At 38.5% G+C, this 144179-nt stretch overlaps 1 protein-coding gene, 2 long non-coding RNA genes and 1 pseudogene across 4 annotated transcripts; 3 read left to right on the forward strand and 1 right to left on the reverse strand.

Annotated features, from left to right (window-relative positions):
• Positions 1-9273: 9273 nt before the first annotated feature.
• Positions 9274-20706, forward strand: LOC126597782 (flavonoid 3-O-glucosyltransferase-like). The gene is made up of 2 exons (XM_050264614.1): positions 9274-9820; positions 19513-20706. The coding sequence occupies exons 1-2, from the start codon at positions 9295-9297 to the stop codon at positions 20373-20375; spliced, it is 1389 nt and encodes a 462-aa protein (XP_050120571.1). The 5' UTR covers positions 9274-9294; the 3' UTR covers positions 20376-20706.
• LOC126597792 (uncharacterized) lies at positions 9827-12792 on the forward strand. The gene is made up of 2 exons (XR_007614329.1): positions 9827-12045; positions 12126-12792. It is a non-coding gene; the product is annotated as an uncharacterized LOC126597792 (long non-coding RNA).
• Positions 20707-34454: 13748 nt separating the features above from the next.
• On the forward strand, positions 34455-88465 carry LOC126595437 (uncharacterized; annotated as a pseudogene).
• Positions 72629-73780, reverse strand: LOC126595744 (uncharacterized). 2 transcript variants are annotated; one of them, XR_007613671.1, is made up of 2 exons: positions 73578-73780; positions 72629-73473 (listed from the first exon to the last, which is right to left on the reverse strand). It is a non-coding gene; the product is annotated as an uncharacterized LOC126595744 (long non-coding RNA). The 2 variants fall into 2 exon arrangements; XR_007613672.1 differs by having other exon boundaries at positions 73572-73780.
• Positions 88466-144179: the final 55714 nt, after the last annotated feature.

Below are 144179 nucleotides of genomic sequence, written 5' to 3' on the forward strand. Positions count from 1 at the left end.
AGTACGTTTGAAGATATTAGTAATAACAAGGACTAAAAGTAATTGTCCCTCAGATGATCCTCCTTCAAGTGCTACTACTTTAGCACCACATTGCCACATGAGACTATCCTAGAGTCTTAACAAGAGTGGACTTTGAAAGAATTCTATTAGGTGATATACTAACAATACTACCAAGAAATCAAAACTAGTTGAGAATTCCAATCTCAAAAGGACCGATTCTAACAACGGAAGATTGATGATGGAATTGATTGGTAAAATCGCCAGTGATACACGGTTATCAATACATTAACTTAGACCATCAACTTGCCTCAAATCTACTCATTTCTTCCACAAGGAATAACATATTTTTTTCGTATTCGACGAGGTGGCAAGATTCGAACATTAAACACAAAACCAAGAATGCTCACATCAAGCGTGGGATGAACACAATACAGCCCAACTTATGCTCTGATACCAACCTGACATAGCCCGACCCGGAATGTCCACTAGGACTCTGAATCGAGTTGTACTGACCGACACCTAGAAGGTGACGAAGTCATAAAATGTGATGATGTGGAAAAATGTGAATAAATTTAAACCTAAGAGTGCCTAAATACTAGAGTGCACTGGTGAGCGGGAGTGAACCCACTTCACACGTGACGTTAGAGCATAAGCAAGTACAGAAGAGTGAATTAAGAATCGTACCCTCGAGATAATCTCTAATATTAAGAATCACCACGAATCTTCAATGATAAGAAAGCTCAGCTAAGAAAACCTGGAGAGTGAAGACAAGCCAAGGGTGAGTGGCCCTGTAAATAAAATTTTAATAGAAACCATATAACCATTATAACCCCTCGCTATAACACCTGTATAATTTCTAGAAAAATAATAAACATACCACAACACAGAATCTTGTCATCAATATCAAATAATCATTTGATTAATAACTCATACTAGTACGCAAGTCGGAGTCACCTATGGTGACCTATACGACTTGCCCGTATTTCATCACATATACTAGTTCATCACATATTTCATGACATATGCTAACTTATCGCATATTCACCACGTCTGCTAGCTCATCACGTATTCATCACATATGCTAGTTTATCACATATTCATTACATATGCTAACTTATTACATATTCATCACGTCTGCTAGCTTATCACATATTCATCACATATGCTAGCTTATCACATATTCATCACATATGCTAGCTCATCACATATTCATCACATATGCTAGCTCACCACATATTCATCACATATGCTAGCTTATCACATATTCATCACATATGGTATCTCATCACATATTCATCACATATGCTAATTTATCGCCTATTCATCACGTTTGCTAGTTCATCACGTATTCATCACATATGCTAACATATAAGTCGGAGTCACTTCTAGTGACCTGTACGACATTCATATCTCATCAATCATGGCTAGCATGTAAGTCGGAGTCACCTCTAGTGACCTGTAAGACAATACGCCTACACACGAGTCGGAACCACTGTAGTGGTCTGTATAACAGGATTGGGTGTAAATGAATATGCTCAAGTGCTATGATCACGTAAAGAATCACCTACGAGTCGGAACCACCTATAATGGTCTATACGACAGGCCTATGCACCTACTTTGAATTCAAGGTGAGCTTATGGTGCGGGAGGTGAACATTACGTGAAGGACTATGCCCTGGCCACGGGCGGGAGTACTAACACCGGGGTGTAGGTTTATGAGCTTTAAATGCATCTAATCCAATATGTAGGACTCATAAGCAACCTGTAAGACAATGCGGGAGTTGCCTACTATTGCAATCTGTACGACAGTGTTGGAGTTACTGAAAACATAAATGTAGTCATACCATAACCCCATTAATTCAACTAATATCGTATACTTACCTGAACTTACCTGCGCCTCTTCAACATCGTTTAGCATAACATAATTCAAAATTAAAACATTTCTGGAAACCATAAATCATATATATATATATATATATATATGTATAAAAAAATGCCCATTCACATTGCTCAAATCCCCAAACAATGCTATTGTCTTAATTATTTAGTCTCATTTCTTATATGGCTACATCTAACGTCTCACTAGATTGCCTATGTACCCTAAACAGGGATCAAGCCATTCGTAGTTCACAATAATCGTAAGCCATAATCAATTATAGACGTTTATGGAATTATCGACCACACACACACACACACACACACACACAGATATATATATATATATATATATATATATATATATATATATATAATATACGATGGAAAGGAAATGACCCACTCACCTGAGGCCCATGCTATGATTCTCTAGCACGCACATCGAGGCATCCTGAACAATTGGTGCCTAAAACAATTATCGAATCATATCTTAGAACTCTTATTAATAGAATACGTAATTCAGATAAGGCACATTCTCAAAGACATCCCCAAAATAGTTTGAGGCTTATTGACAATAAGTTAACAGTCGATCAAAGATTGACGGTAGGGTCTACAACCCTGTATAACTTCATCCGGAAGATCCGCATATCAGATTTCCAATCTGTAACTTCCAAAGATTCAAATTATTCTTCTAGAATAACATACTAAAATTTCATTTCGATCTAACGGTCGGACTCCACCAGTTGCGCAAAACCAAGTGGTGGTTAACGTTTTATTTTATTAACTTACAAATCCAATTCGGAAAGATCCGTTCATCGGATTCCCAATCCATAAGTTCCTACATTCTTCAAATATTACGTACTACAATGTAACAAAGATTGGTGACGATCCAACGGTCGGATCGTCGATTCACATAAATACCTAATAACGTATCGTAGAGAATTTAGGTTCCAATGATCAACCTACGTCATTCCAATATCAAAACTGAATTCAAGACATTTAATATAGCCTAAAATTAGCATTGGTGGTCCACTGACCACGCGCCGCCGCCGATGGCAGTCGGCTGCCCCGACTCGCAGGAAAATTCAACTATTTCTAAAAATTCTAAAAAATTACAAAAATGAAGATCTCAAAGAGTAGAACAAACTTTATACCTACGTCCAAGGTCTATTTAGCCTGGAATGGCTCCAATTTCATGGAACCCACAGGAAAACCCTAGGATTTGGGTGTTTCCAATTCGACTCCAAAACCATTCCAACGCTCCAACCAATGCTTGGGCTTTGTTCCAAAGTTCAAGGAGAACCTAATGGTGGAGGAAATTGATGGGATTTCATTCAGGATTTGACGAATTTTCCCCAAGAGTCCCACAGCACCGTGGCCACCATACACGATGAAAAGGACATCCTTGGTTCGAATCTAAAGGTGATTAACTAAGGAGGAGGAGCATGATGATGGTTTTAGGTGAGGGAATCCCAATTCGCCAAAAAATGGTGAATATTGCTTCGAATTCAACTCGGGGTGACCGGTTTTGGAAATGGGTCACGGGTTGGGGATGGGTCGAGGAGAAAGGGCCTCGGTTGTGTGCTCTGCACGTCCCTCCTTTCCCCTCATCTCATTGGTCTCTCTCTAACTCTTCCTTCTCCCCTAATTGGGCAATCCCCTTTTTCCCCCAGTTTTCTAATTCTCCTTCCCCCGGCCACTCTCGTGGCTTTTCTTATTCTTTTTTTTTTTAAATTTTTTTAACCAAATATATCTAAAAATAATATATAAAAACTAATAAATAGTACTCATACAAGGTACTTCACAGATTGTAGTTCTGCAAAACCTCTTTCGTAAATTCGATTTCCATTATGCTTGTGTTTACACGTCCGTATTGTCGAGTACTTCGAAAATACGCTAAAACAGAAGCTCATACACATCACGGAAGGACGGTCAAAGGAAGTCAATATTCTCGCCTCTAGGGCATTTTCGTCAATTCACGCTTTTAAAATTATAACAACCATAATTTTTAGGGACGGGCTGTCACATGTTGTCCGCAGAAGTGTTAGTTTGTAGATTTATACTTAATGACAACGATATCTTATATATTAATAAAAAGAATATTGCAAAGTATTTTAATCATTGGTCACCTATGTGAGAGTATAAGTGGGTCTCTTCCATGAGTATGAGATGACTAAATTCTCTAAAGCTCTCATGAATTCAAGATTTGTTCAAGGCTAAAATAAACCCAACCATATGAACCGCAATATATTAGGATTAGTGAGGTGTGTTGCTTATTGTCTCGGTTTTCGTTTGCGGTGAACAGTTCAAGATTTCATATCCACTGCATCACCAAGTAAATCCGATAAGTATTCACTAAGGCAGGTTCAAGTCCAAAAGATACATCTCCCGATGCATCTCTTGTCCGCATGTACTCTCAAATTCTTCTAATTTTTCATTCATGCGGGGGGATTGTTGGATATTATATATATATATATATATATATATTAATTATAATGTGAAATATTGTAATATATAATTTTAATAATTGAATGAAAAATATTGTTAACCGTATTTCTTAGAAAGGTTATGTTGTTTAGGTGCATTCCCTTGATAGATAATGTATACTTATAGATGAAAAGTTACATCTCTTTAATAAGTAGTAATTGGGTTCTTTATTAACCCATTGGTATTAAATGATGGAAAAGTAATGTTAATTTTTACTCTTGAGAAATAGAGTTTCCCACTTTGTTCTCTCATTTTTAGTTTGTCAAATTTCGAGTCGTGTCTTGAGAGTATGGAATATATAAAGTTCGTTAGAGTCTGAAGATTGAAGTTCTTTGACTTCGGATTATAGATTGTTGAATCCTGAGAGATGGATTCCTACAGAACTATAAGAACAAGAGTAGGGGCGAAATTCTGTCTTTAGGACATTGCATTTATGCAAGCCTTAATCTCCAAGTTCGTCAGTTTTTCTAACTTTCTCTCTAGTTGTTTATATTAATCTCATATATAATTGATGTTGTTAATTTCTTTATGATCATTATCATTGGAATTATATTGTTATTTCTCATATTTTCTAATATTGCTCCATCATGTGCAATATTGCATGGGTCCAAGCAACGATCGGGAGCTTGGTACGTATGACCAACGATCGAGCAATCATTTGTAAACGCTTAATGAATTCCATTGCTAGGTTGTTCTGGGTATGAAGATTTGAGCAATCATTTGGCATGCGATATCTTCCTGAATCGAACCTAAACTTCGGGTTAGAGGATGCATGTGGGAAGATTTGAGGATACGGCACATCACTATTCATCCAAGGTGTCCCAAACGATTATGCCAAAGTGTAATTTCATGCACAGTCCCTAATGTAGGGCTAGCCATATAGGGGCTCTCAATAGGCGTATGATTGTAGTGTACATACCACTCGGGATATGCTACATCTTCTCTAGAATACGCTTCTGGTCATATTCGTAGGAAGTGATACACATAAATTCAACTCATTTTCTACATAGGTTTCAGCGTGATAGTTATTGTCTTAAATTTCTTTAAAGCTTAACAACGTTCTTCCAGAATTTGGAGAATAACGTGCTTCTTGAATGGTCAAAATAGTGTCGTTAAACAACATTATATGGGCCTTACCGTCTCATTCGATCAGGTTGGATGAACCTCAAAGGGTTGTCAGAGGTGTATTCTTAGGTATGAAGTTAGTGAAATAGGTGCGTTCATGTAAAATGGTGTGTGCGGTTGCATTATATGCTACACAACTAACTTTTCCATAAGTCATACCTAGAAATAAAATTAATTGAATCGGTCACATGCATAAAACTTCAAAACACTTAAATTCATTCAATTAATTAATTATTCTAGAAAATGTTAGGAACTTCAGGTTCATAGTCCTTGCAAACAAATGCAATATATACAAAAATATGCAACAAATATATGTAAGTAGGTCTTCGGGGCCTATGATGGTAATTGAATAATTATTAGACTTTGGGGCCAACGGGAAGGATTGGGAGAAAAATATAAACCCAATTAGGTCTAAAAAAAATAGGCAATAAAAAAAAAAACGATGGTCCAAAATTGGACCAAAGCCCTAATCTTGTTGCTGTGGGGTCCCCACCCAAAACTAGGCTAGAAAAAAAGGACCAAGATAGGGTAATAAGCCCATATGAACAGAGATAGGTTGCAGACACATGCCCAGATAGGAGAGGCCCAAAAAGGCACCAATCTTGTGCATCGTAAACACAGATGCACCAGTACAGAGGCAAGGATCCAGTGCAATTCGGTGCAGGGAATCCACAACAGGCACGCAAGCTATGTTCCACTGTAATGCAGGATATAGGAACGGTAGACCCCAATTGGGCTAGTATTGTAATACCCTGATAATTTATATATATGTGATTTAGTATGAAATTCAAATGAAGGGAAATGTGAAATCCCGTTCCTGGAATTTAGTATTAAATATTTTGTAGTCGTATTTGGAGTTACGATGTATTTATATTGATGGTGTATAATTGTTTGATAAGTGAAAAAGACAAAAATACCCCTAGTTGGCTAAACAGAATTATATAAGGACGTATTTTATCCTAATATGTTTCACCATATTTCTTGGCATATTTGGATAGAGGTCAATCCCATGAGCGTGTAGGCAAAAATCGTGCATGAACCAGAGTTATAATGAAGAAGTTAGATAAGTCTTAAATTTAGGGGCACTTTGGTAATTTTCCCCTGCAATAGCAGCACGGAATTAGAGAAAGAGACCTGAGTTGGGTCGTTTTGACCAATTTGTTGACCCGCGAATCACTAGTTTTGACCCAACCGTATCTCCATCATCCGACTTTCGTTTTGGGTGATCTTGGTGTCCATGGAAAGCTCTCAATGAGCCCAACATCTTGGTGTTGGTAAATTTCCCATTTTATCGCCCATTTTTCCAGGTTGAAGCGACAAAGTGCCGAGGGTTTTTCGACGAGTTTTCTCCTTTTTCGGTGATTCCAACAACTATTTTCATCGACCACCACCATTGATAAACTTCCCTCAACCTTAAAAGCAAGGCCTATACTTTGGTTGAGGCGTCGGAGTTCGTTTGGGCATCGAATCAAGAACACCCATTTTTTAGGTTTTCCGACAGATCAAGGTGTTTTCAGGCCACTTCCAGGTCGAATTGGACTTAGACCAAGGTGTGAAAAATGTTTTCCTCATTGAGCTCTACGTGTCTGTAAAATTTAGCAATTTTTGCAGTTAGTAGGAAAATTGGGTTCCATTAGCCGGAAACCGCCATTGCTGCATGTGGCCAGTGGTCCGACTTTGCCTTTTTAAGCTAATATCGATACCCTGATTTCATATTTGATGTTTGATTGTTGTGATTCGATTGTTTGAATCTAGTACTGAATATATCCACCACTTGAATAGTTAAGGGATATATGGTTTAAATGATGTGGAACTACAAATGGATGGATCCCGTTTGAGGGTATGTAGGCAGTCTAACAAAAAGGTTAGATGCAGCCATAATATAACCGAAATTAAATTTTGTGAATAATTGTCAAGGAAAGAAATATATTTTGGTGAATAGCATAAAGATTAACCACGACTTTATTTTGGCCTATCATTGAGTATCGTTGCCGAATAAATTTTTTGGTTTTTACAAGTATGATGTAGGTTGGAGAAGCAGCGCTGGGCCACTATAGGCGATCTTAGTGGAGAAAACATGGCTACGGGCCGAGGAAATAGTGAAGTCCACTGGGTTACGAGACAAAAGGAAACGCCTCAGTCAAGTTGGGTGTGCGCTTCGGAGAAGAAGGTCGGCACTGTCGCTTTTAGCGACATTGCCTTTGTTAGAAGTCCTTAGGGGTAAGTGCATAAGTAGATGGTTCATTGAAGAACCATCATAGGGTGGCCAAGGGGCATCCTCGACGTCAACGAACGATGAACACTGTGTAATCAAAATGGAATTTCGAAAAAAATCCGATGAGATATCGAAGAAACTTGGCCATATCCTTCATTAACGATGAATATAGGTCATCGGAGTTAACTAGGTTGCGTTAAATCGATGGTCGTGGCAGTGGTTCACTAGTCTGAGCCTAAAAGGACTAGGACGATGTAATGGGCGTCGCATTCGGGGCTCATTAGAGGGCTGCATGCCTTCTTGGCTCATGGCTCGTGGCTCGATGCCGCAGCTTGGTGGATTTCCATCGAAACCCTAACATATTTTTTTTTTCAATTTCTGAATTTATACATATATAATTCAATGCATCATCAATATTTATTCACATAATTCAACAATTATGAATATAATGCACTAACAATTTATGTAGAATCTAAAATTCGTAAACGTAACGTTGAGTCATGCATTATGATGAATGTTCATGCTACCAAGGCTATGAAAATATCAAGATAAAAACCGTTATTTTGGAAGAACCTGATTGCATGATGATATTGATGAACTGGTTTTATGCAGAAAATTCTTTCTTTTCAGTTTCAGCTTTCCATCTCCAAAGCTTGTATCACGTTCAACCCAATTTTTTTTTTTTTAAAAAAAAAAATTGAATCAATAAAAGTATATGAATAAAAAAATTAAAATTTAATCAAATAACAATTGAAACGTAATACTCTCCTGATTGAAGACGAAAAAATTTCACGTCAAATTTCTTAGCGCAATGAAGGAGCGTGCTAATAATATATTGTGGCTTATTTAATCTGACAAGGGAGAGAGAGACAGGGCGCGCCAGAGAGAGAGAGAGGAGAGATGTGTTGTAGTGAGGATGTGTTATTATTCTTAAGCAGTGCCTTTATTTATAGTAATAAGGAAGGAGAAGAATTCTTGTCCTCTAAGAAAATACAATCCTAACATAAAGAGAATAACTAGTAGTCGAAACTAATGTAAGATGTACACAATCACACTTTAATATAATATCTAAGCAGTCCATTTATTTATAGTAATAAGAAAGGAGAAGAATTCTTGTCCTCTAAGAAAATATAGCCCTAACATAAAAAGAATAACTAATAATAAAAAATAATATAAGATGTACACAATCACACTATAATATCTATAATATGAGCATGATTATAATCATTAAAGGCACCGTGCTTTTGTTTTCAACGGTAAAGCAACTTGTAATTAATACATTCATCTTTTTAGTGCCACCGGTTAACCAAAAAAAATGTTTTCAACTTTTTTTCCAACTGCATTATTATTCGAATTTGATATTGGGGGTGAGGTCACCTTCCATGGTTGATATATGTACACCATGCAATTTCTTCCAGAAGCATTTTTTTTCACCCGTTGTTCGTTTGACAACCAGAAGTATCTGTATATGTTCCGGGACCACACACAAGTATTTTGCTATCTACCTTTCTTTATAACAACCTACCGGCTCGGCTCGGCTCCTTCTCATATAAATACAGTATACTCTCCACATCACCAAAATATAAAGACCAGATGAGCCACCAACTTATATCAACCATGGAAGGAGACCTCAAAACCCAAACCCTAACCCACCATGTCGCTGCCTTGGCCTTCCCCTTCGGAACCCACGCAGGCCCTCTCCTCAGCCTTGTCCTCAGACTTGCTGCCGCCGCTCCACACGTTGTCTTCTCCTTTATCACCACTTCTAAAGCCAACACCTCCCTTTTCTCCAAGTCACTGCCGTCAAGCCTCCCCAACGTGCAGGCTTACGACATACTTGATGGGTTGCCAAAGGGCTTCGTGCCCCCTCGCAACCATGAGGTTACCATTGGATTTTTTTTAAAGGCGGCGCCAGCGTATTTTAAAAGGGCTTTAAAGGATACCGAGGCGGCAACTGGGTTGAAGATCGGGTGTTTGGTTTCGGATGCGTTCTTCTGGTTTTTAGAAGATATGGCGGAGGAGATGAAAGTCCCTTGGGTGCCGGTATGGACAGGTGGGCCACGATCGCTGCTTGTTCATGTTGAGACAGACTTCATTCGACAGAGGCTTGGAACCAGCGGTAAGGACACATTTGCTATTTGAAAACTTGACGTACGATTAAGGTGCATTTACATATTTTTTTCGCATCTTTTTAGAGATATGCTATCCATACACCTCATTTTACTTCTCACACATTCCTTGATAATTTCTGTTCATTGATCTTCTTCAATTCATCTGATCCGATGGCCGAAAATTAAAAAGGTGTGTGGGAAGTAAAATGGGATGTGTGGATATCACATCCCTCTTTTTATTCACAATTATACTTAATTATAATTTCAATCTAATCTTTGAAATTTGACAAAATAAATTTTAAAATACTAAAACTACAAAACAAGTTCTAATATTTTAAGATATATGAAACCAGCGTTGTATGTATATATTTAATGAGATTAGAATACACGGATGTGGTGGTTGTAGGGATATGTGCCTTAATAAGGTTAGCACATCTAATATCTTTTTGGTCCCAGCATTGTGTGTGTACATTTATAAGGGTTCTTTAGCGAAAAACCCTTGAAACTCCTATTTTCCGAACAAAATCCCAACTAATATTAAACATTCAAATAAAATCTAAATTTCAAATAGACTACCATGTAGATAAATCAAGATTCTAAAAGTCGGTACGCGCTAGTCGGGTGGCGGGCTAAGGCCTAACGGCTAGGTGGGGTCTAGACGGACTAGGAGGATTTAATTAAATCTATTATATTTTGTGTAAAAAATTGTCTATTTATACTTAAAATATATATAATTTCATCATAAACTACAAATAGAATGACATATATATTATGAGCCATTAGAACATAATGAAAACATAGGAAACAAGCATAATGTGTGTTAATTTAAGTATTCAACAAATCTTTTACGATTTATTGAAAGAAATAAAATACAAAATGAAAGTTATCTATTTTCAGGGTGGTGACCAACTGCCTAGCACCTAGGCAGGGCCTAGGCAGCCCTAGACAGGGATTTTTAGAACAGTGAGATAAATATATAACCAATTATTATAACATATTTACAACTTATGCCACAAAACCCTAATTATGTGAATAAATATTATTACTCACCCTAATTATGATTAGTAATTAACCCCATATGGAAATTAGTTTTTTTGTTTCATAAATATTATTAACATATATATATATATATATATATATATTAATTTACCCATATTCATAAACAATTATAGGCACATTTTTCGTTTGAAAAACAAGAGGATCCTTTGTATAATAAGTTATTTTGCATCAAATAATATTGTTTGATAAAAAAAAAAACCAAAAATCAATTTGACATATCCCGACTGTAGTCGAGGCATGCTGGCCAACACCCGAAGGTGACATAACAAAAAAGGAAGGTGAAGCATAAAAATATGGATAAATTTAAACCAAAGCTAACATTTATTAAATCTAAAGTGGAGAGTGCGCAGTAGTGGGAAGAACCCATAAAACACAAGTTTTCAGAGCATATATGACAATACAACATAGGTAGAGAAGTCAAAACAAGTTAAGGTATTTATTACACAACTGAAAATAAGCTCCTACATTTATTTGTGGAAATGACAGAACCGTCCGAAATCTCTCGTATGCCACAGAGAATTCAGCTAACTAAGTCTTGGAGGGGCGAAAAATAGAAGGGTGAGTGGGCGAAAACAAAGGTTTATAAAACACATTTATTTTCTAAACATACTAACCCCTTGTCGTAAAACATGTGTAGTTTCCAAAAAATCATACTACATATAAGTATGAAATCAAATGTAAATCAACAGTAATTCCAGAAATACACCAATCATAATATCTCAACTGTAGCATAAGTGAATCAAGTGCTCATCAATCTATGCTAACACACGAGTTCATGCAGATGGAATCTGACATGAACATGACTAGGTGTAATCATAATATACGCTTTAGTACTACAATCACATGAAGATTGGTGATGGGTGCATCACATACGAGTAGGGTTAGTTCAGTATGGGATCCCAAACCGAAAATAGGATCACAAATTCCAAACTGATTTTTTTCGAGACAAGGTTTTTAAAACCAAAACCGAATGAAAATTTCGGTATTCTTGAATTTTTTTGGGGATTTCAGTATGGTTTAGGATTTTTATCGACCTCTCACCTTCCCTGCCAGCCCATACTGCCACACCTTATCCCAGATTCATCGACATCCCCACCCCCATCTCTATCTTTCTCATTCCTGGGCTTGTCTTTGCGATTTGGAGGGCTTTGCGAAGTGCATTGAATAGAATAAGGTACTGATCATCATCGATTTGTGAGCTTTTCCATGTCTTGCCAAACGAAATCACCATCAAAGGGCTACTCTGCTTTGCAGGCTTGCAGCGATGGATCTGATGTCATGGAAGAACGATTGGGTTCCTCAGACAAAGGCTGCAATGGGTATGGTGTTTTGGGAAGAACAGGTTGCAGGTGTGGCTAATTTTGAAGATTTAGAAAGCAGACGAAGGCTTGCTTCTGCATTTGAGGGAGACAGTGGAACTGTGGAAGGAAGGAGAGAGGGTTATTAGTTTCAAGAAATAAAAGAAAGAAGAAACCATGATGATTTCAAGAAATAAGAACCAAGATGGTAGACAATGAGACAAAGAAAGAATAAAAAAAAGGCAAAGGTTGTGAAGTAAAGTTATTGGTCGGAGGAACGGCTTGGTGGGTTGATTAAATAAAATAAATATATATATATATATATATATATATATATATATATATATATATATATCGGTTTGGGATTCCCGAAAAAAGGAAAATGTGAGACCGATTCCCGTACCGAACGATTTGGGATTGGTACCAAAATTTTTGGGATTTTCGGTTCGGGATTCTTTTGGTTTGGGTTCGGGATTTTTGGGATTTTTTTTCTAGCCGTACATATGAGTCGGAGTTGCCTAATGCAACTTGTACGACAGGACTGTCACCTACAATGGATCCAAGGTGAGTGTGCGGTGCTATGTGAACATACACATGAAGCCTATCCCTGGCCCAGGCAAGTACTACACCGGTGCAAGCATGCATGATGAGCAAGTATAATATATATGAACGTGCCATGACAACATATAAATCTCAACAATATAATGGCATTTTTAAAATTAAATAAAACATGACATGATAGGTGTAAAATCAATCAAAAGCACTTGTGGAAACTATAAAACTTTATACATATTATATATACAAAAAAATGCCCACTCACTAATACGTAGTCGGATCGTAGTATCCTAGCCTTGCTTGTCCTCGTACCTCCTTGGGGGTAATTCTCACCTATATGTGAAACAACTATACTAATTAATTAATTAGGACATACACTAAAAGGCTAGGAAAATCCCCTATAGTTTGCTCAAACGGAGGGTTTAAATCTACAAAAAATATTTTACTCGACGTCACAGACCCGTATGCTTCAACCACATGCCGCCCGGAGGCCGAACGCACCTTCACATGTCGCCACGTGCTACCAGGTCGTGGCCACACGCACGCCCACACGCAGGCCACATGCTTGACACGCTGACAGAAACCTTAGGGAATATTCCGTCAGATTTGACGGAATATTCCTTTAAGTTTAACAGGGTTAGAATATTCCGTTAACTTTAACGGAATATTCTCCTTCTTCTTTAGTTGTCCTTCGCCGTTAGTCGGATTTTGGAAAATTTTTTAAAACTTTATATCTTTCTCATTTCTCAACCATTTTCGACGTACTTTATATAGAAATGAAGCTTAAGAAGAGGAGAACAAGATTGTACCTTCCAAAATCCAAAAAAGTGGACGAAAAAGGATTGAAAAAGCTTCGAAAGTCTCGGACCTATTTTCGTCTTCTCAAACCCATGTGTTTTCTCGTTGTCTTGACTTCCAACTTAGACTAGGGACTCTAGGGTGTCGTGTAGTTGTAGTTAGACCAACCAAAACCTTGTAACTCGAAGGGAAAAAGGTCGGAGAAATTACACTCGAGTCGGAGCTCCGAGTTGATCCAAGTTGAACACCCAAAACTCAATTATTTTAAGATCACTTCATACAGATGAACTCATGGGAATGAGAAGAGTACGATGGTGGTGGTTTGAGGTCCGATTTAATGATGGGTCTTTGTGTTACAAAGAGAAGGGAATCTCGGCATGAAGGAGAAGAAAAAGAAGAGAATGAGGGATAGGATAGTTTCTGATTGGGTAGAGAGGAGAAATTTCCGATTGTGTGAAAAGTGTGGGAAGTGAAATGATTGGTGGTGAGGTAGAGTAGGGCACGGGACAAATTTACAGAGATAAGGGGATAAGATTTGTACAAATTTGAAATCAAACGAAATCTAACACGCCTTATCAAAAATAGTAGTTTCCAATATTGAATAATTAGCACGTACGTGTACAAATCTACCCGTTGTTAATGCACTTTAACTAAACATAACTTTTTCATTACAACTCGGATTCTGGTCTAACTTGACACACCCCGATCCAGAGGATCCAGGTGTGCTGGACGTCACGTGAGCGTGACGTAACCATAAGTGTGACACGGAAACGAAACAACAACATACATAAGCAGGAATTCAAACCAAACTCTAACAGAACAACCTACTAAAATATCCGGACTAGTTATAAAGCAAACAAGTGAATTCAGAGCATAGGTTTAAGTGCAGTCAAGTAGGACTAAAATAAAAATACATCACCCTCAGGTGAGTCCTACATGACAAGAGTCTGTCAGAATGCCGGAAAAAGACCTCGAGAGCCACCAACTGCTAACTAGAACCTGGAGGGGCGCAAAACAAAATGAGTGGGTTAGTAAAACCAAGGAGTTTTTCAAAACATTTCATTAAAACAATTCTAATCCCCTCACCGTAAAAGCCTGTATACTTTCCCAGAAAATAGTATTTATACATATATATATATACGCCACATCATAACTCAGCACATATCCATCATCATAATATCTCAGAAATGATATGCCATGTCCAAAATATAATCAGAATGCATCAATATCAATCAGGTGAAATAATAAATCAACCGGAGACCCTACAATGGTCCTGTACGGCTGATTCTAAAGCTCAACATCCAATCCAACCGGAGTCACCTCGGTGACCTGTACGGTTCAACTCTGCACGTCACTCGGAACTACATATAGTAGTCTGTACGATGACAGGTGTATAAATACGCTCTAGTGCTTCTCTCATCAATCATCGGCGCGCATAACTAAGGTCACCCACTAGTTGGAATCACATCTAGTGATCTGTACAACTAGCATGTCAGAACCCTCACATGGTCTGTACGACATCCACCTACTTGGATCCAAGACGAGCGTGCGGTGTGGTGAATAACAATATAAGCACTATCACCTAGGTGCAGGTTATGAGCTTTCAAGGTAATTCACATATATAACTCAGCTGAAATATAAATAAACTCACCTGAACGTCCACCGTGTCAATTCACATATATATGCATCAGTAATCAAACTAAATATCTCAATGATTTCATGCATGGCAATTAAATTCATAACTTCCATAAAAACGTATTTTCTGGGAAAAATAACTGTATATAGGTAATACGAAATCAAAACTGCCCACTCACTGATAAGTCGACGGGTCGTAACCCCCATGGCGTCCCTGGATACGCTCGTCCAGGATATACGTCACCTATATGCGAAACAACTATAAAAACGTTAATTTTAAACACCACCAATAATTCGAAATAACTTCTCATACGGTGCTCAATTTGGGTATATGAATATACCACATCGATCTACTCGACATCACGGATGTCGCATAATTTTTAGAACAATTTTTGGACTCTCCACGCGCCCTCACGCGCCGGCCAGGGCACGGCCCTACGCGCGGCCCACGCGCAGGTGCCCTAACGGAAGTCGCGGACGGCGTCAGGAATATTCCTCGGAATATTCCGTCAAAAGCTAACGGTTACCGTTAGGGTTAACTAACGGCGTTAGCATATTCCGTTAACTTTAAAGGAATATGCCATTGTCTTCTCCGGTGACTCGCCGGTCGCCGGTGACGTCGCCGGTTTCTGGGAAAAACTTCCAACTATGGTTTCTCACTCATTTTTCAACCATTTTTCACGAAATTGGTACCAAAATGAAGCTCTAAGCATGAGGAATCACATTACACCAATTTCAAGGTCTAAATTCCACTAAATTTTACCTGAGGTAGTTCGATAATTCGGCCAACTTTGAATTTCACGATCTCGACGTCCAAAACTTCCCAACGAACGTCCCCGAGCTTCCTTAGGACCTCCTAAAGCTCACTGTGAGCTTGGATTATCCTAAAAATCAACCAACATAAAGTTCATGAATAGTGCCACATTCGGTCCTCGGGTTTTAAACATGAAAACGAAGGAGTTCTTACCTGAAAATGGTATCTTTGAGTTCGTAGGACACTCACGAACACGATGGTACTAATCTCCACGTCGATCCATGAAGTTTGGGGTGGTTTTGGTGTTGTCCGTACAATTTTTGGGTGAGAGAGAGTGAGAGAGGGTCGGGGTAAAGGAGAGAGAGAGTCCACGGGATAGGGAGAGAGGGATGGAGGGTTTGTGATGTCCCAAAATGATCCCCACCATCCATTTGTCTAAATCCTTAACCAACAAACAATCCAACCATTCAAAATTTTATCCAACTTAATCAATTTTTTCCAAAGAAACTTAGGAACCATGAAAATTCAAAACATATTACACACATACCTTAGTAACGTCGAAGGTAAAATCGTCATTTCACGCTCCCGATATATAAATCTCGGGACGGGCTGTGACATAACTCGCACTCACGCATTCGTAACGAGTACTAATTAATTACAATATTGAGAAAAATAAATTAAAAGCTGAATAACTACATCCACTTCAGGTTCCACTTTGCCAAAAAGGGCATAAATGTCAATTTACACACCCAGGGAGAAAATTACATGAAAAATTAGGGACAGGTCATCTCAAATTAATATTCTTTTATTTTGTAGGTAAATTATTTTACACAGATTATTACATACATTAGCCATTTTGATTTGTTATTATATATGCATGTCAAACATAATTTATCTATATCTATATGTAAAGTATAAGTAAATTAATTTTTTATAAGAATTAAAAAATAGGTAAATTATAAGTACATTATTTACTTATAAGAATTAAACAATAGGTAAATTATATTGTAGGTACATTATGTTTCTAAAAAAAAGGAAAATTGAAATTCATAAACAAAAAGTAGTAGATATATTATCTTTTCAATCAAATTACATTCCTTTATTTTGTAGGTAAAATTTTTTAAAGCATTATTACATATACCGGGCACATTTTACTACTAATATATATATATATATATATGTGTGTGTGCGCGCGCGCGCGCGCGTGTGCAAATATATATTAGCTTTAGTAGGAATTATACATTGTAGGTACATTATGTTTGTACAAGAAAAAAGCAATAGGTAAATTAAAATTCATAAACAAAAAGTAGTAGATATATTATTTTTTAATCAACTTACATACCTTTATTTGGTAGGTAAATAATTTTACATGCATTATTGCATATATTGGGCACATTTTAGTAATATATATGTGCAATTATAATTTATTATATCAAATGTAGATAAATTAATATTGAATCAAATAAATAAAAAATTATTTATTTTGTAGGTAAATTATTTTGCATGTATTATTACATATACTAGGAATATTTTATTACTAACACATATGTCCAAATAATTTACCTATGTTTTTATGTAAATTACTCCATAGTTCCCTTTCAGTTTCCATTTGGCAAGAAAATGACAAGATTAAATTGAAATCGTCTAATTTTATGCAAATTTGGAAAACAATTACGAAATCTAAATGAAAGTATAACATTAATGTTTATTTAGGTATTTATTTATTGCCAGAAGCATTAACATACAATTTGTTATGATATATTAATATGCAATGAATTTAAACATTAATACATTTAAGCATCTGGAAAATGCAAAATGTCTGAAGTCAAACATAATTAATGAATTTGCTTATGTGGAGCCTTGTCATTGAGTTTTATTCCAGTAAAAGAAATTATGTCATATTTTATGTAAAGAAACTTAAATTTTAAGGGTTAAAATCATATTTTCAATATGTATAATGAGATAGTTGTGTTACCTACAAAAGAACTCCAATGGCTCATGTTTACATATTATAATGAGAGGAAATGGATAGGAGGAGACAAGATAGGGGGAGGGGGATGGGGGCTAGGTTGAGTGGAAGAGGAGAGAGGGGAGGGAGAGAAGAGAGAGAGAGAGAAAGAGAAGGTGGGGCCGAATGACAGATGGGGGACAGAAAGAAAATGGGAGTGGGGAGGGGAAGGGGTGGGTGGGTTCGAGTCGGGGAGAGGGGGAAGTTTGATCAATTTCATTGAACTGTTTAATGTTGAATTTTGTCTTAATTATTAAATAAATTTATTAGATTGTGTTTAGTTAAAATTCAGTCTTTGAAACTCTTTTTGTTTCTTTGTTAAACGATAAATTTTGTTAGATTAGGTGTTAGATTAACTATTGACAAGATTTGAACTCATGTCATCCCGCAAACACTCAATACAAAGATTAGGTGTTAGATTAGTTACTGACGGAGTTTGAACTCATGTTGTCACGCAAAAACTCCATACATTTTTATCACTGTAAATAAAGTACGTTCACTCACTGTTTCTCATGATTTTTTTGTCTTTCTAACTCTGGTCTAAATAGTATGAATTTGCCACATATGCGTATAAACTATACACTTACTTAGTTTCTTAGTAAACTTAAGATATAGAAAATAGAAAAGTAATTCTATGTATTATCCACTATTTGCCTTTAAAATATAAAAAGTAATTTGAGTGTATCACAAACAACATGATGTAATGTTACAGTTTTACATTTTAAGAGATGAGTGGACTATATCGTTAATTTGTCCTTATATTAATAAATCATAAATGTACTCACTTTAGTGGAATAAAATAATAACACTAGTCGGTATTTTGTAGTTGTTACTGTTAAATTAATTATGGTCGTTGATTTTAAAAGAAAATTTAAATTAAACTCACTGGATTTTTTCGTATGGTATCAGAAGAATTTTCAAATGGCTAATGAGCCTAGTATAACGAGCCATTTGGCTCACTGGTGGGCACATGGGGGCCAGAAACGTTTTGCTGTGTGACGTCATCGCTGACGTCAGCCATTGAGCAGTCCAACGAGCTACTGTCAGAAATCCAATTAACTCTTTCATTTGTCACCCCCTTATTTAAAAACACGTAATATACCATTTATGTTCGATCATAATGAAAAATTCTTCATTTAACTCAGTTGCTTGGAGGTCTGGTAGACCTGCTCTAACTAGAAAATAATTTGTTTGGTATGAAGTTGTAAATAGTTGATAAAGACACGGACAACTTTATTTTATCCATCTAGTTTCTTTATTGAAAAAATGACCAACTAGTAGCTTTATCATGACAGTTTATTATTTAAATTACAGAAGTATTTCAGCTTCCCCATGACCATTACTCTAGGATTCACCAACATCGAAAATCGAACAAAAGACATGCTGTGTAAAATACGGGCCTGAAATTCGTCCCCAGTTACTGGGCTATCTCATGATGGTTATTGTATCCATGTAGTTCACTATTCATTTTAATTCTTCTCAATTTGTAGCTAATTCTATGCCCTATAAGTTCAATGGTTGCCTATGTTGTTTCTTATTCCCAGAAGATTGTTGAATATTCGATAAATTATCATAATATTTAATCTATTTCAGGAGATGAAGAAAAAAGCCTCGACTTCCTTCCTGGATTTTCAAAAGTTAAAATACCTGACCTACCTGAAGGAATCTTAGGAAACTCGGAATCAACCGTTGGAAGCCTATTATACAAAATGGGACAAACACTTCCAAAAGCAACTGCAGTTGCCATAAACTCCTTTGAAGAACTGGAACCTGAAGTTGTGAATTTGCTCAAATCAAGATTCCAGAAGTTCCTCAACGTTGGACCCTTTAGTTTAATAACATCGTCCCCGACGCCGCCGTTGATCAAAGATGACAGTGGCTGCTTAGAGTGGCTGGACAAGCACAAGCCTACATCTGTTGCATATATTAGCTTTGGAAGTGTGGTTGCACCACCACCTCATGAGCTGGCAGCATTTGCTCAGGTGTTAATTGAAACTGGGTTTCCATTTATTTGGTCATTTAGGGGCAACATAGAGGATGTATTGCCCAAGGGGTTTAACAAAAGTGGCTTGAATGGAAAAATAGTTCCCTGGGCACCACAAGTGCAAGTCCTGGGGCATGCCTCAACTGGAGTTTTCTTGACGCATTGCGGGTGGAATTCAATCTTGGAGAGCATTGTTGGCGGTGTGCCGATGATTTGCAGGCCATTTTTTGGGGATCAAAAGCTTAACATGAACACTATAGAGGCTGTGTGGGAAATTGGTGTGGGGATTGAAGGAGGGGTCATTACAAAAAATGGAGTGATAAAGGCCTTGGAGCTGACTTTGAAGCATAAAGAAGGGAATGAAATGAGAGAGAAAATCAAGGTCCTAAAAAATCTTGCTCAACAAGCTGTTGCAAGTAATGGTAGCTCTCCACAAGCATTCAGTACCTTGGTGGAGATTGTCACAAAATAATGTAAAAGTTTGTTAAAAAGCTTGGGGAGCAACTATAATATTTGATTCAAGGGAACTTTAACGAAAAGCACCCGGTATTGTTCACTTTAACGAAAAATCACATTTTTACACTAAAAAGTCAATCCTGGTACTATTCACTTTACCCTTTATTTTGTCCTTATCATTAAAACTCAAAGTTTTCAAGCCCTTTTCAATAGCTACGGATTTTGGGGAGAGACCCGGTGGTTTTCTTTCTCTATATTGATATGAGCTACATTGTGATAATGGTGATTAGCTTGTGGGGTGTATTTGAGAATTTCAGAAAATTTAATGGATTTATAAATTTATGAAATTTTTTTGGAGTTTAATTGATTATTAGAAATTTCATATAAAATTTTGATTTAATTCTCTCGAAATTTTATGATGAGATGTGAGATTTGTGGATGCTTTAAATACACTACGAAATCTCTCAAATTTCCTCTAATTCCTCAACTATCTCAAATTCTTTAAAATCAATTTCTAATTAAATACACCTGGAATATTATAATTTTTTTTAAATTTTAATTGAATATACCCGGATTTCTAAGAATTTTAATAAACTATCTTAAAATTCTAATTGAATACACCTTGAATTTCAGAGAATCACTTAAAATCCAGATTGAATACCCTTAGAGTCATTAAAAGAATTAAAATCCCTCCAAATTCCAATTGAATACACCCCTGTAATCACTGTTAAGGGTTAATTGAGAATTAGTTGTTTTGTTAAGTTTTCTAAATGGCATGAGTGATTAGTTGGTTAAGCTGTTAGGATTGCCACCAGGCACACGATGTATGCATGAGTACCTGGATGGCTAGAGATTTGTTGTCGCCTAATTTGTGTGTTCCTTCTACATCTCTTTCTAATTTTTTGACATGTGCCATTTAACTTAATACTCCATTTAGCAACATCAATCTTTTTTAATATGTATTTAAAAATAAAAACTTAATATTTAACTTAACTCTCAATCAACAGTGCTAACCTTTCTTAATATGTGAAAACAAAAAATTAATAGGGAAACAAGTTTACATGGTTCGCCAAATCAGCCTACATGCACGGTAGAGTGGATTAATCTTATTGATCATAATTTGAGAATGAACATATTTGAAATCCATAACCAAAAAGAATAAATGCCTATAACAATACATACATGTTCCACAAAAAGTCCCTTAAGAACCCAACACAACTAACACCACCTAGCCACCTTAGAAATCAATGTAACTATCACACAATATAATTATTTCAATACTCCCTCAAGTTGATGTAAGAAGGTTGAAGGATTCAAGCATAAAGAGAAGGCTTTGAAGTCGAGTCTTAGATGGGCCTTGGTTAAGATGTCAGCCAGCTCGCCGCTTCTAACAAACATCATTTAGATTATATTGGCTTGAAGGTTTTCTCAAAAGAAATGACAATCAACTTCAATTTGTTTGGTTCTTTCATAAAGAGAAGTTATGGGCTGCTGCTGTCAGCTCGGTGCGAAGGTTGCTGGTTAAAGCGTTTGGGTGCCCGACTTAGGTCGCTGAGTTGGGCTTATGTGGGAGAGATGAAGGGAGGCTCGAACCTCCTTCATTGGTTGGGCTCACGAGCCACCGGGCTAGCTCGTGCGAGAGATGAGAGAGAGGCACGGGGGCGTCAACCCCCTCATTTTAGACTGGATCGTAAGGCCTTTTGGGTTGAGAAAGAGTGGCAAAGACTTTTTTTAGGCTGAGATGGTTGGCTGAAGGAGAAATAAATGGACCTGGCTATGGGGCCTAGCATGGCTGCTGGGCTTTTATGGTCTAGAGCCTATGGCTGGTCGGTGATGGCTAGGTCTGTGGGGTACCAGCTGGGCTTCGGCCTGGCACGCTGCTCCATGCAATTTTATTTTATTTTTTTGTGCAGCCATCTAACAATTCTTTCTTGCGTCTTTGTAGGATTTATTCGAGCATGTCTTCTTCAAGTCACAAGAGTGATGATGGTGTTCCACCGTTGTATAGTCAAGGCGAGTCTTTGAGTAAAGTGGGCTACTTCAAGGCTGCTCACGTCAAAATTAATTCTGATGACTCGTTCAGAGACTTCCTCGAAGCATACAAGCATGCCATTCCATCTGGGGTCTGCGTGAAACATGTTAGGGAAATGAGCATCTGTGAGTCAATTAGTGGTGCTCGAAGAGCTATCAAGTTTCACCTTTACTACTTCATGTTAGGATTCACTTTTCCCATGCCATGTTTCTTCCAAGAAGTGTTGTGCTCCATGAAGTATGCCCCCGCTCAGTATTCTTCAAATGCGGTCTGCGTGATTGTGGGATTCATCAATCTGAGCCAATGCTTTGACTTGGATCTAACTATCAATGGATTATGGTACTTCTATATAGAGTTGGGTAGCTACGATCTTACCATAGGCTCTTTGACCATTCGAGCAAGGGTGATCATGAATGGACAAAGAGACTTTGAAGATAAGTGGAGAATGGGAGTTTGATTCTTCCCAATAGCTACGTATTCCGATGATTTTCATCACTGGTAAGTAAACTGCTTAGTCTTTAAGCTGTTTTGTGCTATTACTGAGCTACTATCTGATTTACTGATTGTCCTCCTCTATCTATGCAGAATTGGAATTTGGCTCAACTTTGAAGACTTCTCCAGACATGAAAAAAGTGCACATTGCTTTAGGAATCCTTGTTGAGTGCTGTGAATGGCGTTGGTTGCTTAGTCCTCTTTGCCACGAGAAAGGTGGGCTACCCCAAGAAAGGAGATAAAGCAAATCAAGGTAGAGGCATTGGCTTGGCCAATCACTGTCAATGGAGCCCATTGCGAATAAAGGTGCTAAAAAGAGACCATTTCCACCTATTCAAGAAATGCTGGTTGAGAAAAAACCTAGGACTTCCTTTGTTGCCTATGAAGATCTGCCTGATGTCAAGAAGCTTGCGATTAACTTTTTCCAAGGGGAAAAAAATATGAGGCTGCTAAATCCGAGCCTATGACGCCTGCCATGTTAAAGATGGCTAGTACAATTGCTGATAGGATTGCTTAGCGTAGAGGTTCTGTTGTGCCACCAATGCTAAAGTCTATATTAAGACGTTTGTTAGGAGCTAAGTCTGGTTCACCTAAAGAGAAGCTTGCTATTATGAAGAGTAGTAAGGTGGACTCTGCTGCTAAAGTGGCGTCTAGCCTATTCCTCTTGTTGCTGAGATTGATTCGCATACTGAGAAAGATGAGTCTGCTCACGTGGGCAATGGTGAGAAATCCACCAAGCTTGAAAACAAGGACGCGTGTGCCAAATTTGTTGATGACATTAATGGGGTTCTTTGCCCAAGTTCCTTTTGCAAAGCATACAACCCAATATAGAAGGACTACTCTGCTTGCTACGATGTAGAAAACAACAATTCTAGCAATAGAGTCTATGCCCATTGACCAAGAGGATACCAAGGCTGCCAACGAGGTGGCAAAAGCTATAGCAGCTTAGGCTTTTTCTTCTGTTGAGAAGATAAAAAGTTAGAGTCTGAGTTTTCCTTTGAAGGGATCAGATATCTTTGCCCCCACTTCTTTGTAGCTTGAGACCACTCATCAAGAGATTGATGACTGGAAGGCTAGGCTTGATGCGATCCAATTTAAGTGTAAAAGTGCAGAGAAGGAGATTGGTCATTACATACCTCAGATTCAAGATCTAGAGTGTGCCGTTTCGGGGCTTCATTCTGCTGCCTACACAAAGGATGAAGAGTTGATTAGAGCTTATAATCAAGTAATCCACTTCCAAAAGATAGCCAATAAGCTTGAGCCCTAATTGTTGGAACTCCAAGGTGTGTTGAAGATCAACGAAAGCCTAAAGAGGGAAGTGGATGAGTTGTAATGCGTCCGTGTTGGTCTGCTCAAGGAGAACGAGTAGTTGAAGAGCGAGAAGGTTGGGTTTAAGGCTTCGCTTGATTTCTACAAGTTGGGCTATGTAGATCATCTCTTCAGTAAGCCGTCTGACTTTGAGTTTGTTGGGAAATACTTCGAGACCTTTTCTATTTCTTTAGAAGACTTTCTTGCCTTTACTTTCAAGTCTTCCATTGGTGCAGTAGTTCGAGAAGTCGATGCCCAGGTGGGGCAGCCGAGGGTGAAGCACAGAATAATGCCCTTGCTGAGAGTATGGCAGCTACTAAAGGTGTGGCAATCGAGTAGTGATGGGATGTCCAAGCTGCTAAAGAGTAGTCTTCTAGGTAGCCTTCAGGAGTTTTTTCTTTCTTTTGCTTGAACTCCATTGGCATTTGTTCTTTGTTTATCAATTTTGCTAGAAAATTTAAAAAACTTGTTTCCTTCACTTTTCTTTATCTTCGCTTCTTTTGTTTGCACTTAACTTTTGACTCTTAGACTAGCGACAAAAGCGTTGCTTTTCTATAAACAGACATGTTGGCGCATCCGATATAGTTGCGGGTTTTGGTGCAGAACCTTTGCAAAGCTGTTAGCCATAGGGTTGGCAGCCACACGTCTTACTTACAAAAGCAGACAGTTTCACTGACCACTTGGTTGTTAGCTTTGACTTTCTCCAATCCTTTGAGTTATGTGGCTTACATCACCACATACTAAATATTCTTGGGTGTTAAGCCTCCTTTAGTCTGGGACCGATCCCTACTCTTGGCCTTCAGCCTCCTCATACTGTTTTCCATCCTCATTTCTTTTTTAGGCTACTCATGCCTTGTCTGCTCGTCGAGCCTTGTCCTAAAGTGCATGTTTCTCTGCCAGAGCGAATGAGTTTGCCAGAGTTAGATATTCTCCCATAATCAATTCTCCAAAAGCGGGTGGTTTGCTAGGAAAGCTGCACTAGCTATCAAGTTGTTGCATCCGACTATCTTTGCATTCTCTACTTTGAACCTCTTCACATAGCTATCAAGCAGTCAGACTTCTTTTTGATCGAGCGATAAGATGAATATTCTTTCGTGAAAAAAAACTCATCAAAACTCCAGATGGATTGTGGCGGCAGAGTGTGGAACCAATCTTGCTTCTGGCCTTGCAAAGTAATGGCAAATATCTTGCACAAGAGGGTGTCATTGTTCCGGTAAAGGTCATTCCGTTGTGGTAGTGCTTTAGGTGCCTCGACAGGTCTCTATCTTCCTTGAAAAAGGTGAAATGTGGCGTGTTGAATTTTTATGAAGGCTCTGTTTGCTCAATCTCATACGAAAAAAGGTGACCTATTTATGTTGTTCATGTTTAGTCAGAGTGCCTCGTCAATAACTTCATTGCGCTGGAAATCACTCAATTGTTCAGTTAGAAGCCTCTCTACTTGTTCCTAAATTTACCTTTGTTGGGGTAACAAAGCTTTCGGCTGCCCCCGATCGTGATCTGTTAGTCTAGGCTGCTATTCCCCATGCTCTACTCTTCTATGTCACAGTTCTGGTGGATGTGGTACATTCTTGGTAGGTGAGCTGGTTACTCGTAGGCTACTGGTTGAACTTAAGCTAGATCGAGTAATTGTTTCTTACTATCCATCATGTTGCCTACTCTACTGTGTAGTGGAGGATGCTCTTTGTAGGCCTACTGCAAATGAACACTTTGTCTGGAAGGTTGTCCATGTTGATTATCAGAGTGTGGCCCTAACTGTGAATGTATGCTTGTCCATGGGCCTAACAGGGAGTACACGCTCCTTCGTGCGCTGAGATGAGAGTTGACGCTATCTCGGGGACCTAGGCGGAAGTGTACATAGCTATAACGTTGGGTTCGTGGCTGGTAGAGGGGCAACTACCCATGACGCTGTTGGAAAGGTTCGTGTCTGCCCTTGTCCTACTTTGGGACACCTCTTTTTGGGCATGCTGCATCTTGGTACACTATGAAAGCTGATTCACCAAGATCGTCTGTTAGGCAAGCGTGGTTATCAACTCTATGACTTGTCGAAACAAGTGTTGTTCAACAAGCGAGATGGAAGAGCTTGAATGGTAGGTTTCTCTATGAGTGGTGGAAGTGTAATGGACTTCGAGTGCAAGATTAGAACAAGGATGGATCAAATATGTAGAAAAACAGGGTGAAAATACCCCCGGTCCCGAAATCTGAAGCTTGGATGGTTGAACCAGTGTTGGACCTGTTTGGGCTGTGGGTGCGGGCTAGGCCACTAGAGTACGTGCACGGGTTGAACCAAAGTTATAATTCTCAAGAAATATATATTTAAAAGTTTATGGTAACAAATGACTTGGCATTTTACTGGGATAAGTGTGGTATTTATAGGAGGGTGGTTGACCCTTAGGGAGAAGGGAATGGTCAGCCCTTTATTGTGGTGATGGGAGGATGCAAGATATTATGTGAAACAATATCTTGCAATTAACATGTCAATTATTCCTACTTTAAATAGGAAGTTTTGGGAGTTACCTTTTGAATAAAATCAATAAGGGATTGATGAGTGGAATTTGAATAAATTCCATGTTCATCGCCTTTGACTCTTTCTTGATTAAGCCATTATTGTTCGTTGCATGCCCATGAGAATCCCGGTGTGCCTCGAAGGTAATCTCATCTTATTAACCCAAAAGTTAAAAAAAATTTACTCCACGATGTTGAAACTTGCCTTGCCATTCATCTCTTTGCACTAGCAGCTTTCTCCGTGGTGTATTCTATGCATAACCTTTGGACCTTTTAGAAATTTTGTCCATTATTATTTTAACTATTGAGAAAAGCAGTTCAGCAACATGAGCACACCAATGCCAAGAAATAGGGTTAAATTTCTATGTATTAAAATGAAAGGCTTAAATCAGGTTAAAGTCGTCTAATTAGCTAGTTGGTAAGGCAATAGCTTACCAAGATGATGATCAGTAGCTGGTCCGAGAGGATGATCAACCACACTAGGACTGAGACACGGCCTAGACTCATACAGGAGGCAACAGTGGGAAATTTTCCTCCTAGGAGGTGGAAAGGTCTTATGTGCTTAAACCAGGTTGTTAAATTGATTTATATATTGTGATTTAAGCCTTTGTTGTTGAATTGGCTTATTATGTGCTTGATATAAATGTCTATATATGAGGATGATTGTATTATTTATTTTAAAATTTTTTGAATTGGCATCTTATGTGCTTTAACTCCACTTGTGTAAGTTTATCTTACATTGCCGGTCCCAAGCCCGGATAAAGGAGTGGGGAGTACGTCAAGTAGTCAACAGCCGCCACTTCTATTTTATGTTAAATCCTTATGATAATGAATCCTAAATGAAATTGTGCCAAAGCTAGGTTGTCACCCATAAGTGGTGCGTTGTGTGGCCCGAGCACAGTGATAAGTGAGCAAGGGTCGTTGTATCTCCATTAACGCCCGGATGCAGTGTTAAATTAGCAAGGGGGCCAAAAAACTTCTTTTTGAATGACTTCACTCAAAGTTGTTTGGAAGCATCTGCTCCTATCAACTTTACACAAGACATGCAAAAGAAGTACTTTGACTTTATTAGACGGGGAAGGGTGGTGAAAAAGCTAGGACAAGAAGGTAGAGTTCAAGAGAGTAGAATGTGTTTAGCAACGTGGAATATTAGAACCTTAATCGGAAAATCTATGCAAGCAGTGGAAGTTATGGTGAGGAGAAAGATAAATATTATGTGCCTACAAGAAACTAAGTGGGTTGGTCTTAAGGCAAAGGATCTCAAAAACTCAGGCTTTAAACTTTGGTATTCAGGCAATGGTTTTAGGGAGAGAAACAAGGATGGGGAAGCCATCTTGGATTTTGCAATGGCATACGATCTCTTCTTAGCCAACACCTTCTTTAGGATGAGAGAAGAACATGTGATCACCTACAAGAGCGGGTCGTCAAAAACACAAATAGATTTTTTTTCTAATGAGGAAGAGGGATCGTATAACTTATAAGAATTGTAAAGTTACACCTGGATAGAGCTTGGCTAATCAACATCGCTTGTTGGTGATGGATGTACATATCAAAAGAGAGAGAAACAAGAATAAAACCTTTAAATGCCCAAGGACTAGATGGTGGAATCTAAAAGGAGAATAATAAACCACTTTTAAAGAGAAAGTAATCACCTAATTCATTTGGGATAGAGAGGGGGAAGCTAGCCAAATGTGGGATTCCATGGCTAGTTGTATCCAAAAAGTAGCAAAAGGGGTATTAGGAGAGTCCAAGGGCTTTGCTCCACACCAAAAGGAATCTTGGTGGTGGAAGGAGGAGGTACAAACAAATGTTAAGGCTAAGAAGAAGTGTTGAAAATGGTGAAAGGTATAGAATAGCGAAGAAGGAGGCAAAGAAAGTTGTGAGAGAAGCTAAGCTAGTAGCTTTTGACGATATGTATAAGCGATTAGATACCAAAGAAATAGAGTTGGATATCTATAAACTAGCTAGAGCAAGGGAAAAAAAGACAAGGGAGCTAAACCAAGTGAGGTGCATCAAGGATGAGAATGGAAAGGTTCTTGTTACAGAGAATGCGGTTAAAGACAGATGGAGAGGTTATTTCCATAATATTTTCAATGAAGGACATAAAAGAAGTACTTCTTTACGGGAGTTGAGTAACTCAGAAAAGTGTAGAAACTACTTATTTTACCGCCGAATTAGGAAGGAAGAAGTGGTTGTAGCATTGAACAAGATGAAGCATAGAAAAGCAGTGGGCCCAGATGATATACCAATCGAAGTGTGGAAGGTCTTGGGAGAGACGGGTATATCATGGCTCACATACCTCTTCAATAAGATTTTGAAAATAAAAAAGATGCCAAATGAGTGGTGAAAGAGCACTTTGGTGCCTATCTATAAGAATAAAGGGGACGTACAAAATTGCATGAACTATAGGTGTATTAAATTGATGAGTCACACAATCGAACAACCAATTCGGGTTCATGCCAGGGTGCTGAACTATGGAGGCATTCTATCTCTTACAAAGATTATTGGAAAGATATAGAGATATGAAAAAGGATTTGCACATGGTTTTTATAGATTTGGAAAAAGCATATGATAAGGTCCCAAGAGACATTCTTTGGAGGATTTTAGAGAAGAAAGGAGTACGAGTAGCAAATATCCAAGTTATAAAAGATATGTATGATGGAGCAATGACTGCCGTAAGACCTCATGAAGGACAAACCGAAAGCTTCCCCATAACTATAGGGTTACATCAAGGCTCATCTTTAAGTCCTTATCTTTTTGCATTGGTGATGGATGAGTTAACGAGACATATTCAAGATGATATTTATTGGTGTACACTTTTTGCTGATGATATAGTGTTGATACATGAAACTCAGGAATGAGTAAATGCGAAGCTTAACCTTTGGAGAGAAGTGTTGGAATCTGAAGGTCTTCACCTAAGTCGACCAAAGATAGAGTATATGGATTGCAAGTTGAATGCAAATGGAGGCTCATATGAGTCAGGGGTAAGGATTGTAGATCAGGAAGTACCAAAGAGCGACAACCTTCGCTACCTAAGATCTATCTTGCAAAAGAACAGAGAGTTGGATAGATACCTTAACCATAGAATACAAGTTGGATGGATGAAGTGGAAGAGTGCATCCGGCGTGTTGTGTGACCATTGTATGCTACTGAAGCTCAATGGAAAATTTTATAGGACGACAATAAGGACATCAATGCTTTATGGCATGGAATGTTGGGCAGTGAAGCATCAACACATACATAAAATGGGTGTAGCGAAGATAAGAATGCTTTGTTGGATGTGTGGGCACACGAGAAAGGATAAGATTAGGAATGAGGATATCCGAGGTAAAGTAAGAGTAGCCGAAATTGAAGGAAAGGTGAGAGAAAATCAGTTATGGTGGTTTGTACATGTGAAACGAAGGCCTATTGATGCAACGATTAGAAGGTGTGATTATGTGATAGAGCTTTAGGGCTGAAGGGGTAGAGGAAGACCTAGGAAGACCTTGGAAGAGACTCTAAGAAAAGACTTAAAGTACTTGGACCTAACAGAAGATGTGACACAAAACCGAGCGCAATGGCGTTCTATAATTCATATAGCCGACCTAATTTAGTGGGAAAAGGCTTTGTTGTTGTTGCTGTACACTTAGTTGTTCAACCATTGAGGCAATCTATCTCTTACGAAGATTGATGGAAAGATATAGAGATATGAAAAAGGATTTGCACATGGTCTTTATAGATTCGGAAAACGCATATGATAGGGTCCCAAGAGACAATCTTTGGAGGATTTTCTATATTATATTACAACATTCTCCCTTTGAGGGTTACAAATCTTCGATTAAATCGTTAAAATTACAAATCTTCGATTGAATCGTTAAAATCTTGATCTGTTTTGGATGCTCACCCTGTTAGGTAACTCCCCCTATTGTTTTCCCTCAAGATGATGACTCATTCTTGTTTGGTAGCTTCAGTGTAAAGAGCCAACATCATATCAATTGTTATATTTGCTGACGAAATTTGTGACCTATAATAGTTGAAGATGAGTACAGGAGTGCAATGCAAGGCAAGTAATCAGGGAAATAGGGTTCTAGGCAAATAGTTTCAGATCAGAAGTTTGATTCCAGGTTCTGACTGATTGCTTTCTTTCTCTTTGTCTTGCAGGTATGAACAAGGACAAAGAAAAGGACATGGAAAAGGCATGGTATGAGATACTTTTACTTTTGAACCTGATGATATAAAATACTTTTGCTCATAAAGAAAATGGTAGAAGATTTTAATGTTGATGTAAAACTTCTGGATCAAAACTATTTTCTTGCGGAGGAAATGAGTTGAGCATTTTGAGTGACTTGGTTGAAGAGGTATTCTTGGAAAAAAGGAAACTTGATCATTTCAAGATGCTTTGTTGAAGATGCATTCTCGGAGAGAAGAGAAAGAGTTAGGCATTTTTGCAGGTCTTTCTTGCCATGGAGGATAGAGATCGACTTATATAGGGATTGCCCAATAGCAAGTTGTGGTGCTATTCTTTTACTCTTGTCAACAACAATAATGTAATTAGAACAGTGAAATTCACGCGTTTCAACTTTGTCAGAAATCTTTGACAAAGTTGCCCGTGAAATCCAAAAAGCTGAGATTGTGTCTGAAAGGTGACAACGAACTATATTCTATAAAATCCGGCTTTTGAAATTTGAAGAGCGGTGTCGCTTCAATCTTCAAACAAGGGCCCACGTTGCCTCTTCTTTGCTGTTCCTTTATGCTTGTTAGCAACAGTGTATTTGGAACACTAAAGTTCACGCGTTTCAACTTTGTCAGAAATCTTTGACAAAGTTGCCTGTGATAACCAAAAAGCTGAGATTTTGTCTAAAAAGTGACAATGAACTATATTCCATAAAATCTGGCTTTTGAAATTCGAAGAGCAATGTTGCTTCGATCTTCAAACAAGTGGCCACGTTGCCTCTTCTTTGCTGTTCCTTTATGCTTGTTAGCAACGGTGTAATTGGAAAACTAAAATTCACGTGTTTCAACTTTGTCATAAATCTTCGACAAAGTTACCCATGATATCTAAAAAGTTGAGATTTCGTCTGAAAAGTGACAATGAACTATATTCCATAAAATCCGGCTTTTGAAATTTGAAGAGCGGTGTCGTTTCGATCTTTAAACAAGTAGCAACGTTTCCTTTTCTTTTCTGTTCCTTTACGCTTGTTAGCAACGGTATAATTGGTATAGTAAAATTCACGTGTTTCAACTTTGCCAAAAATCTTTGACAAAGCTGCTGTGATATCCAAAAAGCTGAGATTCCGTCTGAAAAGTGACAACAAACTTTATTCCAAAAAATTCGGCTTTTGAGTTCAGAGAGCGGTGCCTCTTCGATCTTTGAACAAGTGGCCATGTGGCCTTTTCTTTTTATAGAGACATGCTCTAACTCGCCAAGTCAAATGATTGATGGCTGAGGTGGCAAGTCTTAGACAAGAGATCAGAGGGCTCAAGTTCGAAAACAGAGAGTTGCACATGCTTGCAAATAATTACTCAACGAACATGAAAAGAAAGCTTTACCAGCTGTAGGAATCCAAAAGTCGGATTCAAAGTGACCATTAGAAGTTTGTGGCTTTATTCTAAAGACATGAATTGCCTTCGTCATCTAGAGTTTTACCAAGTACTGATGCACCAAATAATCAACCTCTTATGCCTTTCCTTCCTGGAGTTCCGCTAAGTACTGAGATGTCGCATGATCCATCTTCAATGTCTCCCCCTTCTGGGGTTCTGCCTAGTACTGAGATTTCATATGAGTAACCTTTGTGAAGGCTCCCTCCTGTTTGTTTGTTTTAACTTATGTGTATGCATATGTTTGTAATCTATCATAGGTATCAATAAATAAGCTCTACTTCAGTTAGTGTATTGTGGTGAATACAATTAGGTATATAATTCACTAAGATGTGGTACTTCTGGACCAAATATCAATTTATTTTTACCCTCACGAAGATAAATGATCACTCTTAGTGTCTAAATACTGGTTAAGTTCATTTGAGTAATCAACTCATAATCTTTAATCCATATGGATCATAAACATCATGGATCAGTTTCGCGTTGGAATAAAGTTCAATCCATGTGGGACGGGGTTTCACATTATGCTTCGTTGGATATGTGGGCACACGAGAAAGGATAAAATTAGCAATGAGGATACTCAAAGTTAAGTAGGAGTAGCCAAAATTGAAGGAAAAGTGAGAGAAAATCGGTTACGGTGGTTTAGACATGTGAAACGAAGGCCTACTCCGGTTAGAAGATGCGATCATGGGACAAAGGTTCAGGGCTGAGGGGCAGAGGAAGACCTGGAAGGACTTTAGAAGAGACTCTAAGAAAAAACTTAGAGTACTTGGATCTAATGGAAGACATGACACATAACCGAGCGTGAGTACTTGGATCTAACGGAAGACGTGACACATAACCGAGCGCAATAGCGTTCTAGGATTCATATAGCCGATCCCACCTAGTCAAAAAAGGCTTTGTTGTTATTGTTGTTAGCATATTTTGTGCTTTATTTGTGCAATATGAAGGAGACTTGTTTGACAAACTGATTGATCATGTATTTGTTAATGTTTATGTATATGAGGATGAATGTATTCTTTAATTTTTAAATTTACTGGATAAGTTTTCAACCCGCAGCACCAGGGAAGATAAATTCTTATTTTCATCTAAAAAGCTTATCAACTCTTCGATTTCATTTGACTTTTCAGCATTTTAGATATAGGGCATATGGCTGGACAAAAGATGGCAAACGCTGGACGAAAACTAGATGTTAGTATCACTCACTCTGGACTGCACTTGCAATTGTATACTCAGCTAGAGGCTCCAACTTTGACTGAACATCAATTGGAAATATCCTAGGACATTTGATTATAGGAATGAGAGGAAAGAAGGTTCTAAGAGAAAGGGTTCTCATTTTTTTCATAAAAATGGAAATTAATAGTAGAGTTTACATTACATTAAATTTTAACGATTCAATGTTTATTTTTTAAGTTGCACTTTATAGATCATTCTTGCAAAATATTAGCCAAATAAAAAATATTTAAGACATCTATTTGGATTCAAAGTAATTAACGAATATTTTATTATATAAGAAACAATGAAATTTGATCTTGATAATTAAATAGGTAAATGATTTCAGATTGAATTGAATTTTCGCAAGAATGAGCTATGAATTGATACTTACAAAATAGACGGTTCGGATCATTAAAGTCCGATATGGAGTGGGCCTCACACCTAATCCTCATATATTTAAAAAAAAAAACAGAGAACTCTTTGCATAAAGGGGAGAAAAGGAAATAAAAATTGAACCATTGTGATATTTCATTTTTATATGTTTACTAAAATAAAAGTACTTAAATTAGAAAATTTAGGTTTTAACTCATAAACAGTTTTTCTGCTTCAACTATTATGTACATCATTCTAATTTAATTTTATGAATATTTTAACTTAAAAATATTTAGATTATGATAAATATTGAAAAATCACTAAACTGACACTATGAAACTCATAGATCACTATGATATAATATGAAACACAAGATAGAATATTTTTTTAATTATTTTAGTTGTTGGATTTAAATTTAGACCATTAGATATTTTTTTAACCATTTAGATTTGATTATATTAGATATTAGTCATAGGATTCAATAAATTTATAAATAAAATATAAAAAAAATACATGGTCTAGCCCAATAATCTAGGAGAATTATGGGCTAAATTTGTCCCAAAAATAAATTTTGGGTTAAAACTCATATTTGGCTCAATGGTTGGAACAGGTAGGTTTAGAACATAAAATTTGAATATTAGTTTAAGGGTTGGACTAGGTCTTAGCTGCGTTCTCACACATTTTTGTTTATTTTTATCATTAATTTTCCTCAATTCATTCAATGAACATTTAAAGAGTGTATAAAAATAAATGTGCGGATAGAACTATCCTTATTTATTTACAAAGATGGTGGTATTAAATGCTTGCTCCTTGAAGAAAAGAAACAAAACAAAATACCCAAATAGATCCTGAAGTACAAACAGCGATCTCGAGTCACCCTTGATTCCAGTTCTTCCTCAAGAACTTGAAGTACAAAGAAAACCAGGACTGCTGAGCAAAGATGAGGTTATCCAGGAAATAAAGAAGCAGCTTTTGTTGGCAGGGCCACTTGTGTCCTCAAATTTCTTACTATTTGGTATGCAGGTGATTTCAGTCATGTATGTTGGTCACCTTGGAGAGGCCACTTCATTTGCTTTAGTCACTGGTTTGAGCTTGATAGTCAGATGACTTCTCTACTTATTTCAGATTATTTTATTTAATTTATACCCATGAGCGGTAGGTCTCGGGTTCGAGACTTGGGAGCAGCCTCTCCATAAATGGGGGTAAGGCTAGCCGACATTCACCTCTCCCAGACCCTGCGTAAAGCGGGAGCCTTGTGCACTGGGTACGACCTTTTTTTATATTCTTATTGATTTTACTAGTAATTAAATCACGAGTCATCATGTGGTATATAATAGACAATTGTAGTGGGATAACTTTTTGCTTTTTATTCTGGAAATTCGCACTTACAAAACAGACAGATCAAGAGAGAACCTTGAAAGTAGACGGTTCGGATTATTGAAATACAAAGCAAAGTGTGCCGTACAGGCTAGACCTGTAAATGGGACAGGTTTATTGGGTTTGGATCCGTTTCACTCGACCCGTTAGGTTAATGGGTCACCCGAAACCAACCGTTAAGCTAATAGCATCCAAACCCAACATGTTAAGCTAACGGGTCATCTGTTTTCCCCGTTAACAACTTCTTTTTTTTTTGTTTATTTTTGCGTTCCACTACAAGTTACACATATTTTAAACATGAAGGTCCAAATACTAATTTTAAGGGGTGGATCAAGTCAGGTTTAAAATGACAGGTCTAGTATAGGCTATCAGATTATCCCTCCAAATAATTTCAATATGTATATTATGATACTATTCTCATTTCAATCTTAATTTGTTGAACAGATAGGAATGGGGAGTGCATTAGACACATTCTGCGGCCAGTCCTATGGTGCAAAACAGTATCACATGCTTGGTATACACTTACAGAGAGCAATGCTTGTTCTTGGCTTGGTCTGCATTCCTTTGGCAACTGTATGGTTCAATGCTGGTCATATTCTTAAATTCTTGGGTCAAGATCCTGAAATAGCAGCTGTTGCTGGAAATTAGGCTCGTTTCCTGATTCCGTGTCTTCTTGCATATGCAATCCAACAATGTCATTCTAGATTTTTGCGAACTTAAAACAATGTGGTTCCCATAATTGCTAGCACAGGCACAGCAACGCTATTGCACTTGTTTCTCTGTTGGTTTCTGGTAAACAAGACTAGCCTTGGATATATTGGTGCGGCGTTGCCAAACTCCATCTCCTATTGGATCAATGCATTATTGTTAGTTGTTTATGTTAGAGTCTCTCCCTCTTGTAAGCACACATGGACTGGATTCTCGATGGAGGCCTTCCGTGGAATTCCCGATTTTATAAAACTATCTATTCCTTCTGCTGTAATGATCAGGTAATCATTTCCTTCTGCTGTAATGATCAGGTAATCATCTCCTTCTGCTGTAATGATCAGGTAATCATTTGTCGACGCATTCTGTAGTGAAACTATCTATAAAACTATCTATTCCTTCTTCTGTAATGATATTCGGTCAGCAGAAAATTTGCAATTATGAAATGTTAGCACCTAGTGTAATTGGTTGTTGGTTTTATGTCTATAAACAACTTGGAGATTTCGTCATTCGAACTGATGGTCCTCTTATCTGGTTTCCTTCCTAATCTAAAGCTAGAAACCTCAGTCCTCTCAATCAGGTTTGCAATATTTATGCTCCACTGAGCAAGGAGCAATATAAACTCTTATATGCAGCTGACAAAGATGAAGCAGAAACAGTGAAATTACTAATGGATTGATTAAATTTTCATCCTTAACACATGTTCAATGGTGTACATGATTCCAATGGCATTCAGTGGTGCAGCAAGGTGAGTTTAAGACCCTAAATTCGCGTCGAAGTGTTTATGCCTCTATTGTTGGATATTTGTCTTAAAAACTCTTTTCTGTTATCTACTTATACATAACAGCACAAGGGTTTCAAATCAATTGGGTGATAGTCAACCACGACTCGCAATTCTAGCAGTACGTGTTGCACTGTCCATTGTGGTTATTGAAGGCTTTTTGATCGGTGCTGTCCTCGGTGCAACAAATCTTGAGCCTCTATTGCAGAAACCAAGAATGATTCAGATCAGATAGCGGACAAGGCATCTGCCATGATAGCTACGGCAGGAAGTGATGGTAAGGCACTAAGTACTTATATTTCTGTTATGAATAATACATGGATAATTGATTCCGGGGCTACTGAACATATGACTTGTGATTCTAGATAGGTTCCATCACTAAAAACATCCACACAAACCGAAGTCAATGTTGCTAATGGTAATGTCGTCCCTGTTATTGGGGAAGGCATTGTTTCCCTTTCCGATACCATGAAACTTGACACTGTTCTTGTGGTTCCCTCTCTAAATTATAATTTGTTGTCCGTTGCTCAAATAACCCTTGCCTTACATTGTTTGGTTATTTTTTGGCCTTATTTTTATGTTTTAAGGACATCCGGACGCGGAAGACGATTGGTTATGGTATTAGAAGAGGGAAACTTTATTACTAGGAGTTGACCACCAGTAGTTCTAGCTTGCTGACTCAAGCTCTTTCCGTTAATGATTCTCAAGGGGTTACTAATAAAGTGTCAGACGTCTGGATGTGGCACCGACGCCTTGGGTATGCTTCCTTTGGTTATCTGCATAAGTTATTTCCTAGTTTATTTGTCAAGAATGATGTTTCTCAATTTAAGTGTGATGTTTGTGAAATGGCTAAGAGCCATCGAACCTCTTTTCCTCCCAGTTTAAATAAAAGTACCGTTCCTTTTATGATTGTGCATTCTGATGTATGGGGACCGTCAAAAGTAGCTACTCTTGGTGGTGCTCATTGGTTTGTTACTTTTATCGATGATTGTACCAGAATGACTTGGGTTATTTTGTTAAAGTCGAAAAGTGAAGTTAGTTCGACCTTTCAACGGTTCCATAAAATGATTGTTGTACAATACAACCGGAATATCCAAGTCCTTCAAAGTGACAATGGGGGAGAATATGTTAATATGGAACTTTGTTCCTTCTTAGAGTTGCATGGTATTGTTCATCAAACCACGTGCCCGTATACTCCTCAACATAATGGGGTTGCAGAACGGAAAAATTGACACTTGTTAGAAATGGTTCGTGCTTCCCTCCTTGTGGCACATCTGCCACTCCATTATTGGGAAGAGGCACTTACATCCACAACCTATCTTATTAATCGTCTTCCGTCTCGTACTATGAACTTCCATACGCCATTTTAGGCTCTCACATCTCAGACTAGCAGCCCACTGACTCCCAATCTTCCCTCACGGGTCATAGGATGTGTTGCATTTGTTCACCTCCATCCACCTCAACGGAAGCCTAAACTTGAACCTCGAGCCATTCGTTGTGTTTTTTTTGGGGTATGCTACTACCCAGAAAGGATATCGTTATTATCATCCTTCGAGTAAAATAATGTTTATTACTCAGGATGTGATTTTTCACGAGAATGAAATGTTTTTTGGATCCTTCACGTCCTCACTTCAGGGGGAGTATGGAAATAATGAAGAAGTTCTGACTCAAGATAATAATGACGTGTTAAGCCTGGAGTACACGGCTTCTGGAGAAGGGCAGCAACTCATGTGTTGTGGTGATCGGCCCACGGCACCTAGAGAAGGGCACGGCTCGCAATTCCTGGAGAAGGGCAGCAGCCCGTGTATTTTGGCCATCATCCCATTGAGCAGACTATTGAAGAGTAGCCAACAAGTTAAGACGAGAAGCAGCCCAGGGTCTCACAGGTATTGAGTTGGAAAACGAGATGCAGCTGCCTAATTGCAGTGAAACTGAGTAGCAATTACAGCATGTGTCACGAGATATTACTTCTTATAACCAATCGTCTTCTATACCGGATGCACTTTCACTTCGTCGTCTTCCAGAGCGTATTAATTGAGGTATTCCCAAACCCACTTATGAGGCAGATCCTAAGTGTAAACACAAGTATTCCATGAGTGAGCCAAATTCTGATTCAAGAGTGAGATACCTATTAAACAATTATGTGTCTACCTGTCACCTGTCAGAATCAAATAAGTCATTTATATATCAATTATCTACTGTATCTATTCCTAACAGTGTGCAGGAGGCTTTAACAGATTCCCGTTGGAATGATGCAATGAACAAGGAATTGAGATCGTTAAAGAAGAATGCTACCTGGGAAATAACTGACTTGCCAACCGGAAAGAAAACTGTGGGATGCAAATGGGTTTATACAGTAAAATACAAAGCCGATGGAACGGTAGATCGCTTTAAAGCACAGTTGGTGGCAAAGGGGTATACACAGAAATATGGCATCGACTACACTGATACGTTCGCACCAGTGGCAAAGATCAATACAGTTCGTGTTCTACTGTCCTTGGCAGCAAATCTGAATTGGCCTTTGCAACAGTTCGACGTAAAAAATCATTCCTCCATGGAGATCTAACTGAGGAGATTTACATGGACCTTCCACCAGGGTGCAATGATTCGGACATATGGAAACAAAAGGTATGTAGGCTCAAGAAATCATTGTATGGATTAAAGCAGTTTCCTAGAGCCTGGTTTGGTAGATTTACCAAGTCCATGAGGGCATTTGGGTATAGGCAAAGTAATTGGGATCACACGTTATTTCTGAAACATCAGAACAGAAAGGTTACAGCTCTAATCGTGTTTGTGGATGATATAGTAGTTACTGGTAACGATCCTGTTGAGCAAGCAGCCTTGAAAAGTTATTTGTCCACAGAATTTGAAATGAAAGATCTTGGTTCTTTGAAATATTTTCTTGGGATTGAAGTGTCAAGATGCAAGTCTGGGATATTTCTATCACAAAGGAAGTATGTTCTTGACATGTTGGAAGAAACCGATATGACAGCGTGTAAGCCGATGTCTACTTCGTTGGCTGAAGGAATAAAGGTGGGTATAGATCAGAACCAAGTACCGGTTGATAAAAGGAGGTATCAAAGGTTAGTAGGAAGATTAATGTACTTGGCTCACACTAGGCCGGATCTTGCTCATGCCTTAAGTGTGATTAGTCAATATATGCACAATCCAGGAGAACAACATATGAGTGCAGTTATGAGAATATTAAGTTACTTAAAAGGAAGCCCTGGTAAAGGAATTCTATTTCGAAAGAATGGGCATTTCAAAATTGAGTGCTATACGGATGCTGATTGGGCAGGATCAACGGATGATAGGCGCTCGACATCTGGGTATTTCACCTTCGTTGGGGGAAATCTAGTAACGTGGAGAAGCAAGAAGCAGAATGTTGTATCAAGGTCAAGTGCAGAAGTCGAATTTAGAGGCATGGCACTCGGTATTTGTGAACTCTTGTGGCTTAAGTTTCTGTTACAAGATGTGGGAGTCAAACAAGGTCTGCCAATGAAGTTATTTTGTGACAATAAAGCTGCTCGTGATATTGCTCATAATCCCGTGCAACATGATAGGACCAAGCATGTAGAGGTTGACCGATTCTTTATTAAAGAGAAGCTAGATAATAAAGTAATTGAAGTTCCTCCCATAGGAACGGACGACCAAGTAGCAGATATTCTCACGAAGGCAGTTTCTAGTGACAAGTTCTCCAGGTTTGTAGACAAGTTGGGCATGTGCAACATCTATGCACCAACTTGAGAGGGAGTGTTGACTTGTATTAGGATTCCTATAATTGTGGGATTCCTACTATAATTGGTTTCCTAGTTAAGGGTGTTATTATTCTTTCCCTTATTCTTTCCCATATCTGTATAGGGTTGTATATATACCTTGTTTTGAGATGAAATAAATATATCATTGAAAAGCATTCTTTCTTCTCTGAATGGGTTGTTGATATCTTATCTCTATGTTGTCGATATATGATCAATCAATATGTGGTCAATATTTCATTTTGATCAATTCAAAAATATGATTTGATTTCTGGTCATTTTAGCCAATTTTCCAAGATTTTGTAGCCGATATTTACGGAGGAGAAGTGACACTAATTTACAATTTCAGGGGTCATAAGAGGAAGTGGGCAGCAAAATGTTAGGGCATATGTTAATCTGGGAGCTTACTATCTTATGGGTATACTTTCTCAATCTTTTATGGACATATAACACAAGTATTATTTTCAAATTAACGTTTAGGTTCTTCACAGGGCCTTTGGACGGGAATTATCGTGGCTCTATTCGTGGAGGCACTATGTCTTTCGATCATAATCATATGCACAGATTGGGAGAAAGAAGTAGGCTACTTTGTCATGTTATGTTTTGTTTAGTCAGTCTGATTTTACATTCATCTCATGATCCATTTTTCATTCCTTTTGTAGGTGAAGAATGCTTCTGACAGAGTGTACAACACAATGACCTCGGCTGATATGTCATAGTCAAGGTTCTAAGACGTTAGACACTAGTTGGGTGGCAGGTTAGGGTCTAGCGCCTAAGTGGCTAGGTGGGGTCTAGGCGGGCGCCTAGGCGGACTAGGCGGATTTAAGTAAATCAATTATATTCCGTGTAAATAAGTGTTTGTTTATACTTAATATATATAATTTCATCATAAACTACAAAATAAAATGATATATATATTATGAAGTATTGGAACATAATGAAAACATGGGGAACAAGCATATAGTGTGCTCTCATTTAAGTATTCAACAAGTCTCTAACAATTTAAAAAAAAAATAAATGCAAATTGAAAGTTATTTAATTTCTGTTTAAGTGAGTCGCAACCTAGGTAGGTGCCTAGGCAGATTTGGGCAAGCTAGGCGGGTGCCTATGCAGTCTAGGCGAGAGCCTCAGCTGGTTTACGCGCATTTTCTTAATTTTCAAACGTCCAAGCATTAATCGGGGTGGTGGGCAGCCGCCTAGTGTCTAGAAGGCGCTAGACGGGGATTTTTAGAATAGTGGTCATAGTAAAGCTGGTACAGAAGCAGAAGTCGCCATCCCTTCAGATTGTGTCCTTTAAGGGAAAGGAATAATATGGGAAGGCGAAAATATTTGGAATTTTTTTTTTAAAAAAAGTGAAGGTTAGTAATCCATAATTTTGTAAAGAATTCTCTCTTCTTAAAGAAGACATTTCAAGCCACATAAAAAAAACTAAAGGTGATGAATCTCAGATGACGTTGTACCGAATTTGTGTGGAATGTTTTCCCAGTTAGTTTTGTAATTTCAAACTTTTAAACAGAATACAATGTCCTATAATTACTTGGGGTAATTTTGAAACTCCCTTATTTGCACGAAACAATTGTAAATTGGGCATCAAATTTACAAGTTACATTCTTACTAAGCACAGATTGTATGCCTTTCTGCGTTGCTAAATATTAAGATGTAAAACAATGAGTTGAGAAAATGATGGCAATGACAAAATCTCAAATGAAATCAAAAAATAGGATAGGCTGCCCAATTTCAAGTCGTACAGCAAGCCTCTCTTCGTGATATAGTATTAATTGAACTCAATGGGTTTTGTATAGCAATTCAGTACTCATATACATTTTGTTTTCAAACGATAAGTGTTGTAAAGGGCTTAAACATGAATACGATAGATCTCACAACTACTACTATTAGGGCAAGATTTCCCTCGCACAGCTCTTCAAGGAGGTGGCACTTGGTGTTAGTCATTGGTCGAGTTCTTCCTGCTTGATGTACTGCAAGAAGAGTTTATAGTTAGCTTGAAAGGTGCCTTTGTGGAGCCTTTGATGTAGGCCTTGAGGCTCATAATCAAAACTAACAAAGCTTTAGGTGTGCCACTATTATCCTTACATAACAGATTGTCGAATGGGTGTGAATTAAGTCAATTCCTTGCACCTCAAGTTACTTTAACTTTTTGTTTATCAAAGGATTGTCGTAGATGGGACTTTTCTTGCCTTATAAACAGGGACTTTTAGGTCATAATCTTATATGTCCAAAGTGAAGGGGGTTCAAGGCCCTTTAAAGCATTTCTTCGATCACAATTTACTTTTATGAGAACAGGTTCATTAACTTAACCAGATTCGAACGTAAATGGGACTTCTTAGGTAGAAAACAGTTGATAATGACTTGAATACATGTTGAAAAGTATATTAAGCTACAAATTTACTAAATACAAGTACAGACAAAGAGACTCAGCCAAGATTTCACCTTGTCGAGCAAGGTTGAACCTCTTTCAGCCATTTCTCTTTGAGTTTATAGACGTTTGTATACTAGAAAGGATGGTAGATAACTAGGTTCTACACGAGGGAATCGATACTATAACACTAAGGAAATGTAGCAAAGCTTTTACACTAGACGAAAGATAACTTTTCTTAGGGAACTATAGTTAAAAGGATTGAATCTAGACAAGTTTTAGCTTTTCTGGGTACAAACTGGCTTGAGTGCAGAGTTTGTATGTCTTTTGATTGGTTGGTTGAGTGTCATTGTCTCTGGTGTCTCTTTCCCCTTTTATAGGCGACTTGGCCCAACTGTCTTGGCTTTGTTCTTAGCCGAGGGCTTCCAGGGGTAGTGAGTTATCTCTTATTTACACCTTTATGCCTTAGAAAGTGCTTTTTGGTTGGTGGTGAATTCGTCTCTGTCAACCATCACTTCAATTATAGGCACATGGCCTAGTCTGTTATTGAGATGGCTTCGATTTGCTTCAGGTCCCTCGACTGGGCTTCTAGCAAATTCCCATTCACTTTGGCATCCTTGGGCTTTGTCATGACAAAGCCCAATGTTAGATATTAACCCAAACAACTACAAATGCTACCAGCACACACAAAACGATATGAAGACCATATGAACCAAGTACGCCATAGGACTTTAGGGAAAGAGGAATACTATATATGCTACCAAGATTAATACATGAATACAGAATCCCTACAGATATTCATGCACGCAATAGTGAAGGTCTTTTGCATGTGAACAGTCGTGTGGTTTGCATATAAGCCTCCATGATGAGTCGAGGTTGAGGCTAACATAAGGCTACATGTTTTACTATGAACTGATCAATATCAACGGACCACACACACTCAATGTTATTAGCCAAGACAATAAATGTGAATGTCTACCATGATGAAGCAGCAGTGGATCGAGCATTGAAACTACAAACTCGTATACATGTAGTCAGGACATACACCACTAGTAGAGGTCGAGCAACATCCAATGGTGAGTTATTGTTGTTGTAGTTTGGCTCGATATAAGAAGTAACTATGTGATGGATCCCACTTTGAAGGAGTATAGAACCCTGCATTTAGTCCATTGGGCATGGTACACTTGCAAAGCTCGTGATGGAACAGTTATATACTGATGAATTCCTTCTTTTTTTTGGGTCATTTTAAACAATAAGATATGGATGTTGAAGAACTAACAGCTGGTCTTGAGTCACCCTTTATTCCAGTTCAACAAGAACAGGCAATATTACAATCATGAAAAGGATGAGCGATCAAAGCCGAGATTTTCAAGGAAGTGAAGAAGCAATTATTGTTGGCATTTGGCATCAAATTTCTTGTTAGGTGGTATGCAACCTATATCAGTCATGTAAGTTGGTCGTCTCGAAGAGCTAGCACTTGCAGGTGCTTCCATGGCTACTTCCTTTGCTTCACTGACCGGTTTAAGCTTGACAGTAATTAAGATTGAGTCCCTATTAATTGATTTTCTTCAGTCATATATATTGAACATGTATATTTATATTGTTTGAATTGTGATACTTTTTGTGAATGATGATAATATTAAGCTCTATTTCAATTAAGGATAAGTATATTTTCATAAATTTACACAAGAAGAAGATACAACCATTATATACAGTTGCAGGTAAACTAAAATAAAGAAATACAATGAGCAAACACAAAGAATCAATTGCAATCGACAAGGAAAAGGAAAGGCAGCCCATCAGGGATTAGATAGGATTCGAACAGTTGACTTTTGTTGATGGAGAGGTTGTTTTGTGATCTAAGGAAATCCTTTATAAGCCTTTGCAAAACGGTGCTACTATCGGAGACATCGATCTTGGACCTGAGCAACTGTAAGCGTAGATGAGGAAAAAATGAGATACTTGAAGAAGGCCTTGATTGGCATGATCATGAATAAACTGAAAATCAAGATCAATGTGCTTCATGCAAGAATGAAGTATTGGATTCACACAGTAGAAGGTTGCACTAATATTATCACAAGGAACAGTAGGTTTTTGCTAGAGTAAGATGCCAAGTTCACGAAGTTGGGACTGAACCCAAGCAACCTCAGCGGTATTGGAAGCGATGGCATGATATTCTTCTTCCATAGACAAGCGAGCAACAGAGCGCTGCTTATGAGAGCTCTAGATTTCCACCAAAGTAAACAACAAGGCTAGTAGTGGATCTTCGATCGTAACGATCACCAGTAAAGTGTTATTGGTGTATGCTTCAAAAGCATGTAGAGTCATTGACTACAAGGGCAAGTAAGAACATCTGTCAATCGAGCACGTGACCTAATAGCGGAGTAGGAAGGTTTGTTATTGATCAAGATGAGTCCATGCAATAACTTATGGCGTAAGGGAAAGAAGTTCCAATTCTAACACACATACCCTACGGATCTTAAGTTTTAAATTATGTTTCTAGCCATAGGTTGGTCGAGTGGACTGTCGAACATCCACAAAGGTCACTCGTATTCAATAGTAAGTCTCAGATTAAGCATGAAGTGACATAGAATAGTTATTATGAGATCGAGCTCACTAAACATTCACCAACCATAGAAGTGTACGAATAGAAGATTACCCACTTGTCGATCTTACCGCACTTCTGATTTATGAATGCAACTAGTTCTGAAAGCTGAGGCATCACTAATTATCTCATGTTGATGAATGTGATCTTTGGCCTTAACTCGAAGCTATCAAACGATAGTGGAGCCCTGTAGTGTGAGGATCAGGATCATATGCATTAACATCCATATAGGTGAATGCACAACAAGGAATCTATCACCTACTAGGTAATTATGAAGGTAGATATTCCTAGATCACCTTGATGATCTATCTTCAAAAATGTTTGGCCAAACCAATATAAAGGAGATATATTTGGGTGATCATATTTATATGTAGAGTTTAACAATAATTTCATGCTCCAAAATATATTAATTTTTGTAGCCGAAAGTTATTGCTAGATGTTACTACTCAGTTTGTGGATATTCTTCCAAGGTTGAATGGTTTCTAATTATATCAATTTAGTTGAATTTGAGTAATCAATTTATCTGCTGCTAGCTTTAGTTGGAACCTATAAGTATTAGAAGTATGCCCACAATAATAGAATACTTATTATGTTAAACTCTTATTTAGTATAATGGAAGGGCATTATATTGTGCATTGTTAATCATTATTTAATGTATTATGTGCTAAATCAATAATAGAATCCAAGAAATGTAATCAACATAAGAGGGAAGTGATACATGCTAGATCAATGAGACATTTCTCTTATGTTCATTCCTAAAACGTTTCTAGACATAATATTCTCAATTAGGCATCGACAATCCACTAAGGCTATTATGTGTTATGTCAACTCAATCGGGAGTGTGACTAGTCTCAAAGTCATTAGTGTTTGGACACTAAGACAAACACATAGGTGCTTCAAAGGTTGTCGAGTACAGTGACCAACAATCAACATAGGGTTCTAACATACATATCATATAAGAACTCATAAGTTGCAATAATGCAAAGTGGTCTTTTGACGCGAGGCATCATAGTTTTCTAGAAGTTAGATACTAACCTTTGACTATGTTGAAGGAATTCCATTAAGGATGTCCAAAACATTGTTGCAGTTATGCTACCAGCATGTAGTCATGTGAATGTACAATAAGGGATCTCTAACCTTTCATGGTAGAAGAAGAATACTCTAAGATGTGATTCATGAGCCTTTGACCAAAGCATATGAATATTACTTAGGAAGTATCTTCCGAATTATATTTAATAGAATCATATAGAGAAGTATCACATTGGATAGTAGACATGAAACAAACTATGAACCAAACAATGTGATCAAGAGTATTAGCGAAGGTCCGTATTGCATTGTAGTTGTAATAGTTCTCCAACCAGTTCTACTTAGCCTGGGTAGCCATGACATACTACTAGGTATCACTCATGGTTTGTGGAAGCTCTAATGATTAGCAATGACTAATCTTCATCATAGGGATAATTGAAATAAAATTTCAATTCACAATGCCTGATGCCTCGCTAATTGGAACCTAATGGATTGTACACTGTATAAGGATGAGTATGGAGAAATAAATGAGATGGATATAACAAATTAAATAGTTTAATTGAGTATAGTTAATATTAATTAATTAGTATGAAGAAATAAATGAGATGGATATAAACAATTAAATAGTTTAATTGAGTATGGTAAGAATAATTAATTAGTTAATTAATCATACGAAAGGTTCGTACTAGGATTAAAAATAGTTTCGGGGTTTCAAGGCCCAATGAGCTTTGAGCCGCAATGTCCATTGAGTTTAAGTTGTATGACAACTAAAATAAAGTGTGATTTAGTCCACTTAACTAAGGGAGGCCCTCCATGAGGAAGATTGGGCATTATTTCACTTATACCGCTCACTTCTGAGTTGGTGTAAAAGTGACTTTAGCCAAAATTCATTAGGGTTCTTCGAGAGGAAACTTGGAGGCACAATACATTTTCACTTCCTCCTTAGAGAGCCGGCCACCTAGCAGATTTACTAGCATCAAATATCTTCTAGGTCTTCCATTTCCTTTTCACTTCTCAATCCTTGGTGTGGAGACTTAGAGGCACCATCCTTTTGGTGCTTGGAGAATCCTTTCATCAAATCCTGAAGGAGCAAAGGAGTAAGGAAGAAGAAAAGACCTAAGGATTCAAGAAGTTAAATCATGGAGCATATGAAGAGGATTGAAGGCCCTCACATGGGTGATAACCTTGTGAAAACAAGGATAAGCTTCATCCTTTCATCAAATCCTGAAGGAGCAAAGGAGTAAGGAAGAAACAAATACCTAAGGATTCAAGAAGTTAAATCATGGAGCATATGAAGAGGATTGAAGGCCCTCACATGGGTGATAATCTTGTGAAAACAAGGATGAGCTTCATGGGTATGAAAGCTTAATCTGTCTTCCTTCTTTTATGAAAAGAGTCATGATTCACCATCCACTAGGTCTTGAATTTCATGGGACTTAGATTTGTTTAGAGTTCATACTTAAGTTTAATTGTTAAAGTTTTTCTTTCAATAAGGTCACACACAATATAGTGATAACAAAGGATAAAACTGGTGAGGATTACATTTAATAAAATTGATTTATTAATTCTAACTTATAATTTGATTAGTTGGTTTGGGCTTTTCATTTATTATTAGTTATTTGAACATGAATTGTTATTAGCACTTCAAAAATCTCATTTGGCACTCCAAACTTTCTATAATTAGAAAGAAAAATAGACTTGTGAGTTGTGTAGAATGAGATTTTTGGAGTGCTAATAACAATTCCCATTTGAACTAAATAAAATAAAGAAGCCTAGTCCAAAAAAAAAAATACCAAACTAACTAAATTTAAAAAAAAAAGGACCAAATGGGCTAAAGCCCGATGATCTTAGAGCAGTTCCACCGAAGGTGGAATAGCCCAACAACCAGTCAAAAAACAAGGCTGTCACCTTGTTAATTCACTCCAACCCAACAATTTGCCTGGAACCTAGCCCAAGCTAGTCTCTGGGCCAGCTCAAAATTGACTGACCAAGGAGCCGGGCTATTTGCCTGGCGCGTCCAACTCACTCGCGAATGGGCGCGAGTAGGGGACAAGGGTGCAGGTAGTGGGGCCTGCTGTCAGCCCACTTGTGCTTCACCCGGAAGGAGGCGACGTGGCCCTCTCAATGCCATTGGATTTCCAATGGTAAAAAAATTTAAATTTGACTTTTAAAATGGACCGTCCGATCACAAATCAACGATCCACCTTTTTTCACACAAAATAAAAATAAAAATAATAAAAAAGGCCCAACGGTCACAATTATGACCGTTGGCCATGTGGCAGCGCCTTGGCTCTTGGATTTGAATATTTTTCAAATCCAACGGTCCAGATTAATTAACTATATTAAAATTTATTAAAAATTATGAAAAAATACAGAAAAATTATTAAAAAATACATAAAATTTTTTAAAAAGTTTTTTTTTTTCTATAAATACTAAACTCTCATCTTCCACCTTACACCACATTTCAATATTTTCTACACTTTTTACAAAAGCTTTCATATACTTTTTGTGTGAAAAAAAAATACCAAAAAGCTCATCCTTAATTTTTTTGTCCATATAAACCATACATCCCTACATCCATCTTCATCATTTTCAAATCTTGAGTTTTTTTTTACAATATCTTCTTCAAGGAGAGTGCATAAACAATTTGTGGAGCAATAGAAAAGATTGTTGGCATAACAAGAAGAATTGATCAATCTCGAGGAAGGTGGAGGTGGAGATGAGGCTTTCGCAATGGAGGAGGACTCAGATGATGACCATAGAAGGCAGAGGGCCTCACATTCCCACCGTGTCATGGAAGCTGTAGGTCAGATAGCCAAACCCAGATGTGCCGCAAACTTCGATAGAAAAAGGGAAAGACGATGTAAAGATCTCTTGGAAGATTATTTTATTCCCAACAGTGTATTCCCTGATCATGTTTTTAGACGTCATTTTAGAATGCAACGAAGTTTGTTCAACAAAATCATGAGTGCTATTTGCAACCATGATCCATATTTTGTGCATAAAGAGGATGCTTTTCGTGTTCTAGGTCTTCTTTCAGAGCAAAAAATTACGGCTGCCTTGCGAATGCTTGCATATGGAGCATTTGCAAATCAAGTGGATGGGATCGCGAGGATGGGAAAAACAACTGTTCTGGAGTCCCTGATGCGGTTTTGCTGTGCAATTGAAGCCCTATACACCAATGAGTACCTCCGAACACCTACACCAAGGGATATGCGAAGGCTTCTGAGGAAGGGTGAGATGCGAGGCTTCCTTGGCTTGATTGGAAGCATCGACTGTATGCACTGGACTTGGAAAAACTGTCCAAGTGCGTGGCAAGGAGCTTATGGTGACACAAAAGGAGCCAAAAGTGTCATTTTGGAAGCAGTGGCTTCATTTGATACATGGATTTGGCATGCTTTTTTTGGTGTTCCAAGAGCTCAGAATGATTTAAATGTCCTTACGCAATCTCCAGTGTTTGACGATCTGCTGCAAGGAAAGTCGCCGAAATGCACATATTGGGTTAATGGCACTAAATAGGACGAACCATACTACATTGCAAACGGTATTTACCCAAGGTGGGTTACGTTTGTCAAAACAGTGCCACATCCACAGACTGAAAAAGAAAAACACTTCGCAAAATGTCAAGAGGGGTGTAGGAATGATGTGGAACGTTGTTTTGGCATCTTGCAAGCTCGTTGGTCAATTGTCAGGGCTGCAGCTAGAATGTTTGATGTCGAGGCTCTTCAATCCATCATGATGACATGTATTATTCTCCACAACATGATTGTGGAAGATGAGTATGATTATGATGTCGTCGGAATATGAGCCGAATCTGATGAACAACTCAAGAACACGTATCTACTGTGCTCATAACCGGACCGAAGATCCCATGCAACACGAGCCGTTGTAACGGGATAGATGTTACAATGAATTGATCGTTCAGCGGTACACTGATGTGCAAGAGCCATACTGGCACGTAACCCGCCAGAATGACTTGATTGAGCACCAGTGGGGACTGCAAGAAGGTGAAGATAATTAAAATAAGCTTGTGGTTAAAGAATAAAGTGTATTTGATGAGTTTATGTAATTTTATTTTAGTGTGTTTTTTTTTATTTGATGAGTATGTAATTTTATTTTAGTGTGTTTTCATTTAAGTTTATTTGAAATTTTATCCGAAATTGGTTAAAAATCTTATCCGAAAATAAAACTATTTTTTTTTATTCTTTTTAAAAAAAAAAATTTAAATGGGCTGGGTGCCAGCGCATTTTGTAGGGGTGGAGATCGTTTGTGCCAGTGCATTTTTAGACTGGATGCCAGCGCATTTTTTTAGGGGTGGAGATGCTTTGGCCTATTATTGTTCACTGAAATATATTACTGTTCACTTAAGTGGATAAATGCGTTCGGCGTTGGCGCAAAGTCTTTAGGGGTGAAATTGCTCTTAGGGAGGTGCATCAAGCCCAATGAAGGGTTCCGTACGTGATACACGTGTGGTGGAATTGTTCTGTATAAGAACAATATGACTAAGGGGTCTTTAGACCTAGTGTAGATTTAATGAATTGTGATATCAAAAATTTGAAGAGAAGGGAATAAGATTTTCCAATTTTAGAAAATTGAAGGACAAAACATTGCAACCAAACAACATTTTCGCCACCCCAGATGGAGGAGAAGGTCCTAACAAATTGCTGTCTTCTTGTTTCACCAATCGCAGATTCATTCGTATGGATATAAGTAGAGGCCTAACACTTGGAAACCTCAACATTGAATTCATCCGCATCTGAAATCCTAATGTTGAAACTCTAAACCTAATCTAAGTTTATCCATGTGTTCTTAATTTATTTGCATGAACGCAAACACGTCAATTAATAACTTGAATTAATTTAATATGATTAAACAGAATGCAACGTTCCTTTAATCATGCATGTTAATTGGATTATTTATACTCATGTCACCTGCCGCGCTTCCACATACGTGTACTAAAGTAGTCAACAAACCAATAGGTGTATCATTGTGGGTACTCCTAGAGGCCCAACATTTGTGGAGCTTTGTCGTGATCAATCATGAAGAGAAGGAACACAAGTACAGTGAAGATCCTACAAAGCAGTGCACACATGGCTAAGGATTCATGTAAGTTAATCTCTTCATCGTATTCTTTTGTTGCATTATAGAATTACAACATGTTATGTTTATTTAATTATTTTCTGCTGAGTATTTAACTATTACAATTAAATAAATCTCAATTATATGCCCTGAAATCCAACGGTGGTATCCGAGCCATACTGTAATCGATAATTGCAGTGTGTTTCATTATAATGGTGAATACCAGTATAGATTTAATTATATAGGGTACCGTTGTTCTTTAATAGTTCTTGACAACATGCATGTTTTGATCTAAACATTAGATATGTATGATTAGAATATTTGTTTTGGAGATTAATTAAAGATTCGATAAAAGGACAAAAATTTAAATTTAAATCCGTTAGGACTTTTGGTGACAAAAATGTTTGTTACTAAAATTCCCATATTGTACCTAACTACTTTTATGACGAAATTGTTTGTCATAAAAAACAAACCGGAAATCAAGTTTTAATTTTTTTTTTGAAGAAACGACGATATATTAATATTCCAATAGATGTTACATCAAATCTTGGATAAGGATGTCTCGAATAAGGTCAACAGGATCCTCAAACCGAACTACCTCATTGCCAATTGTAGTCATTAACTGAGCTAATCTATGGGCTATCCCATTACAGGTTCGAGGGACATGCACAAACTGAGTGGGATGGAGTGCAGCTGCAACCTGCCCAACGTCCTCCACAGGTATCCCCAACGCCAAAAAATCACTAGAGTACATATTGATCATAGCCAGAGCCTTAGTAGAATCGCTTTCTACTACAACCTAATGTACCCCCAAGCGTTGTGCAAGCCGAAGTCTCTCCATCATTGCCAATAACTCTAGGGTTGTGATTTTGACACACCCTTAACTACTTTTCCCACACCCCTCCCTATTTTTTAGTACTTAATTGGTATCCTACTAATTATTCTTCCATATATACCCTCTCCCTATTTAATCTTTCATTAATTACCATAAAAAAGTAGGAAGGGTATATATGGAAGATTAAATAGTAGGAAACCAATTAACTATTAAAAAATAGGGAGGGGTGTGGGAAAAGTAGTTAAGGGTGTGTCAAAATCACAACCCTAACTCTATATGTAGCACTGATCTGATCCCCTCTCTCCTTCAGGCCCCTGCTGCAACAAACACCCATTCAAGTCCCAAAATATGACGCCCACACCGCCCACATTTTTCACCAACCGCGTAGCACCATCCACATTAATCTTCACCCATCCATCTCGAGGCAATAACCATTTAGTTTGTAGCGGCTTTTTAGGGATCCTTGGCTTGAAGTTGGTCATCTAGAAGCCCTGATGCTAACTAAGAACACGTTGAACAACCTCCATTAGATTTCTCTCTTGCCACACCGCCCAAACAAGCATACAAAAAATGTCAAAGTCAACTTCGTGTTGGTCCACCAATGAGATCAACCATTCCTTTATTAAACTGTCTCGCACGCTCACCAAACGCAGCCCAATAGGAGATGTAAACCAAACATCCCATGCAAAGCTACACTCTTTGAGCACATCACCCTTCGTTTCAGGAACTTCATTACACATCGCATACCTCACCTCCAATGAAACACCTTTCTTAGCAAGATTGACTTTAGTAGGGAGAATACTTTGACTAGCCTTCCAAACAAAGACTTTCACCTTCGGAGGTACTTTTGCCTTCCAAATAGATTTCCAAAGCTTCGTATATGAATTTCCATCAGAATTTGAGGTGGAAGCACTAAGAGAGGGAGATTGCACAAGCTTTTGAGCAACGTTATAACCACTTTTAACCATGTAGAGACCCCGGTTGTGAAAATGCCAAATCAGACGGTATGCTGGCAAGCGAAAGCAAATAGGCATGGACCGTATCATACTCACCTCTTCCTCTGAATATAAAGCCAACAACACATTGAACCTCCAAGACAACGTTACTGGATCAATTAACTCCTTCACCTTCATACTTTCTTAGGAGCTTGGAACAACTAATAGGACCTTAAAAGTATTTAGTCTTGGGATCCACCTATCCTTCCAGACATTAATCAACTCGCCATTGCCAACTACCCACCTAGACCCTCCAACCAGTACCTCACGTGCCTTCATAATACTACTCCAACAGAATGAGCTATATGATGGGGTGGACGTCTCCCAGAAAGAGGAATGAGGATAATACTAAGTTTTAAAGAGTTGTGCAACCAAAAAATCAGGTTGATGGACCAAACGCCACCCTTGCTTCGCCATAACTGCCAAATTAAACGCAAATACATCCCTGAAACCCATACCACCCTCCTCCTTAGGTTGACATAACTTCTTCCAAGACCACCAATGTATTTTTCGGGCATTCAGATCACTCCCCCACCAAAACCGAGCCATCAACTGATGTAGATCATCACAAACAATTTTAGAAGCAAAAAACAATTCATTGCATAAGCCGGAAGAGTTTGAGCAACTCTCTTAATGAGGAGTTCTTTACCCGCACTACTTAGGATCTTCCCTTTCCAAGCGCTAAGCCGTTTAATCACCCTCTCCTTAATAAAAGAAAAGGTTTGCTTCTTATTTTTGCCCACAAACGTAGGAAGACCCAAATACCTTTCTTGCCTCCCCACCAACTGAACTCCCAAAAAATTTGCTAGCTTTCGTTGTTCATAGAACCCCACATTAGCGCTAAAATCCACGCTACTCTTCGAGAAATTCACTGCCTACCTTGAAGCTTGGGAATAAATATCCAAGATTCGTTGAACCACGTAACACTCCTCAATATTAACCTTGCCAAACAGAAGGGTATCGTTTGCAAAGAGTAAGTGGTGAATGTTTAATGCCCCAACACAAATCTGAATATCACTGAACTTGCTATTCCATTCCTATTTTGTAATAAGTGCCGAGAGACCCTCCACACATAGGAGAAATAAATATGGAGATATGGGGCCCTTGCCATAGACCTCTCGACGGAATAACATAACTTCTCGACTCACCATTTATTAGAAACGAATAAGAGACTGAAGTCACACATGTCATAATCACCTTAACCCATTCCCTAACAAACCCCAATTTAACCATCATAGCCTCCAAAAATGCCCACTCCATTGTGTCATAAGCTTTACTGAGATCAAGCTTCAAAGCTAGAAAACCATCTTTCCCTCTGTGTTTATTATGGAGGAAATGTCCAATCTCGACAGCCACTAGTAAATTGTCCAAAATCAACTGACCTAGCACAAAAGCACTTTGGTGAGGAGAGATGATAGTCGTCAGAATCCCTTTGAGCCGATTAGCTAGCCCCTTAGCTCCAATCTTGTAAATGAAGTTGCACAAACTTATAGGGTGAAGTTGCAACATGTCCTGCGAGTCGTTCACCTTTGGCACTAAAATCACATGCATAAACAAGCCTTCTATAACAGTCTACCAGAACATAGAAAAGAGCGCACTACTTCCACCACATCCGGACCAACAATGTGCCAAAATTGTTGGTAAAAAAGTGGGGACATACCAACATGTCCCGGTGCCTTCGACGAATGCATTTGAAACAATGCCATTTTAATCTCTTCCTTGATGTACGATTTCAACAGGTCAGCATTCATTTCCTGCGCGACCCTTGGAGACACTACATCCAATACTTGATGCAAGGAATTATGCAACATACCTTGGGATTCGAAAATCTGCCTAAAATAACTCACTACCGTTTCTTCAATACCCGTAGGATTATCCTGCCATATTCCTTCTCCATCTCACAGCCCCTTGATGGTGTTTTACTGTTTTCTATTCGACGTCTGTTGATGAAAAAGCTTAGTGTTCCTAGCTCCCTCCTTCAACCATTGTTCCTCAATTGTTGTCGCCAGAATGTTTCTTCTTTGCCCAACAACGAGTCCAATTACCCCATCAACTCCTCCCTACAAGCTCGGAGATCCTCAAAAGGCGAATGATCAAATAGCACCCCCAATTTGTCCCTCACTTTTGCAATTTAACTCTTTGTAGAGCCAAAGACTGCCCTTTGCCACTCCAATAGAGCAACTCATGTGACACATATTTTCTCACACTTGAAATAAAGGCACCTCTCTGCTGGAAGTAGACCACGCAGTCCTTATCACATTTTCACAGCCTCCTCCTTGTAACCACATTTTTTCAAACTTAAATCTCTTATCTCTTCGAATCCTCCCTGAGCGAGTACTCCAAATTTCCATAATAAAAGGTAGATGATCAGACTTAGAGGGGTTTAGGTGGCAAGCTCTGGATTCCGGAAATAACTGAAGCCATGAAGTATTGGAGAAAGCACGATCTAACCGACACAACACTTCCTCATCCCTATTATCTGTCCAGGTGAAATCACTACCAACATACCCCATATCAATTAACTAACAGCTCTTAACCGCATTCCGAAACCCATTCATTTGGCTTTCCTGGCATACATTACCTCATAATTGCTCTTGTACAATGAGAACTTCATTAAAATCACCAAGACACAACCACGACAATGACACTTGCTACCCTAAATTAGTGAGGAGAGACCAAGACAAATGTCTATTTGCAGTGGCTAGGTGACCATAAAACCCAGTAAGTATTTTTATTCTTTCTTGATTGTCAAGAATCAATAAAATCCTTCAACCAATATGCTTTTAATTAGATTATAAATCTAATAGAAAATTGGGTTTTATTTGGAATAGTACTCCATAATGGATTAGATTTCCAAATTGTATTTAAAGCTGAATAAAACATATAGGAAATTGATATCCTATTTTGAATAGGATTAACATACGAAAAATTGATTCCATATCCAAATTGGATTCTAATCTATTGAGAATCCTTGTTAAATTATGTTGATGCACAAAACCGGAGGGGTCTGGGAACAACGTAAATCCGGCTGTGAATCTGCAAGAAATGTAAATAACACAAGATGTATCGTGGTTCACCCCAATGTTTGGGCTACGTCCACACTGATATTTGTATTTCTCTGTTTGTGAGGGAGAGAGATGGAGAGAGCTTCTGAGGGTGAGAGAGCCTTTCCATGGCCTAAGAAATTGGCCTCCCCTATTGTAAGGGTGAGGAGTCCTTTTTATAGAATAAGGGCTCCTCACTTATTACACATTTGCCCCTTCCTTTATTACATAATTACATTTAAGTCCCCCGAGTATTTATACGAGGTCTAAATATGGAGGCCCTAAGTATGGTATAAACAAATTATTATTTTTAGTTTAATTAAAATTTTAGTTGTTAAAAGTTTAGTTATTGAAGAATAATAAAATCCCTTACGTAGTAGGAGCTGATGGAGAGCAAGTTTGACACACCCCGACCCAAAATGTCCACTAGGACTCCGAATCGAGTTGTGCTGGCGTACACTTGGGAGGTGATGAAGCCATAAAGTGTAGTGATGTGGAAAATGTGAGTGAATTTAAACCTAAAAGTTCCTAAATATAAGAGTGTATGGGGAGCAGGTATAAACCCATTCCACACGTGATGTCAGAGCATAAGTAAAGTATAATAGAGTGGGTAAGGATTATACCCTCAAAAGTAGCCACCCATATTAAGATTCGCCTAGAATCCTCATTGATACAAATGTTCAGCAGCTAAAACCTAGAAGGGCATAAAACAGAAAACGTGAGTGGGAAAAAACAAAGATTTTGGAAAAACATTTCTCTTTAAAAAAAATATAATAACCCCTCACTGTAAAACTTGTATAATATCCCAGAAATAATTTTATATACATATATAAAATCATGCTCAAGAGCGGGAAAATCAAGAATATGCCATGTCAAGTATCTCAGCAGTAAATATGTGAGCCAGGTGATATAAATCAAGAATCTCAGCAGTAAATATGTAAGCCAGGGAAAATCAAGAATATGTCATGTAAAAAAGTCACCTAATGTGACCTATACGACTAAACTTATTGCTCATCAATCCAGCCAAAGTCACCTAATGTGACCTGTACGGCTCTAAACCTGCACACAAGTCGGAACCATCTAATGTGGTCTGCACGACAGGTTGGGTGTAAATAAGTAAGCTCAAGTGCTACAATCATGTGAAGGTTGTGTGAATAATCGCGGGTCACCTACAAGTTGGAACCACCTAATGTGGTATGTACGACAGGGTTGTGCACCAAACTTTGATCCAAGGTCAGCGTGTGGTGCAAGATGTGAACATCATGTGAAGGACTGTGCCCTGGCCACAAGCGGGAGCACTAACTGTCACAGCCCGTCCCTGATTTTAAAAGTTTTTAAAGTTTAATAAAGGATTTTACAAAAATGCCCTTTTAGGCACGTGCATTATTCGAGGTTAATCATTGTGTCGTGCCATCTAAGATTTGTTTTCTTGACATATCCTCGTAGTACTCGTTGCTACGGACGCGTGGGCGCAGACGGTTCGCTATTTGGAGTTATAACGAAAAAGATTTTAACATTTAAAGTTTGGGACATTTTAGTAATTCAATTATTTGTGGTAGAATTTCAGTTTTAAGAAGGGGAATTAAAGGTTGGGCGCTGCCCAGTTAGAGAGGGGAGAGAGGTGGATTGCCCTATCAGAAATAAAAGAAAGAATGAGGGGGATTGGCTGCCCAACCAAGGAAGGAGGAGATGGATCAATCGGAACAGTGAGAGAAGGGAAGGACCAATCAGAATCAGGGAAAGGAGGAAAGAAGGGAGAAGGAAAATGAGGGGATCGGCCGGACCCATTTCGACCCGCGCACGACCCGTCGGGTTTTCTACACATTGCCGTCGAAATTCCTCCATTTTTCCGGCGAATTTCTTCAAGAAATCACTTGGAAACTTCTCCACGACCTCCCCTCTATCTATTTCATCTCAAATTTGGAGAGATTTGGCTTTGAAAATGGAGAAAACCGCAATGAGGGGTGCGGCGGCTTTTGCTTCGAATCACCCAATCCCGAAGCAATTTCTTCCAATTTCCACCACCCATAGCTTCCTCTTGAGGCCTAGAACAAAGCTCAAGCATTAGTTGGAGCATCGGAGTTGATTTGAGGACGAATTGGAACTCACCCAATTCTAAAGTTCCGCACGGATTTGGGTGAAATTGGAGCTCTTCCAGGCCAAATTGGCCTTGGCCTCAGGTATAAAGTTTACTCTACTCATTGAGATCTTCAATTCTGTATTTTTTTTAGAATTTTTGGAAATAGTTGGATTTTCCGACGAGCCGGGGCGGCCAACCGCCACCCGCGGCGGCCCGTGCGGCGGCGCATGGCCAATGGCCCGCCAATGTCATTCTTAGCATGTGTTTAAGGTTCTAGGTTCAGTTTTGATAATTGATGGACATAAATTGAGTAATTGAACCTAAGTTCGTTTCGAGTCGTGGTTAGGTGAAAATGTGAATTGACGATCCGACCGTTGGATCGTCACCAAACTTTGATACGTTGTGATACGTAATATTTGAGGATTATGGGAACTTACGGATCAGGAATCCGATTTATGGATCTTTCGGAATTGGAGTTGTAAGTTCATAAAATAGAATGTTAACCGTCACTTGGTTTTGGAAATTGACGGAGATCCGACTGTTGGATGGTAATGAAATTTTAGGATGTTGTCCTAGAGGTATATTGTGTACCTTTGAAAGTTATGGATTTGAAATCTGAGTTGCAGATCTTCCGGATCGAACTGCGTAGTGACGTGTTTTATATAAGTTATATTCTATCGATACGATTTCTGAGGTTGGATTTGATTATTGTTCTAGGCGCCGATCGTTATGATGCCTTGATGTGTTGTGCTAGGGAGTTGTTGGGCGAACTCCAGGTGAGTGGGCAATATTTTCTGTATTTACCTATATACTATCGATTTTCCCAGAAATTGAGTTAAAATGAAAGTATGTTTTAAAATGCCATGCATGCATATTGTGAATTTTATGAATTGATAATTGATGCATATATATATGTGTGAATTGGTGCTGTGGACGTACAGGTGAGTATCAGGTGAGTTTATGTTATTCATGTGCATTGATGATGTATATTATGTTGATAGCTCATAACCTGCAATCATGGTGTTAGTGCTTATATTATTCACCTCGCTCCACACGCTCACCTTGGATCCAAGTAGGTTCATGTCTTACAGACCATGAGAGGGTTCCGACATACTAGTCGAACAGACCACCGAGGTGGTTTCGACTAGTAGGTGACTTTAGATTATGTGCACAGATGATTGATGAGAGAAGCACTAGAGCGTATTATTACACCATTTATGTCGTACAGACTACTTCAGGTAGTTCCGACTTATATGCAGTGTAGTGCCGTACAGGTCACCGAGGTGACTCCGGTTGGATTGGATATTGAGCTATAGAATTAACCGTACAGGACCAACTGCAGGGTCTCCGGTTGATTCATTATTTCACCTGTTATTTTGATGCATCATTCATTTTGTTTTTGACAGTTATAACATGGCATACTTTCTAGTTTTAAGAAAAATTGATGATTTAAGATATAAGAAAAGTTATATGCTATTATGCTATTTTCTGGGAAAGTATACAGGTTTTACAACGAGGGGTTATAAATGTTTTAAATGAAATGTTTTCGAAAAACTTTGTTTTACTGACCCACTCAATTTTGTTTTGCGCCCCTCCAGGTTCTAGATAGCAAAGCTTTGGTGGCCACGAGGAATCCAACGGTGTTCTGACATAATTCACAAAAGTAGGACTCACCCTCGGGTGTTTCATCTTAGTAATTTTTTTTTTTTTTTAAAGCTTCCGAACTGTGTAAATGGTTACGTCTCTCTCACGTGACGGCCAGCATGCCCTCCTTCGGGACGGGGTGTGTCAATTGGTATCAGAGCCTAGGTTGCAATTCTGGACATCTTGAGAATTTCCTAGTGTCTCCTGTCAGAACTATACCGCGTCGTAGCGAGCCACATAGTTTGAATAAGCCTAATTTCCCTGATATAGTAGTTTGGGGGGAAACTATTGCCATTGTGATTCGGTCTATTATCTAAAGGAACCTTTTGAGACTGGTTATAAGTTAAATTTGAATCACTTTAAGGAAATGAAGAACTTAAGGGAGCAGATCGATGGCTTAATCATTTGGGAAAAGACGTTTCGGATTATGCAAAGTCAAAGGAATCTTCCTCCCGACAGGTGGGTCGAGATGACTACCTAGTTTCTGAGTGTTAAATTTGCATTCTGGTGGAGTTAGAAATTTTATCCGATGTTACCGGAGGAATAGTTGTTTGGAAGTTGTTTGAAGAACTGTTTAAGAAAAAGTTCATTCCTCCGGCATATTGTGATGGTAATAAGCAAGAGTTTGCAAATGTGAGACAAGGAAAGAGGGGGGCGAATGAGTATTATAGAAAGACAGACTTGCCTCGTCTCTATTCGGATGTTATTGCTAATCCGGTCGAGGTGTTATATCGTTTTAGGCTGGATAATAAAAAGAAATAGCGTTCTTTGGCGACCATTATCCATTGTACTGCTTACCAAGAGTTTACGAGATGTTGTTAAGAATTGAGGACTCTGAGAACATGATCAACGAGAGTAGAGAAGGATAAGAAAAGAATGGTAATTAGAGGAAAGATGATAAAGTTAAAGATTTGTCATATCAAGGACATCGAAAGAATCAGAGCTTCAAAAGAAGTGAAGTTAGAACTAATTCTTCCAACTGAGGTTTTAGTGCCACTGGTCAGAGGCGAAGTGATAGATTTACTAGTGATCCCAGATTTCAGAGACAAGGTGACTCTGGTAGAGGAAATATATCTTTGTATCGTAGGTATAATATTAGGCACTTTGGAGAGTGTGGGAAGTCGTGAATGTGTTCATGTGGTTAGATGAGACATAGAGGTATGAATTGTCCCTAGGATCAGTGGTTACCCAACAGTCTTCCTTGACATATTACTTGGAAAATTGATGAGTAAGTCGTACAGGTCACTATAGGTGACTCCGACTTATGTGCTAGTATGGATGGTCGAGCTGTAGACTCAGCCGTATAGGTCATTCTAGCTGACTCCGGCTGATATAATTCTTATTATTGACGATGTTGCCAAAGGAAGTAGTGAATGAGCACGATCGAGGCGTATATATGTATTTTCCCTGTGAGGAGTAAAATGATAATATTGCACCCTTAAGAATTGTTGCTTACTTATCGAGACAACAGTGAGTTATCGTTATTGCGGGCTGCAGACTGTAATACCCATAACTTATTTGTTGGATTCGTTAAGCAAGTAAACAGGTAGGTCATTCTATGTTGGTTATGATTATTCAGGGTGTCCAGTGATGGTGGAAGAAGTAGTTATGCCAGCGAATCGTATCCCACTAGACATTGTGGATTTTGATGTGATTTTAGGCACAGATTGGTTACATTAATCGTGCCAATATGGATTGCTACGGGAAATCAGTTACTTTCCATTGTCTTGGATTATCAGAGGTTACTTTTGTGAGTGAGTAAAGTGGAGTGAGGCATGCCGTTATTTCTGTTGTGAGAGCAAAGAGATTGTTATCAAAAGGGTTGCCAAGGATACCTAACTCATATGGTGTTGCAGGATCGTACTCTTACTATTGTGGATGACGTACGAGTGGTAGACATTTTCCTAATGTGTTTCCGGAATGATTTACATAGATTACCACCAGACAGAGATGTGGTGTTCACTATTGAATTGTCTCCAAGTACAGACTTTATGTTATAGATTGGTTCATACATAGTTAAAGGAATTGAAAATTCAGTCACAGGAATTGGTTGATAAAAGTTTCAGTCGACCTAGTACGTTACTTTGGAAATCCCCAGCTTTGTTTATAAGGAAGAAAGACGGGACCTTAAGAATATGTATGGATATTAGGTAATTGAATTGGGTAACGAGTAAGAACCGTTATCCATTGCCGCACATTGATGATTGTTTGATCAGCTTAGAGGTACCTATGTGATTTCAAGGAAAAGTTGAGGTCTGGTATACTCTTAAATTGAAAGTAAAGCATACTAGTCATTTTGAGTTGGTGTTAAAATGTTTGAAGGAACATCGGTTGTATGCTAAGTTTAGCAAATGTCAATTTTGGACGAATCAAGTGGCATTTTTGGGACATGTGATATCTGCACAAGGTATTCAAGTAGATCCTCAATGAGTGATAACTGGGGAGAATTGGGAACAACCTCGAACCGTCACTGAGGTACTGAGTTTTCTTGGTCTAGCAGGCTACTATAGACGTTTGTAAAGGATTTTTCAGTCATTGGTTTGCCAGTGACGAGATTGACGAGAACAGAGGTTAAGTTTAAGTGGGATGATAATTGCGAGCAAAGGTTTCAACAGTTGAAGTATTTCCTCACTCATGCACGTATTTTAGCGCTCCCCGGAGATAGCGGTAATTATGAGGTCCTTAGTGAAGCTTCTTTGATTGTTTTTGGATGAATGTTAATGTAGTAAGGTAAGGATATGGCCTATGCTTCACGGCAATTGAAGCTTCATGAAATGAATTACTCTACCCATAATTTGGAAATTGCAACTATCATCTTCACTTTGAAATTATGGAGACATTATCTTTATGGTGAGAAATACAAGATTGTTATGGATCTTAAGAGTCTTTCATATCTGTTTATTCAGAGGGATCTTAATCTTAGGCAACGAAGGTGGATTGAGTTGCTTAATAATTATGATTGCACGACCAGGGTGATCGTGAAATTGTTGTGACCGATGCACTTGGTAGGAAGTCTCCAGTAAGAATTAATGCTTTGTATACTTGATGCCTAGAAAATTGACGAAGGAATTCAAGAATTAACCGAAACAAGGAACGAAGGGAAAAAGAAAGATCTCAAAGTTTGAGAATCGGATGGCATGTTTTATGCAAGAGAACAGGACGTATATCCCTAATGGTGTGGAATTAAAGAAAGCAATTTTGACGATGTACATTGTTCCACTTCTACAATGCATCCCGAAAGTACTAAGATTTATCATACCATTCGTTCATGTACTATTGACGGGTATGACAAGAGAAATTTCTGAGTATGTAAGTAAGTGTATTAATTGTCAGCAGGTTAAAGCGGGAAGAAAGAAGTCTCTTCGATTGATGCAGTCACTTTCCGTTCGCAGTGGAAGTGAGAAAATATTACTTTGGATTATGTGTACAAGCTTACTCGTACAGGAGATGGTTATGATCGAATTTGAAGCGATAATTGATTGGCTTACTAAATCAGCGCAGTATCCTTCAATGAAAGAGCAGTAACCTTTCCAGAAGTGCAACAGTTATTTATCTGTCTTATGGAAAAGAGATTTGGGCTTACGGATCTGTTGAACTTCTTGGGTATGTTGGTCCTTTCAGTTTGTTCCCGAGAGCAACGCCATAAGGCCGTGGAAAGCTGTGTCTTGTGTTTCAAAATTGTTAGAATTGTGGACGGATGGTATTCAAGGCCCTGAGTTAGTGGAGGAGACTACTCGGAATATTCAAGTAATTAAGTCTAACCTGGAAGTGAGCCAGGATCGGCTGAAGAGCTTAGATGTGTAATGCAGGAGATTGGATGTTTTTGAAATTATCACCTTGGAAAGGTGAGGTTCGGGTCGAAATGGAAGACAAGTTAAATCCTAAGTACATCAGGCTGTCTTTGACTATTGAAGGAGTCGGTGAAATACTTTCAAGTTTGAGTACCTTCGGGATTGGATAAGGTGTATAGTGTAGTTCATGTTTTGATGCTTCGTTACAAAGTAACAGATTCGTCGTGTATGATTATGGTTCAACCCTTAGAGATTAATCTGGATTTGACGTATGATGAGGAACGAGTGACTATGTTGTATTGAAAAGACATTGTGCTGAGGAATAAGACAATGAGTTTGGTGAAAGTTTATGGAGGAATCTTTCAGCGGAAGAAGCTACTTGGAAGTCAGAGAATCGGCTGAGAGAGATCTATCCCAGATTATTTTATGGTTATTGATGAATTGTAATTATTGTGTGAATTTCGAGGACGAAATTCTATAAGGTGGGTAGATTGTCACAGCCCGTCCCTGATTTTAAGAGTTTTTAAGGTTTAATAAAGGATTTTACAAAAATGCCCTTTTAGGCACGCGCATTATTCGAGGTTAATCGTTGTGTCGTGCCATCTAAGATTTGTTTTCTTGACATATCCTCGTAGTACTCGTCGCTACGGACGCGTGGGCGTAGACGGTTCGCTATTTGGAGTTATACCGAAAAAGATTTTAACATTTAAAGTTTGGGACATTTTAGTAATTCAATTATTTGTGGTAGAATTTCAGTTTTAAGAAGGGGAATTAAAGGTTGGGCGTTGCCCAGTTAGAGAGGGGAGAGAGGTGGACTGCCTTATCAGAAATAAAAGAATGAAGAAGGGGGATTGGCTGCCCAACCAAGGAAGGAGGAGATGGATCAATCGGAACAGTGAGAGAAGGGAAGGACCAATCATAATCAGGGAAAGGAGGAAAGAAGGGAGAAGGAAAATGAGGGGATCGGCCGGACCCATTTCGACCCGCGCACGACCTGTCGGGTTTTCTACACATTGCCGTCGAAATTCCACCATTTTTCCGGCGAATTGCTTCAAGAAATCACTTGGAAACTTCTCCATGACCTCCCCTCTATCTATTTCATCTCAAATTTGGAGAGATTTGGCTTTGAAAATGGAGAAAACCGCAAGGAGGGGTGCGACGGCTTTTTCTTCGAATCACCCAATCCCGAAGCAATTTCTTCCAATTTCCACCACCCATAGCTTCCTCTTGAGGCCTAGAACAAAGCCCAAGCATTAGTTGGAGCACCGGAGTTGATTTGAGGACGAATTGGAACTCACCCAATTCTAGGGTTCCGCACGGATTTGGGTGAAATTGGAGCTCTTCCAGGCCAAATTGGCCTTGGCCTCAGGTATAAAGTTTACTCTACTCATTGAGATCTTCAATTCTATATTTTTTTAGAATTTTTGGAAATAGTTGGAATTTTCGACGAGCCGGGGCGGCCAACCGCCACCCGCTGCGGCCCGTGCGGCGGCGCGTGGCCAATGGCCCGCCAATGTCATTCTTAGCATGTGTTTAAGGTTCTAGGTTCAGTTTTGATAATTGATGGACATAAATTGAGTAATTGAACCTAAGTTCGTTTCGAGTCGTGGTTAGGTGAAAATGTGAATTGACGATCTGACCGTTGGATCGTCACCAAACTTTGATACGTTGTGATACGTAATATTTGAGGATTATGGGAACTTACAGATCAGGAATCCAATTTACAGATCTTACGGAATTGGAGTTGTAAGTTCATAAAATAGAATGTTAACCGTCACTTGGTTTTGGAAATTGACGGAGATCTGACCGTTGGATGGTAATGAAATTTTAGGATGTTGTCCTAGAGGTATATTGTGTACCTTTGGAAGTTATGGATTTGAAATATGAGTTGCAGATCTTCCGGATCGAACTACGTAGTGACATGTTTTATATAAGTTATATTCTATCGATACAATTTCTGAGGTTGGATTTGATTATTGTTCTAGGCACCGATCGTCATGACGCCTTGATGTGTTGTGCTAGGGAGTTGTTGGGCGAACTCCAGGTGAGTGGGCAGTATTTTCTGTATTTACCTATATACTATCGATTTTCCCAGAAATTGAGTTAAAATGAACGTATGTTTTAAAATGCCATACATGCATATTGTGAATTTTATGAATTGATAATTGATGCATATATATATGTGTGAATTGGTGCTGTGGACGCACAGGTGAGTATCAGGTGAGTTTATGTTATTCATGTGCATTGATGATGTATATTATGTTGATAGCTCATAACCTGCAATCATGGTGTTAGTGCTTATATTATTCACCTCGCACCACACGCTCACCTTGGATCCAAGTAGGTGCATGTCGTACAGACCATGAGAGGGTTCCGACATGTCGTACAGACCATGAGAGGGTTCCGACATACTAGTCGAACAGACCACCGAGGTGGTTCCGACTTGTAGGTGACTTTGGATTATGTGCACAGATGATTGATGAGAGAAGCACTAGAGCGTATTATTACACCATTCATGTCGTACAGACTACTTCAGGTAGTTCCGACTTATATGCAGTGTAGTGTCGTACAGGTCACCGAGGTGACTCCGGTTGGATTGGATCTTGAGCTATAGAATTAACCGTACAAGACCAACTGCAGGGTCTCCGGTTGATTCATTATTTCACCTGTTATTTTGATGCATCATTCATTTTGTTTTTGACAATTATAACATGGCATACTTTCTGGTTTTAAGAAAAATTGATGATTTGAGATATAAGAAAAGTTATATGCTATTATGCTATTTTCTGGGAAAGTATACAGGTTTTACAGCGAGGGGTTAGAAATGTTTTAAATGAAATGTTTTCGAAAAACTTTGTTTTACTGACCCACTCAATTTTGTTTTGCGCCCCTCCAGGTTCTAGATTGCAAAGCTTTGGTGGCCACGAGGAATCCAACGGTGTTCTGACAGAATTCACAAAAGTAGGACTCACCCTCGGGTGTTTCTTCTTAGTAATTGTATTTTTTTTAAAGCTTCCGAACTGTGTAAATGGCTACGTTACTCTCACGTGACGGCCAGCATGCCCTCCTTCGGGACGGGGTGTGTCACTAACATCGGGGTGCAAGATAATGAGCACTAAATGCATCTAGACATAATCATATACATCACAACAACTAACATCATAATGTACTCACCTGTAACTTACATGGACCTCCATAGCATCATGCAACGTTATGCATAACTACACTAATGCATATACTAAAATATAACGCAAGTATGACATGGCACATTAATCACATTTCATTTAAAACAATTTCTGGGAAAAACGTAAAGCATATATACGTATATATATATATATATAGGAAACCAAAAGCCCACTAACCTAGAGTGCCCGCTACAACTCCGTAGCACAAACACTGAGGCGTCACAAATGATCGACGCCCTTGGGAAGCCCAACGGAGATCGGAGTTAGTCGAAAATTTAGTCTAAAAATGGCCAAATGGCCACAAGTCTTGTTTTCCAGAAATCTTGGAAATTTTTCCCAGGTTGCTTCCATGGTTGCACAGTGCTGTGCACAGAGAATAGAGAGAGAATGTCCCTTAGCATTTCGCTTCAAAATAAACATTCAGTCATCAGTTCATCATCATCGACATCACTAGTACCAGCCTTCAAATCCATAACCTTGAGGAATCATTGCCAATGCAATTAACCACTAGGCTAAGAAGAAAGTCGATGATGGTGTTTTGGGTTAAACGAAGAGAGAGGGAGAGTTGACAGAGATGAGATAGGAGAGAGAAGAGAGTTCTCAAAGGGGAGATCATGGAAGGGGAAAGAAAAGGGCACTAGAAATAGGGTGCCACGTGTCAGTCATATGGTGTCCAAAGCGTAGAAATATCTCCATTTGTGAACTTTCCAAAATACCCCCACATTTCAAATTCCATAATATCCCCGTTTTTGCTCCACTCGTTTATGGAAAACAAGACCCATGGCCATTTGGCCATTTTCAGACTACATTTTCGGCTAACTTCGATCTCCGTCGAGCCTATAAAGAGGTGGATTGTTACATCCCACATCACTCAGGTGAGTGGATCCTCTAAGCCTTATATGTACATGCCCACCTCTTCCTAACATGAGACCTTTTGAGAGCTCACTGGCTTCGAGTTTTATCAGAACTCCGAAGTTAAGCGAGTTCGTGCGAGAGCAATCCCATGATGGGTGACCCACTGAGAAGTTCTCATGTGAGTTCCTAGAAACAAAATCGTGAGGGTGTGGTCGGGACCCAAAGCGGACAATATCGTGTTATGGTGGAGTCAAGCCCAGGATGTGGTGAGGGCCCAGGCCAGGATGTGACAAAGTTGGACTTGGATCCTAGCCTTACAAACTTTGGGACACCCTAGGGACCCTAAGGCCTAAATATATGGTAAAATTTTGGACCAAAACCTAAGTACTTAAATACATAATTAGAATGAGAACTTGTTTAATTTAAAAAATAATTGTTGAATTTAAATTAAATTTAAATAAGGAAAATCATGAACTAGACCAAATAATTAAGTTATGTGATTAGTCGTTATAACATGAGATATGGTTTGGCACTTGTATATTTTGTTCTTAATTTGAAGTTTTCCATTGTATTTAATTAAAGGGCCTTGCATGCCACCTCACTTTGATTTCTTCACGTTGTAATCTTCTATCTCACTCTTAATGTGACTTTCCTAATTCTTCAAGATTAAGTTTCTAATTAGACATATAATGTATATATTATTGTTTTACTTTTTAAAAAATGGGACAACTGGTGGCAAGGCCACAGTTGTCTACCCTTTTCGGGGACCAGGAAGTCTCACAAAGGCATTTCAGCCTTCCCTTGGCCACAAGTTTGGCTTCCACACTAGCAGCGGGTTTCAAACCCGAGACCTCCAGTTTTTGGTTTTAAGGAAGTCTCGTAATCTGTCATTTACCACTGGACCACCAACTTGTGGTTTATAATGTATAGATTAAGGATAAGTTAATATAGGAGGCACGACCGCAATGGCTAGCAACGAATGTGTGGAGAGTATTTTATTGCATGCTTGTTTAGGCCATCTCCAACCAAAGGAAGGTCAGAGAGCTCGTTTTAGCCTTATATCCCTCCAAGAAATTAATATTTTAATAAGTAGTGCCAGACCATATTTCTTACCATCTCCAACCAAGGGGCTAAAGGGACAAATGCCAAACATAGCCCTGTGACAAAAAAAACATCTCCAACCGAGGGGGCCAAAGGGCCATAGAGCCAAACATAATTTATTATTTTAATTTAAAAACTACAATAACTTAAATTTAAAAACTACAACTTAAATTCAGAAACTACAACTTAAATTTAAAAACTACAACTTAAATTAAAAAACTACAGCAACTTAAATTTAAAGTCTATAATCATCATCATCATCATCATCCGCCATTGTAGGATTATAGTAAGAGGTAAACAACTTCCGTCAGGCCATAATTTCCCTCATTTTCCTATCAAAATAGGTCTTACTCATTGGAGTGTAATATCAAGTGTTCCTTTGCATATTCCTATCATCCATCTCTTCTTGTATTTGCTTGGCTCGTTCTTCATGCCTACGGTTCCTTTCTTCCATGGCAATGGCATTTTGCTCTGCCATTAATCGCAAAGAGGCTGTCATTTCCTGTTGAAAGGCGTAATCATCCTTTGCCTTCCCTTTTCCTTCAATTTTCGGGCCTTGTTTTATCCATAACCCTAGGTATGGAACCTTCACCTAGTGACGAATTTTCTACCCCTATTTCTTAAATGGGAGGAGATCCATCTTCATCCTCATCTGCAGTTGAGGATGCATTTCCGAACGCTGGCGTAGGACCTACTCTTTGTTGAGGTGGATCTTCAAATAACACCCACCCTTTACAAATTTCCCAACAACCGTGATGATTAAAGGGTTTCGAATTGTTCTCCATATACAAATTCCTCCGCTTGGCGTACCTAGAAAATATAATTACAAAAATTAAAAGAAATTAAATGTAATATAATTAAACATTTAAAATAAATTGTGAAAACACTTACTTCGTCGTAGTAATTGAAGCCGCTTTCATGTCTACTTGAGGCCATTAACAGTGCTTAATGTCATTTATTCAAACTTGGATGAAGATGCTTCTTCCATCTTGAAGAACAACTCTCGTGGTTTCGGGTATTCGGTGGAGTGGTGCCTTCATAGAACTCATAGTATTTTTTGGACGTACGAGTGCAAACGCCTTCACTTATTTGAGAACTCCCCCTCACACTATCTTCTAAGACCCATCCATAAGCCCTGCAAAGAGCTTCATCTTCTTTTTGGGTCCAAGCCCCACCTTTCATTGTAGATGTGGCCATTTGAAAATTATTGAATAAATTGAAGGAAAGATTATTGGAAGAGGTAAGAAAATAGAATGTGAAGAATTGAAATAGAATGAAGTAAGATAGTGTGGAATGGTGAAAATTATGTGAGAAATGGTGTAGGAATGGCTTAGGTATTTATAGGAAAAAAAATGGGAATTAATTTTTTTTTTTTTTTAAAAATTAGTTTGAAAAAAAAAAAAATTTCAAATCTAATGGTCACCTGGCGTCAACTAGCCGTTGCTAGTTGGCATCATGTTGATGCTAGGTAGCCGTTGGTTTTAAATTTTTGGGTTGGCTCCTTTGAGCCAATGAGTTGGCCTATTTTCTCATTTTTGGCCCGGTGGGGCCCACGAGCCCTTTGGCCTAGCCCTCGGTTGGAGACAGGTTTTCTGTCATTTCGGGCTATTTTCGATCTTCTAGCCCTCTGGCCGGATCTGTCGGAGATGACCTTAATATTTGGCAAAAGGGATGTTAACATACTACAAATCATTGGCTCGCAATTTAATCAACTGAGGTCCATGATCAGCTCCCTTAATCCCCAAGATGCAATGTCATTGAATCCCTATTTTAAATTTTGTACACACGTATGAAACTTGTAACAAAAAACCTCACCCATAATATTTAATGGAAAAGGTATCAAAATTGGTTCTATTCCTGGCACTCCACTGAAGCGCATAGTCATTCTAGACGACCTATCTAAATGCTTACCATGGTTGCTTTGAAGATTTAGAGAACTCCGAAGGACCGGCTTATGTGTACTTCAAATGGTACTTCCATGGTTGCTTGGAGTTATTTAAGTTTCAAATTCCAACAAGGCATTGTTTGGTGGGTAGTAAGTAATTCAGCTAATTTTAAAATAGCATTATTTGTACAAGCGGTTTAATTTGAGCATTAGAAGCCGAATATGATTGGAGGAAGCATGAGATGCATATGGGTAGCATACACCCTCTTGAATGGATGTGATAGAAGGTTTTATTTGAGTATAGCTTTCGCTAATTAAAAATTTGTTTTATTTTTTGGAGATGAGAATCTTCTTAACAGTTCTAATTCACAAACAACCCCGATAAGCAAATGATTTAACAAAAGTGCCAAATTATGTCTAGGAAAAAAATTGTTCTAGACCCAGGGACAAACTTTGATGTCGATGTCTTTGCTATCATGGGTTCAACAACTGCGGTAAATTCTATCCAACCTTAGATACTTGATTCAGGAGCTAGCTATCATGTGTATAATATGTTGCACAACATGAAAATGAATAGAAATCTAAAACCCAGACAACTATGTCAGAGAATGGGAAACCGGTTCCTGAGCTTCTGTGCGCGCTATATGCACACATATTTTAGGACTTCTCAATGGCAAAAATCTTCAACTAAAAAAATGCTATTTCAATTCGACATGTATTTATAATATTGTGTCGATCCCGTGCTTGAATTTAAATGGGTATTCATCGTCCATGGTGATTTGAAGTGATATATCACATTTAAGTGAAATAATAGGTATGGTTACCTAGTGGCACGCCATTAAATTCTAGAACTACAGGGACGCACATATACTACAATACTAGTGACAATAACATCAGTGGGAGCAAATGACATCGTGAAGAGATCAATGCAAGCAAACTCTGGCACATGCGTTTAGATCACGTGAGTGAGAAGCCTTTGGAACGCTTGGATAAGGATAGATTAATCAATCTTATGTTGTAGTCTATTTTATCTGACAAGGTTAAGGGGTCCGGTGGCAAGGAGAAGAGAGATTGAGAAAGACGTGTTTGTAGAATTGTAGGGGAATGTGTAGTAAAAGGAGAGAAAATATTCTTTCATCCCCAAGAAATACAAGTTGTAATAGAAAAGGATAACTAAAATTAAATCTAATCTAGGTGTTGAACAAAAGAAAAATAATAAAAAAATTAAAGAGAAGTTTGCAAACAAACAAGCTTCTCAAAAGACAAAGGAAATGTAGCACGTCTCAGACTTGGAACACCCAAGTCGACAAAGGCGGTAGCAAAAATAATAATAAATATATATAAAGAAAAACACATATATCTCCCTACAGAAGAGGAAGAAACGTGGAGCAAAAACTCCTGATTTTCTGCAAAACGTGGGAAGGTTGCAGTCGTGGAAGAATGCTGCACAGATAGTGGGAGAAGTTAAGGGAAAGTGGAGGCCTCTACTCCCCCACGTAAAAACTTCAGAGTCTTCCAACCATGCCTATAAATAAGTACTAGTTGCAGTGCAAAAGAAAAAAAAAAGGGAAACAAGAGAGGAGACGCTGCAGAAATTGAGAACCACAGAGAAGACAACAGATAGGCAAAGCAAGAGAGCAAAGGCACAACAAAGGAAAAGGAAGAAGAAGAAGAAATCAAGAGCTACACGCAAGAACAAAGAGCAGGAAAAGCTACACAACATTTAAAGATATAAAGCCATCTTATTTTAATTTTTTGGGTTGTTTCCTTCTTCTGCTTTGTAGGAAGAAAAGAAGCACTTTGCTTCTTCAACTTTTCCCACTCCCCAGCATTCTCGAGTTGCAGTCCAACAAAGCCAACAAAATCACCACTTCCGCTCCCCGCCGCTGTAGTTTAATCCCATGAATTTCTTCGAGGTCTAAACCACCCCGTGAAATTCCGATCAAATCCAAGAGCTCCGCTCCGTGCCGCTGCAGTTTAATCCCATGAATTTCTTCAGGGTAGTCTAAATTACCCTGTGAAGTTCCAATTAGATCTAAGTGAGCCATGTTTTCCGTCCATGCCGAGAAGAAAAAGAAGCAGTCTGCCACTCCCTGCAGTCTTCGCTACCATAAATTTTAAAGTGGTCTAGATCAATCGTCGAGACTCGAAACAAAGCTCCCATGCCTATGTTGCCTCTCCAAATTTCCGAGAATGGTCTAAACCCCTCAGAAGAAATTCAAATCAAATCAATCCTGCAAGAGGTCTCTGTGGTCCCGTCAAGTCATTATTGTCCTGATTTCTAGTAGTTGTAGTGAAGCCATTGAAGACTCAGTCTTTGCAAAAAAAAAAAAAAAAAAAAACTACCGGGAAAACAAACAGCACGAAGCAGTCCAAAACGGCAGCAGCCACATGACTTCTTTATGCCTAAACCTGAAGAGAACAAAAACACACAATAACTCACTTCCGTCGCCGTCTTGAATGCAAGAAGAAAAGTTGCTGACCAGGAAAAGATGTCGCCTACATTGGAAAAGAAGATTGCATTAACGTGGAAAATGTGTCATGTAAAGGAAGGTCTTTCCTTTGCTGCCAAAGAATGAAAAGAAGATTGCACTAACATCTACCATCCAAATCGCTAATGGAAAGGAAGGTCTTTCCTTTGCTGCCAAAGAATGAAGAAAGAAAATAAGCAATAAGCTCTGCTGCTCTGAGATCTGCACCTCCAAAATATTAGGGACAGTAAGGGGTGAAGGCTTCACCCAAGGCAAATGGATCATTGTATGCATATAAGCTCAATGTCAAAAAGGAAAAAGTAAAGCTTTCAATAAATGCTAAGGCATTGGTAAAAGAAAAGTAGCTCTGCCACTTGCTTTTATATTTCCATATGAAAGCAGGACTTACTGTGCTGTCGCGCAAAGATAAAAGGGCAACAACAAAATCACAGACATGAAGATAAAATGAAATGGGTTCAAGACAAAATAAATGAAAAGGAAGGCAAATAAAAGAAGGAAAAGTTGCCCATCACGTGGATGTTGCTCACGTGGAGAAGAAGAGGAGTAGTTGAACTTAAAAGCTTTAAAGTCACATTGAAAAGGAGGAGTAAAGCTTGTTGTCAGAAGGCTTGAAAATTCAAAGTGGGTTCAAAGTTCCATGTTAAATGGAGTTGAAAATTCAAAAGAAAAGTACATAAGAAAAAGGAAGGAAATAAGAAGCTTACTATATACAATTCCCTCAAATTAAATGGGAATTGGCCCACATGGAAAGCAAAAGAAAGCCACTGCCCCCATCTAAATTATGGGCTTTATTTTAGAATTTAGAAACAAAAATAACAGAAATACAAAACTCGAAATACTTATACTTTATTACTTAAAAATACTTTCAATACATAATGAAATTACACAATAATTACAGAAATTAAAATGAGACTAACTTGAATGAATCAAAGGTAGAGGCTAGTGCAAAAGCTATGTCCTTTGAAAAATATTTCCGTTCCACTCTTGTGCTTGTGGCTCTACAACGTCTACTCGACCAAGATACAACTACCTAATTCTACAACCCGCACTGGATTATAGAATTTTAGCGAATTGTTTTGTGCGTTTACTCTCTGAGAATTTTGTACGGAAGAAAAAGAGGAAGAAAAGATGATTTATAATGGAATTGGGACTTTAGTTATATAGGTTATTTCATACCTCTTCAAATATCTTTTGGATATATCTAAAACCATACAACACTTTCCAAAAAGTTGTGTCTATTAATCAAAACATTTTTAATTAATTGAATTAAAAAACTTAATTCGAAATTAAAATTAATGGACTGATTAATTTTAACTTCTTAGGCCCCAAGTGCCCCAAGTGCCCCAAGGCCCTTGTCTTGATTAGTTAATATTAATATTATGGTATAATTACCAAGCCTAATCCACACAATTAGTGACCCACACCTCAATCCTCATTCCAAATGGTCCAACACCTAATCACTAATAAAGGTGACTAACTTAATATAAGGACCTCAAGTTCCCTTGAGTTCCCCAATGTGGGACTAAAGGAGCTCAAAAACTCCAACAATACCCCACATTTTGAGCCGACTATTAGGTCCTAGGGTAAGGTGAAAAATGAGAGTAAACAATAGATGTGACACACATTAGGCGAGGTGTCTTTTGGACTTGAACTTACCTTAGTATATACTTATCGAATTTACTAGATGACGCAGTGAATATAAAATATGGAACTGTTCATCTCCACAGTAAGCCAAGACAATAAGCAAAACATATGTCGCACCAACACATTACAAATTCATATGTTTGTGTTCTTTTTGGTCTTGAACAAATCCTAGATTCATGAGAGCTTTAGAGAATGTAGCCATGTAATTCTCATAAATGCGACCCCACATTTACTCTCATATAGGTGATATTGATTAAGAATAGGCTGCTACTATTCCACGTTATTTACAAGTATCAATACCATTAAACTAATGTATCTTACACCTATCAGCAAACATCACACTTCTTCCTTCATAGGAATGGGTATGTAAGTGTGTTTCTTCTTTGAATTTACCCAAACCAGTTTGCCTATTGAACCTAGACCATGGAATCTCCAATCAACTAGGTTAGGTTTTCGTTTGACAATTTCATTTTACTCTATTGGCTTTAAACCCATTCCCCTCGATGTATGCTTAACTTGCTCTCTAGGCAAACCTTTAGTAGGTGGATCCGCAATATTATCTTTTGACTTGACATAGTCAATAGAAATTACACTACTAGAGAGCCATTGCTTTATTGTATTATGCATTCGTCTTTCTAGACTACCCATTGTATACACTATTTTTAGCTTGATATTATGCAGCTAAACTATCAAAGTGTATACATATTGCTGTTACAGGTTTAGGCCATATGGGAACATCTTCCAAAAAATATCTTTGCCACTTAGCTTCTTCTCCAGCCTTATCGAGAGCTATAAATTCCGATTCCAACGTTGATCTCTATGCATGTTTGTTTGGAAGGTTTCCAAGATATTGCTGCTCCTCCCAAAGTAAATACATAACCACTTGTGGATTTTATATCAGTACTATCAGATATCCAATTCGCATCAGTAAATCCTTCAAGCACAGGAGGATACCTCGTATAATGCAATCCATAATTCATTGTATGCTTTAAGTATCTCAATACTCGAATTAAAGCTTCCCAATGATCATGCCCAGGATTGCATGTAAGTCTACTCACTGAGTATGCTATATCAGGCCTTGTACAGTTCATAATGTATATAAGGCTTCCAATAACTTGTGAATACTCACGTTGAGATATAGCATCACCACTATTTTTCTTTAGTTTGCTATTTGCATCAAAAGGAGTAATTGCATCTTTACTTTCCAAATGACCATAAGTGTAGCTTCTATATAATGGGATTGTGTCAAAATACAACCTTCTTGGTTTCGTTTGATTTTTATACCAAGAATCACATCAGCTAGACCAAGATCTTTCATATCGAAACTTGATTTCAATATCTTCATGGTCCAATTTATTATCTCTTGTTAGTTCCCATATCATCTACATATAAACACAGCATAACGCATGCATTATTTTGAGTTTTTGTGTAGACACACTTATCACACTCATTTATCCTAAATCCATGAGTGATCATAATATGGTAAAAAATTTCATGCCATTGCTTTGGAGCTTGTTTAAGCCCATATAGCGATTTCACAAGTTTACACACTTTGTGTTCTTGACCTTTAACCACAAACCCCTCGGGTTGTTCCATATATATTTCCTCATCTAAATCTCCATTTAAGAATGTAGTCTTTACATCCATTTGATGTATTTCCATGTTATGGAGTGCAGCTATAGCAATCAATAGTCTTATTGACGTAATTCTCATTACAGGAAAGTATGTATCAAAGAAATCCAAACCATGTTTTTGACGGTATCCTTTAACTACCAAACGAGCCTTATATTTTTCAATTGAACCATTTGGTTTTAATTTCTTCTTAAAGATCCATTTGTACCCAATTGGCTTATTGCCAGGGGGCAAATCGACTAATTCTCATGTATAATTTTGCATAACGGAATCTATCTCACCGTTAACTGCATCCTTCCAAAATGGAGCTTCAGGAGTGGACATGGCCTCCTTGAATGATTGAGACTCGATTTCAATTAATAAGGTCACAAAATCAGGCCCAAAGTCCTTTCGAATTTTTGTCCTTTTTGTCCTTCTAGGTTCAAGTTATTCTTCTTCTTGAACTCTACACGAGGATGAACCATCATCATGTTCTCTAGGTTTGTCATTAAGCTTAGATACATCATCATGTAATCTCTTTTTCAATAAATTAGACTTGCCCATTTTGTATGGAAGTATATCCTCAAAAAATTTTGCATTTATAGATTCAATAATAGTATTGACATGTCCATCGCTTACTTTGGAATGAAAAACTAAGAATCTATAAGCTGAACTATTAGATGCAAAACCAATAAAAACACAATCTATTGTTTTAGGCCCTAATTTTGTTCCCTTTGGCAATGGGACTTGTACTTTTGCCGGGCAACCCCACACTTTAAGCAATTTAAACGCTGGGGTTTGTTGGAAATGTGCCCTAAAACAAATCATATGATGATACTTTACGGACATTTCACAAAGTTAAACTAATGTAGTTTAAATATAAAGGGCAAAGATTATTGTTTGAGCCGTCTCATATAAATGTTATATGCTTAAACGATAAGTCCAAGGAATATGTGATTGGGAGAATGCAATCTAAAGAAGTTAGATTTATGAGACCATTCTTTTGTAAACACATCCTAAACGTTCCTGATCATAGGATTGCCAATTGGGCATTGACAGTCCGTTAAGATCAGTACGTGTTGTGTCTTCTCTCAGGGAGTGTGACTAGTCTCGAGTCATTGGTGTGTGTGACATCAAGACAAGTACGTAGGTGCTCAACAGAGAATGAGTTCATTGAACACGATCAACGAAGAGTTCTCATATTCATGTCACATGAGAACTCATGGTTGGGATAATGCAAAGTAGTCCTTTGACCTGAGGCATCATGGTTGTCTTGTGGTTAAGTCCTTGATCTTTGATTATGTCAAAGTCACTCCATCAGGAGGGTGTCCACGGCATAGTTGGGGTTAAGCCACTTAGCTATGGAGGCAAGTGAATGCGTAACAAGGGATCTCTAACCTTCAAACTGTTTGAGGGAGAATACTCTATGATATGATTAAGAATCTCTGATCAAAGTATGAATGAGATTTAGGAAGTCGTTCCAAATCACATTCAAGGTAATCATATAAGCACACGAATCACATTGGATAGTAGACATGAATAAACTATCAAACCAAACAATGTGGTCAAGAGTATTGTATTAGAGAAACACCGTATTGCATTTGTAATCCTAAACTAAATAGGTTCTCCACCTCTTCTGATTAGCTTGGGTAACCATGATATGCTGCTAGGTGTCACTCATGGTTTGTGGAAGCCCTAAACGTGTATAATCACTAAAGGGAGAATTGAAAGTAAGTTTCAATTCACAATCGGTTTGAAAGAGTTCTAATCGCCCACTGCCTCGCTAAAAGGAACCTAATGGATCGTACACTGTGTAAGGTAAAAATTGAAGAAACAACGGAGATGAGTAAGAATAATTAAATGGTTTAATTATTTATGGCAAGGATTAATTAATATGTTAATTAATCAAACGAATAAGTTCGTTAAAGACCTCGGGATAGTTTTGGACCTTAAGGCCCAATGGGCTTTGAACGTCAAGTCCATTGACTTAAGTTGTATGACAACTTAATGAATAATGATTCACAAAGGCCCAAATAGTCCAATGAATCCCTATGGCCGGCCATTTAGAGATGGAGTGGGTTTTGGACTTATTTACAAGTTTGCCACTCCAATGAATTAAGGTATAAATATGACTTTATAGCCAAAATTCATTTAGGCTTTTTTTTGGAGAAAGGATGAGAATACAAAGCTCTCTTTTCTCTCTAAAGAGGCCGGCCACCCTAAAGGAAATTAACTAGCAATCTTGCTTCCTCTAGGTCACTCATTTCTTCATCAATCCATCCTTGGTGTGGAGACTTAGAGGTTCTCAATTTTGGGAACTTGGAGAAACCTATTTCATCCATCCAAATCCATAGATCTAAGATGCAAGGAATGAAGGCCCTCTCTTTGGGTGATTAGCCTTTGTTTATGCAAAGAGGAATCTACAAAGGTATAATTTCTCAACTCACTTTGATTTGAGTTGAGTCTTGGTTCACCAATCTACTAGGCTTTGAATTTCATGGTTAATGTTTTGTTTTTAAGTGCATGCAAGCATGATTCCGCCTTTTAATTGTTAATAGCATGCTATAGATGTTGCTTAAATGAACATGTTTTTACAAATATTTCCTTCAGGGTTTTCTGTGGAATTCGATTCAAAATTTTATTTGCAATAAGTAAGGCTTCACCCCATAAATTGTGTGGAAGCCCAGAGCTATTCAACATGGATTTGATCATGTCTTTAAAAGTCCTATTTTTCCGTTTGGTAACACCATTTTGTTGCGATGTATAGGGGTTGTTGTTTGATGATTATGCTATGTGTGGCACAAAATTCAGTAAAAGCATGTCACTCATACTCTCCTCCCCTATCGGACCTCAAGACTTTAATCTTCTTGTTAAGTTGATTCTGAACTTTTGCTTTATATGTCTTAAACATATCCAAGGTCTCATCTTTGCTATGAAGTAAGTAAACATAACAATACTTACTGAAATCATCTATAAAAGTTACATAATAGTTCTTTCCACCACGAGTTGGATATGATCTAAAATCACACAAGTCACTATGAATTAAATCTAACAATTCATTGGATTTTTCATGCATCGATTTAAAGCTTTGACTTGAAAATTTCAATTTTGTACAAGTAATCAAGTTTGGGTAGCAAACCTAAATTATGCATTTTAAAAAGAGAACGAAAGTTTACATGTCCTAGCCTAGAGTGCCATAAATTAGACGAATCAACAATATAAGCAGAAGCATTATTTATTTCATTCATAGCATTAGCAAGTACATTTAGTTTGAATAATCCATCAACAAAGTAACCCTTTCCCACAAACATTCCCCCTTTTGCTAGTACAAACTTATTGGATTCAAAAACAAGTTTGAATCCCTTACTACTAAGGATAGGACCAGGAACAAGATTCTTCCTTATATCGGGGACATGCAACACATCAAGGAGAGTTAATTCCTTTCCAGAAATAAATTTCAGAACACATTTCCCTATTCCAGCCACCACAGATGCAGACGCATTTCCCATAAACAACTGCTCATTTCCCTCAACTTTCTGGTACGAAGAGAACATATTTATGTCATCACATACATGGTGAGTCGCACCAGTACCTATCTACCAGCCAGCATGGTCAGATACAAGGTTAATTTCAGAAATCATTGCAACCAAGGCATCCACATTATTTTCAATCAGGTTTGCCCTGTTGTTGTTGCCTTGATTTTCAGGACCTTGATCCCTTCGATGGCGACATTCTTGAGCCCTATGGCCTTACTTTCCATAAACCCAGCAACTTCCCTTAATTTTCTTGAAGTATTTGCCTTTCACACCACGGACAATGTTCTTTTCCTTCTTCTTAGTTTTTTTGGAATTTCGGCCTTTGCTTTGATGAACTTCCTTCTACAACATTCACCTTGGAGTTTTTGTTGGAGATAATTCTTTAACTCCTTCCAAGAAGGTGGCAATTTCTCAATAAAGGACGCCACCTGAAAAGACTCATTGATCACCATCCTTTCAACATGAATGTCATGAATGATTTTCTGAAGATCTTTAGTTTGAGAGACAATGGACTTGGAATCCACCATTTTGTAGTCCAAAAATTTGCCCATGACAAATTTCTTTGAACCAGTATTCTCTGTTTTATACTTTTTCTTTCCCAAAGTTCCTTGGCTGTTTTGCACACCACATAGACACCACACAACGAATCATCTAATGCATTAAGAATAAAGTTTTTGCAAAGGAAATAATTATGATTCCAGGCATCTATACCCGTCAAAATTTCAGCAGAAAAAATATTTTCTCCATCTGCAGTAGGTATAGTCTTGCGCATAATATTTGCCAAAGTCAGAGTTGTCAAATAAAACAGCATTTTTTGCTACCATCTTTTGAAGTTTCCGCCCTTAAATTTCTTAGGCTTTTCAGAATGAGGTTTAGTTCCTGATTGTTCCATGCTGTTCAAAGATTGTTAGGGAACAATTTAGAAACAAAAATAATAGAAATACAGAACTATAAATACTTATACTTTATTGCTTAAAAATACTTTCAATACAGAATGAAATTACACAATAATTACAGAAATTAAAATGAGACTAACTTGAATGAATCAAAAGCAGCGCAAAAGCTATGTCCTTTGAACAGTATTTCCATCCCACTCTTATGTTTGTGGTTCTACAACGTCTGCTTAATCAGGATACAACTACCTAATTCTACAACCCGCACTGGATTTTAGAATTCTAGCGAATTGTTTTGTGTGTTTACTCTCTGAGAATTTTGTACAGAAGAAAAAGATGAAGAAAAGATGATTTATGATGGAACTGAGACCTTAGTTATATATGTTATTTCATACCTCTTCAAATACCTTTTGAATGTATCTGAAATCACACAACTCTTTCCAAAGAGTTTTGTGTATTAATCAAAACGTTTTTTAATTAATTTAATTAAAAAACTTAATTCGAAATTAAAATTAATGAACTATGATTAAAGAGTTGTGTGTATTAATCAAAACATTTTTTAATTAATTTAATTAAAAAACTTAATTCGAAATTAAAATTAATGAACTATGATTAATTTTAAAAACCCTGAGACCCTTGTCTTGATTAATTAATATTAATATTATGGTATATTCATCAAGTCTAATCCACAATTAGTAGCCCACACCTCAATCCTCATTCCAAATGGTCCAACTCCTAATCAATAACAAAGGTCACTAACTTAATATAAAGACCTCCAGTTCCCTTGAGTTCCCCGATGTGGGACTAAAGGAGCTCAAAAACTCCAACAATAATTTAGAAACACCCTTTTCGCTTATGCCATCCTTCAATTTTATTCCAGATTCTTGCAAACTCAAAATAATGTAGTTCCCATGATTGTTACCACCGGAACTGCAACGCTTCTACACTTGTTTATATGTTGGCTTTTGGTATACAAGACTAGCCTTGGATGTAGAGGTGCGGCCATGGCAAACTGCATCGCATATTGGATCAATGCATTGTTATTGTTTCTTTATTTCAGAGTCTCTCTCTCTTGTAAGCACAGATGGACTGGATTTTCAAAGGAGGCCTTCCATGGAATTTCCAGTTTTCTGAAACTATCTATTCCTTCAGCTATAATGATCAGGTAATATATCTCTCATTGACTTAATGGACGCTGACATTAGAGACTTAGAATGCAAATAAGAAATCTGGTCATTTGAAATTTTAATTTGTTAGAACTTACTGTATAGTTGGTTGTTTGTTTTATGACATTGAACAGCTTAGAAATGTGGTGTTTCGAAATGATGGTCCTCTTATCTCGCCTTCTTCCTAATCCAATGCTGGAAACGTCAGTCCTCTCAATCAGGTTGGCATTTGACACTAGCTAATCATATTAGACAATATAAACACAGAATACTAACTGATTGTGGCATATTAGCTTAAACACAAGTGCATTGACTTACATGATTCCGCTTGGACTTGGTGGTGCAGCAAGGTGAGTTTAAGGCTCATTAAGTGTTTCATGCTCCGATTTTTCATATTTGTCACAACAGTTCTTTCTGTTCTTAAATAACTTCAAATATCATTTGTTTGCACAAGAGTTTCAAATGAATTTGGCGCTAGGCGACCACGATTGGCCCGTCCAGCAACATTTGTTACACTTTTCATGGTTGCTACTGAAGGAATTGTGGCCGTTGCTGTCATTATATTGGGTCAAAAAGTTTGGGGTTACTGTTCCACAACAAAGAAAGAAGTTGTGGACTATGTTGGAGAAATATTACCGTGGGTTGCAATATCCCACTTTATTGATGGAATTCAATCCGTGCTTTCAGGTCTCCGACATTTTCCTTAATTTCTTCTTCAAACCTTTTGTGCAATGCCAGGCATTAAAAAAATAAGATTGCTACGTGGTCTCCTCATTCTAATTATATTTGATTTGTTGAAAGAAGTTACTTCGATGTTCGATTTCAGGTGTTATACGAGGAGGTGGACAACAGAAAATTGGGGCTTATGTTAATCTAGGAGCTTATTATCAAATGGGAATTCCTACTGCAGTATTATTAGCTTTTGTCCTGGACATTGGAGGAAAGGTGACTGATGCAAATTTTGTGTTCATGTACTTTTAATTTTTCAAGTCCCCTCAACTTTATCTTTCCTTTTTACAATTTATTTTGCCCTTTCTTAGTATTCCGTGGAAATGAAATACTTCTCGTGTTAATTTCGAATCAACATTTTCTTCGCAGGGTCTTTGGATTGGAATTACAGTGGCCTTGTTTTTTTTTTGGCGAACTTTACAGTGGCCTTGTTTGTGCAAGCATTATGTCTTTCAATCATAATCACATGCACTGACTGGGAGAAAGAAGTAAACTACTATGATCTGTTCTGTTTTGTGTAACTACAATCTGTTAGGATTCTGTTTGGATTCTAGTAACAAATAGTGGTTATAAAGCAATTGTGTGGGGGCCAGATGTCATCATCTTAGTAATGAAGCTGTAATATTCGTAATAAAGTAGTTGGTATAGCTGTAATTGGGGTAAAAATGTAATTGGGGAAAGTTGCTATATAGTTAGAGTTGTAAGAAATAGAAAATGGTTATGAAATAATATCAAGATTCTTTTGTCATTTTCTCTCTGAGTTCTTTCATGGCTTCTATGGGTTAAGGTTGATCGAGGGATCTATCATTGGTATCGAGCCAGTACTGATTTCTCCATCCCTTCTCTGCTGCCGTATGACTCGTACATCAACAAAGAGAGCTATGGAATCGCAGAATCATCTTGCTGCGATAAACAACACTCTCAACACACTACTCCAAAGGTTCGACGCCATGGAAGGGCGTCAAGATTCTTCGGATGCTCGAATTGAGAAGCTTCATCGTGATTTTCTGGACAAATGTGAAATGGGTTTTCCAGGAGATTCATCGGATGCAACTCGTTCTGACCCCAATTTGCGTGATGATTCAAGAACCCAGAATCTCAATCGTCACGATACAGGATTTCAACCTAGACCACCTTTGGTCAAATTGGATTTCCCTCGTTTTCAGGAAGGGGACGATCCTCTCGGCTGGGTTTACAAGGCAGAACATTACTTCGATTACTTTGATATTCCAGCGGACAAGAAGGTTCGTATGGCTTCTTTTCATATGGAAAACGAAGCCCTTCAATGGTTTCAATGGGTGAACTGCGTCAAGAATTATCCCAATTGGGCAGATTTTACAAAGATCTTTTGCAGGGAATTTGGTTCTTCTGACCTTACGGATTGCACTGAAAATTTGGTAAAACTTCACCAATCGGGATTGCTCAGGGACTATATCATGGAATTCAGAAGATTGGCAAATCGCACGGTAGAGATGACCTCGGGACTCTTGAAAAGCTGCTTCATTGGGGGTTTAAAGCCAGAAATTCGCCATGATGTCAAGCTTCTGCGACCATTTGATGTTCATGAAGCCATTGCTTACGCCCAACAAGTGGATGCCAAACTAGCCGAATTAAAGGTTCGATCTTTTTCCCGAAACATTTCATCTGCATCTCAGTTCAAGCCAACCCAATTATCTGACATCACCAACACGCCAAAGAATGAGCATTCTTCCCGAAATGAGAATTTCAGACGTTTAACAGCAGCAGAAATTGAATTTCAACGAAAGAATAGGTTGTGGTTTAACTGTGATGAAAAGTTTTCACGAGAGCATGTGTGTGCTGGTCCCAAACGACAAGTACTCCTCATAGATGTATATGACAATGGTGACCTTATCGAACATCAATCTGATGACAGTGAAGAGCCTGAGGTAACAGCTTGTACAGTCTATGGAATTCCTGCCCCGAAATCTATCAGAACAATGAAGATCAATGGGTTAGTATTAAATTGTCCTGTTATTTTCCTGGTAGATTCTGGTAGTCCACATAATTTCATTGATATCTCCTTGGTCAAGAAATTAAAGGGTCATATCGATACTTCACATCCATTTACTGTGAAGATTGCAAATAGGGGATCCCTTACTAGCACTGGATGTTTAGCTCAAGTTTCCATTCGCATACAACATTATGCAGCTGTGCTTGATTTCTATGCTCTTCCTTTGGGTGGTTGCGATATTGTTTTGGGTGTCCAATGGTTGAGAACATTAGGACCAGTACTGTGGGATTTTGATAAGATGATTATGCAGTTTGTCATTGGCACAACTACTTTTTCCATATCAAGCCCTCAGCCCCAAGAACCTCAGTCCATTTCTTCTTTACAAATGGATAAGTTACTGACTCATGAACATTGTTTGGGAGCTGCCTTATTTGTTTTGCAAGTTGGTGCAGATAAGACAGTACCATCTCCTCAGTCTCAGTTGAATGCTACCCAAGATAGTGAATTGCAAGTACTGCTAGCCAAGTATCAATCCATTTTTCAAAGCCCATCTGGGTTACCTCCATCCAGAAACCATGATCATAGAATCCCCTTGTTGGAAGGATGCAAACCCCCTAGTGCTCGACCTTACAAGTATGGTCCTTTTCAGAAAACTGAAATTGAGAAATGTGTCAAGGAGTTACTGGAATCAGGTTTCATCAGGCCGAGTCATAGTCCATTCTCTTCTCCAGTACTCTTAGTGAAGAAAAAGGAGGGTACTTGGAGGATGTGCACGGATTATAGAGCACTTAATCTCCTCACAATCAAAGACAAGTACCCTATACCGTTGATTGATGAGTTATTGGATGAGCTCTTTGGTGCCCAATATTTTTCTAAACTGGATCTTAGGTCCGGTTACCATCAAATCCGTATGCATCCTGCAGATATTGAAAAAACTGCTTTCCGAACTCATGAGGGACATTATGAATTTCTCGTTTTGCCTTTTGGCTTAACAAATGCCCCTGCATCTTTCCAAAGCTTAATGAATGAGATTTTTAGGCCTTACTTGAGGAAATTCATCTTAGTTTTCTTTGATGACATCCTGATCTATAGTACTTCTTGGGAATTGCATCTGCAGCATGTCAGTATTGCCCTTAGTGTACTCCAACTTCATCACTTGTTTGTGAAACTGTCAAAATGTGCTTTTAGGAAACAGCAAATTGAATATCTCGGCCATATTGTCTCTCAGAATGGAGTAGCTGCTGACCCCTCTAAATTGAAAGCCATTGCAAATTGGCCCTTACCTACCTCTGTGAAGGCCTTAAGGGGTTTTCTTGGCTTAACGGGGTACTATAGGAAGTTCATTCCTCAATTTGGTAGAATCAGTGGACCTCTGACCCAACTCACGAAGAAAGATGGGTTTAAATGGAGTCCTGCAGCCACTGCTGCATTTCACGAATTGAAAAATGCAATGTTGTCTCCTCAGGTCTTAGCACTGCCAGATTTTTCAAAACCATTTGTTATTGAAAGCGATGCTTCTGGTGTGGGAATAGGGGCAGTTTTGCAACAAGGTGGCAGGCCTATTGCATTCACCAGTCAAGTTTTAGGACCCAAGAATCAGGCACTTTCTGCATATGAAAGAGAAATGTTGGTTGTGGTTCATGCAGTTAAAAAGTGGCAGTCCTATTTACTGGGAAGCCATTTCATTATACAAACCGACCATCACAGCCTCAAATATTTTCTTCAAAACAGAGCTAACTCTCCTTTCCAGCAAAAGTGGGTTTCCAAATTACTGGGATTTGATTATGAAATCCAGTATAGAAAGGGCAGTGACAATAAAGCAGCTGATGCATTATCCAGAATGTTCCATTCTCAGGCTACTTCAATTATGGATCCAGCTAATGCGCTTCCTATGGCTTCAAGCATGATCGGGAGTCTTGATCAAGGCAATGTTGCTTCAATTACACTACATTGCTCAGATTCTGATAGTGATTTACTTGCTTTATCATATCCTTATATGTCCTGGCTAGATGATCTGAGGAGGCATGTTGAAAAAGATGACTGGATTTTACAGAAGTCTCAGGCTATTTTACATAAATCCTCCGATTTGACTCCATTAAACTTGCTCAAATACCAGCTTGATAATGGGTTTTTGAAGTATAAGAATCGGATTGTTGTTAGTCCTACAAGTCCTTGGCGGACAAGAATTTTTGAAGAACACCATTGTACTCCATCTGCAGGCCATGAAGGGTTTCTCAAAACCTATAAACGGATATCCCGATCCTTCTATTGGGAGGGTATGAAGAACAATATCAAAGAACTGATTGCTGGATGTGATATTTGTCAGAAGAATAAGTATGAGACACTTGCACCTGCTGGACTTCTTACTCCACTACCAATCCCTCAAAGAATTTGGTCTAATATAGCTATGGATTTTATCACCGGCCTTCCTCTCTGCAAGGGTAAATCAGTTATATTTGTCATCGTTGACAGACTATCAAAAGCTGCCCATTTCCTGCCCTTATCTCACCCATATACTGCACATTCAGTGGCACAAGTCTTTATTGATCAGGTGTTTAAATTGCATGGAATGCCTACTTCTATCGTATCTGATCGAGACCCAATATTCATCAGCGCATTTTGGAAGGAATTTTTTCACCTTCAAGGCTCCAAGCTCTGTCTCAGTTCAGGTTTCCATCCCCAAACTGATGGCCAAACTGAAGTTCTCAATAGGTGTGTGGAAACATATCTGCGTTGTTTTTGCAGCTTGCAACCTAAGAAATGGTTGACATGGCTTCCCTGGGCAGAATGGAGCTATAACACCTCTTATCATTCTGCAGCTAAAATGACACCTTATGAGGTCGTGTATGGACATCCACCACCCCATATTCCACTCTATGAATCTGGTACAACAAAGATTGATATGGTGGATCACTGCTTGAAAGACAGGACTCGAATTTTATCTCTGTTAAAAACCAACTTAGCAACTGCTCAAGAACGAATGACAACTCAAGCAAACAAAGGTCGAACTGAGAGATCATTTGCAATTGGGGATTTTGTCTATCTTCGATTGGTCCCCTACCAGCAGAAGTCACTTTCTTTGCATCCCTTCCATAAGCTGCATCCTCGATTTTATGGTCCTTTTGAGATACTTGATCGAGTTGGACCTGTGGCATATCGGTTGAAACTCCCAAGTCACTCTAAGATCCATCCAGTTTTTCATGTTTCATGTCTCAAAAAGAAACTGGGCACTGCAATCATTCCTACTATTCCTTTGCCAACAATTCAAGATGCTGGTTTACAGCATGATGACCTTGTCCCAGAAGCTCTTTTGGACCGGCGGGTGGTTAACACCGGAACAACTTCATCAACAGAAGTGTTAGTGCATTGGAAGAATCATCCTGTTACAGATGCATCTTGGGAAAGCTGGGATACTCTACAGTCGAAGTTTCCTGACTTTAAGCCTTGAGGACAAGGCTATTTCTAAAAAGGGGGGAGTAATGTTAGGATTCTGTTTGGATTCTAGTAACAAATAGTGGTTATAAAGCAATTGTGTGGGGGCCAGATGTCATCATCTTAGTAATGAAGCTGTAATATTCGTAATAAAGTAGTTGGTATAGCTGTAATTAGGGTAAAAATGTAATTGGGGAAAGTTGCTATATAGTTAGAGTTGTAAGAAACAGAAAATGGTTATGAAATAATATCAAGATTCTTTTGTCATTTTCTCTCTGAGTTCTTTCATGGCTTTTGTGGGTTAAGGTTGATCGAGGGATCTATCACAATCTATTCTACATTCATCTCATACATACATTTTCATGGCTTTTGTAGGTGAAGAAAGCTTCTGATAGAGTGTACAAAACAATGGCCGCTGCTGATGCAGTATAGTAAAACTGATGCACAAGTCATGATCATACCAAGAATACGTGCCTAATTATTTTGTCTTTAGAAGGCATTTGAAGCTTTATCAGATGCTGAAGACAACATATCTCGAACAATTTTGCATATGATTTGTACGGCTTGCTTTGTCTGGCGGTCTTATCATATGTTCTTGGTATAATTGCCCCAATTTGGTGTTGCATTTTCAAAATTTTGTGGACACGGATAACTGGATCATGAGACTCCTTGTATTTTGGTCCAACATCATCCTTTGTCTGCTGATAAAACACATGTCCGAACTGAAGATTTTCTTGAGGAAATGGCCAGGGCTCCTAGAGGGGTTGATGGTCGTCAAAGTGGTAGATTTACTAGTACTAGTTCTTCAATACAAAATTCCACAATATTCCCTTGAGCAATACTTCTATCATATTTTAGCCTAAATTTTCCCTTATTTATGAAATCCAAGAAAAAACCATATGGCCCGTGACAGTGTTTCTACATTATAAAAGTCTAGAGGAATTTTTTGATGCACGATGTGGCATGTTCTTTTGAAATTTCTTCTTACAAAATGCAGACCAATGGATTACGAGTTTGTTTGTATGAATTAATATTCTACTTAACATTCTATTACTTGAAGAATATGCTTGATCCATGGTATATAATTTTCGTTTGGAATACAGCATATAAATTCAAGTGCACCAGACTTTGTTTGTTACTTAGACATGATAATATTTTGCACAAGACTGCTGATCAGGGTATCACATGATACAATGTTTCATTGTTCTGCTATATATCATTTAAACCTTTTTGCACTTTTGTACATTATCACGTTTTTTACTGAAAATTTCACAATTAAACATCCGAGCATTATTGCGTTACAAGTGCCTAACCTAAGTCGACTTTCATCCATTGATTCGTTCAATAGTGGAATGCGACAAGTATGTACAGTTAAACATTCAATCTCTATTTAGTCTGATGTCTATACATAAGAATCAAACTAACAATGTTTGATTCTTATGCAATAACTGACCAATTTTTTACAGATAAAATATAATAACCAGTAGCAAAGTAGAAATTAGATGGGTCTTAGCGATAGATTTCAGATACATGCTTGGACTTAAGATCCCCAATTCCAGATTCATAAATGGCCTTAAGAACTTCGGAATATGAGATTACAAATGAATTTGAGTTATAACTCAAATACGATGACAATTGATGATATTCATATGGGATTGCAAATGTGTCCTCATATTAATTAGAAATTTCATATGAAAATTGATTTCATTGGAGAGCCAATAAAGTTAGCAAATAGTCATAGAAACTGATTACCCAATCAGAAAACCTACAACAACAAAAACAAAGTATTTTCCCACTAAGTGAGGTCGGCTATATGAATCCTAAAGCGTCATTGCGCTCCAATCAGAAAACCTAATTAATAAAATTGAGTATTAAAACTAAAAGGTAAATTACAGTTTGCTTTCTCAAGTTTGGGTACAAATGCAACATCATACAATATTTTTTTAAAGCATTTTAATCACATATATTTACTATTATTTCATTTCAATGTCACAATCAGTTGAGTTTTCTATCAATGTAATCAGTAAACAATAGACGTGGCAAATATAAGATCTACAATTTTACTAATATGAACGTCAAATTTATGCCACGTGTTACACATGTTTGAAACTAATTATAAATTCGATTAGGATAAAAAAAATATTAAAAGAAACTAAAAAACAAAGCTTGAAGCCTCTGTATCCCCCAGAATCCGCTACCTAGAACTCAGCCCCGTAATCGTAACCAGTTTTGAATTCGCTGCTCATCTTGACAATCTCGCAGCCGCTGATTGTGTCTCGAACGCCTACTACCTTGTCTTCCTGCACTATATCACCATCTGGTGTTGAATCACCGCACCTCATCGAATCTGATTCATCAATCCGTCATGGGGCGTTTAGATTTAAATGCCTCGATGTTCTATATGTTAAATTAAACATCATACCTTTTAGAATTTTTATTAAACATTTTCCTACATTTTAGGTGAATATATTATAAGTAGCATTTTTTAATGCGAAGTTACAAAATTCGACATATATATAATGTGCCAATTTGTTAATAATTATTCAAATCTCCTAGAATCTAGTAGACATATGTTTTAAAATTCTAAAAACATATCAAATTTGATTTATTTATGCTTCTAACATGATATATATATATATATATATATATATATATATATATATATATGTCATCTTCTTTCATGACTATTCTACAATCTTTTTGTGTCATTTCTTTGTTGTTGGTCAATACTCTTATGTCCTCCGTTGTGAGTCATGTTCATTCCCCTTCTATTTTTATTTTATGCAAACCTCTTGATTTGAGTATTCGTACCATGGTACATTTGGAAAATAGATTCTAGTGGTAGATGATATGGGGTATGTTTCCATTTAGTATTGGTACGTTTATAGCCGATATGTTGGTACATTTTAAGTTGGCATGGGTACATTTCATATCAGCATCGGTACTTTTCAATTCGGCATGGGTACATTTCTAGATGATATGTTGGTACGTTTCAAGTTGACATGGGTACATATCATATCAGCATTTGTATGTTTCAATTTGCCATCGGTACATTTCAACATAGCATGAGTACAATTCAAATTAGAAATTAATATATTTAAATTTGGTTTCAATTTAATATTCACATTCATATATCTCATGCCGAATGACATTAATCTCATTTCAACCAATCCCTTTTGTTAACAATTTTTATGCAAATTATATTGTGCTACAATGTTTTAAAATCACTTGTTTTCTGTTGCATACTACACAACCATGCAATCAAACTAGAACTCAACAAGATAAATGTAGCGTCCATGGTGTTTTCATCATGTTAGATTGGCTATCTCAAATTTTTCTATTGATGTAAGTTTTTTTCCATGATCAATAAAGTTTATTATAGAAAAATAAATGTTAAAACTTAAAAAATTAAGAGATTGTTGTAGGCTTATTTGACTGAATTGTATTTAGGACTAGAGAGGGAGATGGGTCGGTGACAAGAGAGAGAAGAGAGAGATTTAATTGTGATGTGTGTGTTGTATCACCCCATTATGCCTTTATTTATAATAGTAGGATAGGTTAAATCCTTACCCTTATAGAATTAAAACTCTAATAGGATAATATCTACCAAGGGGAATATTCCGAGATATCCCTAGATACACTATAATTTACACAATCACATTCCTATTCTAAATGTGACTGCAACACTCCCCCTTGAGTGTGGAAATACTCAAACAAAATATCGCATCAGATCTTCAGCAGTTGAAGTAGAATAGTTGATGAAGTTAGCGACACAACAGGCGAATGCGAGTCTCTAATATAAGGAAAGTATGCATAGGTAGTGAAACTCATAAAGTCTCACTATGGTAAAACCTAGCTAAGGTAGGTGAAAACCCATAGACTAAGGAGAAAAGTGAGAAGTATGCAAAATGTCTAAAACAAATATCAAACAGGACAAAAGTAGTGAACTCAATGGAGAATGATCATCCCAAGATGGGTGCCTTATCAAAACCTCGTTAGGTAGCAAAAACCCAACGGGAAAAATGCTTCTAATCGTAGGAAAAAAAGTACATAAAGATCAAGTGAGTATGCTTCAGGATACTCCCCTTGAGTTAGACATAACTTCCAAATAAGAGAACTACAAGCAATTCAACTCAGATAATTTACGCATACCAATTCCTTGGATGAGTTTCTGAAAAGTAGACTTGGGCAATGACTTGGTAAAATGATCGGCCAGATTGTCCTGGGAACGGATTTGCTTGACTTCAATGTTCTGATGGTGTTGTTGTTGGTAAGAATAAAAGAACTTCGGCGCTATGTGCTTGGTGTTGTCTCCCTTAATACATCCCTTCTTTAACTGCTCGATACATGCTACATTGTCTTCAAAGATCGTTGTAGGAAGGTCAATGATGTAGTAAGGCCACTATTGCTTCAAATATGTTCCGTGACTGCTCTCTGCCAAAAGCACTCACGAGATGCGTCATGCAAGGCGAGGATCTCAGCATGGTTTGAAGAAGTCGCAACTAGATTTGCTTGGTAGACCTCCAAGATATAGTGGTGTCTCCAACGATAAAGACATAGCCCGTTTGAGAACGTGCCCTATGTGGGATAGATAGATAACTAGCATCTGCGTAACCAACAAGGTAGGAATCAACCCGAGGACCGAGGGGGCATGTTGGAAATGTGCCCTAAAACCAATCATATGATGATACTTTACGGACATTTCACATGTTAAACTAATCTTGTTTAATATAAAGGGCAAAGAAGACGGTTTAAAGTCGTCTCATATAAATGTTATATGCTTAAACGATAAGTCTAAGGAATATGTAATTGGGAGAATGTGATCTAAAGAAGTTAGATTCATGAGACCATTCTCTTTCGTATCCATATCTTAAATGTTCCTGGTCATAGGATCGCCAATTGGGCATTGACAGTCCATTAAGATCAGTACGTGCTATGTCTTCTCTTAGAGAGAGTGACTGGTCTTGAGTCATTAGTGTGACTGACACTAAGACAAGCATGTAGGTGGTCAATAGAGAATGAGTCCACTGAACGCCATCAACAAGGAGTTCCCATACTCATGTCACATGAAAACTCGTGGTTGGGATAATGTAAAGTAGTCATTTGACTGGAGGCATCATAGTTGTCTTATGGTTAGGCCCTTGATCTTTGACTATGTCAAAGTCACTCTGTCAAAGGGTGTCCACCACATAGTTGGGGTTAAGCCACTTAGCCATAGAGGCAAGTGAATGCACAATAAGGGATTTTTAACCTTCAAACCGTTTGAGGGAGAATACTTTATCATATGATTAAGAATCTCTGGCCAGAATATGAATGAGATTTAGGAATTCGTTCCAAATCACATTCAAGGTAATCATATAAGTAAGAGAATCACATTGGATAGCAGACATGAATAAACTATCAAATCGAACAATGTGGACAAGAATATTGTATTAGAGAAAGACCGTATTGCATTGTAATCCCAAACTGAATAGGTTCTCCACATCTTTTGATTAGCTTGGGTAGCCATGACATACTGCTTGGTGTCACTCATGATTTGTGGAAGCCCTAAAGGTGTATAATCACTAAAGGGAGAATTGAAAAGTAAGTTTCAATTCACAATCGATTTGAAGAGTTTTAATTGCCCACTGCCTCGCTAAAAGGAACATAATAGATCGTACACCATTTAAGGTAGAGATTGAAGAAACAACGGATATGAGTAAGGATAATTAAATGGTTTAATTATTTATGGCTAGGATTAATTGATATGTTAATTAATCAAATGAATAAGTTCATTTTAGACATCGGGTTAGTTTTGGGACTCAAGACCCAATGGACTTTGAATGTCAAGGCCAATAACTCAAGTTGTATGACAACTTGAAAACACAAAGGGCATGAAAGCCCAATGAACCCACATGGCCGACCATAGAGAGTGTGAGGGAGAATTGGTTTTAATTTCAATTATGCCACTCAATGTAAGTGGCTATAGAAAGAAAATTATAACCCATTCCCTTATAAAGGGTTTTCTAGAGACAAAGGAGTAAAACACAAAAGCTCTCTCTTCTCTTAGGAGGCCGCCCACCCTAGGAAGAATGGACTAGCATCCATCTCTTCCTAGGTCACTCATCTCTTCCTCAATGCTCTCCTTGGTGTGGAAACTTAGAGGTTCCCTTTCTTGGAACTTGGAGAATCCATTCCATCCATATCCAAGAAGTCATGGAGCCAAGAAGCAAAGTTCCTCCATCCACATCCATGGAGTCAAGGAGCAAAGGAGACGAAGGAAAGAAGGCCCTCACATTGGTGAATATCCTTCGCTAAGCAAAGAGGTGCTTCAAAGGTATACAAGTTTCTCAATTCTTTTCTTTAAGATTTGAGTTGAGTCTTGGTTTACCACAACTACTATGCCTTGAATGTCATGGGTAAAGTTGTGTTAAGTGCATACAAGCATGATTCCGCCTTTAATTTTTAATTGCATGCATAGATGTTGCTCAAATGAACTTGTTTTCATAAATTTTTCCTTCAAGTGGTATCAGAGCCTAGGTCTTGTAGTTGGTGAATCCTTCTGGGTTTTGTATTTTTATAGTTTATGATTTGAATGTTGTAATTGTTACAAGCCTTATTCTTACTTCTTTGAATGTACATTTTGTTAGAAAATTTGCCATCTCAAAAGTTGAAGATGTAGTTCATTTAAGCATGAATTTTGGAGCTAAAATTTGGTGCCATGTTTATGGGGAAATTAGACCAAATCCAAGGGGTGGATTTTTGGGTTCTTTTTTGTCTTTTTAAAAGTGTTTTAAAGTGTCATTAGGAACCCCTAAGTACACTAGGATGTTAACCCTCTTTTGATTAGTGTAAATTTGAGTTTTAATTGAGTGAAAACATTCATGGAGCTCTAATGGGTTTTCATGGATGTTCTTCAATGTTCTTCCTTTGTTCTTGTTGTTCATACCAAGAACAAAAAGTTGTTGTTTTGATTCAAAAAGGTATTTGGTTGTTTATTTGCTTTTGTTAGTGATGGATGGTAAGATTTTTCAAACAACACCCATACCTTTTTACTATTCACAACATGCCAATCACTTATTTCAATCACCTTTCAAACACACAAATCAGCTCACACAAACCATCACTACTCACCATGACTAGCCACCCCTATAATGGGGGTACTATTGGGGCTTTTTTGCAATTACATAAAGTTTTGATACTTTTGTGTATTTTCACTTTGACCCGAAAATTTACGTTTTTACGTAAAGGCCCAAAATCACTAAACGACAAAGTGTTTTGCTCCTTTAATGAAGTTTTTTGTATTTGATATGATCAAATGTTGTAAAAGAGCATAAGCTCTTCTTTACTTTAAAGTATTTTGATATGATCAAATGTTGTAAAAGAGTATAAGCTTTTCTTTACTTTGAAGTACTCATCTCTTGTTTCATTTGATATGCATGAAATTGGAGTGGTTGGGTCCAATGCCCAATAAGAAAACATGCCTTAATGTGATTAAACACGTAAGTAAAATCAATCACCATCCCTAGACCGAGATCCAACACTAGGCTTGTGTTGGATTGAATCAAAAGTTCATAGTCATCCTAAGGCCCTAAGGCAACTATATAGTCCATCAATGAATGCAAAGCTTATGTTAGTAGTATCATATACTCTTGCTTAGACCTGTAAATGGGTCGGGTTTATCGAGTTTGGGTCAGGTTCAATCTGATCCGTTAAGTTAATAGGTCACCAGAACCTGACCTGTTCTACCCGTTTCACCCGTTAACAATTATTATTATTATTATTTTTTCATAGAGTTTATTTTTTATTGTTAAGACTTTATTGAAATTACTAAAACATCCTCAACTAATAGGTGCTAACGGGTTGACCCAAAGTGCTAACGGGTTCACCCATTAGCGACCCGACCCGTTAAGCATCCACCCAAATACTAATATTAACGGGTCGGGTCGGGTCAGGTCGGGTTGGGTTAACAGGTCGGGTCTAAAATGCCAAGTCTACTCTTGCTTTAAAAATTGTTTTACAAGCATAGTGGGAGTATCATATACTACTAAATCAATCACATGGACCAATAGTTGTCATATGACCAAATTGTTTTAATGAGATTAAAATGCATGCTTATATGTGATGAGACCTAAAAACCCTCAACTAAACCATTATTAAGTTGACAAGCATGAGAGTGCTTTGAACACTCTTTCATGGGCTTCCACCGTGGTAGGCTCTGATTGTTTGTGACTCATACACCAACTTCACCCTATCATGGGGGAGTACAAAGTATGTGCTTACACTTAGGAGGAGTTCTATACGCATACATGATGTTGTGAAGGTAGGCAGCAAGAATGATCAACATCATATCATTTTGAGGTTATTCTTCAACCCTTACCCAAACTTGCATGGTGGGAATGACTTAACTAAGTGCACTGGAGTCAACATCATATCATTCTGAGGCCTTATTATCTAGAGGCCAAATAAGATGGGTACTTAGATGAGATGTAAATGAGTAAGCATACTCTCTCATTATTATTGATGCTAGCCAACATCATATCATTGTGAGGTGGGCTTGGTAATAGTGAGCCTCCCATACCCTACTAAGAGTTTCCTCCAAAATTCTTGAATTCCAATGAGGGATATGCAATTTGCCAAAAATAGTGGGTGGTGTTATTTGATTTAAAGACCCAGAACAAATAGCTTAAAATCAATCAATTTATATTCGTTATGTATTTATTTCCAAATATATTTGCAAACGATATCCAAAACTTGACAAAGGCTTTAGTTTCCGAACTTGGTACCACAATCCCATAGATTGTCTTGAATGGATTGTATATGTACCTAAGTAGTTGTTGGAAATGTGCCCTAAAACCAATCATATGATGATACTTTACGGACATTTCACATGTTAAACTAATCTAGTTTAATATCAAGGGCAAATATTATTGTTTGAGCCGTCTCATATAAATGTTATACGCTTAAACGATAAGTCCAAGGAATATGTGATTGGGAGAATGCGATCTAAAGAAGTTAGATTCATGAGACCATTCTTTCGTAGACACATCCTAAACGTTCCTGATCATAGGATTGCCAATTAGGCATTGACAGTCCGTTAAGATCAGTACGTGCTATGTCTTCTCTCAGGGAGAGTGACTAGTCTCGAGTCATTGGTGTGTGTGACATCAAGACAAGTACGTAGGTGCTCAATAGAGAATGAGTTCACTGAACACGATCAACGAAGAGTTCTCATATTCATGTCACATGAGAACTCATGGTTGGGATAATGCAAAGTAGTCATTTGACCTGAGGCATCATAGTTGTTTTGTGGTTAGGTACTTGATCTTTGATTATGTCAAAGTCACCCCATCCGCGGGTGTCCACGGCATCGTCGGGGTTAAGCCACTTAGCCATGGAGGCAAGTGAATGCGCAACAAGGGATCTCTAACCTTCAAACCGTTTGGGGGAGAATACTCTATGATATGATTAAGAATCTCTGGCCAGAGTATGAATGAGATTTAGGAAGTCGTTCCAAATCACATTCAAGGTAATCATATAAGCACACGAATCACATTGGATAGTAGACATGAATAAACTATCAAACCAAACAATGTGGTCAAGAGTATTGTATTAGAGAAAGACCGTATTACATTTGTAATCCTAAACTGAATAGGTTCTCCACCTCTTCTGATTAGCTTGGGTAACCATGATATGCTGCTAGGTGTCACTCATGGTTTGTGGAAGCCCTAAACGTGTATAATCACTAAAGGGAGAATTGAAAGAAAGGTTCAATTCACAATCGATTTGAAATGGTTTTAATCGCCCACTGCCTCGCTAAAAGGAACCTAATGGATCGTACACCGTGGAAGGTGGAGATTGAAGAAACAATGGAGATGAGTAAGAATAATTAAATGGTTTAATTATTTATGGCAAGGATTAATTAATATGTTAATTAATCAAACGAATAAGTTCGTTAAAGACCTCGGGATAGTTTTGGACCTTAAGGCCCAATGGGATTCGAACGTCAAGCCCATTGACTTAAGTTGTATGACAACTTAATGAATAATGATTCACAAAGGCCCAATTAGCCCAATAATACCCTAAGGCTGGCCATTTAGAGATGGAGTGAGTTTTGGACTTATTTACAAGTTTTCCACTCCAATTAATTAAGGTATAAATATGACTTTATAGCCAAAATTCATTTAGGATTTTCTTTTGGGGAAAAGATGAGAACATAAGCTCTCTTTTCTCTCTGAAGTGGCCGTTCTCCTTGGAGGGTTTAGCTAGCAATCCTACTACTCCAAGATCACTCATTTCTTCTCCAATCTAACCTTGGTGAAGAGACTTAGAGGTTCTCAATTTTGGGAACTTGGAGAACCATTTCATCCATCCAAATCCATAGATCTAAGATGCAAGGAATGAAGGCCCTCTCTTTGGGTGATTAGCCTTTGCTTATGCAAAGAGGAATCTACCAAGGTATAATTTCTCAACTAACAAATGTTGTTTTAAGTTGAGTCAAGGTTCACCAATCTACTAGGCTTTGAATTTAATGGGTAATGTTTTGTTTTGAGTGCATGCAAGCATGATTCCGCCTTTAACTTGTTAATTGCATGCTATAGATGTTGCTCAAATGAACATGTTTTTCACAAAATTTCCTTTAGTAGTCTCATCCTCACAATCTTCCTATTGATAATGTATCATTGGAAGAACATGTTAGATATGTCTATCATAAAGAGTACAACACAAACAACAAATGCTTATTCCTTTGTTGTATGAACAAAGGAACTTGAGAAGATTAGCACAAAGACATCGACACTTTTAGTGTCATAATTCTTCCATTACAAATTTTTGTATGAAGAAATAAGAGTTGCTTTGAACAACCCTTAGTTAACTCAAACACTAGTGCTTGTTTCTTTGTTAAATGAACAAGGAACTTGAGAAGTAAGCACAAGGGCATGGACACTTTATGTGCCATGAGTCTTCACTTACAAATTGTTGTATGAAGAAATGAGAGTTGCCTTGAACAACTCTTGAAAGTTTGTAATCATGTTTAGAACGAAATGGTTGATTGACACAAATAGTCCATCAACATGGACTTATGATGATTTTGAATCATTGAGTGTTGAAGTGTTAAACCACTTCAGGAGACGGAAACTAGGCAAGGACTTCACTAAGTTTATTGTAAACTATATAGTGAACACTAACCACACTCTCTCGCAATCATTTGATGTGTATAACACAATTGAAATAAGTTTCAAGAGAGATAGTGAGAGTTTAAGGGACCATGACTATTGTAGTCAATGGAGAAGTCAAATGAAGAAGGCGAAATAACTCCAAGGGAACAAACTTTCTTTATGAAAGGATGGACATTGGAAGGGGTATTTGCAAGAAATATCTTGCAAGTGTCAAGAACACACATTTCGAAGGTGTTGTAAATTTTTCTTGAATAGTTCAAAATAGTTGGTTCTTCTACTTGAATGCTTGATTCCATATTAGTAACTATGTTTACAATCATTGTAAAAGTGTGGCTAATAAGGAGTAGAAGATTAATGAGAGAAGAGAAAGTACTTCACATTCAGAACTTGAATAAAATATAGATCTTTGCGAAAACAGGTAGTACTTACTTCCTCATATGAACTACCAAAGAAATTGGAAATACAAAGATTGTCTTTACATTCCTATTTGAATAAGGAACTGAATTCCATCACTATAATTTTAAGAGATCGATGAATGTTTTGGTTGACAAAACATTGTTCTTTATTAATGAATGATTGGATTATTGTAGTCTGATTGATTGTCTCTATTGTAGAGATGATGTGGTGGTGTTAACTGTTTAGAATATAACGATGCTTAAAACCCGAAAGGTTGCAAGGTAGTGACTAATTCGACTGAGTTATATAGAGGTGAAATGTTCAAATCTTTATTCTTTTGAAAAGAAGAAAGAATCACAAAGTTGTTGAGGTTAATTCACTTAAGTGTCAGTGGCACTTGTCTAGAACATAATACTACTCATGTTGTATGACATTCATCGAAGGTCGCTTTTGGTTGGACGATCGTTTATTTTGAATAAACACAAGTCCGAATACTTTGCGAAAGGTTTCAAAGAATTCAAGAATGTAAGTTGAGTAGTAAGACGTCTAAAGTATTTACCTCCTTAGATTTGATCCAAGAAAAAATAACATTTCAGAAGAGTTTCCTTGAAATATATCAAGGAAAGTAGCATCATAAGATAATGGATTTCTCCATTGGAAGAAGAGGGAACTCGAATAAAATGTAGTTCATTGGATGTTATCAATTACCCATATATAGGATATATACTTTTAAGACAATATGATTGTCAATTAGAAGATCTTCCAAAAATTTCATGACTCCATAGGATGTAGTTGGAATGAAAGACAAGTCTTAATCGTGTTAAGATTTGGGTTTGTGTGCTAATAAGCAATATTTGTTTGATTACAATCTTGTGGGATATCCTTGAATTAACCTTTGGATATCACTTCTAAAAACCAACTAACAGATGTTATTTGTTGGGTAGTTCATTCTAATCCTACAATAGGATTTACCTAAGATAGAGAAAATGACCGAGAGATAGAATTCAAAGAATTGGTTCTTTGAGAGACAAGATGATAATCAACAAATATAACCACCTAGTTCCTACACCACTAGCTCCAAGGTAGTCGAGAAGGACGTATAAACCATCTCAGTTGAATGGTTTGAACTTTATGACTATGTTATAGAGTTACACCTTTTAATTCGAAAGAAATAAGAATGAAAATCCTTATGACTAAAGCGAGTGTATAGACGACATATACTCAAGGAAATGGTATAGTACCATTTGACCAGAAGTAGTGAAACCTTCATAGCTAATTGGTAGCTTAAGGTGCCTACAATAAATGAGATTGGTTGACTTGGAAGAAACCACCTTTGACGTAGTCTTGGTTTATGTTAATTCGAAGATTGCTAGCCACAACTAAACAGTGATTCAATGTTTGGACATAATATAGGTTTTCGAAACCATTATCAAGGTAGTCTTGATAATATATGTCTAAGACTAGGAATCACAAGACGTGTAAATTGTAGAGATCCATCCATCATGAATTTTAGCAAGCTATTGGGAGCTATAATCATCTTATGAGAGAAAGATCAAATCGTTTGATTTCTCATAAAGATTTAAATCAATCTTTGTTTACTAGGTTTACAAAAGATTAGTGGGAGTTAATCATATTCCAAAATTTGAACATATATATGATATATTAATTTTGGATATGAAAGGAATTCTTCTTCGTTAAAGTTATGACTTCAAACATTCTATAATGATAGAATGTATATGGGAGACATAGTCTATATACATGGGATGGAAATCTATAATGATAGATTTCAAGATATAATTTGATTATCTCAACCCCTATTGATAGACGACAATAGATGTAGGAAGTTTCTCGAATGATAAACTTCAAATGAAAGGACAATTCCAATCAGACTGGGAAATTGCTCTTCTAAAAGGGAATGTACCCTTTTGACTCCCAAAGAAGCATAATGCATAAATAGAATCCTTTACGCATACACAGAAAGGTGATTTATGTATTTCACATTGTATGAAAAATGTTGCTATGAGTTGTACCAAGTTTAGTACAAGACGATATCAGCGCAAGCCCATGATCAGAACCATGGCAACTGTCAAGTGAGTCCTTAATTATTTAAGAAATACTAAAGGATAGATTCCTCAAGAATGAGGAAAAATTAGAGCAATGCAATGGAAGCATAAATGTATTAGATTATGAATCTAATATCGTATCTATCATTCCATGTCTCTTCATTATGAATGAAGAGATAATTGGATATCTCTTTATTATGACTAAAGAGATATTTGGGTGGAAACATTATAAGTACTGACTTTAGTGTGTTCCATCATGCATGCAAAATATATCGCTGTTGTTGATAATTGCAAGTGTACAATATCGTCCAAGTAATATAGTGATAAGTAGAGTGTCGTTCAAACAAGGATCAGATTAACCTAAATTTACTATTGAGATTGACTTCAAACTAAACTTAAATAAAAGATGGATTACGATGACAAATTCAAATATGCAAAAACCCAAACGAAATTGAAAATATCAATTGAACAAACACGAAGTAAAAGTGAATGAATTATGAAAAATTAATATATTGAAGCACTAGGACATCAAGTTCCTTATTCTCAATCCCATCTAATCCCGTTATTCATATTAAACTCAAATTATTCCCATGTTGCTAGCAATTATCCCTTGATTCGTCAATATTTCCTTTCATAATATACTAACTGTGTTTCTAACTATCTACCCATGCTATGTCTAGCCACAGAAGTAGATAATCGAATCTCTTTACGCTAAATGGATAATTTCACAATACTACACAAGTCATAACCAGTATGTCTACTCAATTATGTAATTCATGGTAATTGTTATGAGAAGCAATCTACTAAACTCAACCTGTCAGTCCCAATTTAGTTCTTCACACAAATAATGGCCAGTTATTTGATAACGATAAAGCACAATAGCAATTACTCAACATGGAAAACAACCGAGATCAATATGAAATAATAAGAATTAGATGTTCATGATAAGAGTACACCCTAATCCTAGCAAAAGGACTTAGTTCATGATTAAACTAATGACAAACATGGATGAATTCGATGACATAAAGAAACCCAAAACCCCAATTCTGGAACCGTGTGCGATAAACCCCAAAACTGCCACCTTCTGTCAAGAGTACCCCCACTGGAAGGCTGGAGTATCGTTATATCCTCCCCCTTGTGGCTGCTAAAAACCTTTTTCTTTCTATGCCTTTCCTTTTGGTTCCCTAATCCACATGCCATTTGGACTCTCAAACCCAATTCTTTTTGGGAAAACACATCACCGCATGCTTGCACCGCCTAATTTTATTGGGCTTGCTTTAATGATCCAATTTCCTATATGATGTATTGTTCCATACTTTGCTCCAGCCCATCAGTCACATACCATTCGATAATTCTTTGAGTTTCTCTAATTTAAGCTTCCAATTCCCTGCTTTATTCACGAATTATGTTCTCTACAAAAATCGCACAAAAACACATCAAACTCACCAATTTACTATAAAATCATGACTAAGTTATAGGTAAAAGAGTTATCAAATATATATAAAATATCACCCTAACAATCGCCACATAGAAGCTTACAACAATGTTGTTTGGATGGGAAAGTTCATTTGTGAACTCTCCATTCGGTTCCAACCAGAAAGTGTCTCTAGTGTACCCACACTACGACACAAAAGGGGCGATAGCTCAAGCCAGGGAATCAAGGTCTCATCAAGATCCGACCTCAAATGAGAGACTGAACTACATGATTGAGAATCATGTATAATGGTGAAGTTGTTATTCTCAAGGTTGGTTCTATGGATAACATATAGATATCCATTGTCTAGGCCTACTACTCAGCCATTTTTCAAATGAATTCAGAAGAGGTATCATCACTGATGACCAATCTAATTGGCTCTTGTGCAAGTGGGAGATTGTTGGAAATGTGCCCTAAAGCCAATCACATTATGATACTTTACGGACATTTCACATGTTAAACTAATCTAGTTTAATATAAGGGGCAAAGATTACTGTTTAAAGCCATCTCATATAAATGTTAAATGCTTAAACGATAAGTCTAAGGAATATGTATTGGGAAAATGTAATCAAAAGAGGTTAGATTCATGAGACTATTCTCTTTCGTATACATATCCTAAACGTTCATGATCATAGGTTGCCAATTAGGCATTGATAGACCGTTAAGATTAGTATGTTCTATGTCTTCTCTTAGAAAGAGTGACCTGGTCTTGAGTCATTGGTGTGACTGACACCAAGGCAAGCATTGTAATCCCAAATTCTATAGGTTATCCACCCCTTTTGACTAGTTTGGGTAGCCATGATATACTGCTAGGTGTTACTCATGGTTTGTGGAAGCCCTAAAGGTGTACAATCACTAAAGGGAGAATTGAAAAGTAAGTTTCAATTCACAATCGATTTGAACAGTTCTAATTGCCCACTGCCTCGCTAAAAGGAAACTAATGACACTTTGTAAGGAGATTGAAGAAACAATGGAGATGAGGAAGGATGATTAAATGATTTAATTATTTATGGCTAGGATTAATTAATATGTTAATTAATCAAATGAATACGTTCGTTGCAGACCTCGGGTTAGTCCAATAACTCAAGTTGTTTGACAACTTGAAAACACAAAGTGCATGAAAGCCCAATGAACCCACATGGCCGGCCATAGAGAGTGTGAGGGAGAATTGGTTTTAATTTCAATTATGCCACTCAATGTAAGTGGCTATAGAAAGGCAATTATAACCCATTCCAAAGGGTTTATAGAGAGAAAAGAGAAAAACACAAAAGCTCTCTCTTCTCTTAGGAGGTTGGCCACCTAGGAAGAATGGACTAGCATCCATCTCTTCCTAGGTCACTCATCTCTTCCGCAATGCTCTCCTTGTTATTGAAACTTAGAGGTTCCCTTTCTTGGGAACTTGGAGAATCGCTGCCTTTATCCATATCCAAGAAGTCACGGAGCCAGGAAGCAAAGTTCCTTTATCCACATCCATGGAGCTAAGGAGCAAAAGAGACTAAGGAAGGCGCTCACATGGGTGAATATCCTTTGCTAAGCAAATAGGTGCTTCAAAGGTATAAAAGTTTCTCAACTCTTTTTTTTAAGAGTTGAGTTGAGTCTGGGTTCATCACAACTACTACGCATTGAATTTCATGGGTAAAGTTTTGTTTTTTAGTGCATACAAGCATGATTCCGCATTTAATTGTTAATTGCATGCATAGATGTTGCTCAAATGAACTTGTTTTCACAAAATTTTGCTTTAGGGTGGCGACTCCTCTCAAGGATTTATGGGTGCAAAACAAACTTAAATTTGTGGTACCCTTAAGGTGGTGGAAAATGTCTTTAACACCATTCCAGTGTCTGCGTGTAGGTGCATTGCTGTATCAAGCCAAAAGATTAACAGCGAAGGAGATGTCAGGTCTAGTGCATTGAGCCAAGTACAATAAAGCACCAATTGCACTTAGGTATGGAATTTCAAGCTCGAAAATCTCTTCCTCATCCTCCTTGGGACGGAAAGGATCTCATTTAGCATATGGAGTCTAAACGACCATAGGAGTACTCAAAGGCTTCACTTTATCCTCATTAAAATGTCGCAACACCTTTTGGGTGTAGTTCGATTGATGTACTAGGATTCCATCCAATCAATGCTCGATCTCCATGCTTATATAATATCGAGTTTTCCCAAGATCTTTCATCTCAAATTCTAATTTCAAGTGAACGACAATTTCCTCAAGGTCTGCAGGAGTTCCGATGAGGTTTATATCGTCGACATAAACTACAACGATCGTAAATCTGGAATGTGACTTCTTTATGAACACACATGGACATAGTTTGTTGTTCACATAACCTTGACTTGTCAAATATTCACTCAGACGGTTATACCACATCTACCCGTATTATTTCAATTCGTAAAGTGATCTCCTCAATCTAGTAGAGAGAGTGTTTCGTGGTCTAGAACCATTTGAACCAGTCAATAGATGTCTTTTTGGAACTTTCATGTAGATTTTAGTATCTAGATCCCTATAAAGATATGCGGTTACCATGTCCATAAGTTGCATGTTTAGTTTTTTAGAAACTACCAAACTAATAAGGTGGCAGAACGTTATGACTTCCATTATGGGGGAATATGTTTCCTCATAATCAATCCCAGGGCATTGAGAGAAGTCTTGAGCTATGAGGTGTGCTTTGTATCTCACTATTTCACTTCTCTCATTACGCTTCCTTATGAAAACCCACTTGTAGCCCATAGGCTTCACATGTGGTAGAGTATGAGCTACAAGCCCAAACACTTTACGTTTCACAAGCGAATCGAGTTCGACTTGGATTGCTTGTTTCCAATTTGACCAATCCGTTCTACATCAGCATCCATCGACGGAACGTGGTTCAATCATCGCTAAGCATGATGTCAGTAGCTACTATGTACGCAAATGCATCATCGATGATCATCTCATTTTGATTCCAAAACTCATCCAATACTTTGTAGTGGAATGAAATCTTGCGATTCTCGAGAGGCCAAGTTGTCTCATCTAAGACATCATCGTAATCTAGAATAACCTCATATGTTGGAACAAATGAGTAAGCGATGGTCGGATTTAGACTGGGGTCACTAGTTTATGGCATTTTCCTCTTCTTAGGTCATGAATCCTTTGAACCAAGGGTAGAAGTAGATGATTGGCTAGCCTCTAAGCATGTGGAAGGTGCAACTGCCTCACCCTCAAAGACGGTTTGGCCTTCCCAGGCTGTATTACAACGTACTATAGGTACGCTTATCCTTGTAGGTGCATTTGTAACGGGTATATGTGATCTTGTCACCTTTGCTATGTCAGTAAAAGCATCTGGCATGCTTTAAGCAATGCTCTGAAAATCTAGAATACGTCGCACTTTAGTTTCAGACTGGGCAGTGCTGGAATCTAAATGAGACATAATGGAAGCATACCATGACAATTTGCAGTGTTCTACAGGAACATTTGTGTTCTTATCTCCCCTTAACGACAAAAAGACTGTCTCACAAAGTGACAATCTGTAAAACGTGCGGTCAAAAGATCTCATGTCAAGGGCTCTACGTAGTGAATAATTGATGTTTAATCATAACTAACATAGATTCATATTTTTCTCTCAGGACCCATTTTGGTACGTAGTGCCGACGCTATTGCCACATAAACTGTGCACCCAAACACAGTAAATGTGAGACGTCAAGCTCGTATCCGGTAACCAATTGTAACGATGAATGAGGTTGGGTAGTGGTACGCCTCAGGCGGACGATTTGGTACACATAACCAAAGTCCAAGCTATCAATTGAACATGCTTTATGAAAGCTTAATCCGGGCCATTTTAGGTGTGAACATGGGGTACATGATGTTCAACTTCAATCCCAACTGAAATACAATAGTCGTCAAAAGTTTGTGACTTAAAACTCTCCAGCATTATCCAGTTGAATCGACTTGATCAGATAATCAAGGTGGTGAGCCCTAATCTTAATAATTTGTGCTAGGAGTTTCACAAATGCATTGTTACGTATGGACAATAAACAGACATGTGACCAACATGTCGATGCATCAATCAACACCATAAAGTATCGAAATGGTCCACATAATGGTTGGATAGGTCCACAAATATCCCCTTGAATCCTCTGAAGAAACTTAGGATGGTTGTGAATAATCTTTGTAATTGAGGGTTAAGTATTCAACTTCCCTAAAGAACAAGCTTTGCATGGCAAGAATCCAACACAGGGAGGTAAATGATGCCCATGTGATGATTTGAGTTTATGGCACATCATGTCATGTTTGGGATGTCCTATACGGTTATTCCAAAGCAGCAGGGTGCCTTGAAACCCAAGCACAAGACTGGCTACATGGTGGGTCTTTATGCCGCGAATGGTTGTGATGTACAATCCACTCGGGAGACGTTCCAGTTTCGTGAATACGCTTCTAGCCATACTCCAAAGAAGTGATACAAAGAAATTTACAACCATTCTTTTTAGTGGTTTGAACATGATATTGATTATCTCGAATGTCTCTAAAACTTAGCAACGTTCCTAAAGAACAAGCTTTGCATGGCGAGAATCCAACATAGGGAGGTAAATGATGCCCATGTGATGATTTGAGTTTATGGCACATCATGTCATGTTTGGGATGTCCCATACAGTCATTCCAAAGCAGCATAGTGCCTTGAAACCCAAGCACAAGATCGGCTACATGGTGGATCTTTATGTCGCGAATAGTTATGATGTACAATCCACTCAGGAGACGTTCCAGCTTCTCGTGAATACGCTTCTAGCCATACTCCAAAGAAGTGATACAAAGAAATTTACAACCATTCTTTTTAGTGGTTTGAACATGATATTGATTATCTCGAATGTCTCTAAAACTTAGCAACATTCTTCTAGAATGTGGAGAATAGAGGGCCTATTTAATGGTTATGACAATACTATTATACAACATAATACGAGCCTTTCTGTATCCTTCAATCAGGTTGGATGAGCCTGAGAGGGCTATCAGAGGTGCATTATTAGGTACGAAGTGAGTAAAATAGTGTCACTTATGCAATATTGTGTGTGTAGTAGCACTATCAGCCTGACAACTAACTTCCCCACCAGTTATACCTAGAAATAAATTAATTGAATTGGTCACATGCATAAATATAACTTCATTCATTTAATTAATCAATCGAGAAATAATATCCATAAAATAATTATCCATAATTCAATACAAACCAAAACCAAACAAATTATTCCAAAGACTTAGAAAATTGGTTCAAAAATTAAACCATAAACCTAAAAAATAGAGAGGGGTTCCAGCCACTCCTATTGGGTTCGACCACTAAGGGTAAAAACACCCTAAAAACATGTCTAAAAGAATAAAGCTTATTCGTCCATAGGAGCTGATGCTTCTTGAAAATTTGATATCTTGATGGATGTAGTAGCATCTTTGGGATGTTCCACATTGGCAAAGTTAGACTCATGACGGGAATGATACTTGGCAATGGCCTCAGGGGAAGCTCTGCATACGCGTGACCAATGATCCTTTGATCCACAATGGTAACATATGTCCATTTCAGTGAAAGCTAATTGAACTGTAGCTTTTCCCTCGTTCTTGAAGTTTGGGGCCTTAGATGCAAGGGGTTGGTGCTTTTGGGTCAAATTTCCTCCTTTGGGTGGCCCTTGGTACTCCCATTACCATAGCCATGAAGATTTTTCCATCATTTGCGGCTACTAGAATTGGTCGCACGTGCTTTAGGCATAGCATTCGAGCTAGTGGGTAGAGCTTGATGATTTCTTATCAAAAGCTGGTTCTACTTTTCAGCGAGAAGAAAAATAGAGATCAAATTCAAAATTTGGTGAACTTCTATGCCTAATATTGTTGCTCCAGGACAATATTGGTGGCATGAAAGGTCCAATAGGTCTTCTCCAGGAGATCTGGATTTGTTAAGTCCATTTTACAGAACTTTAGTAGTGATCAGATTCTACAAACTTCAGAGCTGTATTCATTCACAGACTTAAAGTCTTGGAAGTGTAGATGCTACCAATCGTGTCTTGCTTCAGGCAAGTAAATGTCTTTCTGGTGATTGAAACGATAAGCTAAAGCAAGCCAAAAGGTGCGTGGGTCTCCTCAGCGAGGTACTTGGTTTGCAGTGCATCATGGATGTGTCTTCGAATAAAGATCATTGCAGTAGCTTTCTGAGCTACATCGATGGGTTTGGCATCGATAGGTTCCTCGATTGTGGCTCTAATACCATTTGTAGTGAGATGAAGCTTTATGTCTTGAACCCACTTTAGGTAGTTTCTTCCAAATACTTCTAGAGCAGTGAAATCGAGCTTGTTCAAGTTTGACATGTCCCTAAAATGGAGGGTACAATTAAACGTGGTTAGTCATATGGTAATTCGTAGGCATACATCGTAGAACAATTAGGTTCTATAGACATGTATTGGTTTAACTTAAACATGAAAGCTACAAGTTTTATGTGGTAAGTTTTGAATGAAAACTTCGGGTTTCAAAGGCACTAAATATGAAAATACAGGTTCAATTTAGTTGTATGAATAATTAGCTCATAAAGGAGAGGTTCCTGTAAGAACACAAAATGCAATATGCTAATTTAAGTGTAGTGGATTTGAGTTGCGTTGGGAACTCAAGTGTGAGTGCTTCAGGACTACGAAAGGATGTCAACGACTCAAAGTAGAAAAATAAATTATTCAATCGTTAATGTCCAAAAGTGATCTTAGGGTCAATATTTTTGTATTAATTATCAGATTAATGGATTGCTGGTCACTTTTAATTAATTCAATAGATCAAGACCAAACAGGGTCGATCGTGGAAGCAAAATAATGACAAACGGGTCATTTAGCTTCGGTTGGTGATAAACCATGTGACAATTAAATTAGAATTAATTAGCATAAAAGTACCCCAAAAAATATTTGGGCATGATTTATAACCTGGGGATGCCAAAAATTGGCATTAGATTGAAAAAATAATGCAGCCCAACCAAAAGTGGGCTGGCTGCAATGTGGGGCCGGGCCCTGCAACACAGCTACAAGCCATTGGGCCGTGTGGTATGGGTTAGCCCAACAGCAAAAGCTACTGGTTTGGGCCAAAGACAAGGCATGGGGCAAGCCCAGCCTAAAGCTTGCTTGCGAGTTGGTGCTGGGAGGCCCAGCTAAAGCTGGCTCCCAGGTTTTGGGTCAGGGCAAGTCAAGCCCAATAAGCTATACGGGCTTGCTGCAGGCGAGCCTGGGGCATGAGGTGGACCTATCAAGCCATGGGCTTGCTCGCTTGGGCTAGAGACTTAGGACAAAGTCCAACAACTCAAAAGTTGCTAGTTTTGGGCTTGGAAAGGCTGCTCCCATAGTCCAGCTGCAGTGGCTGGCAGTGATGCCTATGGAAGGGCTGCTCTCATAGTCCAGCTTCACATAGTAAAATATAATTGCGTAATGCATGAAACATGCATATATATATATATATATATATATATTGACAAGTATATGAATCATATACAATATATATATATATATATATATATATATATTTATCGGATGGAAAATATAAATATAGGGGGTTCATGCATCATGTAGAATGTTTTCATGCTTCATGGACGTTTCAAATATCTTACTTTATTTAGGGTAAATTACACTTTACCCCTTCAGGTTTGGGGTCGATTTCAATTTCATACATTTACTTATCATTTAATTTCAATTTCATACAACTGTTAAAAAATCTATTAAGTTAACTGTTAAGTGATGATGTGGTAAATATGAGGTCCCCATTTGTGTTGACATGGCTGCCATATTTGTGCCACATGGCTAAACACTTAATAAAAAAATTTAAAATATTAAAATAATTAATTAAAGAAAAGTATAAAAAAAAAGAAAAAAAAAATACCAGAACCCCCCATCACCCTTCCATCCTCTCCACCCCCTCCACGGTTCCACCCCTCCACCCCTTTTTCTTCTCCAGCCCCTCCGTGGCTCTGCCCCTCCACCCCTTCTTCTTCTCCACCTGAGCCCTTCTCCCATCCCCTATCACCCAAAAGGAAAAGGCGCTACTTTCCTAACAAAAATGTTTGTGGAGTGTGACGATAAAATTTTAAGGTGTCGCATAACCTACATTAAAATACATTTGCGATGCTTGTTGTGAGCTCACTTATATTTGTGTCACACATACTTTAGCGCCAACATCCCGTGCGGAAATTACAAATATTGCGACGATCGCTTCAGGGCAAATATTTGCGGCCCTGTGCAAAAAATATGTCGCAAATGACCCTTCGCGACCCTACACAAAAAATGTCACAAATGACCCCTTCTCTTGTAGTGGAATATTATTTTTAATACTTAAAGTTATCCTACAAGTTCCTACATAACCTCCCCACTTGGGGACACATTAGGGTTCGATCCTATTATTATCACATCAGTTTGGAGCATAACAATAGTGACACACCCCGACCGGAGTCGAGGCATGCTGGCCGTCACCTGAAGGTGACCTAACCAAAAGTGTGAGTGATGTAAAAATGTGAATAAATTAAAACCGAAACTAGAACTTATTTAAACTAATAAAGTGAGTGCGCAGTAGTGCGTAGAACCCATAGAATACAAATATTCAGAGCATAGATGACAAAAGAGTTTGCAGTCAAAACTAGTTAAGTACTTAATACATAATGGGATAAGTTTCTACACTTAAACAGAGAAATGTCAGAATCGTCGACTAATCTTCATATGCCACATAGTAATTCAGCTATCTAGGACCTGGAGGGGCGAAAAATAGAAGGGTGAGTGGGCAAAAAGAAAAGTTTATAAAATCCATTTATTTTCTGAACATACTAACCTCTCGCTTTAAAACATGTATAATTTCCAGAAAATCATACTACGTATAGGTATGAAATCAATGCAAATCAACTGTAAATCAAGAAGTATGCCACATCACAACATCTCAACAGTAATATAAATAAAATCAGGTGTTCAACTAATCTATACTAGCACATAAGTCGAAGTCACCTAATGCGACCTATACGATTGGCCCTGATGCTCATTAATCCATGCTAGCACACGAGTCGGAGTTGCCTAATGCGACATGTACGACAGAACCGGGTGTAATCGTAATACATGCTCTAGTGCTACAATCACATGAAGACTGGCACTAATTGAGGTCACCTACGAGTCAGAGTTGCCTAATGCAACCTATACGACAGGACTGGCACCTACTTGGATCCAAGGCGAGTGTGCAGTGCAGAGGTGAACATACACGTGAAAGACTAGCTTGGCCCGGGGAGAGCACTAACACCAGGGTGTAGCAATGATGAGCAGACTATATGAATAAAAGCATGGCATAACAATTCAATAATTCTAATCAACATAATAAACTTACCTATGCAACCCATAGGATTATTTAGCATTTCACCATAGTACAACATTTCTAATAATGTTATTTAATCATGGCATGATATGCATAAATCACTTCAAAAGCATTTATGGAAACTATAAAGTTTGTACATATATATATATATACACACACACACACACACACAAACAAAAACAAACACCCACTCATTTATACGTCGATGGATCGTAGTTCCCTAGCCTCGCTTGTCCTTATACGTCCTCAGGATAAGTCTCCCCTATATGCGCAACAACTAATAATAATTAGCTAATAAAGACATATACGAAAAAGCTAGGAAAAACCCCTCATAGGTTGCTCAAACAGAAGGTTTAATATACGTAAACACTCTACTCGATGTCACGAACCCGTACTTGTCAACCACTCAACGACCGGAGGCCGAAAGCGGGTTCACGTACGGTTTTGGGGGCAATGACATCAAAATTGGTATGGTAGCCATGCGTGATAACTATTAGATGATGTATTTTGATGGTTCTAGTACTTCAGTCTCGGCTGGTGTTGAAATCGTCATTCAATCTTCGGATTAACACCACTGGTATTTTTCCCTCAAGCTCGATTTCGATTATACGAATAATCAGTCTGAATACGAAGCCTTGATCATCGGCTTTCACGTCTTTCATGACTTGCGAGCAACCCGTGTCTTCATCCTCTGCAATTCAGAACTTGTAATTAACCAACTCAATGGAACTTTTCATTACATGAGTTGTACTTTGACGCCTTATCACATGGTTGGTAACTATTTGGCCACGTTGTTGGATGGTATCACATTCAAACACATCTCCCGAGTTTGAAACACCGACGCTGATGAACTGCCTCAAATAGCCTCTAGAGCATAACTCCTGGGGGCGTGATAGGCTGGGTAATACCCATAGTACGACAATCGCACCCGGCCCTGGTTTATCAACAAGTTCTCCAACACGATCGCGTGGTCTGCACACGAGTCATGTCTTTACCTTCGCTGTTCAAACGAGAAGATGTTGTAGACTTCTACGCAGTTGAGGTAATACCGGATGACTGGAGAATGTCAACTATGCGATTTGTCAATGACCCCAAGGGCAAACATGACCGCAGGACAAGGGTTCATGCCATAAATTACGTAATATACCAAAATTAGTTGTACCGAAAGGGTGAGAACTATCTATTATTATTATACCTTGGCCCACAAGAGGCTGCCCAAGCAATTACAGAGGTGCACGAAGAAATTTGTGGAGCTTATTAGCCCAGACGCAAGATGCGTTGGTTGCTTCGCCGACACGGCTATTTCTGGCCGAGTATATTGAAAGATTGTATTGAGTACGCATGAGGAAGTGCATAATCAAATCCATGGGCCTATATAGAGACTCCTGGCCGAATTACTTCACTCGGTCACCAAACCATGGCCGTTCAGAAAATGGGCCATGGGCATAATCAGCAAAATTATGCCATATTCCGGGTTAGCAAAACATGCATGGATACTCGTTATGACGGACTACTTCACCAAATAGGTCGAAACAAAGTCATACACTGAGTTAACATCTAAAGAAGTTTGTATTTTTGTGGAAGAATACATCATGACCAGATTTAGCGAACCAGAAACGATCATAACTAATAACGGCGCAATCTTTATAGCCGATAGGTTCAAAGAATATATGGCAAGCCTGAAAATCCGACCCGAATAGTCCACGCCGTATTACCCACAAGGAAATGGACAGGCCAAAGCAAGTAATAAAATTTTGATCGGCATCCTTGAAAAAATGATAAATGAAAAGCCCGGTATGTGGCATTTGAAGTTAAACGAGGCATTATGGGCGTATTGGACTGCACTCCGATCAAAAACAGGGATGACCTCGTATGTGTTGACTTACGGGCACGAAGCGATGCTACCAGTCTGATCAGTGTCGAGTAAAATCAGGTTATGAGGCAAGAGTTTGAGGACTTGGAGGAAGCTCAGCTTGATGCTTATAATTTGTTAGTCGCATAGAAAAAAAATCGCCAAGCGAGCTTATAATTGACGGGTCAGACAAAAGACATTCGGTGAAGGTGAACTAGTTTGGCAAACCATATTGCCAATAGAAATTAAAGACCCGAGATTCAGAAAATGGTCGCCGAATTGGGAAGGACCATTCATTGTCCATAAAGTTCTCGGTAAAGGGGCATACCACCTTAAAGATCAAAATGATTTAATTCAAAAACTACCAATCAATGGGAAATTTCTAAAGCAATACTATCCAGTCACATGGGAGATGCGAGAATAAAAGTTCATTTCATTAATTTGGCAAAAAAGGTGTACAAAAAGAGATGGTCAACTAGTTTATCAGCTAAAACAGTCCTAAGGAGATGAAGGAAGGAAAACTTCAAGGGCGGTCTTTAATTCTAACCACCTTACTTCGCCCATTGTAACCTCAGCTTGCCAACTCCTCTTATCCATCTTTAACTGCTCGATATGCTTCATACCAGCCGCATATTCGATCAAACAAGGTTTGCTCGACTCAAAATCCTTTGCAAGCTCAGAAGCAATTGTCGACCTTCGATTTTGGAGTTCGGTAATTTGACGGTCGAGATCTGCCAGTTCATCTTTCTTTGCCTTTATCACCTCGACCTTTGGACAAAGAGCTTCTTGAGCAACCATTGCAGCATTAAAGTCGTCTTCTGCTTGAAGAGTTTCTCGAAGATATCAAATATTCTCGGGTTCGTTGCAGGATAGAAGATAGACTAGTGATAATTTCATTACTCAGTAGGTCGTCGGCTGCAAGGTCGTTCAAACATTCTCCTACTGAGTCAAGGCCTTTGCACTTAAGGATTTGAGAAGCTGAGAGAGACAAATGCTCCTGTAGCTTGACAAGGGCATTCGGTTCGGCCGTTGATGTTGAATGTCCGGTTGTAGTGGCATAATGATTGGCCGTCCCTGAAGAATTGGAAAGGAAGGCGTCGAGCTCGACCTCCCATGAAGGCTGCACATAAAAAGATTTCAAAAAAAAAAGGAAAATCGTAAGGAAGATAGTAGAGAAAGAATTTGTTTTAGACCTGCCGAGATGAGACTTCGGCCATGTCCCATGGTTCATTGCTCGAACTTAGAGAGCTTAATGGCCTAGCCCAGTGTTTAGGACTGCTTCTTAATTTACACGGCCAATAAAGGTTATCTATATTCAATGGCCACTGAGGTGGCCATGAAATATAGATAACACCTTTCGGCGCATAGAATTTTTGGTGAAACGAGTAATTGGGCACCTGACATTTAATATTTTTTGGTTTAGAATTCTAAAACTGAAAGTTAATAAAAGGGTAATAAAGGTTCTTACGAAGGCCGAAGTAACCTCTTGTGAAGGAATGCCGAGATTCTTATCTTGGGGATGAATCGGCGTCTCTGCCCTCGTTTTCATTTCGACAGGAGGTACTGCTTCATGCCCCGCGTTTGCTTCGGTAGTAGGAGGGTTGACTTGGCTAGCCGCTTCGATCACCGGCTGAGGAATGGTGGGTGGCAGTTCTGTCGGTTAGGGGCACTTCACCAACAAAGGTTCTTTGCTCTCGTCCTTCAAGATAGAAAATGGTTGTTCATTAGTTGGGATATCCAGTTCAGTAGAGAACGAAAATTTCTATGAAAAATGGTCGTACCTCTTCTTCCACGACGATTATTGATTTCAGTTTTGGATTTGGGGGAAGGCTTTTCTCGGCCAGAGTGGTCGCCTCCCCCACGGTAACAATTACTGGACCCACAGCAGGAGAAACGACCGTCCCCATAGCTGCAGGACCCTCGACCAATGGAGGGAAGACTAGTTCGATCACGGTTGAAAAAGTGGGGTGAACTTTAGTCGCATGATCCAAGGGAGGATTTTGCAGTCCTCTCACCGAAGCCTCGACGACAGGAGGAGGGAGAGAAATGCTAGTTGTAGTTGCTCCTGTGGTTTGACTTGAGATCACAAGAATCTCGCGCTCCCCTTTCTTCCTTTTTTATGCATTTTTAGGGCGGGGCAATGTTACCAGCCGTTCCTGTCTTCGGGCAAGGCCATTTGCTAAGTATGACTGGCACAGTAGTGGCCACCACTGGACTAGGAGAGGCCGTGGGAACTTGAATAGCTGCAGCCTTCTTTGGAGGAGCATGCTTCTTTTTTGTTGAAGCCGGTGTGGCCGTGTTGACTTGCTTTATTGGACGACTCGCTGAAAATAAACTCAAGTTAGGATGATAGTTTTGAGCGAGAAATAGAAATAAATAAAAAACGTATACCTTGGGCCGTTTTTTTGGATTTTGGGGCGGGAGCTTTCCTTGGACGATCGTCAAAAATCTTTTTCACAACATCCTCAACCGATGTGCCAAAGAATTCTTGGATGTATGCATCCCACCAATCAGCAAAGGTGCTGGTGCTATGAGTTTCAAGGACGTAATGCCGAAGATGAAATTTCGAGCACCTCTCTTGAAATTCTCGCTCGGTTTCTTTACACTCTCTCTCAGATGAACCAGAGAGACGTTATCGACTTAGAAGAGAGTGAGAGGTGAGTAGAGGCATAGGGCAACCTTGGAGGAAGCCAAGTTTTCGAGCAGTAAAATGGGGGTGGTAAACTTCCCAACTCGCGCGCAGAGCATCACTGCCGAGAGGAAGGTCGCGAGTTCGCACAAATGCCTCATAGTTTTGTTGAAGGTTTGCGTCTTCGTTCTCCTCCTCTGACGAGGATTGAAGCTTGATGGAAGATAGGTACTCCTGATGACGATAGATCATGAATTCATCATCAGAAAGATCTTTTAGGCTGAAGAAGTATTTGAAGACTTCTACGACCGAGTGAGGAGGAGCTAGTCTGGAGGCTAATTGTGCTGGAAATGTGCCCTAAAGGAAATCACATGATGATACTTTACGAACATTTCACATGTTAAACTAATCTAGTTTAATATAAAGGCAAAGATTATTGTTTAAAGCCGTCTCATATAAATGTTATATACTTGAACAATAAGTCCATGGAATAAGTAATTGGGAGAATGTGATCTAAAGAAGTTAGATTCATGAGACCATTCTCTTTCGTAAACATATCCTAAACGCTCCTTATCATAGGATTGCCAAGTGGGCATTGATAGTCTGTTAAGATCAGTATGTGCTATGTCTTCTCTCAAAGAGAGTGATTGGTCTTGAGTCATTGGTGTGATTGACACCTGTGTTCAATAGATAATGAGTCTACTAACGTGATCAATAAGGAGTTCTCATACTAATGTCACATGAGAACTCATGGTTGTGATAATGCAAAGTAGTCATTTGACCTGAGGCATTATAATCGTCTTGTGCTTAGGTGCTTGATCTTTGACTATGTCAAAGTTACTCTGTTAGAAGATGTCCACAACATGGTTGGGGTTAAGCCACTTAGTCATAGAGGCAAGTGAATGCACAACAAGGGATCTCTAACCTTCAAACCGTTTGAGGGAGAATACTCTATGATATGATTAAGAATCTCTAGCCAGAGTATGAATGAGATTTAGGAAGTCGTTCCAAATTACATTCAAGGTAATCATATAAGTAAATGAATCACATTGGATAGTAGACATGAATAAACTATCAAACCAAACAATGTGGTCAAGAGTATTGCATTAGAGAAATACCGTATTACATTGTAATCCTAAACTGAATAGGTTCTCCAACCTCTTCTGATTAACTTGGATAGCCATGACATACTACTAGGTGTCACTCATGGTTTGTGGAAGCCCTAAAGGTGTTTAATCACACAAGGGAAAATTGAAAGAAGGTTTCAATTCATAATTGATTTGAAGAGTTCTAATCGCCTACTGCCTCGCTAAAAGAAACCTAATGGATTGCACACCGTGTAAGGTAATGTTTGAAGGATTTGACGAAGATGAGTAAGGACAATTAAATGGTGTAATTGTTTATGGCAAGGATTAATTAATACGTTAATTAATCAAACGAATAAGTTCATTTTAAACCTTGAGTTAGTGTTGGGCCTTAAAGCCCAATGAGCTTCGAATCGTCAAGCCCATTAGCTTAAGTTGTATGACAACTTAACAACCAAAGTTCAAGAAGCCCAAAACAGCCCAAAGGCTTAGGAAAACCGGCCATAGAGAGAGGAAGGGCCTTTTGGTCCAATATGCACACAAAAGTTGAAAGCATAGAAGGGGTGTCTTTGCTCTATCCTCATTAAGTTTTTCTAAAGATAAAAGGTGAGAATAATTATCTCTCTTTTCTCTCTAGAACAGCCAGCCACCATGGGAGAGTTTACTAGCATCTAACTCTTCCATGGCTAGTCATCTTATTCCTTAACCATCCTTGGTGTTGGAACTTAGAGGTCTCCAACTTTGGGGACATTTGGGGAAACCAATTATACCATCCATATCTAAGAAGGCATAGAGCCAAGAAGCAAAGTTCCTCCATCCACATCCATGGAGCCAAGGAGCAAGGTGATAAAGGAAAGAAGGCCCTCACATGGGTGATTAACCTTTGCTAAGCAAAAAGGTGCTTCAAAGGTATAAATAAATCTCAACTCTTTCTTTAAGATCTTGAGTTGAGTCTTGGTTCACCATAACTACTAGGCTTTGAATTTCATGGGTTACGTTTTGCTTTTGAGTGCATACAAGCATGATTCCGCCTTTAATTGTTAATAGCATGCATAGATGTTACTCAAATGAACTTGTTTTCATAAATATTTCCTTCATATTGAAGACCTAGCATTTCAGAGGACTTGAAGCTGGGGATTTTTGACCTCAAGGTGGCGAAGTAAACCTATAGCTAAAATTGGAATACCTAGAGTGGGCCATCTGGTGTGGGTTAATTTTGGCGACAGTTGCTTCGGGCAGGCAACGCGTAAGGTTGGCAAGAATAAACGAACTAAGAGTTAAGGTGTGACCACTGGCCAGGGCTTCGGCCACTGGCATATTTTCGATCAAACATTTATTTAACTTGGTACAAACAATAAATTTGTTGTACCAGTTAAATAAAAAGGCTTCATGTTCCCCTTTTCGTAGGTTTTCTTCCCCTCGACTAGCAAAGTTATGGATGAGGGTTTTGTAGTTGAAGAAGTTCTTATGCAGCTTTTGGACTTCTTCTTTTGGGGGTTTTTGGTCTTTCTTTATTAGGGCCTTGACGGCACGCTTGTCGAATAAAGATTTAAGGTCTAAGTTGAATTGATACCAGGAAGGACGGTATCAACTGGAATACCAAATGGAGAAGTGCCAAGGATGGTCGATATGTCGAGCACGGTCTGGCCAATGGGGCCGAGGGGGAGTACCATTGTGTTAGTGGCCGAGCACCAAAAACTCAGGGCTGTTGTGAGAAGCTCTCGGTCCATGACAATCTCAACAGTCGACAACTTGATAGCATTATAAATGCCAAAAGTTTTCCACTCTGTGCTGAAGAACTTTTCCATTTGTTCGACCCAAGCTGCCCAGGATGTAGGGGTTGAAGGCTAGGCTCCTTGAGGCATGGACAAATCCCACTTTGACCAATCATAACCTTGGAGCAAGGGTTTTAAGAAGTGGACCTTGAGCATTTCGGTGATGGCTTTGGGATGACATCTTTGAGAAGTGGTCCCACGATATGGTGGGTAGCATTTGAATCACCTTCAAACCGTAGGGTCTTAATAGCATTTCGGTCGATGAAGTACTTGCATTTAGTGCACTCCTCAGAAAGCTTGGTAATAAAGGTGTTGGAAGCCATTGTTGAAGATTTGAGGGATTTTCTGGGTTTGAGGTTTTCTAGTTTTTAGATTCTATGGGTTGTGAAAACAAATGGCAAGAGATCCAAGAGTTTTGAAAATGTAAAATATGAATGAAGAAGAGTCGGGTATTTATAGGCATTATGGGAGGAAGATCAACCCTTTGATTTTTAAATATGGGGTAGAATCGACGGGGGAATCTGATAATCATGATAGGTAGTCAGAAATCCAGGTGAAAGGATCGAAGATTTTATGGTTTAAGGATGCATGTTTCCATGCGACGACAAATTTAATGGCGAAGAGACGTTTTAATGGTCACACATTTCAAGGGTCATTATTAAAGGCAGATGAGTAAGCTAAGGAATTGCCACGTGGCAGAGCATCTGACAAAATTAAGATCGTGCTTCATAAATGCACCTGAGTGGATGGAATATCGAGACTTTTCGTTGTCTTTCAATGATATACTAAGGGTTTGATTTCATTTCTTCAAGGTCGAGGCTCGACCATGTGTTTTAGGCCAAAGACCTTAGAAGCGAAAGGGCAATGTTTGGACCCAAAATCTTATTTTGGGCCGAGCTTAGAAATATGCTCTGCCTAAAGGTGTTTGTTCATAATCTTGTCATGGACCGGCCCTGTCAAGGTTGGCCGAATCCTAATACGAAGAGGATTATTTCGGATAAAGGTGAAGTAGTTAAGACCTAGTGTGATAAGGAGTCCTAGGGATGTTGGGACTCGAGAGATGAATTTGGCTCGTTTAAAAGGTGGGTTCAAAGTCCCAGTTGAATTAGGATTGGTCGAGTCCTAGTTAGATTAGATTAAGGAGTCTTAATCCGAGTGTGGTTCTAGCTCGGCCATGAAAGAGTTTATTGTTATAAATAGAGAAGGGCGTGCATCATTCAAGCCGTCTCCATTTCAACAACAAACTACCCTATGCAAATTCTCGCTCTATGCGAAACCTCTCACCAACCTTGACATTTTTTTTTTCTTTTTCTTGCTGACATATCTTTAATTTGGATAAACAACACTGTGAAAGCAACCGGTAGCATCTTCAGTTTGGATAAACAGGACTGTTGCCGTAGAATCAGCCAACCGTGGAGCATCTTTAGTTTAGATAAATAGCACTGCATTGAAGCGAACTGGTTATCTATCCAAGTCTCAGTCAAGAAGGATTTTGAGTCCTGGTTAGCAGGGGTCATCCCATTAGCCTTCTCGGCGAAGTGAGGTGTTACAGATTACTGGGCTCGGCGCATTGAAAGCCGACTTGTTTTATGATTGGATATTTACAAGTAAGTTTTAGAGTTCGACATTCTGACAGCCGAACCATATTCACCATCAAGACATACATCCCTTTTGAGTACTTCTGTCCATATAGTTTGGTGCCAGTTCGGCGTGCTTATATTCTTACGAATATAATCACCGTGACTGAACCTGGCGCCGACGATCTGTGAACTTCACAAGACTAGTAGCCTTGTACTCAGGCTCTAGAACCCGAAGGCCGACAATAATCAAGAAAAATATCGAGGCGACACATGAATTTTTGGGCGAAAAAGACGAGATTACCCTTGAGGCACACCGGAATTTCTACGCGCAAGCAATGGACAATCATCCATCAATCAAGTCAACAGTACCCAAAATAGGTATTTATTCAAAACCTATTTCATTCATCCTCATCAAATCTTTTTCACAAGGCACAAGGTAGCCCTCAAATCATTCCTTTCGAATTATATTAATTAGATAACAAATCATGAATCTCACCCAAAAAAACATCCAAGTGGCCGATCTCCATCCTCCCAAAGAGGCCGGCCACACCCCTATATTAACACCCTCATTTTCTCCAGAACCTAAGTTCTACACTCTTGCTAAATTCTCTAAATTCTCCAAACACTTTCATTGTGGGCACGTTAGGCTCTTGGCCTTGACCTAAGGTGTTGTTTGTTTTGTAGGTGCAATTTTGTCCAAGAACAAAGAGGAAGAAATTTGCATCCACAAATTGGTGCTTTCATTGAGAGAGAAGTCACACACTCTTAGAAGACTCTCGCATCTAAGGTTTTTTGTTTCCTTGCTTATTTGTAAATTTTTTGTACGTTCTTATTCTTGGAATTTTTATTTCTAAAAATTATTTGATAAAACGTAAAAGAAAAGTACAATGGCAAGAGATTTGAAAACCTCGACGAACGGAAATTCGAACGTTCAAGGATTAGGACTGCAGCAATCTACAAGGCTTAACATAACGGAGAGTGGAGCAGCACCACCCCCACGGAGCACCACCCCCACGAAGCACCACCATGGCAACCACCATGGTGGCTAACCACAGCCCCCAAGGCATGCCACTTCAACCATCAAGGGCCCAAGCCCTAGCCCAATTAGCCCGTGCCGTCCAAACCCAACGCAAGCCCAATGCGTTGCTTAGCCGAGCCTAAGCCTCACACCCACGTGCATCACGCGCAGAGCATCCCATTCTCGTGGTTTCCCAAGTAGCCCAAGTTGGCCCAAGATTAGCTCAACCATCCTGAGTCCAAATTTTAGGACCAACGATCGAACTGGGGGCATTTTCACAATATTTCTCCCAGGATTTGACATTTCCCAACTCAAATCTCATGCCTGAAGTTTACCACCATTCCACTGCTCAAGGAGGTGCATTCTTTACAAACTCTTCCAATCAAAATGGCGAACAACACTTGTCTCGACAAGTCATAAAGTTGACAAGCACCCTTGCACAATAGATGACCTTGGTGAATCAGCTTTTGCAATGCACCGAAATCCAACATGCCCCAAACGAGGTGTCCCAAAGTAGGACAAGGGCAGACGAGGAACCTCTCTAGTAACATCCTGGCCAGCAGCCACTTGACCATCTATGAATCAAGCGTTTGAGCAGTGTACACTCCCCATCAGGCCCCCGAGATAGTGCATACTCCCATCTTAGCGTGCGGAGAAGCGTGCATTCTCGACTAGGCTCATGAAAAAGCATACACTCATGGTTGGGACCACACTCCGATAATCAACATAAGCAGCCTTCTAGGCAAACCATTCATTTATGACTAGGCTCGCAGGAACATCTTCCACATCACATTGAAGCAGGCAGCATGACGGATAGAGAGAAGCAGTCACTCAATCCGACTCAAGTTTAATTGGCAACCTGCAAAGAATTCTCTTGCCTGCCAGGAATGGACCACATGCACCACTACCGCGGTATCGACGAGTCGATCATATAAAAGAGTAACCTAGAAGCAGGTCAAGACCGAGGGCAGCCAAAAGCTCTGCTACCCCAACAAAGGCAAATTCAGAAAGAGGTAGAGAAACTCTTAAATGAGCTATTGCATGATTTCCAATGCAATGAAGTGGCCGATGAAGAACTACGATGAGACATGACCAGCATTACACGGACGAGATCGAGCAAGCAAAGCCTCCATGCAAGTTCAGCATGCCACGCTTCACATCTTTCAAGCGAGATGGAGATCTGGAGAGGCACTTGAAGCATTACTGAAGCATAATGGTCCTTTACCAGAACAATGATGCTCTTATGTACAAGATATTCGCCACCACTTTGCAAGGCGAGGCGTAAGATTGGTTCCATACCTTGCCACCACAATCCATCAAGAAAAAGTTCGACCATTTGTTCAGCGTGAAAAAGAACCCAAAAGAGTTTATCTGCGACTATGTGAAGAGGTTCAAAGCAGAAAAGGCAAAGATAGCCGGATACGACGACTTGATAGTAAGTGCAGCTTTCCAAAAATGACTCTCAGCAAACTACCCACTGTTCGGAGAATTGATCATGAAAAAAGATCTAACGCTGGCAGACTTTTTCACTCTGGCAGAGAAGCATGCACTTTGGGACGAGGCTCGGCAAGCATACAAGGCTCGAAAAAAGTCGGTTGTGGCTCAAAAGAAGGAGGACGAGAAGTAGTCTATCAAAAGCAGGCAAGAAGCCAAGCGTTGGGACTGACCCAGGACTAAGGAAGGTTGGCAACCATGTACTGCTTTTAAGTTCTCAATCTCGATCCACCAAATTGAAGGAAAAATTTTGTCCTAGCTAAGAACAAGTATGAACATTTGAATACATTTGCATACTATTAACTCATTAATATAGGCATGCATCCAAAAACAATTCAATAAAACCCATGACTTTCAAAGCCTAGTATATTGTGAACCAAAATAAACTCTTTAACAACATTAAAGAGAAAGAAGAATTTAGTGATTTTTTACCCTTGAAGCTCATCCTTGTTTACACAAGAGATTCACCCAAGTGGAGGGCCTTCAAGTCACCTCCAAGCTCCTTGAATCCTTCTTGTGTTTTCCTCCCTTTAGTGCTCCTTTGATGATTTGAGGAAAAAGGATTTGTTCTCCAAAACACCAAAAGCTTGATGTCTCTAAGTCTCTTCACCAAGGTTGTATATTGTGAAGATGATATAGATGACTTAGAGAGATTTTAGATGCTAGTAAAAATCCTCTAAGTGGCCGGCCTCTATGTAGAAGAATGAGAGAAAATGTTTCACCCAATTTCTATTAGAAAACCCTTAATTAGAAACAAAGCTATAAAGATGACTTTATACTTCATCTCTTAGGTTAGTGGCAAACTTGCAATTAAGCAAAAATCCCCAATACCCTTGCTATGGCCGGCCTCCTTTTGTTATTGGGCTAAATACCCATATTTGTTTTAGTTGTCATACAACTTAAACATAATGGGCCTATTGGACCAAAACAATTTTGGACCCCGAAGCCCAAACTAACTTAAAAGCCCAATACGAACCTTTCGTATAATTAATTAACTAATTAATTAACTTTGACCATTCTTCAATTAAACCATTTAATTGCTTATCCATTTCATATAATTTCTTCACTAACATCCTTATGTGGTGTACGATCCATTAGGTTCCAATTAACGAGGCAGTGGGCGATGTTAGTCTTAACGATCGATTGTGAATTGAAACCACATTTCAATTCTCCCTTAAGATTAGTGTTTGCTAATCTTCAGGGCTTCCACAAACCATGAGTGACGCCTAGCAGCATATCATGATTACCCAAGTTAAGTAGAATTGGTTGGAGAACCTATCCAGTTACAACTACAATGCAATACGGTCCTTCTCTAATACAATACTCTTAATCACGTTGTTTGAATGATAGTTTGTTTCATGTCTACTATCCAATGTGATACTTTCCTATATGATTCCCTTGAATATGATTTGGAACAACTTTCCTTAGTCATATTCATTTGCTTTGGCCAAAGACTTTAGAATCATAACTTAGAGTATTCTCCCTCCACCATGGAAGGTTAGAGATCCCTTGTTGTACATTCATATGCCTACATGACTAGATAGCTTGACCCCAACAATGCCGTGGACACTCCAAAGGAATGCCGTTGACATGATCAAAGATCAAGGACCTAACCATTAGACATCGATGATGCCTCAGGTCAAAGGACTACTTTGCATATTGCAACTTTAGAGTTCATACATGACATGTATGTTCGAACTCTCGTTTGATCGCAGTTCAGTGTACTCGATTACTCTTTCGAGCACCTATGTGTTTGTCTTAGTGTCCAACACCAAATGACTTGAGACTAGTCATACTCTCGCTTGAGTCAACACAACATATACTAGCCTTAGTGGATTGTCAATGCCCAATTAGCAATCCTATGGCTAGGAACGTTTTAGGAATGAACATAAGAGAAAGGTCTCGATAATCTAACTCATTAGATCACATATCTCTTAGAACAAATACATTCCTTGGATTCCCTTATTGCTTAAACACATGATATAATAAATAGTGATTAACAATAAGATTTGCCCTCCATTAAACTTATAAAAGTTTAACACAATAAGTATTCCAAAAAACTATTACATCAAATGAGTGGCTTTGTGGGCATACTTCCAACAATCTCCCACTTGCACTCAAAGCCACATTCCCATGTATCTAATACCCATCTTTTCCATATGACGGTCAAGCTGGATCTGAGACATTGGCTTTGTCAGTGGATCTACTACGTTATCGGCTGAAGCAACTTTGAGGATGTTTAATTTCCCCTCGGCAGCATATCTTCTAATGATATTAAAGCGTCTGTCAATATGCTTGTTCTTTTGATGTGCCCTGGGTTCCTTGGCTTGAGCTATCGCCCCACTATTATCACAGTACAAAGTTACTGGTGATGTAATGGTTGGAACCACTCCAAGTTCAGTAATGAACTTCTTCATCCAGAACGCTTCTTTGCCGGCTTCAGCTGCAGCGACATATTCAGCCTCTGTCGTGGAATCAGCAATTACACTTAGCTTCTTGCTTTTCCAACTGACAGCCCCACCATTCAGAGTGAATACATATCCGGAGTTGGAACTTCTATCATCGACGTCAGATTGGAAATCTGCGTCTGTATAGCCTTCCACTTGCAACTCTGATGCTCCTCCATATACGAGGAACATGTCCTTAGTTCTTCTTAAGTACTTAAGGACCGTCTTGACAGCTGTCCAGTGTTCTGATCCTGGGTTAGATTGATATCGACTAGTAATGCTCACAGCATATGCGATATCAGGCCTTCTGCATATCATGGCATACATGAGACTTCCTATGGCGGAAGCATAAGGAATCCTACTCATATGCCCTATCTCTTCAGGAGTCTTAGGTTCCATGGTCTTAGAAAGATGAATTCCATGTCTTACAGGAAGAAAACCTTTCTTAGATTGTTCCATTTCGAACCTACTTAGCACCTTATCAATGTACATAGATTGGGATAATCCAATTAATTTTCTGGATCTATCACGATAGAGCTTTATCCCAAGTACATAAGATGCATCTCCCAAATCTTTCATGTGGAAGGTTTTGGACAACCACACTTTTACAGAAGAAAGTACTGCAGTGTCATTCCCGAATAGTAATATGTCATCTACATATAACACTAGGAATACAACTGCATCCCCAACGACCTTTTGATAAACACAATTGTCGTCTTCGTTTTGAGTAAAACCAAACGTTTTGATCTCAGTGTCGAAACGAATGTTCCAGCTCCTGGAGGCTTGCTTAAGTCCATAAATGGACCTTTGAAGCTTGCATACCTTAGTCTTTTCAGACTTGGACACGAAACCTTCGGGTTGAGTCATATAGAGCTCTTCCTCTAGGTAGCCATTCAGAAAGGCCGTCTTCACGTCCATTTGCCAGATTTCATAATCATGGTACGCAGCTATAGCAAGCAAAATCCGAATAGACTTAATCATGGCTACAGGAGAGAAGGTTTCTTCATAGTCAATCCCTTCTCTTTGCCTGTAACCCTTGGCTACTAATCTAGCCTTATAAGTCTCCACGTTCCCATCAACGCCTATCTTCCTCTTGAAGACCCATTTGTTCCCAACAGGTACAATACCTTCAGGAGGGTCTACAAGAGTCCATACCTGATTTTGATACATGGAATCCATCTCGGATTTCATGGCCTCTTGCCATCTCTTTGAATCAATGTCGGACATTGCTTCAGTGTAGTCTCTAGGGTCCTCCTTTGTTTCATTGTCACCTAGAAGGTACAATTCATCAAAGTCATTGTCTAAGCCATACCTCTTAGGTGGCTCACTAACCCGTTCAGATCTACGTGGAGCTAGGGGTTCAGGAACAGGATTGTCAATATGTCGAGTGCTCGTTTGTGGTTCATTATTAATCTCATTAATTTCCATCTGTTTGCTTATAGTTCCTTTGAGAACAAATTCGTCCTCTAGAAACTTAGCAGTTCTGGCGACAAAGACTTTCTGGTCGTCAGGATGGTAGAACTCATATCCCATAGTTTCTTTAGGATATCCCACAAAATAACATCTTACTGATCTCGCTTCAAGCTTAGTAGCTTCAAGCTTCTTGACATATGCTTCACAACCCCAAATCTTAACATGTTTAAGACTTGGCTTTCTTCCATGCCATATCTCATAGGGCGTTTGTGGAACTGACTTGGAAGGTACTCTATTAAGCAAGTAATCTGCTGTATATAGAGCATATCCCCAGAATGTTACTAGTAGATCAGCGGAACTCATCATAGAACGAACCATGTTCATCAAGGTTCGATTTCTCCTTTCAGAAACTCCATTAAGTTGTGGAGTTCCTGGAGGAGTCCACTGTGATATTATTCCACACTCTTTGAGATAATCTAGGAACTCATTACTCAGATATTCACCCCCTCGATCCGATCTTAGAATCTTTATCTGTTTCCCAGTTTGCTTCTCAACTTCATTCTTGAATTCTTTGAACTTTTCAAAGGATTCTGACTTGTACTTCATAAGATACACATAGCCAAACCGAGAGTGATCGTCGGTGAATGTGATATAGTAGGAGAAGCCTCCTCTCGACGTAGTAGACATAGGTCCACATACGTCAGTGTGGATTAACCCTAGAATTTCAGTGGTACGCTCTCCTTTTCCAGTAAATGGAGATTTGGTCATTTTCCCTTTCAAGCAACATTCACAAGTACCCATCTGGTCATTACCCAATGGGTGGATATATCCGTCTTTCGACATCTTGCGAATCTTATCAAGGTTCACATGTCCAAGTTTAAGATGCCACGTCTTTTCTTGGTTAACATCTTCTCTAGCCCTTTTGGGTTTTGAGGTATTCCCGCTTTCAATACAGTGCAACCCACTATTCGTCTCTAGGTGAAAAAGTCCCTCTATCATATTACCATGAGAGATAATACGACCGTTCAAGTATAAAGTGCAACTCATTTTGTCAAACAATACTGAGTGCCCATCTCGTAAAAGCTTAGAGATGGAAATCAAATTCTTTATACATGAAGGAAAATATAAACAATTTTTAAGTTCCAGGACTTCCCCAGAGGGTAAGTTAAGCATGTAGGTGCCTATTGCTTTTGCTGAGATTTTAGTGCCGTTCCCAACTCGCACAATCATCTCCCCATTGCTCAGTGACTTGCTTCCTACTAGTCCCTGCATCGTATTACAGATATGTTGACTAGCGCCTGAATCAAATATCCAGGAATTGGAGCTCACTGTAAAAGCACTCTCTATGACAGAAATAGTCTCTTCAAAAGTTCGTGTCATAAGGCTCGCAATGCGCATCCTGTATTTCTTCTTCCAACGTTCATCATTTCCACAATGAAAGCATGTTCCTTTGGATTTCTTTGCCTTCTTCTTATGCAACATTTTCCTTATGTTTGCATTCTCACTCCCACTGTCCATTTTGAAACCTTTTTCAAATCTACAGCACATGTCAATCATCTCTTTCAAAGAATGATCGAATCTATTCACTTTATAGTTTACAATAAACTTAGTGAAATCATCCGAGAGAGATGCAAGGAAAAAGTCTTGGGCCATTTTCCCATCGATGGAAATTCCTAAACTTTTAAGATCTTTAAATATCTTTTCCATCTTTTGTCCATGTTTATGAACCGATGCCCCCTTTGCCATCTTGGCATTCATTAGACTACAAACATTTGAGAATCGTACATTACTAGTCTCAATGTCATGCATCTTATGCAAACTCTCAACCATGGCACAAGAAGTGTCCATGTGCTTATGTGGCTTCATAAGCTCCTCACTAAGTGAAGTAAGGATTAAGCATTTGGCTTGTAAGTCATCCTCATAGTGTCTAACATAATTTTGACACTCCTCCTTTGAAGCTAGTTTCGTAAGAGGTACATGAGGAGGGGATTGCTTAAGCACATACAATATGTCTTTCACCTTTGAGACATTCTCAATATGGCGATACCAAGCAAGGAAACGTTGGCCCTTAAGGCCACTTTTGTCAAGTATAATGGTGGGTATAATTTTAGGCATGTCGATCACTACATAACATAACAGAAATCGTATTAGATTGTTTGTTTAAAACTATTTGATTGGGTCTTTGAATCAAATAGTACCACCCACTATTTTTGGCAAATTCCACATCCCTCAATAGAATTCGAGAGTTATATTGAACTCTTAGCGGGTTATGGGAGACTCACCATTACCAAGCCCACCTCACGATGATACGATGTTTGGCTAGCAAAAATAATGATGAGAGAATAACGCATTATTCATTTACAACTTTTGTAATTACCCATCCGTTTGGCCTCTAGAGAATGTTGCCTCACGATGATACGATGTTGGCACCATTGCACTTAGTTTAAGTTATTCCCACCATGCTTAGTTTGTGAAGGGGTTCAAGAATAGCCTCACGATGATACGATGTTTGGCTACCCTCGTTGCCTACACTAACCTCATCATATGTTTATGGACTCCTCCTGGATGTAAGCACATACTTTGTACTCCCCCATGATAGGGTGAAGCCGGTGTATGAGTCACAAACGCTTGGAGCCCACCACAGTGGAAGGCCTACGAAGAGATATTCTAAACATCTCTTGCTTATCAACTTAAATCTTCATTTTGAGGGAGTAGTTTTGGGCTACATCAAAACATTTTAATCATATTAAAAGAACTTGGGCCTATCAAAACTATTGGTCCAAGTTAATATGAATTAGTAGCATATAATACTCCCACTATTTCGAAGAAATAAGTGAGACTATATGGAACTACTAACGAATGCATTGCATCCTCATATGGACTATATAGTCATATTAGGTCTTAGGATGATTATGAACCGTTCAATTTGATCCAACACGAGCCTTGTGTTGGACCTTGGGTCTAAGGTAGGAAGTTGTTGATTTTAGTTACGTGTTTAATCCAATTAAACCGTTATTTCCTATTGGGCTTTGGACCCAACTATTCCATTTTGCATACATATAAACAAAAGGAATACATGAAATAATAAGAAGGGCTTATGCCCTTTTACAACACAAATCAAATGATGGACTTATGTCCATTTACAACAACTTGAATTAATCAAATTACATTCAAATCTATACTACTAAAACCCAAACATTCATAATGTATATCGGCCAATCACATAGCTCAATTATTGAGGCCTATGGTTCATAATCACCCTTTTCTTAATCAATCACATTAACTAATAAAACAATTTTAAACAATTGGTTTTTGGATCCATAGAATTGATTTAAATGGAACTAAATGAAATGAAAATCCAATTCTCATTAAAGAGACAAAACAATTTTGTTCTCATTCTTTTGGGGTCACTTTGTAAAAACCTAAACTTTTGGGCCAAAATGCAAATACACAAAAGTATCTAAAACTTTATGTAATTGCACAAAAGGCCCCAAAAACATCCACACTTGGGGTGGCCGGCCATTTAATGATGTTTTGAAAAAAAATCTAAAAAATTTTGAAAGTTGTTTTTGGTGGGTGAGGAAAAGGGTGAAAGTGATGATTTGTTTGAAAAATAAAGTCTATGACTAATTATGAAAAATATTAAAACCATTCCATCACATCTCACCAATAACCTCAATCATCAAAATTTAAACCAAAACTTTATGAAAAACATAAAACTTTTGAATCAAAAACTTCAAAACTTTATGTTCTTGGCAAGAACTTCAAGAACATTGAAGAACACTCATGAAAACTCATAATAGCTCCATGAATGTTTTCACTTACCAAAACTCATTTTTTCAACACTCAAAAGAGGGCTAACATCCTAGGGTACTTAGGGGTTCCAAAGTCACTTAAAAACCATGTTAACAAGACAAACATGAACCCAAAAAATCACCCTTTGGATTTGGCCGAATTTCCCAAAACACATGGCACCAAATTTTAGTTCCAATATTCATGCTTAAATGAAATACATCTACAACATTTGAGATGCTAAATTTTCTAGCAAAATTTATAAATTCAAAAGCAAGAACAAAGCTTGTAACATTTACAACATTTAAATCACAAAATATGAAAGTCACAAAACCCAAAAGGATTCACCATAAACTAGGCCTAGGCTCTGATACCACTTGAAGGAAAAATTTTGTCCTAGCTAAGAACAAGTATGAACATTTGAATACATTTGCATACTATTAACTCATTAATATAGGCATGCATCCAAAAACAATTCAATAAAACCCATGACTTTCAAAGCCTAGTATATTGTGAACCAAAATAAACTCTTTAACAACATTAAAGAGAAAGAAGAATTTAGTGATTCTTTACCCTTGAAGCTCATCCTTGTTTACACAAGGGATTCACCCAAGTGGAGGGCCTTCAAGTCACCTCCAAGCTCCTTGAATCCTTCTTGTGTTTTCCTCCCTTTAGTGCTCCTTTGATGATTTGAGGAAAAAGGATTTGTTCTCCAAAACACCAAAAGCTTGATGTCTCTAAGTCTCTTCACCAAGGTTGTATATTGTGAAGATGATATAGATGACTTAGAGAGATTTTAGATGCTAGTAAAAATCCTCTAAGTGGCCGGCCTCTATGTAGAAGAATGAGAGAAAATGTTTCACCCAATTTCTATTAGAAAACCCTTAATTAGAAACAAAGCTATAAAGATGACTTTATACTTCATCTCTTAGGTTAGTGGCAAACTTGCAATTAAGCAAAAATCCCCAATACCCTTGCTATGGCCGGCCTCCTTTTGTTATTGGGCTAAATACCCATATTTGTTTTAGTTGTCATACAACTTAAACATAATGGGCCTATTGGACCAAAACAATTTTGGACCCCGAAGCCCAAACTAACTTAAAAGCCCAATACGAACCTTTCGTATAATTAATTAACTAATTAATTAACTTTGACCATTCTTCAATTAAACCATTTAATTGCTTATCCATTTCATATAATTTCTTCACTAACATCCTTATGTGGTGTACGATCCATTAGGTTCCAATTAACGAGGCAGTGGGCGATGTTAGTCTTAACGATCGATTGTGAATTGAAACCACATTTCAATTCTCCCTTAAGATTAGTGTTTGCTAATCTTCAGGGCTTCCACAAACCATGAGTGACGCCTAGCAGCATATCATGATTACCCAAGTTAAGTAGAATTGGTTGGAGAACCTATCCAGTTACAACTACAATGCAATACGGTCCTTCTCTAATACAATACTCTTAATCACGTTGTTTGAATGATAGTTTGTTTCATGTCTACTATCCAATGTGATACTTTCCTATATGATTCCCTTGAATATGATTTGGAACAACTTTCCTTAGTCATATTCATTTGCTTTGGCCAAAGACTTTAGAATCATAACTTAGAGTATTCTCCCACCACCATGGAAGGTTAGAGATCCCTTGTTGTACATTCATATGCCTACATGACTAGATAGCTTGACCCCAACAATGCCGTGGACACTCCAAAGGAATGCCGTTGACATGATCAAAGATCAAGGACCTAACCATTAGACATCGATGATGCCTCAGGTCAAAGGACTACTTTGCATATTGCAACTTTAGAGTTCATACATGACATGTATGTTCGAACTCTCGTTTGATCGCAGTTCAGTGTACTCGATTACTCTTTCGAGCACCTATGTGTTTGTCTTAGTGTCCAACACCAAATGACTTGAGACTAGTCATACTCTCGCTTGAGTCAACACAACATATACTAGCCTTAGTGGATTGTCAATGCCCAATTAGCAATCCTATGGCTAGGAACGTTTTAGGAATGAACATAAGAGAAAGGTCTCGATAATCTAACTCATTAGATCACATATCTCTTAGAACAAATACATTCCTTGGATTCCCTTATTGCTTAAACACATGATACAATAAATAGTGATTAACAATAAGATTTGCCCTCCATTAAACTTATAAAAGTTTAACACAATAAGTATTCCAAAAAACTATTACATCAAATGAGTGGCTTTGTGGGCATACTTCCAACACAAATCCTTCGTGACATCAAGAACGAATCATGGTTCAAGCTGTCGAAACTATCAAAGAGAGATACTTCTAAGTTGGATCACACCAAGTATTGTGCATTCTATCGAGGACCCGGTCACATAACCGATGACTGCTATACTTAGAAGAACTACCTAGAAAAGCTTATGAAAGAAGGCAAGAGGAGGAGTTGGAGAAATCATGTCTAACCAGGCCGCATCTTGACGATGCACTGTGTAAATATTGAAGGAATCAACGAAGAAGACTTTTACCCCCGTAGAGGCTACCATGGTCCAAAGAAAATGGTGCCCAAGCAGACATGATAGGATGGAAACCCGAAGAGGACACCGAAGACATCATTCTTAATCCCAGTAGCTAGAAAAGACGGGTAGAATCGGCTCATGTCTAAGCCCAGCAGAGAAAGAAGAGCTCACAGCTTTCCTTAGGGAAAATCGTGATGTCTTTGCATGGTCACCTTCCAACATGCTCGGTATCAGCACCAAGATAGCTTGCCACAAACTGTATGCCGACCCCGCTGCCAAACCGGTGATCCAAAAGAGAAGACATTTCACACCTGAGTGAATAGGGATCATCGAAGCGGAAATTGACAAGCTACTGGAGGCTCGGTTCAAAGAAGAGGTAGCACATTCAGCATGGCTTGCCAACATCGTGGTAGTCGTGAAGAAAGAGAATGGCAAATGAAGGGTTTGTGTAGATTACACTGACCTTAACAACGCATGCCCAAAAGATCTTCATTCACTTCCCTGGATCAATCTATTGGTAGATTCAACTTCTGGGAATCAGCTGCTCAGCTTCTAAGAGACATACTTTGATTACAACCAAATAGCCATGTTTGAGCTTAACAAGGAGAAAACCGTGTTTGTGATCGAGCAAGGCACCTATTACTACAAGGCCATGCCCTTTGGCTTGAAAAACACGGGAACCACTTACCAAAGGTTAGTAAACATGATGTTTAAGAAGCAAATTGGGGTAACCATGGAGGTCTATGTCAGTGACATCATAGTAAAGGGCAAGCAACGGTCATACCATATCAGCAACCTGGTGAAAACTTTCAACATGCTCAGAAAGTACAAGATGAAGCTCAGCCCTACCAAAATGCACATTCAGAATATCTTCAGGCAAATTATTTGGGTACTTAGTAACTCAATGAGGAATCAAAGTAAATCTGAGTGATCCTAGAGATGAAATTTCTTATTACCTTGAAGGAAATCCAAAGCTTTATCGGACGAGCAGCCGCACTCAACCACTTTCTTTCGCGGTCCACCGATCGATACAAGCCTTTTTTCAAGGCCATCAAGAGGGCACAACAAAACAAATGGGATGAAGAGTGCGAAAGAGCTTTCCAAGACCTAAAGAAGTATCTCACATCACTTCATTTACTATCCAAGTTGGAAGTAGTGGAGGACTTGTACATCTATTTGGCAGTCTCAGAAGTAGCAGTGAGCTCTATCCTCATACAAGAATAGATGGGGGCCCAACTGTGGGTATTCTACACTTCTAAAGCTCTTCTAGATACAGAAACTAGATACCTGAAGATCCAAAATTAATTTTGGCGCTAGTTGTTACGGCTGGGAAACTCAAACCATACTCTCGAGCTTATATAGTTATCGTTATGACTCAATATCCACTACGATCAATCCTACATGGTCTGAACGCTTCTCAACGAGTGATGAAATGGGTGTTCGAACTTGCTAATACGGTTTAGTTTTCCGACCCCACACGGCGATAAAGGCCCAAGCCTTAGCAGACTTCATAGCAAGATTCACACCTAGCCTAAACGATGCAACAGAGTTGCCCAACAATGCCCACCCTAGTCTCCAACGAAGACTTTGGGCATTTAAATGTCAACGACGCATCCAATATCGAAGGCTCAGGAACAAGCATGGTTCTTGTCACCCCAGACGATTTAATGCTCGAGCAAGCGATCACTTTAGGCTTCAAAGTATCCAACAACGAACTAGAGTAAGAGGCTCTACTAGCAGGCCTCCGAATGGCAAAAGACTGGGGGTGAAAAAGCTCACAATTCATTATGATTCTCAGCTAATCACCAACCAGGCTACTAGGGAGTGCACGGAAAAACATCATAGGATGGCACAATACCTAGAGAAGGTACGCAAGCAACTTGAGCATTTCAGACTTACACTCTCACTCAACTTTCGTAGGCAGACAACACCCACGCAGACTCGCTAACTAGTTTAGGCTCCGTTCTCATTCACCAACTCAAACACTCTATTTCGGTGGAGTATTTAGACAAGGCAAGCATAAAAGCGGAGCTAGCAGCCAAAGTGACACAAGTTAGTGTAACTCATAACTGGCAAAGTTCTATTATAGACAACCTAGTCAATGGCACACTCCCTATGGAAAGGTTAGAGTCTAGAAAGCTCTAAACAAAGGCAGCACATTACTACATATAGAACAACATTCTTTTTCGAAGATCCAACACATGACCATATCTTCACTACCTAGCGCTTCTCGATGACCTAAAGGTTCTAAGCTCAATCCTCGAAGTTGTTTGTGGAAATCACTCTGGAGGCCTATTCTTAGCACAGAAGGGTCTTAACGCTGGCAACCACCGGCCTACCATGCACCAAGATGTTAAGGAGTTAGTACAAAAGTGCGACCACTGCTAACACTACAAGCTGGTACCAACACTGCCTACCAGCGAATTATACCCGCAAACGAGTCCTTAGCCGTTCATGCAGTGGGTAATCGACTTAGTAGAGCCAATGCCGCTTGCTACTAGGGCAGAGGCATGATGATCGTGGCAACCAATTACTTCACCAAATGGGTAGAAGCATAGCCCATGACAATCACGACTTAGACGGACATAGAGCATTTAATATGGAGGAACATCATTTGCTGATTCGGCATCCCTCGGTCCATCATCACCAACAACATCCCACAATTTGTGGGCAAAGATTTGGCGATTTTTTTCCAAAAGTATGGCATCAAGTAGCACATGTCCATGCCAAGATATCCTTAAAGCAATGGGCAGGCCGAACCATCCAACAAGACGATCCTCGACTACCTTAAGAAATCCCTATCGGACAAGAAGAAAAAATGGCCAGAAGAACTCTCCAGATGTATATGGGCATATTGCACCACCAAAAGATGAGCAACCGGTGAAACTCCCTTTTTTTTGGCATTTGGTTCGGAAGCAATCATTCAACCTAACATTATCGTGCCAAGTATCAGCACTCTATTGCCAAGCATTGAGCAGAACAGTAAGGAGATGGCCACAATCTTAGATCTGGTAAAGGAGAAGTGCGAGCAGACCATTACTCTTCATCGCAGCCTACCAATAACAGCTCATTTCCAGTTACAACAAAAGGGCTAAGATCCGGTAGTTCCAACTCAAATATCTAGTCCTCAGAAAAGCCTTCATCACTACCCGCAGAGAAGGCTCCAAAAGGATGGATCCCACTGGGAAGGTCTGTACAAGTTCAGCAGAGTAGGGGGCAATGATAATTATACCATCGCCACCATGAACGAGAAAGAGATCGAAAAGCAGTGCAACGCCTACAATCTGAGGAAGTACTATATAAAACCTCCCGCTACATCAAAGTATGAAGAACTCAAGCAGCTCAATGGACACTACCTCGCAAGCTGAGGGTTATCTAGTTGTTATGCATTATGTACTTTACAGCTAAGTGTTTCATTTGTTTCACTAGTTTTTCAATGAGGAATTCATAAGTAATTTACAACTTGGCTCGACTATATGCTTACAACGACTGATCTCACTTGCACTTCAAAAAAAGATCGTGCCTTTCTTAGGGACTCATCGTAGGAATTACACCCCTAGAGGGACCAACCATGCTTTCCAGTGCAAGAAGGTAAACCAATTCCCCAACACCCACATGGGTTTGCTCTCCAAAGCAGGAGGATAAACTCTAGACATGGATGAGCCAGGCTACCATAGTATAATTAAATGCACAACGGTTTGCGTCAGGATTCCTAGAAGTAGTCACAATGGTCTTTTTCAAAGCTTAGCTAACTGAAGGATTTTGGGTTTCTTGGCCTAATTTGTGAGAAACTGAGCCCTAGAGATAGAGGGGGCACATAACACAGTACGCCCAATTGACGGCTACCCTGGAATCCTAAAGCTGCTACCGAGTGCACTAAGGCTTGCCCTTCGGGCAGTGAAGCCACCGAGACAGAGGAAGACAGCCTACGGCTTGTCCTTCGAGCAGTAAAGCCACACTAGACTTATACAACCACACATTCTTGTGAAAAGTTAAACAAGCCAGCGTGCATATACGAAGCCTTATCCACTGCCGATAAGCTTTATCTCTGCCAAGCGCGGAACAATCTACACCAAATCCTAAAGTGTTGTGATACATGCCACGCAACCTACGAAATTAGAGAAAGCCAAGGTTAACAACCTAGTGGTTACGCGAACTTGTCTGCTTCTATAAGTATGGCACCGGCTGCCAACCCTAGTATTAACAACTTTGCAAAGTTCTACATAAACACCTACGACTCATAGGCTACGCGGGCTTGTTTGCTTATAGAAAAGTAGCATGCCTGCCACTGGTCTATAAAGTCCAAAGGTTAGGATATGAACAAAAGAAGCGAAGATGGAGAAAAGGGAAGGGAACAAGTTCATTAAATTTTCTAGCAAAATTGATAAACAACTAGCGAAGACTGAAGGAATTCAAGCAAAGCAAAAACGACAAGGAAAACAAAGAAAATCCTAAAAGCTACCTAGAAGACTACTCTTCAGCAGCTTAGACATCCCACGACTACTCGATCGCCACACCTTCAGCAAACACGATGCCCTCAACAGCTGTACCATCCAGCGTTTCACCACCAGTTGCCCCAACGTGGGCACCAACCTCTCCGACTACCTCACCAACAGAAAACTTAAAAGTAAAGGCAAGCAAGTCTTCTGGAGAAATAGAAAAGGTCTCGAAGTCTTTGCTAGAAAACTTGAAGTCAGAAGGTGCCTAAAGAGATGGTCCACATAACCCATCTTATAGAAATCAGCTTGACTCTGAGTAAGCGAAGTCTCGAGCAGGCAAGCACAGACCTGCTACAGCTCCTTTACTTTTTTCTTTAGACTGCCATTGATCTTCAAAGCACCTTGGAGTTCCAACACTTGAGGCTCAAGCCTATCAATGACCTTTTTGAAGTGGATCACTTTGTTGTAAGTAGCAATTAGTTCTTCATCATTTGCGCGGCAAACAACGGAGCGGAGCTCAGAGACAGCATGCTCAAGGTCTTAAATCTGAGGTATGTAACGCCCGACCTCCTTCTTTGCACTTTCATACATTACTTGGATTATGTCAAGCCTAGTTTTCAAATCCATGACCTCTTGGCAAGTGGTCTCAAGCTGCAGAGAAGTGGGGGCAAAGATATTAGACCACTTCAAAGCAACAAGCTTAAATTCCAACTTCTTGACTTTCTCGGCCAAGGAACAAGCTTCGACTGCCACAGTTTTTGCGAGCTCATTGGCAACCTTCGTATCCTCCTGATCAAGGAACATAGACTCGACTGCCAAAATCGTCATTTTCTGCATCATAGCCAGCAGAGCAATCCTCCTATTCTTGGTTGTATGCTTCACGAATGAACTCGGGCCAACAACCTCTTTGATGCCATCAACAAATTTGGCACACATATCCATGTCCTCAAGCAGATTTGGTCTAAAAAACGCACAAATCTCAGCAGTTTCCCCGAAAACAAACTTGGTGAATCTCTCACAGTTGTCCGCACAAGTACTTTCATTCTTTTTAGCAGACGAGTCGATTTCAACAGCAGAGGGAATGAGTTTTGGCACCATTTTAACAGGTGAAGGCACCTTGTCACTCTTTATATTAGCAATTCTCTCCAAAGGTGAACTAGACTTAGCCTCAGACAAACATTTTGGCACAAATTTTGGCACTGGAGGTACAGAAGAACTAATACGCTGAGTAATCCTGTCAGCAATACTAGTTTCCTTCGGAATGGCAAGCATCACTGGCATAGATTTAGCAACCTCACCCTTCTCACACTTGGAGGAAGTCAAGTTAATCACAAGCTTGGGAGCAACAGACGTCTCTTGAGCAGGCGGGGAAGGTCTTTTTTTCCCACCTTCATTTGCAGCAGGGTCCACCACGATGATAAGATGACTCAACGCCTCAGCCTTGATTCTTTTTATCTTCTCTCTTGGGGGTGGCCTACCTTTCTCCCAACAAAGAAGACTGAGCAGCCAACACCACTCACAGTACTCAAAAGGGATACTCAGAGTGACATGCACTTTCTTCATGTCTAAAGAAACCTTGGGAGTTGAGCCATACTCTGAATCTACAAAAGGAGTGGGAGACAATCAGAAAATTAAAGAGTAGCTTAGCACAAATACAAGGCAGCCGAGAAGTTAACAACCTACTTACCAAATATGAAGACCGTTATAACGCACAACTCGGGGAAAGAATCAGACTGCCACTTTCCACCTATCTCCAAAGTCTCCTTGCCCAAGTCATGGTTTCTCTTGCTCAAATGATCGAATAGCCTATGGCGGGATTACAGCTACCCCACTCCTTCAATGTGGCCTATGTCAAAGAAGTACCAAAATTTGTTGACAGTTAGATCTAAGTCAAGGAATTGGCTTAGATTGAGGAATCCCACCATCATACGGACCCATTATGAGAACATTGAGTGGGGGCACATCTCATGGAGCAGAGAACTTCTTGGAAAAAATGAGGCATGGGAAAAGTAAATCTCAACAAAAAATAGTAGGGGTGAAACTTGATGGCTTTCCGAGCCCCATTGCATGGCTCACAGCTGTTGCCATCCTTGATGCGCTTCACATGCACTTCCGATGGAATAGCATGCCTATATGCCTCAAGGAAGTCTCTAAACAAGTCTTCGGATCTAATTTTAAAGTGAGCAGCCTTGAAGTGACTAACCTTGCTCAAATACCCGCCTTGACAATACAAAGGCGGAACACCATCATCATTCTTGTGGTTCAAGGAAGACATGCTTGAAGAAATTATATAAAGATGCAAGGAAGATTCATTAGATGGGAGCACAAAAAAAAAAAAAAAAAAAAAAAAAAAGAGGTGGGCTCGGCATAAACAGGCTTCACGGCCCAGCTCTCGTCTCGGACACGAACCCAAGTTCAAAAAAAAAAAATGCTTTCGGTCCAATCAAGCAAGCCAAACCTAGCGGTCCGCTGCTCTCCCTCTTTCCCCTTATGCATGGGCCCGAGCCTAGCATGTAAAAAAAAATACAAAGAAGAAAAAAAGAAAGAATCAAGCCCCGCGGCCCAAAATCAGCAAAGCAGGGAGCCCAGCCCCCGCTGGCTCCCCTTTCTTCCTTTCGGCCCAATCTAACTAGAAGGGGGCTGTCGCCCCCGTGCTGCTTCTCTCCTCACAGCCCAGGCACATAGGTCGAGACTGCAACGCCCAAGCACCATCACAAAATCAACCCAGGACAACCACTGAGCCGTGGCTTTTCAGCCACTTTTTTCAAACCTCCTTGATCCCCATCGAGCCAAAATTCAAGCCCTGAGGCTCCCAAAAAATTAAGAAGACAAGACAATTTAATTTTTTACCTTGAAGCAACAAGAAGACGAAGCAAGCAATGAAAGACGATTCTTTGCACGGGCAAGATGTAGAAGATTGCTAAAGGAGGGGGAACAAATATCTTCTAAGCTTTCTCTCTCTTGTACGGTAGAATAAATCACTCTCCGAAGTTGATTTAATAATACACTTGAGATGGATTTAAATAGGATTTGAGAGAAATTTATTTCCCTTTCCTAGAAGGATCTAATTTCCTATTAAAGAGGGAATCTACATCAAACTAGGAAACAAACCTATGTTTCCCAAAGTAAGAAGATCTCTACACCTACTGCCCTTTCCTGCAAGCAGCCCAACAGGTGTGCGGGCATTTGTGGAGCCAAAAATAATTAAGAAAAATATGGAGGCGACATATGGATATTTGGGTGAAAAATATAAGTTACCCTCGAGACACACCGGGATTTCTGCGTGCAAGCAGTGGACAATCATCCCTCAATCAAGTCAAAAGTGCCGAAAATAGGTATTTATTCAAAACCTATTTCATCCATCCTCATCAAATCTTCTTCACAAGATAACCCCCAAATCATTCATTTCTAATTATATTACTTAGCTAATTAATTGATTTATTACTCAATTAATTAGCTAACAAATTATGAATCTCACCCAAAAAAACCATCCAAGTAGCCGGTCCCTATCCTCCCAAAGGGGCCGACCACACCCTTATATATAAACACCCTCATTTTCTCCAAAACCTAAGTTCTACACTCTTGCTAAATTCTCTAAATTCTCTAAACACTTTTCCCTCAAAATTCTAACTTTGGCATCATAGTTTCTTCGACCAAAGCTCCCCCCCCCCCATTTCATCGTAGGCGCATGTGGCTCTTGGCCTTGACCTAAGGTGTTGTTGGTTTTGTAGGTGCAATTTTGTCCAAGAACAAGGAGGAAGAAATATGCATCCACAATCACATCCTCTATGATTTGAGGATGGTAGATCTTCAATTGAATTTTTAATACCATACAAACTGTCATGAATAGTATTTTTAAGGGAGCTCAAAATAAATAAAACTCATATAAAAATGTACAAGCCCGAAAAATGTGAAAGCATATATGCACGCTCGTGATTGCATCATCTATACTTACACGATGGTTAGATGGTCGTTTAGATTTTTAAAATCCTTCAAATCTCATGATATTATTTTTTATTTGAGTGTAAAATTAAAGTATCAAGCTAAAGTTCCAATACCATTTTTCGTGGTGATTGATGAAAATTGAAGGGTTCTATTGTCAAAAACGTGCAAGGTTCCTCAACCTTGAAACACAACTCCTTCATTTTGAATATTCTTGAACATTTGGTATATAGTAGTAATGTACTAATGTTTTTTCATTAGCCTCTTATTTAGGATATGTAATACTTAAAAGACAAATGTTATTTTTATGTTTTGAAGTAATATTTATGTGACAATGTGGTATGTATATACTAATTTAGTATTATGTTTTCAATTTTTTTGGATCAAATTATGTTTTTCATTTTCATTATTTATTAATTCAAAATATATTTGTTTGAATTAATGGGGACATGCATTGTTTTTTTCCTCTTAAAACTCAAACATTTTTTAGTTGAAATATATCATTCGGAAACAGAGGAAATATCAAACAATTATTGTAACATTCTGAAAAACAAAACCTGATTTTAAATTTTTTCTCAACTAGTTATAAGGCAATAAGTGTTCCATACAATAGAAACAGAGACAATTATTTCATAATAAGGATCACGCGTACAACAATAACAAACAACATTACATGCAATACAACCCTTGATATTGATATTTTGGATTTAACTAGTTACAGTTAACCACGATAGCTATGGTGGCAACAGATCCAATAACCACAACTGGGGCCGAAAATGGGAGTGTAGCTACAACGACCGTTATCAGCTTCGGCAGCAACCACATCACAGCTGACACTACAGCTACCTTGAACATCTGAGACAAAGACATTTTTGCTTGAAATGGTTACTTATATGGAGATCGAGTCTAAACAGAAAAGTACCCTGCCTCTTATTTATATAATACTATTGGGAAGGGCCTGCATCTGATTAAGTAATTAACTATCTTATTTATATAGTACTATTGGGAAGGGCATGCATCTTATTAAGTAATTAACTATCTAACTCTTCGGTTATTGTAACTCAATTGAATTAGATGCACGCGTGCATCAATTTTCAACGTGCATTGGAAACTAAACAATTTCTGCTAATTAAGATAGTCGCTAATGCACAGTTGAAAAGCTTGTCAGAAATAATTCTCGCCCTCTCTTATAAAACTTTTTTACAGGTAAATTTGGTAATGATGTATCTGATGATATGTATCCCCGTTCCCTTCCATTGAGTGATTCCTCAAATAAGCCTATTATTTGAGGGATCTTATGTTGGGCCCAATTCACATCATATTTTGACGAAAAAAAAAACGCAGTTCCATTTTTGAG

This window comes from Malus sylvestris, chromosome 13 (assembly GCF_916048215.2).
Source record: "Malus sylvestris chromosome 13, drMalSylv7.2, whole genome shotgun sequence".
Lineage (NCBI taxonomy): Eukaryota > Viridiplantae > Streptophyta > Magnoliopsida > Rosales > Rosaceae > Malus > Malus sylvestris.

Coding starts and splice junctions, on each gene's coding strand:
- LOC126597782 (XM_050264614.1), top strand. CDS start 9,295: ATGAGCCACCAACTTATATCAACCATGGAAGGAGACCTCAAAACCCAA. Junction 9,821..19,512: donor ACAGAGGCTTGGAACCAGCG/GTAAGGACACAT, acceptor AATCTATTTCAG/GAGATGAAGAAAAAAGCCTC.